Below are 122,252 nucleotides of genomic sequence, written 5' to 3'. Positions count from 1 at the left end.
CGAGGAGGACGTACTTGGTCGCGTGGACGACACACCGTCCACTAGCACCCGTAGCATTGCACGTGCAGTGGGAGTATCACAGTCGACAGTGTGGCGTGTCCTTCATGATGATCTGCTGTATCCTTATCATCCACAGCGAGTCCCAGGGTTGCTGGCTGGGGTACCCACGACGTGTGGAATTCTGTCAACGACTGTTGCAGTTTTGTACCGACGATCCACGTTTTTTGCGGCATGTGTTTTTCACGGACGAGGCATCATTCACCCGTGAGGGTATCTTCAATTGTAGAAACAGCCATGTGTGGGATTATGAAAGCACACATGCAGCAGTCGACGTGCACCATCAGACCCAGTTTGCAGTGAATATCTGTGCAGGTATCATCGATGAACACATTATCGGTCCATACCTGCTGCCACCACGTTTAAATGACCGCCTCTATCGCACCTTTCTTGCATCAGTCCTTCCAGAGCTGCTAGAACATGTACCCCTCAACGTGCGTCATCGCATGTGGTTTCAATTGGATGGAGCGCCTTCACATTTTGATGGCACAGTGCGAACCCTTTTGCACCGTACCTACCCACAGCGCTGGATCGGCAGAGCGGGCCCCTTCCCCTGGCCGCCCGTTTGCCTGACCTCACACCAATGGATTTCTTCTTGTGGAGCCTTACGAAAACACTCGTCTACGAGACCCCGGTGCCTTACCAGGAAACAATGGTAGCGCGGATACTTGCAGCATCGGCCGAAGTGTGTACCATGCCAGTGATTTTTGACAGGGTTCGCCAGAATTTCCTGCGACGCTGCAATGCCTGCATTGAATGTGGTTGTCGTCAATTTGAGTAACTTTTGTAACAACGTCAGTCCTGGGTACAACTCCATACTACGTACTATTCCTATCTGTAAGTGAACCTTTGCGTGGCAATAAACCTCCTGTGCCCGTAGTTGCTGTGTTTATCCTGCTGGCGCACGACCTCTGTGTGACATCCCCTCGGTGCTGCTACAGGGAATCCCTCGTCCCGCATTTGTTGTCTCCTTGGCAGGTACCATTTCCCGTCCGGTCCTCTTTCTCATTTGTTGCACCGTGCTTTGTTCTTGCTGCGGTGTCTCCCCACTGTGTTTGGGGACTCCCCATGCGCTGCACCGCCAGCGCCGCCATTTCTGCTCCGAACCATGTACGCGTCTGTTGCCTGTCGAGTGTCACGGACCAATTTGCTTTTATTCTCTGTGTGTTTCTTCGTCCTACCTCGTCCTCCCGTGGATCTGCAACCCCGCACTACTTTTCTCGACTGCACTGCTTCAGTCATGGTGTTTTTGTTTCCCGCTGTGCAATTGTTACTTCATGCTTCATTGCTTCTTTTGTCCCTACCGTTGTCGATCGCTACCCTTTCCCTTCACTTGTCTTGCGGGACACTCCTATTTCCTTTGTGGAACCCCATGCGCATGCGTTGCGCAGCTGCCGCCTGGTGTTTTTCGGATGGCCGACTTTGGTGTTCCTTTTTCGATCCGCCTTTCTATCTTCACTGGTACTGGCTGTACAGAAGTGTGAAGTTCATTTTCACACGTTTTCGGCGATGTCTAGCTCCTCACGGAGGCATCTCTCGGCAAAGTGGAAGGGGCACTTTCGTCTCTATTTCATGGGAGGTATCTGTGGTTTTCGTTTGTACCCTACCTTTAGAATCACCATGTAGAATCAAAGACACTAATCGAAACCAAACACCTGTAATATCAGGTGTCATAAGGCAGTTCAAGATGGTCGACACTATGGTATCTCGTTTTTGTTCCTAACCCTTCCAGAGTGGTTTGTTACGGGTTGACATAATAAATAAATAGTTGCTAACGATAGAACCGATTACTCCAAGAGGAGAGGAAAGAACTTTTTGCTTCGATAGATCTGCTAGTTTACTGACAACCACATGATTTAGATGAAAGTAAATATATTTAAATCAGTAAGTAACCAGACACTTTAAATATTAGCTAATGCAAATGAGCCATTCCATGTGAAATTGGACAAACAAGGTTATTTTATTTTTATGCAGATTATCCATTATTACTTAAAAAATCAAAGAGAAAACAATGAGAATTTGAACTTATTAAAACATACATTAGTTTCATGGCTTGTAAATATTATGTCTATTACCTTTAATGGTAGAAGTGGGGTTTTAAATGAGTGTTTCCACTTAATGTAGTTTCATTATGATATAGTATTATACCATAAGAAAACTAAATTAATTCTAATTTCGTTCTAATTGTCTCATTTATTGTTTCTATATCTTAAGCTCTGAAGTATCCTACTTCATTTCTGAAATGAACCTTAGTTTGATGATTATTTTTATGATATTTAATTTAGTCCTTGCATTGTTCCATAATCCTAGAAAGTAAATTATGTACATGGTGTCACACACGTCACAGGCAAATAATGTTTTTTAAAACAGTAAGTAGTAATATTTTTAGAAACTGAAAGCATCTAACTGCCGAGTAAAGCTTGCTTTTTGGAAAAAAACATAAAATTGTCTTTGTAAAACCATATATTTCACAGAGTTTTCTGAAAGACTGGAAAAGTCCCAAAGTCTAGTCTCAAAAGTGTCACACCAGTCAAAAAATTGAGATGGCGGACGAATGTTCTGTAATTATATAACTTTCATCAAGGACAATAAAATTACTTGATTTTATAAGAGTTACATATTTTAAGGTGATAAAGTAATTGAAAAATAAATATAAATTTGTCTGAATGTCACACCTGTCACAATGGAATTGGTCACATAGGACTTGTAACCTAAGAACGGTGTAGTATATTTTCGAGAATGAAGTTAATGCAACTAAAGATCAACCCAAATGCAAGCAGAAGAAATGCGCCCACTAAATCGTGAACGCTGAGTACAACTAGTTTCTTGTCCTTCCTGAAGCTGACAAGTCTCTCTGCTCTGTCCCTTACTCCTAATACTGTATCTTTCCTCCATTTGCTGAGCAACCCTGCTTCGTTACAACTTGAAATCAACTTGTCGAAGGAATTGACGAAAGGAGAGTTACGCCTCATGAGGAAAACTGTAGGAAAGTGAACGATTTTCTCTGGGAGGATGTAAATGAAGGGCTTGCCATAGGAGTCATACAGGAACATCTCGTACAGAAAATACTCTAACGCTGCAGCTTCGAAAACAAAAGCAAATCCCTTATCCAGTAATATTCTAGCCAGCAATTCTTGAAAATCTTTTACTGATATCCAATTCCTTACAATCGTTTTCATGACGTCACTATTCCAGCTTGACAAGAAGTATCGCACGAGTTCAAACCCTCCATAAGGAATTTCTGAATTGACTAAACCTTCCATTGTGGAAACAAATGGAAACCTTTTCGGGTGGGTAAGAAATCCAAAGAGACATGCCTGATAACCAACGCTAAGAACAAGAGCGCAAAAGGTCCAAAAGATAAACGTTGTGTTCATGATCAGTGTTCCAGGAATTTCTGTAACTGACACACCGAGAACAACAGAGAAGTTGAAGAGAAAGGGGGAGTTCAGTGCAAAGTTGCTTCTCCCTGTGTAGGTAACACGAGTGATCTTCATTAGGAAACTCAAGCACAAATATGACAGTGCAAAGAGAATCCAAGGTAGAATTTGGAATGGGAACAAGACGCTCATCCATTTTGGATAGAAACGTGGATCAGGCATCACCCAGACGATTTCATAACTTCTTCTGGTGAGAATTGGGTCAAAGTCAAAGTAATAGCGACTGATCGGAACTGTGGAATCAAACTGTCCTTCATACCCATCAGAAAATAACAGTGATATAGAACCAGTATATGTGCCATTTGGCAGCCTAGAAAAGGCCATTTTGTTGATTGACGAATTTAAAAGGAATTTGGTTTGTAAACTGAAGTTCATGTGTTGTTCCAATGCGTTGAGGATCATCACGTTCTCTCCCCCCAACTTTAGCTTACCACCATCAGAGTTTTTATGTACAACGACATATGGATTCATAGGACGAAGGAGAAAGTATATTGGGTAACCATGAAAATTTCTCAGTTTATCGGGATAAAAGTCTGAACCAACTAGGAATTCTCCCGAGCGCTATTCACCAACTTTAACTATTGTCTTTCCAGATCTACAATCAGTTCCATCGAATGGAAAATAAGTGTACACGTATACTCTGTCTCTCTGAAGACTATTGGTTGGCTCCCTAACTCCCAATGAGGACGAAGCAACAGCAATTATATTATAAACACTCTCTCTATGCATTACTTCGAAAAACGTTTCTATGTCATTTGAAGTGTAGTTTCTTGTTACAATGGCCACAAAAATTTTAGCTCGGGAATTCCAAACAAAAAATGACTTTATCCATTGAATGATACGGTTAACATTATTCCAGTTTTCAAGTACAAACAGATATTCTATGGTGTCTTTGAGATACACATAACCAGGGAGAGAAGTGCCCACATTATTTCCACCACCTACAGTAAAAGTCAGTTCCTTTTCAGCTCTCAATATCATATGCGGCCATTGTTGATCCTTAATTAAAAATCCTGTGGAATATGCAGTTCCTTCTTCAGTCACGACAACTGAAGTTGAGGTAAGAAAATGCTTCTTCAAAATTTCCTTTACACAATCAACAAGGTGGCTATCCATTTCGTTGAGTTGATCAATAAAATGGTTTCTACCTTCATGTATTCCCACAAACGTCAAACTTAAGAAAATTATCATAGCATAAATCATCTTCGAATTTTCACTGCAAAATAAAACAATCTCTAGTTAAATGCTGTAATTACAATTTCGAAAAATATTTACAAGATAAACTTAAGATTCGGAATTATAACTAAAGAGTGTTCACTTCATGTATTTTTAGTGGTATACTTGTATAAACGGACCGCCTAGAATAATTATTTAACAATGACATAGGTAGAGTAGATATGTGTAATGATACCTATGATAACAGTACAAAATTATTGGAAGTCTCATTGATTTTTTTCTATGCATGATTACTTAGTTTGAATAACTATCTACAGATCATATCTTATTTGAGGATTCGTTCAATAATCCATGGTATTACAGGAAAGATTTCATGTTTCAAAATGCACTCAATTTTGATTAGAGTACAAAACAAATCTACCCACTTCGTCTCTTAAATTATCCTAATATGTCATTTTCTGTTATGATTCGTATCAGAAATTTCTATCAACATCGAACCAAGAAATCAAACATTACACGCATTCTTGTCTCAATTGATATATTTGAAGCGAATACGTTACGTTTGTTGCATCTATCTTTCTTGTGTGTAATCTAAGATGACCAGGTATCCTAAATCAGCCGGGGCAGTTCCTTTCTTTTTTTATTATCTCTCCAGAGACAGTATGTAACATTGTTATTCGTACACATAGAATTTCCGAGGAAAAAAATTCATATCTACTAGTAAATATAATCATTTTCACATTTACCTGGAAATTAATGTTAATGAAGGTTTCACCAACAAATGTAAATAAAAAATGTATGTTTAAAGTGTATAAACAGAGCATATAATTTGTGTAAAAAGAGAAAAACACGCTGTTTCATGCAACATTGTTATTCGTACAGGCATGGGTTTCAATCTTCCTCGCATACAGCGCCTCCGCTATTCGAGCGATTTCGTGCAGTTTGCAACTTCGTAACAAGTTTGAACATGCAGGCGCGCTCCCCGTCAAGCGGAATGCTGGCGTAGGTATTGTTGTAGGCCTATTGTCTATCTATCCGCGTTATCAAAATGGGCAAGTTGAAGGAACTTAGTTCCGATCTGAAGGATGTTATTATAAATTTGGCCCTTAGAGGTTATTCGTTAAGAAAAAATGGACAAACCGTCAATAAATCCCACTCCACAGTTCAATACATAGTAAACAAATTTAGAGAGGAAGGTTCAACACAGAATTTGCCAAGAAAACCAAAAGGGCGACGGTTGAATAAACGTGATGAACGCTTTATTTTAAAAGAGTGCGATAAAACCCCCGACTAAATTTTCCTCAGTTACTACCATTAGTATAAAATGTTGATGGCAAGATGATGTCCGATCAAACTGTCCGACGTGCCTTATGGAAGCATGGATATCATGGTAGAATACAACGAAAGAGGACGTATGTATATAAGGTGAATCGCAGGAATAGATTTTCATTCGCGAAAGAGCACATCCACAAGGACCAGGAATTTTGGGATAGTGTCATATGGTCAGACGAGTCCAAGATTAATATATACGGGTCAGATAGGATAAATAGGGTCTGGATAAAATTAAATAAAGACAATGATCACATTAACTCAGTTCCAACAGTTAAACACGGTGGTGGGTCATTAATGATTTGGGGCTGTATGTCGTCAAAAGGTGTTGGTACCATCCAGTTTATTGATGGTATCATGGGTGCATATGTCTATTTGGGCATATTGAATAACAATGTAAAGCAGAGTGCCCAAAAAATAGACATGCCACCTATCTACAGATTCCAACAAGACAATGACAGTAAGCATAAGGCGCGAGTTAACATGAATTGGCTAATATGGAATGTGCCCAAACTACTACAAACACCAGCTCAAAGTACAGAATTAAATCCCATTGAGCATTTATAGGCAATTTTGAAGAGGCGAGTCCTTAAAGCAGGCGTCAAGTCCAAACAAGCGATAAAAACTGTTGTGCAAGCCGAGTGGAATAAAATACGCTCTGAAACATGTCGGAAACTGGTTAATTCTATGAAGAACAGGTGTCAAGCAGTAATTAAAGCGAAAGGATACGCATCAAAGTATTAGAACTGTCAGTCAATTTGCTCTGAATATACTTATTTCTTTCATATTATTAAGTGTACGAATAGAGCGTTGTACAAAAAATGGCATGTTTCTCTTTCAGTTTCATTTAATTTATTATCCCCACCTAGTGGTTGCAGGACCTTGTAGTTGGTGGTGGTGCTTGCGTGCTCTGATGATCCCCTAGGCTATACCGGCGGTAGCTACTGGCAGGGTCTCCCATGCCGGGCAGGCAAGCGGGTAAAGAGCCAGACTAAGAAGCAACCTAACGGTCAACGGCTCCAAAGGCGGAAGAAGATGGATGGTCATCTCAACGGCTGAGGAGGCGGAGGAACCTAGAGGAGTAATACCTTTATAAAAAACCTTGGTCCATCTGGCTCCGGATGGTAGCACCTTGTAAGGGCCCCTTGCCAGGGTTACGGTGAAGACCTCAACGACATCTGTGGCGGAGAAGGAGACCTTCGGAACGGCAGAGATGGCGGAAGAGGCAACCCACCCTCTTGGGAGAAGAGGGAAACCACTGCCTTGTGGAGAAGGGGAACTTCAAAGGCTAAGGGAGTAAACCCCGAAAGAAAATCCTGGTCCCCCAGGTTGGGGGTTGGAGTGAGAGACTTTAACTCTACCCGTAAAACGTAGAGCAGAACAGCTAAGCTATGCTCACTGCAAGCCCAGAGGCAGAAAGGAGGCAGCCCCTCCACTGGGCTAAAATGCAGTAGGCCAATCCCCTGCACATTTGAACCTACAATGATTAAAAGAAGAACAAGAGAGCAAGCCGGACAGATCACGACGACGACGAATTGGCGAGGATATGGCTCAGTGAATGTTGTAACATGGAATGTAAGGGGTCTAAATGGGAAATAATGTGAATTAGTAAGAGAAATAAAGGAAACAAAAGTGAAATACCTTGCAGTTACAGAAACAAAGAAGAAAGGTAATGGAATTGAAGAACTTAATGAAAACTTTCTTCTATTCTACAGTGGAGTACCAAAACAAGAAAGAGCAAGATCAGGAGTGGCATGTATGATACATAAAGATAGAAAGGAAAATGTCAAGGGATGGAAATTTATAAATGAGAGAATAATGACAGTAGACATTTTAGAGCAGAAAGAATTAACTCTAGTGATTGTATATTCCCATAACGAGAATGAAACTTCAAACAACAAAGATCAGTTTTATGAAATACTACAAAGAACTATTGAAGACATAGATAAAGAAGTTATTATCCTAGGAGATATGAATGTCAGAGTGGGAAATAAAACTGATCGATGGGGAAAAGTAATAGGAAAGTATGGAGAAGAAGTTATAAATAACAATGGAGAGAGACTATTGGAACTCTGCATAATAAATTATCTGATTATCACCAACACTATCTATATACATAAAGACATACACAAATATACTAGAGAAGAACCAAGTAGAAATGAAAAATCTATAATAGATTACATCATTGTGCGGAGAGATATGAAAACGTTCATAAGAGATGCAAGAGTTAAAAGAGGGCCAGAAGTAAACACTGATCATAAACTTCTCATATTAGATATGACCATAGGGGTTAAAAGTAAGACATCAAGGATGAATAGAAGGAAGAAAACGATAAATTACAACATAAGAGAGAAGATAAAGGTATACAAGTTGAAAGAGAAAAATGTTCAAGGAGAATTTAGAAAGAAAGTGAAAGAAGAACTAGCGAATGAGCATGTAGAAGAAAGAGAAGAGGACTTAGAAAAACTCTGGAGTAAATGGAAAGGGGCAATAATATCTGCAGCTGAACAAGTATGTGGAACATCTAGAGTAGAAAGCAAGAAGAAGATAAATTGGTGGAATCCAGAAATAGAAGCAGAGGTAAAAGATAAGAAAGAAAAATGGAAGAAATACCTGTCTGTGGGTACTCTGGAGGCATTTGAAGAATATAGAAAGCAGAGGGATAAAGTGAATAAAGTGGTTCAAGAGGCAAAGAAAGAAATGTGGGAGCAATTTGGAAGAAATATGGAGCAAAATCGTAAGGAAAATCAAAAACTTTTTTACAAAGTTTTGAAGAACATGAGGAAACAAAAAGATTGCCCTTTAAAATTTATATATGATGAAAATAAGAAATTATTAACAAATTCTGAAGAAATAATGAAAAGATGGAAAAACTACTTCCAAAAATTATTAAGTGAAAACGAAAGAAACGTACCAAATGAGGAGGAGGAGGAGAGAAGACCTCAAGAACCAGATATACTAGATGTAGAACAAGAAGTAATCACACGAGAAGAGTTAAAGAAAGCTATTAGTAGAATGAAACTAGGAAAGGCAGCTGGTCATGATGGCATTGCACCAGAAATGATCAAGTATATGGGAAAGGAAGGAGAAGATCTGTTGCTCAGAATAATAAATATGGCATGGAAGGAAAAGAAGATAGATAAGGATTGGGAAATATCAATACTAATACCAATATATAAGAAAGGAGATAACAGGGAATGCGGAAATCACAGAGGTATTTCACTACTCAGTGTGCTTGGCAAAGTCTATTCAAGTTCTATACTGAACCTAAGGGAGGAGGGGTTGGACCCAATGGTACCAACCCTTAAATACATCCATGGGTACAACCCACACTATCCGGTTGTGGTTCCTCGTAATCTTCTAAATCGTCCTGCTATATAACTATGATTTTCACTCGTCTTGTGTGTTCGCTGGTGTGACCCTTGTTCACTTTTTGGGTTTCTCCATGCTCCTAATGTGTTTGAAGAAGTCAGCATGTGTTATTGAAGAAGGGATAACGAATAAGTACGGTCCTTTATTTGAAAACTTAGAACGCAACGTTATGTGTGTACGTGCTCCAACATTGTACAAATACTCAAAATATTCTCTATTTTCTTAATAATAATCATGGTAAATACTGTCAGTTTCAAAATAGCTAGAAGTTTTACATTAACAATTTCAATAGCGAACCAAATTTGAAGAGCAACATTTACTTCCTTTACATTTTTCAACATAATTGGAAAAATAATTGTTTTCCTTCATTCTTCGCAAATTCCTACCTTGCCTCTGTAATAAATTCTGATGCTTCCTTTTTAAAATTCGAAAAATCTAGCATACTTCACTTACAGTTGTTCTTGGAGTGAAAATAAACTTTATTTATGTTCCCTAGCAACGTACGTTTCCATGGTCAACAACAAGCATGGTAAACTCTAAAGAATTGTTTATTATTATACCTCTAAACATTTAGTTAAAACAACCACGATTTAGATATTTGTGCATTGAGTATGCCAATATATACGTAATTGTATCTGGACTGAATCTTCTTCTGATGTAGATGTCACCCTTGTTTGAAGCACATTTTCTAACCATGTGTTGATTCATCTGTGTGGTATTGATCTGTGAGAAATCATGTACCTTGACAATGATGTCATGAATCACACAATGGGCGGGATGAAACGTGAACTCGTGAAAACGGGTTGCTAAGGACATGAAAGAAGGTCATTTTCACCGTTAAAAAAGGGCCGATTAAGAGATTTTTTAATTTTCTCTGTCTATTGGGACAATTTCACGGGGATGGTAATCGGGCAGTTTGTGTCTCCGGGGCTTCGTTCATGGAAAACATTTATGTCAGTGACAGGTGGGATTGGGAATATGGTAGGTCCCATTGCCTTTCTAGATAAGAAGTGTCCGTTGCTTCTTCCCCTGTTTATAACAGTTCCAAGATACAGGGTCAAATCCTAAATTTTGGGACTCTGACTAGTAATCGAACCCAGCCGCGCTCCTACTAAGGGAAAGAAGGCGTACTGTTACGCTATGCTATTTAGCTTCGATTTTCTACAACTTTTGGCTAATCGCGACGATGAGGATGAGTGAAGAGACACTCACAAAGTGCACCCATGCCCAAGTCAGGATTCGAATATCTACCTCACCACGGAGATCGGCCCATGATGTGCTGTATATAATACAAGTCACATATATCAATTTGATTATTTTGAAATGAGACCAAAATATTCAGTCTTATGTTATGTAGCCCGATCCATGTCATGAACATTCCCATTTACATAGGAGAGCCTACAAATTACATTGAATTTCCCATGCTCGTTTATTTCCATTTTGTTCGTCTCAAAAGACAATATAAACTTTTGATCCAATTTCATTAATGTTCAATATCACTTTACCTATCATTTTCTGTACATTGGCGATTCCCTTCATCAGAATAAAACTTCTCTACTAGGAAGTTGATTTGCGAGAAAAATGTAATCCTCTTTATTGTTCTATCGTCATTAGTTTTGTCTCGCCCCTAAATAATTTTGTGTAATGTAATATGCATTGCAAAGTGATAGCAAATAGCATTTGCCATCTAAAGAAAAATGTATAAGATGATTTTCTTACTGCAACTAATGTAACAACAGAAAAGTTGAAGAGAAAGGGGGAGTTCAGTGCAAAGTTGCTTCTCCCTGTGTAGGTAACACGAGTGATCTTCATTAGGAAACTGAAGCACAAATATGACAGTGCAAAGAGAATCCAAGGTAGAATTTGGAATGGGAACAAGACGCTCATCCATTTTGGATAGAAACGTGGATCAGGCATCACCCAGACGATTTCATAACTTCTTCTGGTGAGAATTGGGTCAAAGTCAAAGTAATAGCGACTGATCGGAACTGTGGAATCAAACTGTCCTTCATACCCATCAGAAAATAACAGTGATATAGAACCAGTATATGTGCCATTTGGCAGCCTAGAAAAGGCCATTTTGTTGATTTGATATGTATACATTTTAGTATAGAAACTGGTTCGTCATAAATACGTATGTTTGAAAAATAAATAAATAAATGCTATTTAAGTAACTTACATAATATAGTGGTATACACTGCACTCCAACAAAGCAGTCCTTTAGAATTAGAATTCATTCATCGATATTTTCCTGCGGATTGGATATTATTCAATACATACTTATTTTCAAATAACATTTTGTAAAGGTTTAGACACTTGTGATTAAAGTTCACCTTATTAATCCAAGTTTGAACTGAAAGAGCGTTCTTGTCTTCTCCACAAACGATCCTTGTACGACAACCCTCATTCAGTGGGAGCATTAGTTCAAGGATAACAGACATAAAATTCCAATATTTCAAGAAAATTAGAATAGGGCACATTGTTGACACTGAAATGTGAAATAATTTTCAGTCAACAATCGCTAAATGATTTTGAATGCTTCCATTTTCCCAATATTTCTGGCATTACGTACTGCTTAATATACACATCGTATACAGATCTTAAGTCATTGTCACAAAGAGGGACATTTTGGCATACTGTTTTACGTTCAAAGAATACAGTATGTAACATTCTTATTTGTACACACGGATTTTCAAAGAAAATGCTTTAATATCTGAAAGGAAATACTCTCTTTTGAAATTGTTTCTTTACAATTCAATAACTAATATCATTAGGAACATAAAATCTTACCCAAATTCTGTATAACAAATGAAAATAATAAATTAACTTACTTACTTACTTATTCCGATCCTCTTCTACCGATTGGTGTCGAGGTTTTGTAGAGAGATGGCCATCTGTCACGATCTTCTGCCAACTTCCTTCCTTCACTCCACGTGATGTTCCTGCTGCTCAGGATATCCTTCATTCCCTCATTCCATGTCCTACGTGGTCTTCCTTTCGGTCTCTTTGCATCCAATCCTCCCATTCTTGCTTCCCATACCTGTTTAGGTATTCGATGTTCAGGCATTCTGCTGAGGTGTCCAAACCATCTGAGTTGAGCTTGCTCAACATCCTGATATATTGGTTTTGTGTTTAATGTTATTCTGATTGTTTGATTTCTGATTTTGTCCCTTCTGGTCTTTCCCACTGTTCTCCTCAAATATTTCATTTCTACTGTTTGTAAGTTTTGTTTTTGTTTTTCATTAATTATCCAGAATTCACTTCCATATATCAATGTTGGTACATAAGTTGATTTGTACATAATCATTTTTGTTTATTGGCTTATTTCCTTTTTCCCTAAAAATCCTTTGTTTATGGCATAATATAATCTATTTGTATTCTTTATTCGAGTGTTTAATTCTTCATCTATTTTTCCATTACTATTGATTGTAAAACCTACTTGTAGATACTTAAAACTTTGTACTTGTTTTAGCTCTGAATCTTCAAGGCTTATTATGCAGGGTTTTTCTATTCTCCCTGTCCTTAACACAGTTGTTTTATCTTTGTTTATTTTCATATATTTCTTTGACATATTACCATTTATTATTTCTAAATTTCTTTGTAGGTTTGCTTGTGAATTTGCAAACAATACAATATCATCTGCATATAAAAGTTCAGATACAGTTACAGTTTTCAGTTTCCAATTTCCTACTTTGAATTTTCTCATCTTTGGTTTTATTTCTTTCAGAACATCATCCATTAGAATGATAAACAAGTATGGGGATAAAATATCACCTTGTCTTACTCCTGTTGATGTTATGAATTCCTCTGATCTGTTATTGCCAGTTCTGACATAGCATCTATTTGTTCTATAGAAACTTTGTATTGCATCTACTAATTGTTTGTTTACATTGTTTTTCTTTAGGGTATTCCATAGCTCTTGCCATGGCACCCTATCGAAAGCCTTTTCCAAATCTATAAAGCATAGATATAATTCTCTATTGTATTCTATAACTTTCTCTATTATTTGCGTTATTGTAAATATGTGATCTTGGACACCTCTACCTGGTCTGAATCCACTTTGTGTCTCCTCTAATTTATCCTCTATTTCTTGTCTTAGTCTAGTTTCCAAAATTCTTGAATAGACTTTGCCAAGCACACTGAGTAGTGAAATACCTCTGTGATTTCCGCATTCCCTGTTATCTCCTTTCTTATATATTGGTATTAGTATTGATATTTCCCAATCCTTATCTATCTTCTTTTCCTTCCATGCCATATTTATTATTCTGAGCAACAGATCTTCTCCTTCCTTTCCCATATACTTGATCATTTCTGGTGCAATGCCATCATGACCAGCTGCCTTTCCTAGTTTCATTCTACTAATAGCTTTCTTTAACTCTTCTCGTGTGATTACTTCTTGTTCTACATCTAGTATATCTGGTTCTTGAGGTCTTCTCTCCTCCTCCTCCTCATTTGGTACGTTTCTTTCGTTTTCACTTAATAATTTTTGGAAGTAGTTTTTCCATCTTTTCATTATTTCTTCAGAATTTGTTAATAATTTCTTATTTTCATCATATATAAATTTTAAAGGGCAATCTTTTTGTTTCCTCATGTTCTTCAAAACTTTGTAAAAAAGTTTTTGATTTTCCTTACGATTTTGCTCCATATTTCTTCCAAATTGCTCCCACATTTCTTTCTTTGCCTCTTGAACCACTTTATTCACTTTATCCCTCTGCTTTCTATATTCTTCAAATGCCTCCAGAGTACCCACAGACAGGTATTTCTTCCATTTTTCTTTCTTATCTTTTACCTCTGCTTCTATTTCTGGATTCCACCAATTTATCTTCTTCTTGCTTTCTACTCTAGATGTTCCACATACTTGTTCAGCTGCAGATATTATTGCCCCTTTCCATTTACTCCAGAGTTTTTCTAAGTCCTCTTCTCTTTCTTCTACATGCTCATTCGCTAGTTCTTCTTTCACTTTCTTTCTAAATTCTCCTTGAACATTTTTCTCTTTCAACTTGTATACCTTTATCTTCTCTCTTATGTTGTAATTTATCGTTTTCTTCCTTCTATTCATCCTTGATGTCTTACTTTTAACCCCTATGGTCATATCTAATATGAGAAGTTTATGATCAGTGTTTACTTCTGGCCCTCTTTTAACTCTTGCATCTCTTATGAACGTTTTCATATCTCTCCGCACAATGATGTAATCTATTATAGATTTTTCATTTCTACTTGGTTCTTCTCTAGTATATTTGTGTATGTCTTTATGTATATAGATAGTGTTGGTGATAATCAGATAATTTATTATGCAGAGTTCCAATAGTCTCTCTCCATTGTTATTTATAACTTCTTCTCCATACTTTCCTATTACTTTTCCCCATCGATCAGTTTTATTTCCCACTCTGACATTCATATCTCCTAGGATAATAACTTCTTTATCTATGTCTTCAATAGTTCTTTGTAGTATTTCATAAAACTGATCTTTGTTGTTTGAAGTTTCATTCTCGTTATGGGAATATACAATCACTAGAGTTAATTCTTTCTGCTCTAAAATGTCTACTGTCATTATTCTCTCATTTATAAATTTCCATCCCTTGACATTTTCCTTTCTATCTTTATGTATCATACATGCCACTCCTGATCTTGCTCTTTCTTGTTTTGGTACTCCACTGTAGAATAGAAGAAAGTTTTCATTAAGTTCTTCAATTCCATTACCTTTCTTCTTTGTTTCTGTAACTGCAAGGTATTTCACTTTTGTTTCCTTTATTTCTCTTACTAATTCACATTATTTCCCATTTAGACCCCTTACATTCCATGTTACAACATTCACTGAGCCATATCCTCGCCAATTCGTCGTCGTCGTGATCTGTCCGGCTTGCTCTCTTGTTCTTCTTTTAATCATTGTAGGTTCAAATGTGCAGGGGATTGGCCTACTGCATTTTAGCCCAGTGGAGGGGCTGCCTCCTTTCTGCCTCTGGGCTTGCAGTGAGCATAGCTTAGCTGTTCTGCTCTACGTTTTACGGGTAGAGTTAAAGTCTCTCACTCCAACCCCCAACCTGGGGGACCAGGATTTTCTTTCGGGGTTTACTCCCTTAGCCTTTGAAGTTCCCCTTCTCCACAAGGCAGTGGTTTCCCTCTTCTCCCAAGAGGGTGGGTTGCCTCTTCCGCCATCTCTGCCGTTCCGAAGGTCTCCTTCTCCGCCACAGATGTCGTTGAGGTCTTCACCGTAACCCTGGCAAGGGGCCCTTACAAGGTGCTACCATCCGGAGCCAGATGGACCAAGGTTTTTTATAAAGGTATTACTCCTCTAGGTTCCTCCGCCTCCTCAGCCGTTGAGATGACCATCCATCTTCTTCCGCCTTTGGAGCCGTTGACCGTTAGGTTGCTTCTTAGTCTGGCTCTTTACCCGCTTGCCTGCCCGGCATGGGAGACCCTGCCAGTAGCTACCGCCGGTATAGCCTAGGGGATCATCAGAGCACGCAAGCACCACCACCAACTACAAGGTCCTGCAACCACTAGGTGGGGATAATAAATTAAATGAAACTGAAAGAGAAACATGCCATTTTTTGTACAACGCTCTATTCGTACACTTAATAATATGAAAGAAATAAGTATATTCAGAGCAAATTGACTGACAGTTCTAATACTTTGATGCGTATCCTTTCGCTTTAATTACTGCTTGACACCTGTTCTTCATAGAATTAACCAGTTTCCGACATGTTTCAGAGCGTATTTTATTCCACTCGGCTTGCACAACAGTTTTTATCGCTTGTTTGGACTTGACGCCTGCTTTAAGGACTCGCCTCTTCAAAATTGCCTATAAATGCTCAATGGGATTTAATTCTGTACTTTGAGCTGGTGTTTGTAGTAGTTTGGGCACATTCCATATTAGCCAATTCATGTTAACTCGCGCCTTATGCTTACTGTCATTGTCTTGTTGGAATCTGTAGATAGGTGGCATGTCTATTTTTTGGGCACTCTGCTTTACATTGTTATTCAATATGCCCAAATAGACATATGCACCCATGATACCATCAATAAACTGGATGGTACCAACACCTTTTGACGACATACAGCCCCAAATCATTAATGACCCACCACCGTGTTTAACTGTTGGAACTGAGTTAATGTGATCATTGTCTTTATTTAATTTTATCCAGACCCTATTTATCCTATCTGACCCGTATATATTAATCTTGGACTCGTCTGACCATATGACACTATCCCAAAATTCCTGGTCCTTGTGGATGTGCTCTTTCGCGAATGAAAATCTATTCCTGCGATTCACCTTATATACATACGTCCTCTTTCGTTGTATTCTACCATGATATCCATGCTTCCATAAGGCACGTCGGACAGTTTGATCGGACATCATCTTGCCATCAACATTTTATACTAATGGTAGTAACTGAGGAAAATTTAGTCGGGGGTTTTATCGCACTCTTTTAAAATAAAGCGTTCATCACGTTTATTCAACCGTCGCCCTTTTGGTTTTCTTGGCAAATTCTGTGTTGAACCTTCCTCTCTAAATTTGTTTACTATGTATTGAACTGTGGAGTGGGATTTATTGACGGTTTGTCCATTTTTTCTTAACGAATAACCTCTAAGGGCCAAATTTATAATAACATCCTTCAGATCGGAACTAAGTTCCTTCAACTTGCCCATTTTGATAACGCGGATAGATAGACAATAGGCCTACAACAATACCTACGCCAGCATTCCGCTTGACGGGGAGCGCGCCTGCATGTTCAAACTTGTTACGAAGTTGCAAACTGCACGAAATCGCTCGAATAGCGGAGGCGCTGTATGCGAGGAAGATTGAAACCCATGCCTGTACGAATAACAATGTTGCATGAAACAGCGTGTTTTTCTCTTTTTACACAAATTATATGCTCTGTTTATACACTTTAAACATACATTTTTTATTTACATTTGTTGGTGAAACCTTCATTAACATTAATTTCCAGGTAAATGTGAAAATGATTATATTTACTAGTAGATATGAATTTTTTTCCTCGGAAATTCTATGTGTACGAATAACAATGTTACATACTGTCTCTGGAGAGATAATAAAAAAAGAAAGGAACTGCCCCGGCTGATTTAGGATACCTGGTCATCTTAGATTACACACAAGAAAGATAGATGCAACAAACGTAACGTATTCGCTTCAAATATATCAATTGAGACAAGAATGCGTGTAATGTTTGATTTCTTGGTTCGATGTTGATAGAAATTTCTGATACGAATCATAACAGAAAATGACATATTAGGATAATTTAAGAGACGAAGTGGGTAGATTTGTTTTGTACTCTAATCAAAATTGAGTGCATTTTGAAACATGAAATCTTTCCTGTAATACCATGGATTATTGAACGAATCCTCAAATAAGATATGATCTGTAGATAGTTATTCAAACTAAGTAATCATGCATAGAAAAAAATCAATGAGACTTCCAATAATTTTGTACTGTTATCATAGGTATCATTACACATATCTACTCTACCTATGTCATTGTTAAATAATTATTCTAGGCGGTCCGTTTATACAAGTATACCACTAAAAATACATGAAGTGAACACTCTTTAGTTATAATTCCGAATCTTAAGTTTATCTTGTAAATATTTTTCGAAATTGTAATTACAGCATTTAACTAGAGATTGTTTTATTTTGCAGTGAAAATTCGAAGATGATTTATGCTATGATAATTTTCTTAAGTTTGACGTTTGTGGGAATACATGAAGGTAGAAACCATTTTATTGATCAACTCAACGAAATGGATAGCCACCTTGTTGATTGTGTAAAGGAAATTTTGAAGAAGCATTTTCTTACCTCAACTTCAGTTGTCGTGACTGAAGAAGGAACTGCATATTCCACAGGATTTTTAATTAAGGATCAACAATGGCCGCATATGATATTGAGAGCTGAAAAGGAACTGACTTTTACTGTAGGTGGTGGAAATAATGTGGGCACTTCTCTCCCTGGTTATGTGTATCTCAAAGACACCATAGAATATCTGTTTGTACTTGAAAACTGGAATAATGTTAACCGTATCTTTCAATCGATAAAGTCATTTTTTGTTTGGAATTCCCGAGCTAAAATTTTTGTGGCCATTGTAACAAGAAACTACACTTCAAATGACATAGAAACGTTTTTCGAAGTAATGCATAGAGAGAGTGTTTATAATATAAGTGCTGTTGCTTCGTCCTCATTGGGAGTTAGGGAGCCAACCAATAGTCTTCAGAGAGACAGAGTATACGTGTACACTTATTTTCCATTCGATGGAACTGATTGTAGATCTGGAAAGACAATAGTTAAAGTTGGTGAATGGCGCTTGGGAGAATTCCTAGTTGGTTCAGACTTTTATCCCGATAAACTGAGAAATTTGCATGGTTACCCAATATACTTTCTCCTTCTTCCTATGAATCCATATGTCGTTGTACATAAAAACTCTGATGGTGGTACGATAAAGTTGGGGGGAGAGAACGTGATGATCCTCAACGCATTGGAACAACACATGAACTTCAGTTTACAAACCAAATTCCTTTTAAATTCGTCAATCAACAAAATGGCCTTTTCTAGGCTGCCAAATGGCACATATACTGGTTCTATATCACTGTTATTTTCTGATGGGTATGAAGGACAGTTTGATTCCACAGTTCCGATCAGTCGCTATTACTTTGACTTTGACCCAATTCTCACCAGAAGAAGTTATGAAATCGTCTGGGTGATGCCTGATCCACGTTTCTATCCAAAATGGATGAGCGTCTTGTTCCCATTCCAAATTCTACCTTGGATTCTCTTTGCACTGTCATATTTGTGCTTCAGTTTCCTAATGAAGATCACTCGTGTTACCTACACAGGGAGAAGCAACTTTGCACTGAACTCCCCCTTTCTCTTCAACTTTTCTGTTGTTACATTAGTTGCAGTAAGAAAATCATCTTATACATTTTTCTTTAGATGGCAAATGCTATTTGCTATCACTTTGCAATGCATATTACATTACACAAAATTATTTAGGGGCGAGACAAAACTAATGACGATAGAACAATAAAGAGGATTACATTTTTCTCGCAAATCAACTTCCTAGTAGAGAAGTTTTATTCTGATGAAGGGAATCGCCAATGTACAGAAAATGATAGGTAAAGTGATATTGAACATTAATGAAATTGGATCAAAAGTTTATATTGTCTTTTGAGACGAACAAAATGGAAATAAACGAGCATGGGAAATTCAATGTAATTTGTAGGCTCTCCTATGTAAATGGGAATGTTCATGACATGGATCGGGCTACATAACATAAGACTGAATATTTTGGTCTCATTTCAAAATAATCAAATTGATATATGTGACTTGTATTATATACAGCACATCATGGGCCGATCTCCGTGGTGAGGTAGATATTCGAATCCTGACTTGGGCATGGGTGCACTTTGTGAGTGTCTCTTCACTCATCCTCATCGTCGCGATTAGCCAAAAGTTGTAGAAAATCGAAGCTAAATAGCATAGCGTAACAGTACGCCTTCTTTCCCTTAGTAGGAGCGCGGCTGGGTTCGATTACTAGTCAGAGTCCCAAAATTTAGGATTTGACCCTGTATCTTGGAACTGTTATAAACAGGGGAAGAAGCAACGGACACTTCTTATCTAGAAAGGCAATGGGACCTACCATATTCCCAATCCCACCTGTCACTGACATAAATGTGTTCCATGAACGAAGCCCCGGAGACACAAACTGCCCGATTACCATCCCCGTGAAATTGTCCCAATAGACAGAGAAAATTAAAAAATCTCTTAATCGGCCCTTTTTTAACGGTGAAAATGACCTTCTTTCATGTCCTTAGCAACCCGTTTTCACGAGTTCACGTTTCATCCCGCCCATTGTGTGATTCATGACATCATTGTCAAGGTACATGATTTCTCACAGATCAATACCACACAGATGAATCAACACATGGTTAGAAAATGTGCTTCAAACAAGGGTGACATCTACATCAGAAGAAGATTCAGTCCAGATACAATTACGTATATATTGGCATACTCAATGCACAAATATCTAAATCGTGGTTGTTTTAACTAAATGTTTAGAGGTATAATAATAAACAATTCTTTAGAGTTTACCATGCTTGTTGTTGACCATGGAAACGTACGTTGCTAGGGAACATAAATAAAGTTTATTTTCACTCCAAGAACAACTGTAAGTGAAGTATGCTAGATTTTTCGAATTTTAAAAAGGAAGCATCAGAATTTATTACAGAGGCAAGGTAGGAATTTGCGAAGAATGAAGGAAAACAATTATTTTTCCAATTATGTTGAAAAATGTAAAGGAAGTAAATGTTGCTCTTCAAATTTGGTTCGCTATTGAAATTGTTAATGTAAAACTTCTAGCTATTTTGAAACTGACAGTATTTACCATGATTATTATTAAGAAAATAGAGAATATTTTGAGTATTTGTACAATGTTGGAGCACGTACACACATAACGTTGCGTTCTAAGTTTTCAAATAAAGGACCGTACTTATTCGTTATCCCTTCTTCAATAACACATGCTGACTTCTTCAAACACATTAGGAGCATGGAGAAACCCAAAAAGTGAACAAGGGTCACACCAGCGAACACACAAGACGAGTGAAAGTCATAGTTATATAGCAGGACGATTTAGAAGATTACGAGGAACCACAACCGGATAGTGTGGGTTGTACCCATGGACGTATTTAAGGGTGGGCTCCATCGGGTCCAACCCCCCCCCCCCCTTAGGTTCTGTAAAATTACCAGATTATCTGTTCTATCCGCTATGCGCAGAGACTGGTTCGTAAAATTTCTTCAGACTTATTTTGTTCTTATAAATTAGAAGCGTATAGAACGGGATTCGGATGAGAGAGAAATTAATTCCACACACCAGATGGGACTGCAAAGTAAATTTCTGCAATTTCCTCATAGTTTCTGAATTTCTGTGGAAAATACTCAGAAAACTTGACATTTCACAAATTATATAATGCCACATGTAATTTCTGCCCGAAGCAGCTGCTTGTGAACTTATAGTGCGAACATTATAATTTCATTAGAAGTTCCCGATATGGTTTGTTATCATTCAAGATTTAAGTATTCCTCAGGTTCTAATTTTTTGATAATTTGAAATCTCCCAACTGTCGAAAGTCGATAAACCATTTTCCAAACTATAGTTCTGAATGGAAAACTTGTCCCTATTGGAGATTGTATCTGCATCTGGGTTAGCTTCAGCTATTAGTACTTCTACTCTCTCTGGGTTGAGTGGGTGTGGATTTAGAAACAAAATAGTTGGTGAAGAATATGATGGTGCTGATGTAATGGGTGGTAGAATTAAGGGGGTGAGATAGATTGAGAATTTTAGAGAAGTGTCCAAAAGCAATTTTTGTACATTTTAACCCTGGCCACTGCCCATTTTTGTGGAATTTCTGCGATATTGAGACTGTCAAATCAGTTATATTTTTCCCCTCGAGTTTTCACAAGGGAGCAGCCCCCTGGTGAGCACATCGTGGGTACCGGGTTCGAAACCCGAAATGGGCATGGGCATTTGTGGGTGTCCATTCATCAATTTCATCATGTCATCGCTATCCCGGTCTTCGGAAATTAGCCAAAAGTGGCAAAAAAGCGAAGTAAAATAATGCAAATAAAACAATCAATCTTCTCAAAGTAATTTGGTTGTAAAAAATGCAGTGCAAGATAGCTAGGGAACTACTGTAAGGTTCTCAAGTTGTTTGACACGAGATGGACAGAAAATGATCAATACTCAGTAGGGTGACTTGTAAAATCATACACACTAATAATAGACACTTTATTGTTGTCCATTTTTGGACCATTTTGTAATAGAAATGAACCCAAGTTTCTCTGAACACAGTCAACACATTGGAAAATTGCAACAACTTATTCCAATATGAAATGCCTATTCCTCATTCATTGGAACAGTGTCAAAATGTTGGATGGCCTGGTTGATATTTTCTAAATTTTCAAATTTGAATGAAAAATGTGGTGTGGCGAACAGTAATTGAAAAGACATGTCCAGGGTCTGCATCGTAGGCAGTAGAAAATTGTGACAAGCTCTTGTACTCAAATATGCACAAATTGTTGGTAATCTTGTCTACACTGCCAGTTTCATCTTCAGCACCCGAGAGGATGTGTTTAACATTAAGGATGTTGAAATAATGACCTCGCAATTCAACAGGAGATCTTCGACTAATGGACTCTGTACTGTTAAGTGTACATACATACGAATATTATAATAACACCGTTGATGTTGTTTAAAATTTTGTAGCAAGGAGGAAAATACTAATTCTAGCATTGTAATTCTTTTTTAAAGAGAAGCTGGGATTAGCTTTTTCAAAAGCATTTTCTGCTCATTTTATGTAGAAAAGTTAGGAGTTCGTAGATAGACTTAATTTAATAAATGTGTGACCTTTAATGTGGTGGCACAGTGGATTTTGATAGCCAGATCATATCTAGGGACGCTGTACGCTATACTTCCAGGATTCTCAGATACAATATCGGAATGGTATCATTTGTCCCGGTGTTCCGAATAGTTTCCTCGGGATGCACAAATGTTCTGGTATAGGGTGGGAAAGAAGAAATGATTAAGAATCCTACTTTCCTAAACTTTTTTTTTATATTTAAATGAGTGGACGTAATTTTAAAATGCTTATTTTACAAAATAATCTAACTCTACATTGAACCACTCTCTCTCCATAATACAAGAGTTAACGAGATACAGATGGTACTGCAAACATCTTTGACTTCATGATGGCACCTGCGCCTGCTAGCAGTGCTGAATTTCAGTTGCGATTCTCTTCCATTGTATAGTAACCTGCTTACTATAAGGAGTTAGTGTTTGGGTGCCTGTGTGTTCAGTCCGCAGTTTTCAACTAAAGTTCCCACACAATGTGTGATGTAAATGACAATTATGTTGTATACACATACAATTTTATCGGGTCCAGTCCCCCCGCTCCCAAACGAGCTACCGGTCAGTAGTGTCCCGGATTTTTACTTACGAAATATAGGAACCCTAATTGAACCAAAAGTTGAACCCCTCCCCTTTACGTGAGCTATATATACTCCCATGGTTGTGCCCCAACCTAAACTCTATCCTGTATGGATGAGTTTGTTTCTACTATTTCAACAAATTCTGTGGAACTTAAATATCAGCGCCTTCCTAACATGTTCAATTATTTCGAAAGTTGTGAAGGTCCTTGAGTGTGGAGACTTTACTGTGCATTCAGTATCCTTGTACAATTTATCCTTTCTTCTTGCAATCTCAATCACCTTCCCTCCTCAAAATGCCTTAGTTCCAAGGGTCCTGGTTATTTTGTGGGTGTTTATATCTCTCGTTTTGAGGACCGGATACCTTGGTTCCCTCTATGACTTTCTGACTCAGCCTAAAAGATAGCCATGCATAAACAAAGTGGAAGATCATATATTGTCCGGATTGACTTTTGGTGGATATTCCGAGTACTGAAACTTCTACGAAAATTCAGACGAAAATCTTGCAGCTACTGTAAGAGCGAATTGGATTCTTGAAAGCAGAAGTATCCAGAAAATTTTGAATAAAGAACAATTTGGGAATATTAGTTCCAAGTCCGCACTGCCATCTTCTTCTGCCATTTCGATTCCATTGGTAAACCTATTGCTCATAAACTAAAGGAAGCAGTTCCCGCGCTTCCCGTAGTGTTCCTTCAGAGACCAGGAATTCCATTCTTCAGCTCCTTCCACTTCATTGTGGACACCTGCTTTGAATCATTCGTGTTGAATATGTGGAAGAAAGACTTTTTGATTTATTGAGACGGCAATCTTCCTCCAAGAAAAAGTTTAATAGTCTAGGCGAAGGAGATGACACAACTCTATCTGTAGATTCTCTCCGAGGAGCATTTCTGTTACTTCCATTCGACTTACTACTTACTTTAGTAACCTACATTTTTGAAGAAATAACATGTTTGCTAACACGATGGAAATTGCGCCATCGCTCACCCAAAAGGCGATAATAATGGCCGATTCATTTCTAATTTTTGAATTGAGGTTGAGATTTTGAGCACACTTTATGCACAGGGAGGCTAATCAAGACTGGAGCGAAAGTCTAAAGTGGGATACCAAGCATTGTACAATGTGCCTCCACCGGGTAGCCCTTGATTCAGAGACGACAACGTAACCAATGTCATTCTTTGGAGATTTACGTTTGGCATGAGCGCCTGTCTCGCACTGAGGTCTGTATTGTTTTTATACATATTAACTTCCTTATATTATGTAAATGTTTCATGTTTTTCTTGTAATTGGATTTCCAAATACATGCTTTAGTATTGAAACAATTTCATGTTATTGAAAAACTTAGATTGTAGTTTATATGTATAAACATTAGAACTAAAAGTGACGGTGCCTTATCAGATAAGTAACATCACAAATATAATAAAAATATGCCAAAGATCTCTACATTTATTGCACATAATAACACAGACGTACATATCAACATATCTTTAAATAGTAATTCAATTTGTAATAGTGGGGATTAAAATCACACCGAAAGAGATTAAATACGACATACATTTAAGACTTACATAAGAAACATCAAAACCTGATAATCATAAAAGTTGCAATTCGCAAATTCAAATATGTGTTATAGTTCCTTGCAGATATATAAAAGTTGGAAACTTATCCTACGTGTATGGACTCTTTTCGAATACTGGAAAATAGAATCAAATGCCATAATCTAAACAAAACACATGGAATATCAGTTGTCATAAGGCAGTTCAAGATGATCGACACTATTGTATTTCGTTTTGTTCCTAAACTTTCCAGAGTGGCTTGTTAGGGGTTGACACAATCAATTAATAGTTACTAACTATAATAGCAGGAGACTCCAAGAGGAGAAGAAAGGAAAGTACCTACTTGCTTCGATAGATCTGCCAGTTTACTGACAATCATACGATATAGACCAAAGCAAATATAATTAAATCAAGAAGTAACCAGACACTTTAAATATTAGCAAATGCACATGAGCCATTCCATGTGAAAATGCACAAACAAATTTATTTTCTTTTCTTTGCAGAGTATTACTTAAAAAATCAAAGAGAAAACAATGAGAATTTGAACTGATTATAACAAACATTAGTTTCATGGCTTGTAAATATCATGTCTATTACCTTTTATGGTAGAAGTGGGGTTTTACATGTGTGTTTCCACTTAATGTAGTTTCATTATGGTATAGTAATATACCATAAGAAAACTACATTCTAATATTGTTCTGATTGTCTAATTTCTATATCTTAAGCTTCGAAGTATGATACTTCATTTCTGAAATGAACCTTAGTTTGTTGAATGTATTTATGATATTTTTTTTGTCTGTGCATTGTTTTATAATCCTGGAAAGTAAATAATGTGCATGATGGTGTCACACCCGTCACAGGAAAAAATGTTTATTAAAACAGTAAGTAGTAATATTTTTAGAAACTGAAAGCATCTAACTGCCGAGTAAAGCTTACTTTGTGGCAATAACATAAAATTGTTTTAGTAAACCCATATATTTCACAGAGTTTTCTGAAAGACTGGAATGTTCAAAGTCTAGTCTCAGAAGAGTCACATCAGTCAAAAAATTAAGATGGTGGAGGAATATTCTGAAATTAAATAACTTTCATCAAGGAAAATAAAATTACTTGAATTTATGAGTTACACATTTTAAGGTGATAAGAAAGTAATTGAAAAATGAATATAAATTTGTCTGAATGTCACACCTGTCACAATGGAATTGGTTACATAGGACTTGTAACTTAACAACGGTGCAGTATAATTTCGAGAAAGAAGTTAATGCAACTAAACATCAACTCAAATGCAAGCAGAAGAAATGCTCCCACTAAATCGTGAACGCTGAGTACAACTAGTTTTTTGTCCTTCCTGAAGCTGACAAGTCTCTCTGCTCTGGCGCTTACTGCTAATACTGTATCTTTCCTCCATTTGCTGAGCAACCCTGCTTCGTTACAACTTGAAATCAACTTGTCGAAGGAATTGACGAAAGGTGAGTTACGCCTCATGAGGAAAACTGTAGGAAAGCATATATATAAAAGTAAGTGGTTAGCACATCGCGCTGCGACGCCAAGGGTCCCAAGTTCGAATCCCGCTCGGGCTTGGTTCTTTGTGAATGTCCATTCATCAGTTTGATTATTTCATCACTCATCCCCATCTTTTCAAATTACCCAAGAGGCACAAACGCGAAGTAAAATAAACTAAATCAATCAATCAATCATGTTAATAACTTTAGTTATACAGTTGATAACTATACAATAGGAGTAACTCAGAAAAATGGGTCTGTTTAACCAAGTACAGTTTTTAATGGAATTACCTATTAAACAAAAAAAAAAAAAGAAAAAATCAGGAAAAAGTTTATGGCAAATGCCCCTCCTTGCCTATGTTGCGGCGCCTATGGGTGTGTCTAGAAAGGGTTATCCCTTACAATCGAAACACAAAATATTCTTCGTCCCTAAAATAATTCTTGAAGCTTTCCTGGCGGCGAATATTGAAAAGGTTTTCTCGGGCAAGCCAGGTGATTTCCGGAAAGGCTTCGGAGCTTTCGAGAGTTAACGTCAGTCTCATCTTCAGATAAGTCAGGGTGACGTTATATGTATTTAGTGTGGGAGGGGTTCGGTGTAGGTGGCGGGCCAATCAGGTGGGGTTTCTCCGATGTCCGCGCTCCCAGTCGACTATCGCTAACCAGGCTGGGTCCAGTTCGAGTCCCGTGTCCCTGTTGAGGTTGTCCTTTTCCCCGTGTATGGCTATTGCTTCTTTGATGAGACGGTCCCTGTTTGCAAGCAGAATGATAAGAACGAAATAGGAATGGAATAGTTGTATGGAATGTTTACCAAATAGTGGGCATAAGATGCTTGCAAAACTGTCTGGTTTTGATATTTATAGGGCAAAAGGTATAACTCTATAGGCCTTTCGCCTACGACAGTGTGACGGCTGTGTCAGCGAGAAACCAACCACGAGCCACCACGCTCCGGCCGCCTTTATCCCCCTCCCCCATTGATTTGAGGCTGGGTCAACCCAAGAGCCGGAAAAACTCCGACCTTAGATCATCCACCCCGAGAATCAAACCCGTGTCTTCCGCGAGGCAGCCCGACACCTTACCGACTAGACCACCGCACCCCTTTATCCTTATCCACTATAGAAACAAAATACTGTTATTATTATTGTTTTTGTACGTCGTAGGTGTTGAAAAATGTTTTTCTATCCTTGTTCATTTCCTTCTGAGTTTTAGTCTTTGCTCCATTTTATTTCATGCAAATATCGCCAACTTATGTACAGTCACGGACAGTTCTGGGTTGTAATTAATGCATTGAGTTTCAATGGAATCATTACAACCCAGCACTGTAACTTCACTGTTATTATTTTTTTCTCCAGGTTTTGTACAAAGATGGCCTCGAAGCAGATGTTCAGGAAATATCTGTCCTAGAGTGTGACGTCATGTGTCCTTTGAATCAGTTTTTAGGGGTGACAGCATCACAGATTCCGGAGAATTGGGAACAAGAGTGCCACCTTGTTCAATGCTGAAACTAGATGCAAAATTATATTCTGGACTAATGTATAAAAATCATCCTTGTGTTGGAATTATGACGAAAAATATTTTGTGCGAAGAAATTTTACTAAATATATGTATTTTTTTTTAGAAGAGATTGAGTGTGTATGGTTCAATAACCTGTGTCTTGAAGTAATAATTTTCTTTTTCACTCTGTGTGGCTAGGTTACAAGGTTATATATTCTATTATTTTTAATTGGGTTTTATTTATGCAAGAACAACCAATATTTACAAGATATAGCTTACAATTGCATGTTAGAAACACAACGTATACCAATCATTGCACCTTCCGAATGAAGATAAATATTTCATTGGCTTGATGAAAATTGTACTCCATAGGTGTGTTTCAAGTACGTCACGAACTATTGCATTGTGGTTTCGAATAGCCATGATTGAGGCCAGTTCTTGTAAGCGGTTGGCGGGATATACTAACATAGACATTCGTGATTTATAACAAACGTGCAGTTGGTGCATATGTAACGAATGCTACGTGGTGGATATTTCCTTGAAAAGACACATAACATTGGCCGCAAACATGGCGGCTGTGCGCATCCTGACGTCCCATGTAACCCACCCATAGCATGAAAGAGTTTCAAACAGTGTGCACACTATTTGTTTTCAACTCTCTTTATAAACACTTCAATTGTTAGTGTAAATAATGACAACACTAATCCAATACCCATTAGAGCAAATGACACTCGTATATGTCCAATTATTAAGGGCTTTGGTTGAGAACTCACTTCAGCATCACGCAGTATATCAAATTTCTTGGGTCTGTTTTGCCTAAATATCTCTCTGTCCCATTGAAAAATTATACCACTGCTTTGAAGTCTTCTCAGAAAATCGTTGAATTTCGCAATTAATGGAAATCTTCTCTCGGTCATTAGACTGACATAAAACGATATTTCCTTCTGCATAAGATGCAACTGAAGCAGCGCTTTCTCATCCAGGTAATCGGCATTACACAGGTATCCTGAAACGGTCTTATCCGCCATTATCCCAATTCCTACCGTTTTCACGAGATCGTTGAGCACCTGACCGTCATTCTCGTCCAAGATCCTCGATACCATCTTTCGAACATTTTCATCTTCGATGGTTTTCAAAAGTTCCATGTAACCTCGTTCAACGGTTCCCCATTGGAGTCCCGAATTCACGAACTCTTCGATGGTATCTATTGGTTTCTCCGAAACAGGAATTGTCAGATGCGATACAATTTTGCAGTTAAATCCAGTAATCAATAGCATAGAAACAAGCGATGTGGACAGTAGCAGATGTCTTATGGGTGTGACAGGAGATTCTTCTACACCAAGACCCACTAACAGACTTACACAGTGCAGAAATGCATACGTTTTAGCTGTGTAGGGACTTATTACTGCTTCAGGAAATGCCTTGTGGTACAGTATAGCAAAGCAGTGCAGACAGAGAGAACTGACTATGACAAATGCTATGATGATAAGACTCCAGGTGACAGGATCGTAAGATTCGAGTATGGACCACAAGCTGATGTTGTATTTAGGCTTTGGAGTGAGCAACGTGAAAGATGATGGAACAAATGGTATTGTCAATTCGAACAGAGAATGTAGGATATGTGTTGAAAACATGCCAGGAATGCCAGCACTGTACCGTCCGTACAAAACAGATCCTATGAATCCAATGAAGGTGCCATTTTCCAACCGATATCCAAACTCACCTTCAGAAATGTCGAAATCCCAAGTGAAGTTATGCATGTTTGAAAACGCAGTTGCTATTCTGAAGTCAGTCCCATCAAGGCTGTCATTTTGGACGATTATGTATGGATCGCGGTGAAGTACACTCATCTTCAAAGCAACGCCATTCAGATTCTTCAATTTGTCTGCAAAGAAGTTAGAATCACCAAGGAGAGTGGTTCCGTTCCAATACGCAATTGTTCTAATTTCCGCGGGTTCTAAATTGTCTCCTATACCATGAGACAGAATTTCATAAACCAATCCTTTGTCCGAATGTAGAGTCTTGTTTGCCAAAGGTTTCACGACGAGTGTGTTTGGGGATCTTCTCAGAAACGAACGATCAATGCAAACTCCTCCCAGATGAGAACATGAATTCATTACAATAAGATATCTATGTTCTCTTCTTTGTTCAGATTCTACCATCACCTTGTTAATGGTACGAGTAATATTTAAGACAAGCTCTGAGAAAATTAAGAAGGCTTTACATCCTAGATTCATTGTCTGTAGCAGGAACTCTTCAGCATCTTCATCTTCAAATGACGTGTAGATGCTGTGAATTGTCGGGGTATAGCAATCTGTCAAATTTCTGACACAATTTTCTAAATATGAACCTTCCTCTTGTATTATCACGATGCACTTCTCTTCCACAAAGAATTTATTCAAGATGTTTATCATTAGGGTCTGCAAAGTTCTTTGATTGTCTAGATTTACATAGTGATCAACTTCAGCTAATATTGTTATGAGAGACATTTGGTATACCAGGACTTCTGTTATCATCATCACTCGTTAATTACTATCCTGAAAATAAAGTAATATATTTTCAAATATTACACGTGATATAAATTCAAGCAGTGAAACTTTGAATGTCAAATACGTCATTAGCACCAGAAAGAAATATCGAAGAAAGCAGTCCTACTTCTTCAAGTAAATTCTTCAACAAATAAGAAACAAATGAGTTACAAAAATATTCATAACAATATTATAGTGTTATTGTATCAATTGCAGATATATACAAATAGATACTGAAATTACAACATAACTCAAATTCGTCAGTATTTGACGCTAGAGATATTTTGAAATAAATTATTCAGTTACTCTTGATATGATTTTCAGTATGGTATGATTTTACCAGGACACTGACTATAAGTGGCGAATTAAAGTAACTTACTCTTCCTGTTTCCAAATCGAATCCAAGAAAGTCACAGGTCTAAGCCAATGAGAGGAACGCCTGATCAACAATCGTTCGCATTCTGCATTGGTATACTTTCTTCCTCGAACATTGTTCCCCACATGTACTTCGGAAACTGGTCAATACAAAAACGTCCACAACCGTGTGACATAAGAGGTAATTTAGATGGCTTCTCATTAAGCACGTGGCATGGTTAAAACGACGTGTTAAACAGTACACCTGTGACAAGTAATTATTTGAGAACATCTGGGTTCCTTAATTACATTCCAATTTGAAGAAATGACTTCTCTGTTAGCAAGTGCATGTCACAGGTAAGCCAGTGAGTTTTCTAATCATAATTATACTGATATTTAGATTATGGAAAAAGAAAGACATAAAAATTGAAATTGTGTTAAGAACTGCAGAACAACCTCCCAACAATATTGATCGTCAATTGTCATTTATAGAGGTTTTATAGCAAGCAAGGTGATAAAAGTATCCTTAGGTTACGGTTGTGCCCCTCTGTTTGTCCGTCTATACGTGCCAATTAGTGATAAAATCAAAATTTGTTGAACTGATAGACCTCTAGAAATGCAGTCCTAATAATTATGAGTTTAACGCGATATGAATTATTTTGATTTACACCTCTGTCTAGCTGTGGGGTTAAAACAACTCTTGCATGGATGGACTTGATTCTACCGTATCAACCCATTCCCTGGGGCTTAACTGTCAGCGTCTTCCTAACCTGTTCAATTATTTTGAAAGCTATAAAAGTTCTTGAGAGTGGAAACATTAATGTGCATTCAGCCTCCTTGAACAATTTATCCATTCTTCTTGGAATCTCAATCAATCTTCCTCCTCAAAGTACCTTAGTTCTAAGGCTCCTGGTTATTTGTGGGTGCTTATATCTTATATCAGCACCGGATACTTTGGATCCCTCTATGGCCTATGGCTTCACATCAACACAGTGGAAGATCTGATAAAGTCCGAATTGCAGTTCGGTGGATATTCTGAATACTTAAAGTCCTACGAAGGGTGAGTCGAACATATTGCAGCTATCATAAGAGAGAATTGGATTCTTGAAAGCAGAGGTAGCCAGAACATTTTTAAACAAAGAGCAATTTGGTATTATTACTTCCGAGTCTTCACTGGACTCTATCACAAACTACTTCGGCCGTTTAGATCCCTTTCGTAAACCGATTGCTCACATACTAAAGAAAGCAGTTCTTGTGCTTTCAGAAGTGTTCCTTCCGAGACAAGGAAGTCCTTCCTTCAGCTCTTTCCACTTCATTGTGAGTGAATGCTTGATTTGAATCAGGCCTGTTGGATAAGTGGAAGAAATACTCCTTGGATTTCTTCAGACAACAATCTTCCTCCAAGATAAAGTTCAATAGTCAAGGCGAAGTATATGACACGGCTCTGTCTGTGGAGCATTTCTATTATTTCTATTCGAATTACTACTTACTTTAGTAACAAATGTTATTGTAGTAATAACATGCTTCCTAAGACAAAGGAAACTGCACCATCACTCAGCCAGAAGGCGATAATAATAGCTGATTCATTTTTAATTCTTTAGGTTGAGCTTGAGTTTCTAAGCACACTTTTTTGCACAGAGAGGCTAATCGGAATTAGACCTACAGTTTAAGGACTGATCCGAACTACTATGTGTCTCCACTGGGTATCGAACCAGAGACACCTTGATTACAAGGTGACGACGTAACCATTGTAATTATTTGGAGATTTACTTTTGGTATATCATGCATTTCAGTGCCCGCCTTGCACTGAGGTCAGTATTGGTTTTATAAATGTTAATTATCTTACCTTGTGTACATGTTTCATGTGTTTCTATTAATGAGATTTCGAAATCCATACTAAGCATTGAAACAATTTTATATTATTGAAAAACTTACATTTTAATTTAGGTGTATATCAGAACTGAAGATGAAGATCCCTTATCAGATAAGGGAAAATTACAAATATAATAATCTGCGAAAGATATCTACATTTATTACACATAGTAACTAAGACGTGCGTACATATCAACTACATTATATATTTTAAATAGTATTATTATCATGTCTTATTTGTCATAGTGGCGGTTAGAATCACACTGAAACTGATCAAATACGGCATATTGTTGCAGATAGCTTCACAATAACTCATCAGAAATGTCAAAACCTCATAATCATAAATGTTCAATTTCGCAAATGATATACGTACATCCATTCTAAATGAGATTCTGCATGAGATTCCTTGCAAGTACATAAAATAAATTGTAAAATGTTAGGTTAGAAACTTATCGTACGATATGAATTAATTTCGAATACTAGAATATACAGGGTGATTCTAAAGGTAGGGTACAAACGAAAACCACAGATACCTCCCATGAAATAGAGACGAAAGTGCCCCTTCCACTTTGCCGAGAGATGCCTCCGTGAGGAGCTAGACAACGCCGAAAACGTGTGAAAATGAACTTCACACCGCTGTACAGCCAGTACCAGTGAAGATAGAAAGGCGGAACAAAAAAGGAACACCAAAGTCGCCCATCCGAAAAACACCAGGCGGCAGCTGCGCAACGCATGCGCATGGGGTTCCACAAAGGAAATAGGAGTGTCCCGTAAGACAAGTGAAGGGAAAGGGTAGCAATCGACAACGGTAGGGACAAAAGAAGCAATGAAGCGTCAAGTAACAATTGCAACTACGGGCACACGAGGTTATTGCCAATGAAAGGTGCACGTACAGATAGGACCACGTACCCCGTACAGAAGTTGTTACAAACGTCGTGATGAGGCCCAATAAGCCTCTTAGAAATGAAACCGGAGGCTCATTGCTGGGAGGGAGGGGGCGAGAGCCTGCTGGAGTGTCGTACGGACCCCACCACTCCGTACGGTGAACGACACCAATGGACGAGGTCGGAAAGTGTCCAGCCCGATCACCAGGTCCACCGTCCCCAGACCTGACGCGGCTGCTTGCTTTCGAGCGCAACCCCAGTCGAACAACTGGAGCCCCTCTTCGGCCGCAGCCTTCCGCTCCGAAACCAACCGTGGCCTCACACCACCGCAGCCGCACACTGCCGCGTGGGTGTGAGACCGGGCCGAGCGAGGCTGGACAGACAAACTGCGTGGGAGCCGTGGAATGAAGCTACGTGGGGGTATGCACGTCTGTTCAACTGCTGGGTCACCCCACATTGGTGTACACAAACACCACACGATCGTACGTAGTGCTCCCCGTCGGCTCGAGCAAGACGGACGAAGTACGTGTTGTGGGTGAATGGGGCAAGAATGAAGGACGCTACATGTGTTCCACGATGACAAGCCCCCAAAGTACATGGCCCCACATGACGGCAGTGGTCAGGTAGTGAAGAGAACAGGCACGGGTGGCTCGGGAACGTCAGCTGATTGTACCACAGCGACGTGCGGACGTGTGGGATGCAGGCGTCTGTTCTGCGTACATAGAGCTAGATTGGAAGAGCAGCGTCAGGGAGCGTGTCAGTGAAGGAGCCGGTGCGGTGGTGGTGTGCTTGACGTACGACAGTTGAGTACGTTGTTTAGAAGCCGTTGTGACCAGTGTGTGTGTGTGTGCCACCTGTACACTGGAGTACAGTATTCCATAATTGGCACTGTCCTCACCGTACCATGGAACGCTACACATTTGTAGAACTAAGGGACATGTATTTTGTCTACGGCCTTGCAGATGGCAATGGTCAAGCAGCTGCAACGGTATCCGGACAGGTGACATCCCGACAGTAGGTTGTTTTCGAACGTGCACCGTACCCTTGGTGAATCGGGTGTGTTACGTGCAGGCCATCATGTCGGTCACCCAAGACATGTGCGCACCGCGGCGGTCGAGGAGGACGTACTTGGTCGCGTGGACGACACACCGTCCACTAGCACCCGTAGCATTGCACGTGCAGTGGGAGTATCACAGTCGACAGTGTGGCGTGTCCTTCATGATGATCTGCTGTATCCCTACCATCCACAGCGAGTCCACGCGTTGCTGGCTGGGGATTACCCACGACGTGTGGAATTATGTCAACGACTGTTGCAGTTTTGTACCGACGATCCCCGTTTTTTTGCGCCATGTGCTTTTCACGGACGACATCTTCAATTGCAGAAACAGCCATGTGTGGGATTATGAAGACACACATGCAGCAGTCGACGTGGACCATCAGACCCAGTTTGCAGTGAATATCTGAGCAGGTATCATCGATGAACACATTATCGGTCCATACCTGCTGCCACCACGTTTAAATGACCGCCTCTATCGCACCTTTCTTGCATCAGTCCTTCCAGAGCTGCTAGAAGATGTACCTCTCAACGTGCGACATCGCATGTGGTTTCAATTGGATGGAGCGCCTGCACATTTTGATGGCACAGTGCGAACCCTTTTGCACCGTACCTACCCACAGCGCTGGATCGGCAGAGCGGGCCCCGTCCCCGGGCTCGCCCGTTCGCCTGACCTCACACCAATGGATTTCTTCTTGTGGGACCATGCGAAAACACTCGTCTACGAGACCATGGTGCCTGACCAGGAAACAATGGTAGCACAGATACTTGCAGCATCGGCCGAAGTGTGTACCATGCCAGTGATTTTTGACAGGGTTCGCCAGAATTTCCTGCGACGCTGCAATGCCTGCATTGAATGTGGTGGTCGTCAATTTGAGCAACTTTTGTAACAACGTCAGTCCGGGGTACGATTACGTACTACGTACTATTCCTATCTGTATGTGAACCTTTGCGTGGCAATAAACCTCCTGCGCCCGTAGTTGCTGTGTTTGTCCTTCTGGCGCACGACCTCTGTGTGACATCCCCTCGGTGCTCCTACGGGGAATCCCTCGTCCCGCATTTGATGTCTACTTGGCAGGTCCCATTCCCCGTCCGGTTCTCTCTCTCTTTTGTTGCACCGTGCTTTGTTCTTGCTGCGGTGTCTCCCCACTGTGTTTGGGGACTCCCCATGCGCTGCACCGCCAGAGCCGCCATTTCTGCCCCGAACCATGTACGCGTCTGTTGCCTGTCGAGTGTCACGGACCAATTTGCTTTCATTCTCTGTGTGTTTCTTCGTCCTACCTCGTCCTCCCGTGGATCTGCAACCCCGCACTACTTTTCTCGACTGCACTGCTTCAGTCATGGTGTTTTTGTGTCTCGCTGGGCAATTGTTACTTCATGCTTCATTGCTTCTTTTGTCCCTACCTTTGTCGATCGCTACCCTTTCCCTTCACTTCTCTTGCGGGACACTCCTATTTCCTTTGTGGAACCCCATGCGCATGCGTTGCGCAGCTGCCGCCTGGTGTTTTTCGGATGGGCGACTTTGGTGTTCCTTTTTTGATCCGCCTTTCTATCTTCACTGGTACTGGCTGTACAGCGGTGTGAAGTTCATTTTCACACGTTTTCGGCGTTGTCTAGCTCCTCACGGAGGCATCTCTCGGCAAAGTGAAAGGGGCACTTTCGTCTCTATTTCATGGGAGGTATCTGTGGTTTTCGTTTGTACCCTACTTTTAGAATCACCCTGTATATATCTATTGTTTGACTGCCATGGGCAAAAATGTCTAGTCCATTTTATGTTCAGATAGACTGATCGGAACGCCTTCATTGCAAGACGACAGCGTTAGAACTATGCCATCGGGAGGTCATTTTGAACACTCTGCCATGCCTAATTGAGTGATTGGGTTTATTTTACTTCGCTTTTCTGCCAGCTTTGGCTAATCGCGAAGATGAGGATGAGTGATTATATGATGAAATTGATGAAGGAACACTCACAGAGAATGCCCAGGCCGGGTTAAGTAGCTATATCAACAAATTTCGTCTTTGTGGAAAGATTACCGAGTGTGTAGGTGTCTTGGCGTAGCGTTTCGTCCGAATTCCAGGAACAGGCAGCTTACGGTTACCTGACCGAGTAGCGTTTCGTCCGAGGGCTACCATCCTAATAGTGTTTATTGAAGCTTTAAAACCTATTGTTCATTGCTTAGGTTTACAGTGCGAAAATAGAGGTGAGCCTGCCGTATAGACTCGCACTCGGCATGAAAGACAGGGAGTCATAAGTGACCCATGGACCCGCACGGATAATCCATGGATATTTTAAGTTATTTTTAGAATGTTTAAAATGCTTAACAGCTCCATGGAATTACCGCACTCGGCAGAGATCTAGCGGCAATTGAACGAAACTACGCGATGTTACCTTCCGTTCAGAGCCGCTGGACTGTAATCCGATGAGTAGTTTCAACAGCATACTGGTTTGTAATACGTGCATTCTTTTTTAATCACGTTGTACTTTAAGGATAGCTTCAAATAGGCGAATGTAGGTAACCATTTTCTTGTCAGGAAGCAACGCAAAAACTGCAGGCGTAACATTTGTCTGTTCTCTAGTGCTTCCTAAATCTACGTGCTGTATACAACTGAGGAAACTGTTTGCTAACACTCTTCAAATGTTCCATCCAAGAAAATATTTTTTTGTTGTTTTAATATTTCTCTCCCTCTGGAACTTGCAAATATTAATAACCTCTCACCTTCACAGTCGTCAGCTAGTAAGAAAGTGTTGCCATCTGCCATGACTAAAATTTCTGGATCCAAGCTCGGACGAAACGCTACTGAAGGGTAGGTGTGTGTTGATATCACTGTGAGGTTTCGTATCTTATTACTAGGGAAAGAATTTATATGTAGTACAAATCTGCTAAATGTGTAAATATACATATGGAGTTAAATATGGATTTAGAATTGTAAAAATTCACCTTTTTAATAATATAAGACACTACACGAGCTACATAAAATACAGTTTCGGCATTATAACTATTAGCGTGATTGTCTTGAAGAGAAACCAGAAGCGAATCCCGTACGTGTGCCAAAAAATCGTTGCTTCTGACCCCGCTGCCGGCCGCACAACTCTGTGGGTGGGGTTAGCAACGGGCTGCTCGACTTTGGATTCTCTTTCAACGTTGCAAAGATAACATTTGAAACAACCAGGAGCCGATGGTTGGCAACGATTGTAAATAAAAAGGAATTTCAAATGTTTAACAATAGCAAAAGGAGGTGCAAAAAAGAAAAAAATAGAAGAAAAGAAACATGATTGTTCGAATGACAGAAAACTTGTAATTAACGAAATTGGAGAGAATCATAACGAAGCGTAAGCCTGTACATTTTCTAACAAGCTTCAATCGGACCAAGGGTCATTCACTTGTTTTTGCCAGCTGCCTACTCCTCTTAGGCATTTCAAATATGGAGTATTGGTGTAGCAAACAAGCTGATAGGTTAACAGGCAGTAATTTTGATAAGAGAAAAGGAAGTCATAAACTTGACGAATCGGCATGGAGCAAGTTTCCACTGCGACAAGGATAGAGGAGAGGGGATACTCTTTTGATTGACTTGGAATAGTCAAGAGCAGCTTTTCGTTTTCTTTTCGAATAGACTGAGTCTGTCTGACTCAGCCTGACAAGAAAGCCTTGAATACAGGCTTACACTTCGTTCTTGGATTTTGATCATCAGACTTCACGTTAGTCAGGTAATTATGCTACCTCACCATGCATGATTCAGGTTCGAAGGTTTTAAAATCCAAGTGTTGAGTGTTTGCCAGTTCTAGTTCTTTATTAGTGTATGTTGTTACAGTAGTACATCTTGCACTTTACCACCAAACTCACCATGAGCAGCAAGTTGCTCTACCGTCAAGGATGAATGATTACTGAGCTACATCGACCAAATAAGATCCCACATGCCTGAGGGTATGAGACGGAAAATGTACAGGCTTACGCTTCGTTACGGAATGAAAAATAATTTTTCGTTTGTTTAACGACGCTTCAAAATTTGTCAGTTATTCGCAAGTAATTCACTAAACTCTTTGGGTCACACGGGAACATGTAGTTATTGCGCGAATATAGAGTAGGCTATATGTTGAGAAATGTTCTGAAATAATATGTAAAATTAACTAAAATATGTAAAATACGAGCCAAAGCCTAATATAATTGAAGGAAGGAAGGGTAAAGTGGCCAGTCTGGGCAAAGTAGCCATGTGAGTTTTCTTCGCTGTATAGCGCTTCCGTCACGCGGGAGCCAGGCGAAACAGTCGCCACGGATACTGTCAGCTTTGTCTGTGACTTTCAAATGTAAGAAGTGGGCACATGAAGAGTGCGCCGGTTGTGACGAAGAAGATGATGAGTTTGAGTGCGAATTATGCAAATAGGCCTACGCCTAATCCTTTATTGATAGACTTTTGATTACAAATTACTATTTACTTTATCTTGTGAAGATTTCATACTGAAGATAAGACTTAAAAAACAAAATCCTTATTCTTAATGTGGATTACTTCAGCTTGTGTTGATTAAATACACACTCTGAATCAGTGTGATTTGTTCATTTACCTATGCAGGTAAAATGGGAATGGGGGCTGGCCACTTTACCCAACCTAAGCGGGCAAACTGGCCACTTCGTACTATTTTTTAAAAAAATAACGTGTACATTTCTAAACAACAAGAATTAAAAAAAATAAAATAGAATTTGGAAGTAAAGTTATTATAATTACTATTGGTCTATGTTTCTATAACTTTGCTGATTAAAAAGGTATGATAAGAATTCATCAAACCTTAGAGTGGCCACTTTCCCCTTCCTTCCCCTACGTATATACAAATATGGAAAATAAAAACGGAAGTTTTCGAGTCTATATGCCATGATTAGCAAAGATAATACAAAATATAACTGATTTCAGATTCATACATAAATATGCATTTACATATAAATCCGTCCCCTGCTCTACCATTCTAAAGAGGGTCGAAATAAAAGTGCTATGTACAAGTTAAACATTTATGAACAAAAGATAAACAATGAAAACTCACACTAGATCACACGTATGGCTCTGCACCTTCTGCAGCTTGCGTTTGCTTCCGAAGTTGCTGCAACACTGTCCGACTGTTGCACCCTGCTTGCGTTCGCACTGAGCACTCACAATAGATAGCGTGGTAGTCCTCGACACCATTTCACTCTCTGGATCCCCAGCGTCGACTGTCGAGTGGGGCGAAGGGGATTTGCAATCGTTGTGGTTCTCCAAGTCTGCATCGTCGGTCGCAAACACGTCGTTGTCCTTCTGATCGTTGCCTTCGAACTTTCGCTCCCAGATGGACGCCCAGACGCACAGTTGCGTGGGGGGCGTCGGTGGCCTCATCGGAAGTTCCTCTCCCTCCTTTGTCTTCCTCTGGCACTTGGATGGAACGACGCCAGTGAAGTACGTGATGTTGCGATTTCCATCCACGGAGTTTGACCTTGAATCTGGAAACAAGTTCGTCAAATCAATGGAAGGTCGTTTATACATTGCAAGTTGAAGGAACTTGCATTTGGATGAATGAACAATTGAACATACCCTGTCCTTGCAGGCACGTATCTAGAAATATATGTCGGGGGGAGGGGTGTCCGAACTAAGTGTCCCATTAATAATAATAATGTTTAAATTAAAATAGTTATATTGTAATTACATTGAAAAAATAATACTAATTAAAATATATTAATAAATTAATATTATATTGTAATTATTACCTGAATATGTAAAAAGGCGGTATAAGAATAGAGATATACCAACACGTATTCACTATGTTTTTATCTAGTAGTTAAGATCTGCATAATTAGTGTAAAAACATCAAACATGTACCATGGCAAATAAATTAATGTCAAATACATGAAGAATTGGATATTTATTGAATATCAAAAAAGTATGTTAGATCCAGTTGGCAAAAATTAAAGTTCCTGATTAATATTTTATGCATATTATTACCAGTACCAGCATTCATAAATATTTGATACTGTCTGACCTTCAAAACAGTATGATTGATTGATTGATATGCTTTATTTTCGTTCGCCTTTTGTGCCACTTTTCGCTAATTTTCGAAGATTGGGATGAGTGATAACATGACGAAATTGATGAATGGACACTCACAAACATCCATGCCCAGGCCGGGGTTCGAACCCGGGACCCTTGGCGTCTTAGCGCGATGTGCCACGGGGGCGGGCTCAAAGCCGTATGATCCCAATCCTTGCCTTCCAATAAGTTCAGAGAAAATTAAAACCATCGATTATACAACAAATGCTAAAGAAGTATATTTTCATTATTTAATTTTAGTACTTGGTAAGTCTTTTGGGGAGAGGGTCAAGACACCTTGACCCTCCCCCTAAATACGTCCTTGGTCTGGAATTTCTGCATCGAGCGAACGAAAGCAAGTCTCTGCACAAGTAGTGACTCAAGGGAACTCGACCAATGAACACGTGCGAGGATTGGATTGATTTGGTGTTTTATGTCCACTTTATGCACAGCAAGGCTATTTGGGACTGGCAGTTTAAAGTGGGATCCAAACCACTATGTGCCTCCACAGAATATCGAACCCGCGACCCCTTGATTAAAATGGGATGACGTTACCACTGAAATTTGACAAAAAAAAAAGTTACCTTCTGCTGGGCTCGAACTCAGGTTGCCCGCACGCAAGTCCGACACGCTAGCCAACACTACAAACGAGAAAACACGAAACGATTTAGAAAGTAGTCCACGAAAACGAAAGTTTATTTTCAGATTACTAATTCCCAAGGTGTAACATGCGTAGCCAGGTGTGTCTTGCGTTTTCTGTACTTTTGTTATTTGAGTAGCTTTGGTCTCTCCCTAAGTTAATCACGGGAATAGTGAGAAATATTTTTTAGACGAAGATGATAAATAGATACACAGGAATAATCCACCCTCGCAATAAATCCAGAACTCAAACCTGGAACCTTCGATGCGAGATGTGTTTCTTGTTCTAACTATATCTGTGTGTTTTCGTTAGATTCATGGTATTTCGTGAGTAGATATGAAGAAAGTAAATAAATAAGTGGGGGGAAGGGACTGGAGAATCGTAGCTACGGAACTATTGAGAAAATATCCTTCGTCAAGATAGAGAATCTCTATATCCCTTGTGATAGAGAACCTATTATAAGAATGAAAGGACAGAATAAAATATTAAATTTGATGTGTATCCTTTCGTTAAGTTGCCTAGAAAACAATATAATAAATTTGTTCACTGCAAGCGAATAATAAAAAAAGTTTGCCCATCGTGGGGATCGAACCCAGGCCTCGCTGATGAAAGTTCTGCACGCTAACCAACACACTATCAATAGCACTACATTTTCTTTTTTCCAGTCAGTCTGTTTCCTTCCTCAGCACATGAAAAAGCAAATGCATCTTAATTTCTGATAATTGTCTCATTCTCTATTAATAGAAACCACGTATGTCAAAAGTAGACGCATTCTTTCTGTGAAATATCACATGTTTCGCACATCATGCTTCTCCGTTTACTGTCATTTGGACATTCACTTGGAAGTTAAAACTTAGCTTTGTGTGTGCGTTTTCACGTGCATGTGTGTGACAAGAGTGGTGTGAACGTGTGTTGGATGTTGTTCTAGGTATTATTTTCGTTCAAAGCATTAATATAACTGTTAAATATAGAACTTAGTGTAATGCAAGGAGTGAAAATATAAACCCAGTCCGTCAGGTTTGTTACCAAACAACATTAAATAAAGGAACGTAACTTGAACCGAGTATTATTCCATGTCGAGAACACGAAACATTACTTCCGACAATCTTCATCTCGTATTTCTCATTGGCATCACTGCTCAATTTACAGAAATGTATACCCGTGACTGGTATACAAGCCGCAGAATTACAATGTTGTTTGGGTTGTCTAGTCGCAAGGCGCTTGGTGGTCAGACGTGGATGGCTTGCTTGAGTGCTTTTTCAATAGGGTCGTTACAACGCAGAACTGTCCAAGACTGTACCTACGTGAAAACAAACTCGTGTCGAGACGTGTGTAGGTAATTTGTACAGAAATTCCCATGCGTTTCAACTCCACACAGAGATACGGTTAGACATCTTGTCCTTAAATTACGAGAAACTGTATCGTTAAATTTTAAAACACCTAAGCAAAAACGACGGATTCTAACCGAAGCAAAACTCGATGATATTGGTGCAGCGTTAGAACGTTCTCCAAACAAACCTCTACGCCGTGTTTCACAAAAGGTGGGCGTGTCAAAATCATCGGCACATACAGTCACTAAGCTACTAAAATTAAAACCGTACTCTTATAACACAGGTTAGTGCTCGTTTTGCAATATTTATATAAATGTCTGCATATGTCCATAAAAACAAGCGGGCATTTCAGGCCGCAAATGTCGGCATCTCCGTCAGTGCCGCCCGCCACGCTTCTCCCGATCTCTCGGCTGCAGATCGAAATGGACGCACGGTATTTCCGGCCTTCTTGGCGGAATGGTCATCACCCTACGACGCCAGAGGTCCAGGGTTCGAATCTTGGCCTGGGCATGGGTTTTCTTTGTGAGTGTCCCTTCATCAATTTCATCATATCATCACTCATCTTCACGATTAGCCAAAAGTGACAGAAAAGCGAAGTAAAATGAAACCAATCTAGAAACTAGATACAGGGGGGGGATATAAACGGGAAATAAGAGTGAACAGGAAGACAGAATAGGGACCTACACACTTAAATGCCATGCGACGTACCGGCCAGAGCTCCCCTCCACTTTTTCCCGAATCCTAGGGGCTTCCCCGATGGGCCAGAGGTAACGTCATCCCATTTTAATCAAGGGGTCGCGGGTTCGATATTCTGTGGAGGCACATAGTGGTTTGGATCCCACTTTAAACTGCCAGTCCCAAATAGCCTTGCTGTGCATAAAGTGGACATAAAACACCAAATCAATCCAATCCTCGCACGTGTTCATTGGTCGAGTTCCCTTGAGTCACTACTTGTGCAGAGACTTGCTTTCGTTCGCTCGATGCAGAAATTCCAGACCAAGGACGTATTTAGGGGGAGGGTCAAGGTGTCTTGACCCTCTCCCCAAAAGACTTACCAAGTACTAAAATTAAATAATGAAAATATACTTCTTTAGCATTTGTTGTATAATCGATGGTTTTAATTTTCTCTGAACTTATTGGAAGGCAAGGATTGGGATCATACGGCTTTGAGCCCGCCCCCGTGGCACATCGCGCTAAGACGCCAAGGGTCCCGGGTTCGAACCCCGGCCTGGGCATGGATGTTTGTGAGTGTCCATTCATCAATTTCGTCATGTTATCACTCATCCCAATCTTCGAAAATTAGCGAAAAGTGGCACAAAAGGCGAACGAAAATAAAGCATATCAATCAATCAATCATACTGTTTTGAAGGTCAGACAGTATCAAATATTTATGAATGCTGGTACTGGTAATAATATGCATAAAATATTAATCAGGAACTTTAATTTTTGCCAACTGGATCTAACATACTTTTTTGATATTCAATAAATATCCAATTCTTCATGTATTTGACATTAATTTATTTGCCATGGTACATGTTTGATGTTTTTACACTAATTATGCAGATCTTAACCACTGCGCCATCGGGAAGGCTCTTGTTGTCTTTGCCCCTTTTTAGCCGCAGCTTTCAACATTTGGTATGGAGATTTTAGTTCTCGGAGAGACGTACTGATTTTATTTAGAGTAACGTGACGTGTAATGTGATGGATGCAAATAACCAAAGTGCTGACTTACCCACAATTATAATTTTAGCATTGTCATATATCTGTGTGTTTCCCACCATGTAGTTATGTAGGCTCTGTTTTGCTTTTCCTAAGGTAGGAGCTGAGAGCATTGGTCTATTTCAGCGGTTCTCAAACTTGTCAAACTGCGGAGCCCTTTTCACCCAAAGACGAGGCCGCTGAGCCCTAACATTTTTTTCTCTCTGACTGACAGAACAAAATTGTATTTCTACAACAGACAAAATTAATATCAAATGGTCCAATAATAATAATAATAATTGATTGTCTGGCAATTTTTCTAAATTTCTGTTTGTTGTTGTTGTTGTTGTTGTTGTAACCCCTATGCAAGGCTAGTTCAAAACAAGCATTCTTTTTTTACATGATTTTCTTTCCTTTTTTGTTTCATGGCGTCCGGCAATTTTGGCCTTTGCAGACAGTTGCGACAAATTTGATAACTCAGCTAAGAAAAAACATAGAAAGCTGGGGGTAAAAAGCATTGTTTTCAGTATTTTTAAGCTACATTTTATATTCTATACGTTCTTTTTTACCACCTCTAATGCAAATTGCTGAATTTCGTTTTTCAACGAAATTCGAAGTTTATGATTTTATCTTTTAACACGGAAGAACCATAATATCAGAGCTATATATTTTTCCGAAGGAAGATATGCATTCAAAGTTTTACCATAAAATATATAATCTCTGTTACTGGGTTCGTGTTTTAGCTATAGCTCTTTAAGAATGCTCGTTATTAATTTGTTTCAAAGGTTTAGAGTTTGATATTCCGTGGATAACAAAGTTACAACAGGGGGAAGTCGATGAAAAACAGCCAAATTTACACTCTCGGCAGCGACATGATAGGGCGAGGTTTCTTTTGCTAAGTTGCAGGAGAGACTGTTGATGCTCAAATGTAGTCACTGGGGCGACTTTGCAAGTATGAAGGTGTGACGAGGGATTTTCACAGAAAGCGTCCCGGAGCTTTTGCGGAGCCCCAGAGCTCCCGGAAGCACAATTTGAGAATCGCTGGTCGACAAGAATCCGTCAGTTTTCAAGAGGGAAAGAGAGGCGATGAATAAAAGAGGAGAAAACAGAGACAGCGTAAGAACGCGGACAGAAAGAGGGGGAGAAAGATGACGAAAGAGCGAAAGAGTGGGGAAATAACAAGAGAAGCAGAGAAATGAAGAAGTGAACAAATGGCAAAGAGAGATAATGAAAAGAGGGAAGAAAGCAGAGAGGGACGCCATTGCACTGGAGTTTATCAGTAAAGAATGTTAGGAATCACAATTTACCTCATACTGAAGTGCTTTTAGAGAGGCTTTCACTGTATTAACATTTAATATGGTCTTAACGAAGGGAAATAGTCCGGCCGATATGTGCAGATATTTAGCTGAGCATTTTTGTGATAAAAGCATGAAACTTCGAATGTAGTTTACTATCCACCTTAATATCATTTTAAAGATTGGAGGTATTTAAAATATCCTGTTGGTCAGCAATGGAGTACGTTTTCAAAATGGCGGCCGAGTTATTAGTATATCTTTTGACACAAGCGGTGTAAATGAACTTTTATTGGTCCTGTTTGAAGATTTATCTCTGTAATTGGTCAAAGGGAAGGAAAACTTTCCAATAAGGCCTACGAAAGCATTCTAAATGCGTGTTAATGACGAAAAATACATTATTTGTCTATGTTTAAGGGGTGAGTTCAAACCGCTTCAATTTTGAAGTCTGAAGTGTATTCGTTACTTATCAACATTTTAGTTACTAATTATCATATTTCACGGATGTGGATATATGGGTTGTATAAATTCCAGGGGCAAAACACAAAAGACTGAACTATTTAATGCTACTTGAAAGAGTCTCTTGCAAATCAACAACGGGATTAAATGTTTTCCATTATTCGAAGTGTTTTAATTTTCAAATTAATGCTTATAATCAGTACCTGAGAAAATATCAATATAATCAATAAATGCTCTTAGTAACATCACGAAATCATAATTGACATCTGCAAAGGGTGTATTGCCCTTCGTCACAGCCACATCTGCATAGTTGGGTACACGAAAGGTTTACAGGCAATCATTAGGAAAATGATAGAATTGATCTCTTGTGAAGAACGAAAGACTAGGAGGAAAAATTGCATCAAGGAATCGAACACGCAAACGTCCACTTTATAATACTCGCTCTTAAGCTCCATAAAGCTCAGCCTACGGAACTCAGGACTGAGCTCGAACGTCGTGAGGTTCGGGTCCTTGCTGGAAAATTACTTGCACATTTATCGACATAGCCGCACTTCAAAATTTCCACCCATGCCCCCCCCCCCCCCTCTCTGGTGGTAGAGTTAGTCATTTCGGCTTCCATTCGCCATCTATAACAAGCGTGTGGGTAGTTCTGGAGACATTTCCAGGGGTCGACCCCATTCCTGGCCAGCCTAGTAGGCCACTCGAAGATAATGTTAGTGCAGAGCATCTCTTGTAGAGGAAATATGTTCAATTTCTCTTCCTCTTTAACTTTTCAGGCGTCGTTGACGTTCCTCTCGGGTCTCGACCGATCGTACTGAGCTTCGATGTAGCGTCCTTTTCAACATAGAAAGTATTCTTAGCATGAACTGAAACGTAGGTGTCAGTTCTTTAAAGGCGTTCCAGGCCACCCATGCCGAACGCTTTTCTTTCCCCGCGAAAGTAACTAGACGAGATAAGCGACTACGTTCGGGCAGTGTTGTCACAATCTCAGGGCACAATTTCCCTTTCCAAGTGGCAAAATTTCCCTTTTTGGACCATTTTTTCCCTTCACCTAAAGAAATATAATAATAATAATAATTATTATTATTAGCAGTTGGAGTAGTAGTAGTAGCAGCAGCAGTAGTAAAATTTCCGTTGGTCCATAATCGTATGAATAAAAAATGTTACACAAATTTTTCACATACATGTAAGCTTCATCGCTTTCTGGTCAGATGTCCCAGGTTAAAATCATGGTCAGGAATCCATTACATCGTTAATTCTAATCGTTACAATTATCCGAAGATACAGAAAAGCGACGTACAATAAACTTAAGAGAAATATAAATAGATACAGGCTTATATTCAATGGAGCAGAAATAAGAAGGATCAGAAAAAAATAAACTAATAATGTAGTGTCAGAAGTCTTAAAATTTCCCTGAAATTGTGGTATTTTTCATCAAAATTCCCTTTTCCCTTTCAGCTAAAATTTCGGTCCGAATTTCCCTTCATGTGGCAACACTGCGTTCGGGACTAGACAGCATTTTCACGAGACGAAACAAGATGAGACAGACGAAAGTTCCGTCTCGCCCCGTCTCGTGGGCAAGTGATGTTGCACCCACATATGGCACGGAGAGCTGAGATATTACTGCAGTTTACAGAACCCGTAGGTTCGTTTATTTTCGTGGCATGCAGATATCCGAAATTTTTGCTAGTTTCGCTTGCCACCATCAAACGTTCGCATCCAAGCTTCTAAGCGAAATTGATGGCAAAGGTAATCACGACTGTGTCCATCGTTAGGAGTGCAACTTTCTAGAATATGCAGGCAACACCATGTAATGCGTGCAGAAATATTAGAGTGTGTGCTGTTCCTGGGAGCACGGTGAAAGTCAATCTGTGTTTGTGTCCACAGTGGCCTTCCCTTAATCTGCGCAGGTAGATACAACGATTCGAGGAGACTGAAGTTTAGAGACAGTTTCTTTCTTTTCCTCATCCACACGAAGGAACTGAACCAACTTCAAATTGGCGATACATGTCAAAACCCACGTCTACTAGTCGAACTGGCTTGAACTATGATGTATGTCAGCTGCAAAGAAAGTTAATTACTGCCGCATCATCTACGACAAGCACATCTACTCGTATTTCAGGGTGGTAAGTACATTTCTTGTAGCAATTCCTCTAGACATGGCAACAAATCTGACTTAGCTCCCAACCTGCATCCATTTACCGACAAAGAAGACCATTCGTCACTTGGCAAGCAATGTACATAACCGAGATCAAGTTTCTATCATGTTTTACGGAGATTTTGTTCTCACAGGAGGACGACTGAACAGAAGATTGTTTTCTGAAGTAAACTATCGAACGGCGCTGTTTGATGTATTAGATACTCTTGGAAGAAATTACTGCATTTATTCCGTCCGAGTTCCTGGATGTCTCTTGCAGACTGAGCAACAGCTGCATCTGCCACTATTCGTGTGTCGGGTTTTCAAATTCTCTCTTAGGCGACAGGATTTGATATGCTTCACAAAAGATGATTGTTTGCTGGATTAATCTTCGTGGTACAGATTCTTCTCGGTTTCTTGAGTTCGGGTACCTTGATTGCAACGAGGAATTCTTCGACCAAAGACGCTATTTCTGGTCCAGTAACCATCTACCTATACTACGTCTAAGAAGTCTGGGAGCAACGCCGCACATAACGGTAGAGAAGGGAAGAAAGCGAGTGGGTGGAGCTAAGCAGTGCTGCTGCAACTAGCGCAGTCGTGTTGTCCCCTCCCTGTAATCTCGTCCCCTCTCGAGTCACTACTTGCGCAAAGGACTAGTTTTCGTTCGCTTGCTCCACAGACTCTTACGACAGAGTAGAAGTAGTTGCGCTGGTTTCTCTGTCAATCCTATCGCTCCTCCAGTCCCCTTAATTAAAGCACTATTTTGCTTGTCAAGAAAACCTAGAGTGCACTGCAAATTTTCCTCCATAAAGCCACCACAAACAGAAGAACCTTCTGCCAGAAGCCTTCGCTCATCTTCCCCTCCATCCCTTCAGCTCGGCCTACGGGGAAACCTGCTTCACTCTGCCCCTACCCTACACGCGCGAGTACAATGCACACGGCACACGGTTCTGCGCAGGTCCTTTGCTTGTGATCCCACTATAAGAAATTCATCACATATTGTTGGATTCTCTTCTTTTAAGCTCATCTATCTCGCACGCGTACTGCATGGATTAATTATGGTGATCGAGGGCAAAAAATATCCAAAAGTTAAGAAAGTTGCCTTCCTAGACAGATCGATCCCAGGCAGGCCCGTAGCCCTCCCCGAAAAGAGAAGTAACAGAAAAAGGATGATATCTTGAAACTGCAACGAACAAAAAAAAAAACTTCGAGCAACATCAAATAGCAATATTTCGATAATGACCTTTCCAGATTGCCAAAGAATATAAAGTTTAATATAAATAGGCTAATAGGGACTATATCTACTTGATATTTACAGGTCGATAAATGATTAATATGTACCAACAGCTTTGGGCCTCTCTGCAGAACTGATTAAGGGAGCCCTTTATAAATCATGCTTCATAATGATTCCCTCTAGTTTCGAGTATGCAAGATTCTAACGAGAATCCAAGAACACCATTGTGTTGTATTATGCAAGAAAAATCGAATTAATTAAATAATAATGGTTACATATTATCTACACTTTAATGAATTGTGCAAAAATTTCTAATACATTTTTTGTACTTGCTAAAACATTAAAACATGGGTCCCTTAGTTCACCACGGACTCTATTTCCTTCAAAGGGGAGACTCTTGCATCACCACAGACAATGTTTGCCTACTGGTTACGTCTTGCAAAATATTGTGTGAATGGTATTATATTATAGTTGAAATATATGTTTTGACACCTGACAAACAAATAGGAATCCCTTGATTGGTCAATGACTTCTTGGATTACAGTGTAATCATTAATATTTCATATTAAGTTTCATAGAAAGGAATTGTTTTAATAGGGCGAAAATAATTTCACGAGGCACCATGGCATCCTCTTTGGCTCCCAGGACCGACTCCCATCGCGTCCATAGCTATGTCTATGAACTTGTACTATAAGAACAGCAGACATTGCGAGCGAAGCGAGCAAGAAAATTTTACGAAATGTATTTTTATTTGTTAAAATAATCTCCCGAGAAGCAAAGTGGGAACTCTCCTCTCTTGTTTTTCACTCTGGGCGTCTATGGTCTTGGGATCTTGATTGTTGTTGATCTTGCCTATCAAGGTCATAGGATTTGTGTTGAAGTTGCCTGCGGAAGCTTCGTGTGCACGAAGTGTTCTCTTCACATGTTAAATAAATGAGTACGATGTTCCGCTGTTAGCCACTTGAGCTACAGTTCAACAATTCAATTTGCAAGTATTTGCACTCTGCGTCACTTTTAATGTTCTGCTCCCGAGAGTGTCGCGCCGCTTTTCTGTAAGGTGCTGTCTCTTACGCCGCACTTGTTCGTTTCCGGGACTACCAAGTCTATTGGTGGATTGGGCTACTCCGTCGACAGAAAACCAGGAAAATGGAAAATATACATATTAGAAGTATGTAAAGTGTATGTTGTACACAAAGTTTGCAGTCATTTTCTCCCTGATAGGTACAATAATAAAACATTAAACAAATATAATGCCGCTTCGATTTCAACATGATTCAAAGCAGATGTAATTAATGCTATTACTATAGAGCTCACCAGGCATTAGATTTGGTAATGCCATCTATTACTCTCATTGTGATACTATAAAGGCGTTATTAGTTATCGGTGACATCAAGACAAGAATCTGGAGGTTTCATATTGCTGCATGATTATAACGTTATTAATTTTTTATAGAGTCCCTCGCTGAAGTTACCTCAATGGAAGTGGCGTAAAATAATCTTTTATTTATCGTTAAAATATAAACTATGCAGATATAACTGTCAATATTCAAGAATCATCCCTGTAATTTAGGCAATCAGCATTTACCTGTTATCAGACGTCTTTGCTATAATGCAATAATTACTTTTATAGAGTCTCCTGCACTATTTTCCGTGAGACAATATGAAAGAAGTGACGATAGTATCAAAATGTAGCCCATAAGATGTATTGAGGATCCCCATGACGGGCATTTTGAAAATTTTCCCTCAGCCCCTCCAATGGGGTCTTTTCAGTGCCACCAACCTTCAAAACGTTTGATATGATATTACTAATTTACTGACCAATTTTCATGCTTTTATCACAAAAATGCACAATTCAGCAAATATCTGCATATTGGCCCGACTATAAATGGTTCAGTCTTTTGTGTTTTTGCCCCTGGAATCTATACAACCCATATATCCACATCCGTGAAATATGATAATTAGTAACTAAAATGGTGATAATTAACGAATACACTTCATACTTCAAAATTGAAGCGGTTTGAACGGTAACATGCTATTATAAAGAATCTTGAAACACTCATCCCTTAAACATAGGCAAACAATGTATTTTTCGTCATTAATACGCATTTTCGTAGGCCTTATTGGAAAGTTTTCCTTTCCTTTGACCAATTACAGAGACAAATCTTCAAACAGGAAGTTAATTTACAATGCTTGTCAAAAGATATACCAATAAATCGGCCGCCATTATGAAAACGTCCGCCATTGCTGCCCAACAGGGTATTTTAAATGCCTCCAATCTTTAAGGTTGATATTACACTACATTTGAAGTTTCATGCTTTTATCACTAAAATGCACAATTTTACACATATCCGCCGTACTAAAAGGTGTTCGTCTTTTGTCAAATGTTCTTTTTTTTTCTTCGCTAAAAAGTTTTTCTTTGTGAAGTAATACGTGCGAGCCTAGGCGATAACTTAGGAACATTTCAAAACTTACACTGAAACTTATAATAAACTGACAATTTTGGCAAATGTGAACAAACTATATATTATCCTTCTGAATGTCCGTGGAATGTTGTTAACGGTATTAAATCTGTCGCATTCTACGAAATACTGAAATATGATTGATAACACACGATAATGCAACTGCATCGTGAATTTAGGTAACTTTGACATCTTTAGGAAAGTTTTTACCTTGAGAAATCTTATTAAATTCAAACTTTTTACTCCTTTTAACAAACATAAAATGTTCAAGTATTTCTTGATAATACTGTCAGTTTCACAATACAGGGTGTCTATAAAGTCACTTAACATTTCTGCATGAACAGGATTTATGGTACAAAATTCAATATGTACTGAAACATATATCACAGTAGGACACAAAATCAGTATAACTCAATGTGACCACCCCTGAAATCTAGGCACAGACGCCAACAATCCACCACAGCCCGAAACACTTGCTCCAACATAGTTGGTGTAATCTCAGCAACTGCGGCCGTAATGCGTTGTTTTAACTGGGTTATGCTGTGGATCCTCGCCACGTACACCTTAGACTTGATAAACCCTCAAATGAAAAGTCTAATGAGGTCAGATCGAGGGGGAAGGGGGGCAACTCTCCGTTGCGAGACACGACCAATCCATCTCCCGGTGAAAACTTCGTTTACGTGATAACGAACGATGATGGCAAGATGGGGTGGTGCCCCATCCTGTTGGTGCATAGTAAGAAGCTTGGTGTGCCCCAATCCACCGTGCTATGAGCCACAGTTGGTAGATGCTGGGATTATGGATACTGAGTCGATGCGTCGTCGATGCGGTGGGGCTACGTGTGATCGCGTCCTGTACATTTTCCACAATTTGTGGTGTTATGGCTGGCCTACCAGGACGTTCTTCATCCTCAACACTACCTATTCACTTGAATTTGTTGACCAGGTTCTTAATAGCCAGCCTGGTGGGGCCTGGTTTTCTGAATTTCCGAGTGAAGTCTGTCCGCACCTGTTCATACTTCATTCCACGCAGACGACCACAAACAACGGCTATTCTCTCTTCTATAGAGTACATTTTATCAGATCACTTGGAAAAAAGAAAAGATTTGTCATTAGTTCATTGAAATGTTAAGTGACTTTATAGACACACTGTATTTCGATGCAATGTAAGTGATTTACTTATGCCGTTTGAAATGCGAAAAGTTCTCTTGCTCCATGAAGAAAGTTTACATTCGGAAAGTAAATTTAATTTTCGTTCGCACATGTAACTATTACATGGACGAAGTCAGCCTTGACAGTGAATAAAATGTATCCGTATTGTCAGGTATACTTGGATCTACTGCCCATGACGCCGTCTTCTGGGGGTGCCAAACCGGGATGTCCTCCTGGGGTAGCGCCAAAACCTTAATTTTGATTATACAGGGTGTTTCGTAAGTTCGTTTACAACGCTTTGGAGGTGATTGTACGAGTGAAAATAAGGTGGAAAGTTCATGTAACGAAATTCCGGAAACGGCTTTGTTGCCGAGTTATTGACGTTTGAAAACGTGGGAAAATGATTTTCCGAAGTGAATAATGGCAAAACGGGTGGAGAGAAGTCGTCGGTGTTGGGCGGTCCACTAAGAAATTGGGTACGCTCTTGTCAAAAAATCACGCGGCAATGTTGTGCAATGTCGGCGCAAGGGATTCCCCAAAGGACGCGAACGAAGATGTTGACGGGAGTGGGGTGGGTGTTCGTTCTGCGTGAGCTGGTATCGACGAAAATTGGCATGTGTTGAATGGCACTAAAAAACAAAGAAAATTTCCTGAGCGAAGGGCACCATGATGTAAAAACGAAAAAAATGAACTGTCATAGGTTGCATACCCTAAAGGGCAGACAGTATGCTTAATGGATATGTGAAGGGAACCTCATCACAGACGGTTTTCAAAGTGTCCAACATGTACTTCCAAGCAAAGGTGACAACGGCGAATCAAGGATTGTCTAGTGTGACCCAACAACCCCGGCGTTTCTGCTATCGATGCTGCAGCTACATTGATACGGGCAACGAGGTCCTCGGCTGACACGACAGGTGTTTCGCAAACGAGGCGTTTCATATCTCCCCAGAGCAAGAAATCCAGGGGCGTAATATCAGGCGATCGAGGTGGCCATGGCACAGGCCCTCCCCTGGAAATGCACTGGTTGTGGATTACGGTATTGAGGAAATGGCGCACATTCCGATCGAAATGTGGGGTGCACCGTCATGTTGAAATCACAGTCTTTGTCTCAGTGCCAAGGGCACGTCCTCTAGTAGTTCAGGCAAAACCTCACTGAAAAATGCTTGATAAGTGGGTCCACATAGGCGAACAGGGAGAATGTACAGTCCAATCAAATGGTCATGCAGTATCCCACACCACACATTCACTGCAAATCTGTGCTGATGATGTGCCACTAGCAGTGCATGTGGATTTTCATGTTCCCACACATGACTGTTTTTACTATTGAACACACCAGTTTTCGTGAAGATAGCCTCATCAGTCCATAGTACCGTATTCTGAAAATTGTGGATAGTTTCAATTTGATGAACAAACCATTGGCAAGAGTCCTCACGTGGGCCAAAGTCCCGAGGTAAAAGATCTTGCACTTTCTTCAATTTGTACGGGTGCATCCCATCTTCTGCCAGGACTCGCCACACATTCACATGGGAGGTGTTTCGTTCGTGGGCTAGTGCGCGCGTACTGGTGCCTAGATGATCCATCACTGCAGTTAGCACATCTTCTACAAACCGTCGTGTTCGCACACTTCGCGGTCGTCCAACTTCTCGACGAGGTGGCAACACTGATCCTGTTTCCAGAAGTCGAGTGTCTACAGTTTGAAATAAGGTGTGCGATGGTAACACCCTATTTGGAAAATCGTGCCCCATACAGACGCCTTGCAGCACGGCTATTACCTCCAGCCTCCCCATAAATCAGATGCATGTCCGCCAGCTCTTGGGTCGTGTATGCAGCCATCCCTTACACCGGGCTGCAAGTGTTTATGGCCGTTAACACTAGTACACTTCACAGAACACGATGAGCTGTGGCTAAGAATTAACACGTAACACTGCTAGGTCAAATGTTTGCCCAACACTACTGTCCAAGAACCTCACGTCTTTCCATTCAACCGTGAATGTTTAACAACCTGCTGCTGGCACAGCACCTGAAGCACGATTGGCACAGACACGTGCGCTCCTTCATGAGGAAACATACACTGTTGGCGCTCCTAGCGGGAAATGTGGTACTTAACGTCAGAACACACGGACACACATCTGCCCTTCAGGGTATGCAACCTATGACAGTTCATTTTTTTCGTTTTTACGTCATGGTGCCCTTCGCTCAGGAAATTTTCTTTGTTTTTTGGTGCCATTCAACACATGCCAATTTTCGTCGATACCAGCTCACGCAGAACGCATACCCACCCCACTCCCGTCAACATCTTCGTTCGCGTCCTTTGGGGAATCCCTTGCGCCGACATTGCACAACATTGCCTCGTGATTTTTTGACAAGAGCGTACCCAATTTCTTAGTGGACCGCCCAACACCGACGACTTCTCTCCACCCGTTTTGCCATTATTCACTTCGGAAAATCATTTTCCCACGTTTTCAAACGTCAATAACTCGGCAACAAAGCAGTTTCCGGAATTTCGTTACATGAACTTTCCACCTTATTTTCACTCGTACAATCAGCTCCCAAGCGTTGTAAACGAACTTACGAAACACCCTGTATAAGTGTGTCTATTTGTTTTTTTAAAAAAAAGTTGTTAGAAACGAGATAATACAAGATGGAAAGAAATGAGTTTCGGAAAAGAAATATAGATATCAAGACAAGGTAAAAAATATAAATAAATTTGGAGCATAAGTATAGATTTAGTGAAAGTAGAAATATAAAAAGGAACGAAGAAAATATGAAATCTATGAATCCACCTCGTCAGGGTGAAGCTTTTACTTGAGCCGCCTCTTGCAACTCCAGGATCCCTACCTGTTAATTGGTTGGTAGTGTCCTGTTATCATCTCCTATTCTCATGTATTAAACAATACAATAGTTAATCAAATTCGTTAGGAAATAAAAATTTCAAACAATAAATATGGAAAAACAAAGAGTAACAAAGATGATAATACAAATACTCGTTCCCTCTTGCACGTATCAAACGAATTCCGCTGTGAATTTTTAGCTGTTATGACTACGAGTGGAAAGTACTTCGATTCTTACCTCGTCGAATAGGCGAATTCGCAACCGACCTTCGAGCTACATCATGGAACGTGACGGGCGAGTATACTCGGCGGCTCAACGTGTCGGCTCCCTCGGAATTGTGTCTCTGGGGAACTGGTTTCAGAGGCAGCATGTGCATGAACGTGGCTCGGTTTTCCTTCGACTGAAGCCAGTACGTCCTCACGGTGCCTGTAAGTAAATGTAGAATTGTTTAATATATAATATATATATGCACCAATGTACAGGGTGTCCAAAAAGTTGAAATTTATCGTACTTGAGACTTATCTTTTTGTACGATAAATATCAAATCTTTTCTTTCATGTGGATATTGATTAAATAACATAGCCAGATGTCTGTCACAGCTGGCACTTGACTCTGACACGACCAATGTTGCCAGTACACCTCATAATTTTGAAAACCCCACATTTTTATGAATATGTCATAATTAACCCCTTAAATTGTCCCGTAATGCAAAAATACGCACAGATCTATCGCTCTTTTATGAATTCGATAAATACCCACACATCGACAATTATTGCAAGCTACTCCATAGCTGTCTCTCATTAATGTTTGATTTTACTCCATACTTCGTACAAAAACATTTCTCACTTTTGTAACCCTCCCTCATACTCAACGTTCATGTAGAGAACAATTTTCTTCTTTAATGTTGAAAAAACATCCACATAGATAAAGTCCATTTCTCTATCGCTTTTTGTACAAATGTTACGTACGTTCAAAATATCTGTTGCGTGACTTTTCGGATACCCTGTAGATACAAACTTTAACTTTTGCTGATTCAGATCTAAACAAACATAGAACAGGTGCAAGGGTAGACGAAGCATTTTCAGGTGAGCTTTCCTTCAGTGGTGAAGGATCTGTTTCGTATACCTTTCTTTCACTTTTCCCAAGATTCTCTATTTCTTTTGTCTTCTCTCCTCGTCTGTTTCTTTATTTTCCTCTCTATCTTTTTTGTTTCCTTATATGTTTATTTCTTTTGATGTTTCTCTTTCTCTCTTTCTATATCTTTAATTATTTTTTGTTTTTCACTTCTTTCTTCCTTCCTCTGTATCTCTATTTCTTTTCTTTCAACTTTCTTCTGCGTCTCTCTCTCCATCTCTGCATCTTCTCTCTCTTTCTTTATGCCTCTGGCTATTTGAATGCCCAAAGCATTTTACAATATAGAGAAACGTATAAAATATCACATTATGCGCTTTCACTTATTGCTGGGAGACCTGGATGATCACCTATGTGATTTTTAGTCAACAAACTGTAAATATAAAACATGCAGTCATCATTATGTATCAAACCCTAAGGACACAAATTAACAATTTTAGTGATGAGGAATTCCTCCTTTCTTCTCAGATTGGATATTTGAATATGCATACTTGCTCCTGCTGGTGTTTACGTTTATTATTTTGTGTGTGTGTGTATATATATATATATATATATATATATATATATATATATATATATATATATATATATATATATATATATATAGAGAGAGAGAGAGAGAGAGAGAGAGAGAGGTTTTGGAATATCTTTTCTTCAGAAATTCAATTCATTTTTGATCATCTTAAATTTGTCCCCTTTTCAGTTAGCTTGTATTAATACTCTCACATCCTCCACTTTTAACACCTTGAGGTTAGAAATATCTTACCTTTACCCTTGAGTGCAATTTCCGCTCTATCCATCACGTGATAGCTCGGTGGAAGAAGGTCTCTGGTTGACTGGGAGATGTGGATCTTGTTCGCTTCGCTTGTTGACTCCATCCTAGATGCTAAAAGAAATTAAGGTAGCTAAAGATTTAAAATGCAATTTAATGTATTCTGAAAAATCTTTAGTACCTCTATTGACATGAGGTACAGAAGATAAATAATTTAAATACCCTTCCAGCTCTAACTTGTAAATGGGATAATCGATTCTTCTGTTCTTACACATCGTAAAATTAAACTTTCATGTTACGAACTGTATTAAGACCCAAAAATGAACTCTTTCAAATCCCAAGAACCAAGATAACCAGGAATTTATGACAAGGAGATTTCATGATATTCAATTCCATACTTGAATTTCACTCTGTTCATATTTTCATCACTTTCTAAATATTATTTTGCAAATCATTATTTTTAACATTTCTTATCTCCACTGTTTGCTACATCATTTTTAGTTTTAACATATTTATTTGTCAATTAAATTTTGAAAATAATTATCTTCAAATACGTTTCTATGTAATTCGAACACGTTTATACACTACGCCTTGAAACGGCCCCCTCTTTGAATTTCACGTTGTGATTGTTATTTTGATGTTTATGTAAATTTATAATTGAAATATGGAACAGTGTATTAAGGAATTTTCATGTTATTTTCGAAATAAATAAAGGAGCACATACACAACCAAACACATTTACCTCAGAGTGTCAAACGAAATGCACAAACATTGAAATAATGAGATAGACAATATCCCGCCAAATGTGAGACTTAGAAGCAAAATTGTGAATAGATCAAGAAATTATCGGCATGAATTCGGGTTTCACCTAGTTACATTTTTGTAGAAGAAATCTAAAACTATAAAAATTAGAAGTTGAACACAGACATTATTTTAATATTTAAAACCTTCCATATACTTATCTTGTGTTACATATTTGACGAGAGGTGCACATTACCTGTGTTCACCGTATCCCCAAACAGACAGTAGCGTGGCATTTTCAGTCCAACAACTCCTGCTACAACCGTGCCAGAATGTATCCCCACTCGGATTTGAAGCGGGGTCCCTGGAATTTACACAATATCGTTAGTAACACTTAAGAAAACAATGCATTGAGTGCATAACTAATTTTAATATCGGTATGTAAGTGCTATGGACAGTTTAATATGGTCGTATTCATGGCTTATCAGTGACCATTACACATATTATGTCACCCTATTTTCAGTATGACAAACTCACTTTGAACAAGTATATCTGGCAACTGGTGGCTTACTTACTACTTCATTTCTAAGGGGTGGATGTAGTGCAAAATTGTATGTCTCTCTCAGTGACGACGATTAGGGGAGGGCGAGACGGGGGAGGGGGCGGTTGCTCCCACTTTTTGCAGCTTTTGCCCGCGCACTATGCTAAACCTTATGTACCAAGGGAAAATAAACTGCCCTTGCCCGCCTAGTTTTGGCACCTTGCTCTTCCGTAATTTTGGAACCCAATTGCCGCCACTGTTGTCTCTAAAATACGTAAAATACACGTTTACGTTGCTAATACAGAACATCATACCAGTGTTTGGAAGTAACTAGTTACAAATAACTCAGTTACAAGTAACAGTTACTTTTTTTGAGAAAATGTAGCTGTAACTAGTTACTTTTAAAAGTGAGTGACTATAACTGTAAGAGAGTTACTTTTTTACGATAGAAGTAACATTTTAACAGTTACTTCTACAGTTACTTTGCGACCCTTAATTGATTTTGATTTGATCTGATTTGCTTTATTTTACTTCGCCTTTTGTGCCACTTTTGGCTAATTTGCGAATATGGGGATGAGTGATGATATGATGAAATTGATGAATAAACACTCACAAATATCCATGCCCAGGCCAGGATTCGAACCCGGGACCCCTAGCGTCAACTTAAATTGCTATGTGAGCCGGAATTTAGTTTGTGCTGTGATATAAGAGCCCATCCTTTGATACATAAATTCTTGCAAACAATAGATGAAGAGGCAAAGAGAAAGTTGTTGTACTAAATTTGTCTCCTGGCGGTGGTCAGTCGGTAGGCCCCAGCCAGGTGATAGGTATTTCAAGGTTTATCGTATGTTTCATCTTTCGTTTGGAAGATCTGAATTCCAAAGCGATATATGTACACACATCCGAAGGAAGAGGGGTGGATTTCCAAGAAGTGGGAAGATAAGCATCTAGGAGGATAATTCCTTCCTTTTGCTGACAGTTTGCAATTGTCAGTTGTGTGTTGTGAAGTGTCTTGTTTCTGTAGCTTGTTCCTCTGTGACCTTATAACTTCCCCTTTCTGTAAGCAGCATCCGGTAGTTTTTTCTTTGCTATAATAAGCTGAAGAGGGACGTACTGCAATATTTCAGTGTTTTTACGAAATAATTCAACGATACTGGTAGTATGAACGAAACTGAAGAAGACGAGAGCTAGCAAATGCGCATTTGAAAGGAAAACAATGCAATTGTTTCCACGTGATTTCATTTATCTCAGTTCCTGATAATTTAAAAATGGAAGCAAAAATATTTAAGGTTAGAATTCGCTTATTTATGATTATTCAACATTTCTGGACATTTTGAAAAAGTATATATTTAGGTAAGTGCTATTCGTTTAAGATTTAAATAAGATCCAATTTTCTTGAAATAACAGATACGACAGATCTCACCATTATTATTGATACAACAGTGAATTTACCCCCACACCCCCTATACGCCTTCATGGCGTGGTGCTATGCACAGAGGAACACTTTACTTTTTTTTTTTTTTACAGTGAATTACAACACTCAAGTGGCAAACGAAAGAATCGGGAAGATCCTAACGATCAATCTCGCTTGATTATGTAATCGTCTGAGAGAGCTGAAGGGGTAAGTTTAAAATGCCATTTTCACCTTCTTTGATAACGCACAATTATAGGCTACTATTATAATTTTTATCATTTTTTGGTTCATAAACACTTGAAATTGTACAGCAAATTTATTTCTCTCTGACACGCCCTTTATGCGAAACAGGCCTCCCTTCTTAGAATATATTCTACGTGAGTGATATATCTCTCTCTTTCTATACAGTTTCTAGAATCCCCCTCCCCCACTACAATGGACATTCCTTAAGAACAACAATGATAATAAACACAAATGTTTAAGTCGCAGTAGCTCAGGTGCACCTCCGTGGCGGAGTGGTTAGCACAACGCACTATATGTAAGGGGTCCCGGATTCTACATAGTTCGTTTCAGACATGGATGCTTGTGTTTGTTCCAATGAGAAAACAGAAAACAGAAAATTGACATAAGTGAAAATTGAGAAAATGTGAAAAACGGGGCATACTACCGCATAGGGGTATTCCTTAAAAAAAAAAAGTTGTTTGGGTGCCTGACTACCATGCGAGAGACCCCGGGTTCGATCCTAGGTGGGGGAGAACCGAGATTTTTTTCACCTGTTGAAGCGGCTCCAGTGCCCACCCAGCTTCGTATAAAGTGGGTATCTGGAGGAAACTCTGGGGGGGGGGGAGATGCCAGGGACGTGGTGCTCATCACATCACCCCCACCTTCGGCCATGATCAAGAAAGTGTGGGGCTCTACCTCCACACACCCTATACGCCTTCATGGAGTCGCCCAAAGCACAGGAGAGCACTTTATTTTGTAATAAATATAAATATACGAAGACTTGTATTATGTGCCAGTAACATAAGTAAAAGACATGTTAGTCTTCACAAGATATTTTATTACAATTAATGATCGATTTGTGTAATTTGGTTGCAAGATAATTTTCAGCCGAAAGTAACTGTAAAAGTAACTTACAGTTACTTTTGAAGTACATGTTGATACGGTCCAGGTATTAAGCGTATGGCTACAAGGTATGGTCTTCACGGCCAGAAGAAGAGGAATCATAAGCAGATGTATTCTGTGTAATGCTTACTATATCATGATTCAATGTACTTGAATGTTTCGGATATAACGTCCAGTTTATATTAAATATGTTAATTGTTCACCGTCTGGTTTTTATCTTGTGCAACGTAGTATTAATCCACATTACCAAGTCCTTCACTCCGAACCTATCAATTTGGCGCTGTGGACAGTGAACAGAGAATTTGAAGGATTCTAATCATATCGTCAGGATGACTTTATGACTTTATCGGCACGGGATAGTGACAAGTACGATTTCATGTAGCAAATCAACAAGACGGTGGTTTACAGGTAACATTCAGTTTGCTAATTTTATTCACGATTAAGCAAAAGCAAGTTTCAGTTACACATCGTAACTTTTATATTTTCCAGTTATTTCTATCAGTTAATGTAAATTGAAGTTTCAACAACATGGCTCTCAACATTACATTCAGCGAATTTGTTGAAGAAAATGAAGATATCGAAAATTATTTCATGCGTTTTGATCAACTCTGTCTCGCCCAGAATGTGGCAAATGAAAGAAAGGCAGCAGTTTTATTAGCAGTCATTGGTTCTAAGGCTTTCCAAGTACTTCGCAATATTACGGCTCCTGAAATGCCATGTAATCTATCATATGCTGTCATTCACGACAAAATGCTTCAGCACTTCATGCCCAAAACCAACAAGTTTACGGAAAGATTCAAGTTTCGAAAATGTATTCAGTCTCAAGGAGAATCAGTTACTCAATTCGTAGTGAGAATCAAACAACAAGTAGCCAAATGTGCGTATGAGCAGTATTTAGATGAGGCACTTGATGCACAATTCCTTGTTGGTGTACGGTCAGACAGTACTCGAAAAATATTATTATCTGAAAGTGATCTTTCCTTTGCTAAATGTCAAGAAATTGCTTTGCATTGTGAGTTATTAGAACGAGAAGTTAAATTATTCTCGAATAAGTACAATGCAGATTCTGTGACTTTTGCCACCAACTCAAGAAATTTCACGCGGATGAATCCAGATCGCCACACAGGCCCTTCGACGAGTTCACGTTCGGGCGAAATGAAGCAGAACAGCCGCAATCAACCTCAGAAATTAACAGATACCAGGGCAAATTCACACTTCCATTTCGGCAACTGCACAAAGAATCACCCACAAGGTCTATGTCCGGCAAAAAACGCAACCTGTAGCTACTGCAAACGACAAGGCCATTGGAATATACGATACAGAAAGAAGCAGAAAGATAGAGCCGTGAATAGAACGTCCAGTTCAACCTCACGGAGCACAACATCCGATGAGTTGTCTACGTTCAGCTTCAACCATCTCAACACTGATGCGCTCAGTCATCATTCCACACTGGTTACTTGTACTCAACACATTTTGGAGCAGCAATTCAGTTCGGATAGCTTCATAACAAAGCTCGAAATCAATAAGTGTATTGTTAAATGTGAACTAGATACTGGGTCTGCTGTTACTCTTTTCAACGAAAAGTATTTTGACCAGTTGTTTCCACACTATGTTAAATCTAATTCCAGCCTACGAGTACGAGGTGTAAACGAAGGATATGTACGTGTTACAGCACAAACATCCGCCAAACTATACTTAGATAATAGGGATTATACTTTACCTGTCTTTCTCTGTCAGGAGAAACTTTTATATCCATTGATCGGTCGTACAGTGGGATCCATGAGTATTACCGTGCAAATTGTCCATCACCATGTTCCTGCACTTTATTTGACCCAATAAGAGCTTCAAGAATTAAAAGAAAACTCAAAACAAGCTGTTGACAACTTCTGTACCAGCATACATAAAATCCATCGCTTACAAACACATAGGATGTAAGAGAAAAATTAATGAAAATAGTCATGGACAATTTGCAGGGTAATACTCATGGATCCCACTGTACGTGGTTGGACAGTCCTGGAGGGATGATACGGTCCAGGTATTAAGCGTATGGCTACAAGGTATGGTCTTCACGGCCAGAAGAAGAGGAATCATAAGCAGATGTATTCTGTGTAATGCTTACTATATCATGATTCAATGTACTTGAATGTTTCGGATATAACGTCCAGTTTATATTAAATATGTTAATTGTTCACCGTCTGGTTTTTATCTTGTGCAACGTAGTATTAATCCACATTACCAAGTCCTTCACTCCGAACTTATCACATGTAACTGTAACTGAATTACTTTTTAAAATGAGTAACTGTAACTGTTACTTTTTTAAGCAAGTAACTGTAACTGTAACCAGTTACCATTTTAAAAGTAACTTTCCGAACACTGCACTGCATCATACAATAAATGAGTTGTACTTTAAAAAGCATTTTTAAGTTAATACGTGCTGGTTATTACTCCCCCCCCCCACACAATATACTCTCTTGGTCTGAGAACATTCATAGGCTGCCTTCAAAAAGCCACTGTTAACAAGATTCGGAATATGAAATAATAGAAATAGTAGAATTACGAGGATATGGTTTTGTGAAACTCAATCACACCCTAGATGGCGCCTGAAGTAGTGCTCTCAATAAATCACTAAATCCTTGTTAATCTTTCTATCTTCTAACAATATGCTCATTACGTCTGTAACAATAATATAGTATCAGTGGCATCTCGTCCCTTGGGGCTTCCGGGGCTTAGCCCCTAAAGAAAAACGGACGTATTCACGTAATTATCAATCACCATAACGCATAACTATCACACAGTCTTTTAAAAGGCGATTTTTACCCACGTACATTCATCGTCTGTTGCAATGGATACGACAGCGCTCCTAGCGGCATTGATGTCAATTATCGTTTTCCCGGGGCACGTCGCAAAGGAAGCCGTGGCCTACATCCACCTACGCTACAGTGAAGGTCACATGCTAGCAGAGAGAGGAGGGGAGAGTGCAATGGATTTGAGTGCTGATTCGGGGCTAGCTCCGTTGCGTCCCGTTCGATCTCGCGTGTTTTTCTGTAGTGTTTTGGTGGCTTTCATTCGCTATGTTTGAGTGAGTTTGGCAGGGTTGATGTTCGAACACAAATTGATGAAGGACATATGCTGTCAATTACAAGACACAATGAATTTGTCCGGAAAAATAGGCATATATTAAATAGAATTATCGATTGCTTAAAATTCTGTGGTCGACATGAATTTGCTCTACGAGGACATAATGAAAGAGAACAATCTTTAAACAGAGGCATCTTCCCAGATTTATTATCCCTTCGTAACAATCCCTAAGATTGTAATGTTTAGGGAATCAAAATAAAGCTATGTTTTGTTGGTGTTGTTTTTTTACATATTTTGTATGTGTGTTTTTTTAAGAAAATACATAGAATTGGCGAACCTGGGTCATGTCAAGCTTTGCGATTTAACTTTTAAATTTTCAAAAGGGAAAATTTTTCTCCGCGCGGGCGAACGTAACAATCCCTAAGATTGTATGTTTATTTTATTAAGTCTCTCTGAACGCTTCATGTTGACCAGGGCATTCACTTGGTTTTCTCAGCTGTCTCAAGCCTCTTAGGCATGTTTACAATGCATTGTGTTGTGCCATGCAAACCTCCTGAGCATTCAGGAAACAGGTAATACTTCTGGTTATGGAGTCGGCGGTTTGCATGGTAGCAATTATAATAAACACGATTCGGCATTGAGGAAGAGCTCGATGGCCTGGGAATATAGAGGTGAGACAAGCTGAGGGAGGACGGACTTTTGGGATTGAGTTGAGAGAGAGAAGGTGGTCAGCAAGGCAGTAGGTCAGAAGTGGAAGGACGCTTTGGTCAGCATAGGAGAGAAGCTTACAGAGGACTTCGCTTAGTTTGATTCAGCTAAAGACTTCAGATAGACAGGTAATTATCCTACACCCAGCCATGATTCAGGTTCAACGGTTCGCAAAACCCAACGAGTGACCATTGTCTTTTCTGTAGTTAAGTTCCTAGTGTAATATTGTACCTTTCGCATTGCCAAGCGATAACTCGCCATGCTAATGACGAGTGGTCTCATCAAGGATGAATGATGACCAATTTACATCACCCCAGCAATTAATTGCATAAACAACTGGTTCAGATCCCTTCATTCTTTAGAATGACACGAAAGGTATGTTTCACAACAATACCTGTTTCTTATGTAATCATGTGAATTGTCATTATATTTTAAATTCTTTAAAAAAATAAGTCCAGTTTTGTAGTTTAGAAGAAGATAAATACCATTTTTTTTTGTAATTCATGTAATTTGTCATTACATTTTAAATTCTTTCAAAAAAGTAAGTCCAGTTTTGTAGTCTAGAAGAAAAAAATACCTTTTTTTGTAATTCATGTGAATTGTCATTATATTTTAAATTCTTTAAGAAATAAGCCCCGGCCAAATTTGAGGCCACGAGACGCCACTGTATAGTATCAATAATTCGCAGTACTGATGATTATAATGTTATATACAATAATTAATACATTAGTTATTTATTCCTTCTAACAATATTAGGATTATTGATAAGAGACATGTAAGATATTTCTAACAGTAAATTCGAATACTAACGAGTTTCTGTTTAAGTTCTTCTAGTTTTACAAATACTTGCCTGTCGATGGATCCTTTAAATCCGTTATGGCATCCACCATATCTAACGCCATGTCACATACTCTTTCTGCATGGTTCCCTTCTTTCTCCGGTGCTCCTGATACAACCATGTAAGCATCCCCTATCGTCTCTACCTGTAACGAAAGTAGAGGTATTCTAAGAATTATTTTATAACAGATGATAATTATGTCGCAGAGGAAACTAAAAGCAGACACTTCAGGAAATGCATGCTACTTTTCTATTATCTCGTCTACAATATATAAAAAAAGGTAAAGTGCTCCCCTGTGCATAGCACTACGCCATGAAGGCGTATAGGGGGTGTGGGGGTAACGCCCCACACTTTCTTGATCCGGTCGTGAGTGGGGGTGATGTGATCAGAATCACGCCCCTGACCGCCTTTACCCCCCAGGGTTTCCCCCAGGTACCCATGATATTCGACGCTGGGTGGGCGCCGGGGCCGCTTCCATCGTTAGAAAAGTTCCCGGATTTGAACCGGGGATCGAACCCGGGACTTTTAGCATGGTAGTCAGACGCGTTACCGACTGAGCCACCGCGGCCACCGTCTACAATATAAACACAATTAATTTAATTCTTTAATTAATTAACAACAACATTAATAATAAACACATTATTAATTTTTCCCTATATATGAGTGTAATGTGCTTTCTTCATTAAAATAGGAATATGCATTATGCGTTTTTGAAAAGAAAATTGCTTGCCAATTGTTTTGACAGCTCAGTGGCGAAGGTTACATAATACTGAACTAAATAATCTATGCCCATCAAATAATATTAAAATCATGAAATCAAGAATATTTCTAGGGGTAGGCAGGAATGTCATGTATCCGCATGGGGTTTGACCCTTGGTAGGAGATTTGATGAGACACGTAGGAAGGTCAAAGGGGAAGTGGAGGGACAAAATTGAGATGGACCTCTGATAAGGAGGTGAAGCAAAACCCTTGATGAAAGTTCAGTTCGTGAAAGGAATCTCTGTTTGACACATTAGTGTACGATGGATCTTTTCAGGATGGATCTGGAATTATAAAGGTGCGCCCTAGGGGGTGGGTGGGGGATATACAATTAAATATTCCGAGATTACAACATTGTCTTACCTTATACACTCTGTTTCGCTCCGTGAGCGTGTCAAACATAGAGTACATAGCATTTAGCATAGACACAACCTCCATGGGAGTGATTCGGCTGCAGATCTGTGTAAAGGTCACCACGTCCGAAAATAGAATGGACACGCTGTCAAACATCTGGAATAGAAAAGAAAAAAGAATAACGTTTGTAGATATTTCACTTTGAAACAGTCACTTTCTTTTTATGCTGAAAACTTCACTGTGTGTAGTCTGAAACATTATCTACTTACATTTGAAAGCATTATTTGTTTTGTTGTAACTCAGTGTCATTTCTATCATGACGCAAGAAAATTCCAGTTTAGCACAATGCTAAATAGGACCATTATATGTTATGGGGTGGTCTACCATTATAGTTTGATTTGAGTCCACTTTATGCAACATACAGAAGGCTAATGGGGACTGAGCTCACAGTTTAAAGTGCGATTCGAATCACTAAGTGCCTCCTCCGGGTATCGAACCCGGAACCCCTTGATTAGCTACTATTATGCTACTTGTACAGATAGTGTTATTGGTCGAATAGGTTTTCTAATTATTTCAATACATACTGTAATTCATGGGCGTAACTTGGGAGAGTTACAAGGGGAGCAGAATGAAGAGTTCTCTTTTATATCTCATAAAAATAGCGTTCAGGACTATTGTGCTAAATAACGGTTACATTTGCGAAAGCATAAAAATACTCTATTACTTTGCTCCCAAGGTTACTGGAGGTATTAGATATATAGGCACACCTTGCGGCACTAACTGGGCCATTATGTGCTTTGTGTTATTTATTCATCCAAATATAATATAAAGGACATTCATATAGGTAGAAAAAAACTAAATGACTAGATCTTGAAAACAAGTATGGGCAAAAGCCTACGGAATTATCAAATAGAGTTATTTAGAATATTCTATTAAAAAGTAATGTTCTTCCTTGGTGGTTACGTGTTCCTAAGAATGTTTTAATTCTTCGTGTGCTTTTGTACATAATTATATTGTAAAGGAAAGAAGTTGGTAACTGTAGCCTATACGTCAAAATGGGGTTATCAATAGGCCTACGCAGGTATACTTGTTCAATTTAGTGATAGGTTTATAATTGATTATGTTGGATCAAAGGATGAAAATAGGCTTGTTATCATTTTCATGACCTCGAGAGTAATTTTGTGATTTTATTATTATTATTTATTATATACTATGTAGTCCTCCCTGATGGCTTCGTAGTTGCGTCGTTGCCTTGTAATTAAGGGGTCCCGGGTTCGATTCCCGGTGGAGGCCCATATTAGTTCGGATCCCACATTAAACTGTAGGTCCTGTCTCGATTTTCCTTACTGTGCATAAAGTGAACTTAAAACAACTACAAATCGATCGAATCGATCGATTATATACTATATAGTAATTAATGATCATGAATAGTGTCTAAGTGGTTGTTAGATTATAAAATGGAGTCTCTTTCTCTCCTCTCTCACTATGTGTGTGTGAATAAATAGTACATAATATTAAGGGAAATACGTGTACAGATATTCAAAATATTGTAAAAAAGCTATATATTCAAAGGACGTCAGTTATGAAGCATCGATCGGCGAATGAACGCAGGAGAAAAATCGAGTCAGACTACATGGTCACAGACCTTGTTAGAAAATGACACTCAGAAAATTACTAAAACTTCAAAGCTGTTTGTGTAAGTAATGAGTGGTAATGTAAATTGTATTATTTATGGAAATGTCTACCCTTTTCATCGGTTATTAAAAGGAAGCTGTCGAGATGATCTAAAGCAGAAGGAATTGTAAGTAACGTACCTCACAGGTGTCTATAGGGTTTTCTCCCCTTCTAAGCCTATCGGCCACTTGCTTTGGTATCATTTGGTACAGGAGCTCGTCCGTCCTCCGCATCTCGTCATCCAGTTTCTTCATAGAATCCTCCAACTTCTTTGACTTCTGCTGCTCTTGGTCCAAGGCGAGCCTCAGTTCCACCGACTGCTGGATTCCAGCCAGCATTAGGTCCCTAAGAAGAGAAAGAATTGTGTTTATAGAAACCACTAACCTTAATGTGAAATCTCATCTAGAAAGCATCAAATCAGTGCTTTTAGACCATAGACCAAGATCACCAGCCGCCACTGTATTCTACAGGGTGAGTCAAATGTCAGGTTACACAGGAAGTTTCCTTGTCTCGATAATTGCCCACGAATGGTTGAATGTCCAGTTCCCTGGTGCAGGGATCGGTCGCCGTGGTCCCGTTGAGTGGCCACCGCGGTCTCCAGACCAATGGGGTCGTCTACTCAGTTAAGATTCAGAACATCCAGTACCTGAAGGAACGTATTGTGTAATGTACAGACATGATTATACCGGACGTTCCTCAATAAGTTCTGGAGAACTGGAAATGTTGCATGCTTAAATGCGTTGATGTTCAAGGTGCAAACATACCTTAAATCTCTATGTAACCTTACTTTAACTGCTTTATTATCTAGATGACTTTTACATAATTCTAAATCATGTACAGCCTCTTTCTCAGACGTACAAAGTTATATACATTTCCCAGCAGCGTAAGAGGCAAAAATAAATGAATTTACAAACCTAACATATACAGGATGTACCTACTTTACCTAATTTTATTCCAACAGTTATTAAAATTGTTATGTGTGCTAGGTATTCTGAAACACAAATCTATTCTAAAAAATACAGGGAATTAGATGACATAATGTACTGCCTTACACTGCCAGCGGAAAATATTTCATTCACTATTTAAGTTATAAACGGTACATTATTACAAACTTGTTCCGACCATCACAGCCAACGCAGTTGAAAGACGAAATCAGTACGATGAATTATACAAATATTATTTCAGGTAATTCAAACCCATGGAGTTAAATGGGGAAAAGCATAGTGGAGTCCAGCTCATGCCGAGAGGTTCCCAAGAACAAACACGGTTTGATCTTGGGTCCCTTGTTCCAAGTGGAAGGCTCTGTGATTGGTCCAGACGGCCGCTGACCGCTCAACTGACAGAATTCGGGAGCAGTTTGAGTGGGAGAAGGTTGTGCAATGGTGGTCGAGGTGCCTGTGCAGCTGGCGGTTCATTCATTATATCCTGACATTTTTATGGCTTGACCAGTCTCTCTGTCGATGAGCAAGGGTCCTTGTGCCTCACCGTGTTCTTATCCCAAGAACAAATAAACCTGCGATATGCAATAAATTACATTAAATTTTGATTGAATGATTTGCTTTATTTTACTTCGCTTTTTGTGCCACTTTTGGCTAAGTGATGGATGGACAGGGATTCGAAACCGGAACCCTGGGTCGTTGTGCGATCTGCTAACCACTCCACCACGGAGGCCGGCAAATTGCATTATATCAAATACTATCTTGGCAAAGGTTGGTAGCACGTTGCTCCATAGATCGACAAAGAAAATGTTTAAGTGCCGTTTATTACGAATTTGAAAAGATTCATAGAGACCGATATATCCCAACAATATTCCTAATTAATCATTTTAACTGTATTCTTATTTAGTTATTCAACATCCCTTTCCGAACACTTTGGCTAATGGCGACGAAGAGGTTGAGTGATGATTAGATGCAATTGATCAAGGGACACTCACAAAGAATACCCATGTCCAGACCGGGATTCGAACCCTGGACACCTGTCATTGTAGCGCGTGCTAACCACTCCGCCACGCAAGTCTACATTACTCTCGTAATCACCATCATAATGGCACCATTAGTACAAGACCCATATGTGCCACGGAAGAAAGTGCAACTAATGCCTTTAAATCAACTTGTAGTATTCTTAAGTGGAATACCAGTATTTTTTATTTACACAACAAGCCTTACACCACATGTAATATTTAAATTAAGAGTAAAAATATTAATAATAAATATAATTCCAATACTACTCGTATTAGCAATTATGTATTTGTAGACCCATTGTTAATCCCAGGTTCGAGTCCCGGCAAGGGTATGCATGTTCCTTGTGAGTGTCCCTTTATCAATTTCGTATCAGCAATCGTCCTTACCTTCGCGATTAGCCGAAGGTGGCACAAAATCGAAGTAAAATAAACCAAATCATTCAACCACTATTATTACTCGATTCGCTCGCACCACATGCAATATATTGTGCTACGTATTTTTACGTGAACAATTTTACTTTCTACAATGCGATAGGCGGGTTAATATTAGGCGCATCCAGAAAGTAAGTTTCCCTGGGATCGTGCACAAAAAGGAAACATTATTTCATTCAATGATTTATTGCCACAGATACAGCACTTGTCCAGTACGTTGTCAACATAATTCCTGCCGGAATTCAGGCACTTGTCATAGCGTGGGACAACTTCTGTATGCCTGGGTCGTAGAAGTCCGCCGCCTGGGCGCCAAACCACTGTGTTACAGTCGTCTGAACCTTTTCGTCGCAGTGAAAATGTTGACCGAACAGGAACTTTTTCAGGTGCAAGAACAGGTGGTAATCACTGGGAGCGAGATCCGGGCTGTACGATGGATGGTCGAACACCTCCCAACCGAACCTGTCCAGAAGGGCTGCAGTGCATTTGTGTTCGGACGTCAGTTGTTTCGGCACCCACCGGGTACACAATTTCCGGAACAAGAGGCGTTTGGTAACAATGCCGTGCAACTACGACCGAGAAATCTGCGGGAAATGGCTGTTGAGTTCCGTGATCGTGACGCGACGATCCTCCAATATGCGCTGCCGCACCTGCTCCATAGGCTCGTCCATAACGGCCGATGGCCGCTTACTGCGCTCGTCGTTATGCACATTTTACCGGCCTTCAGTAAATGTCCTGCACCAACGACGCACCATCTGCTTGCTCATGACGTCTGGCCCATACACCTGGCACAGCTGACGATGAATTTCGATCGGCTGTATGTTTTGTGCGTTCAAGATCTTGATCACTGAACGAATCTCGCACGCGGCGGGAGATGGAATAAGAGCCGCCATGTTTAATCGTTGCCGCGACGCTACTGAGGACTTTCGGGAGGCGTCTTCAAGGACATTCACTAGTCAGGGCATGTACCTCTCACGCATGCGCAAAACCGGTTTCAATACACATGGCCTGCCACCTGTGGGCGAGTGGGTAACTTACTTTATGGATGCGCCTAATATTATAACAGGACTCTCAAATAGGAGGCTGCTTACATTTAAGCGGGTGTAGGAAGTCGGGCGATCACATGTTACTCTTATGCTAATTGATAATTTACTCGTATTTTTAGTTTTAGGCATCTTTGGGAGCAGTGTCGCATTTATGCAAATGCAGAGAAGGGGTAAGGGGGATCCGAGACTTTCATTCTGAATATTTTAATTTTTTCTTGAAAGTTTATTCACAGGAAATTCACATATATTTGAAACTAATGACAAGCTAACCTTAATCTTCAGTACCAATATCACTGGACATTTTATTTAAAAGAAAATTGCGTAACACGGCCACTATTGCCGCTCAACTGAAAGAATTGGCGGACAGATCGGTTTGTGCTGGGGGAGGGAGATGCCTCAAAGTGTGACCATCTGTTCATTGTATCCCCAAAATGTTTATGGCCTGACCTGTCTCCGTGTTGATGAGCATGGGTCCTTGTGTTTCACCGTGTTCTTTTTTTACTTGTTGAACACAAGCAGAGGCATTGGAAAAGGATGCATTTAATCGTTTTACGGCCCGTCCGGTCAGGGAAGTTGGAGAGGAAAGATACCTCCAGGCTTTTCAAATTGCAAGAACGGAACCCTACTGCTTGTCCCTTTATCGGGCCGGGGATGGCGGTTCTTCTCACATGCACTCAACCCTCGTGCTGATGACCTGCAAAGGAAGGAAAGGCCACTTTCTGAAAATTCAGAGAAACATCGAAGCGGTCGGTTGACCCTCTGTTGATTTGGTGAACAATTGATGTCTGACAGCTAGTTTGAAGTAGGGTTTGTGGTCCGAGAGGTGGTTAGCTTCTGTAAACGCGAGAGGATAGAATTACGGAATGTTTGAGATCTCTCGTTTTCGTACATCGCGAGTGAAATGTCGAATGTGAGGCTGCCAGATTGACTTCCTCTGGAAACAATGAATCAGGATCGACTGATCGACCAAATGTGCAACACATTGACGTTGCAAAAGTTCTACAAGGGAGTCTCACTGCCACCAAGATCTCGGGTTCGACTCCTAAGGTGGTTGATCTAATCTATAATGAAGAATAAACCACGTTTCAATTAAGGAAGAAAACTAGGTATGTAGCAATTTATTTACAGCCGTCTGTATGCTCTGGAAGAATTATGTTTCAAAATTTGGATAGTTTGATGACTTTCTGTGATTTTTCTTCATTTATCCTCCCCCTGCAAATGCGGAAGCTGCTGTTACTTAGGTGGCATGGTTGACTAGACATACAAATATAATGGGGCTGTTCATTGCCAAACTTTTCCGGTGGCGGCGGAATTATTGAATTACTGGACACAGCGAATTCTCTGTGTTTGTAAAATTGGTTTGGCAACAGCGCAACAGCACTGGCTGAGTATTGGCTGAACTCATGTTCCTTCTAGAAGCGTACGCCTTATAATTTCTGCTGATGAATTGTATGTATCGATTAAGCAAATTGTTCCATATTCATATTTCGAACTTATTATGCAACTGGTATGCTGCACGTTATGTTTTAATGCGATTGTAAAGTAGTTTAGTCGCTTTGTAAATACTTACCTACTAAAATCATGTAAAGAAAGGTCATTAATATATAGTCCAGTGGCAATAAGGCTATCTAGATCTGGCATCACTGGTGTTCCTAAATACATCATGAGCTGCCATTCCTCCATGTAAACCATTTGTCCTATAATAAAGAAACGAGAAAATTGGAACTCTGCTTCCTTCATAGTATTAAGAACAAGAATGCATTTTCTATTTTCTTTGTAACATACCATAAAATGTTGGTTACGATTAGTACATTGGGATCCACTAGCATTGCTCTGCAAATTGTCCATGACTATTTTAATTAATTTTTCTCTTACATCCTATGTGTTTTTAAACGATGGATTTTTATGTATGCTGGTGCAGAAGTTGTCAACAGCTTGTTTTGAGTTTTCTCTTAAATCTTGAAGGTTTTATTGGGTCAATTCAATGCACAAGACAGAATTAGAAGTTTTCAATTAATGAATTTTTATCTTTTAACACACATTACAATAAAACACTTTCTTAGAGTTTTGAAACACTGTTCTTTTAGGCTTGATTGTTTTAGCTAGGAAGGACACACTACTAAGAATTTCCCACAAAATAATAAGCCTGCGCATGATAGAAAAATACAAATGGGGAATTTTAAGACTGTGTATTTTATTTCTAATGTATTCAGGTCTAAATAGATTTAATCAAGACACTCCAGATTGTTTCATTTACTATTTATTCACAATAAGATCCTATATTTATTCTCACTACATCTTATCTTATCACATCACCTTTCAAGCGAAGAACTTTTTCATCGATTCCATCTGTCTTTCCGTCATTAAAAAGCAAGTCTTCCCTGTGAGACTTTCTGATAGGCACTGGCTCCTTGGTTACTAACTCAAAAATGTTGTTCGTTCTGTTCAGAATCTGAAACGAAAACAACCAATCAATGATCAAAATATGCACATTTGTTATTGTCTCATAGAACTGTTGTCATCTCCTACAGTATTAACCTTTCATAGTTTTATATAAAACGATAAAGAGGGCTTTCGTTCATTATTTTGCAAGAGGATAACACAAAGGGAAAACCAGAAAGTAGGTTTGCTGTATATGGGAATGGTTATATATATATCTCGGCAGCTTCTTTCAGGTTTGTCTCTTGTATCAGATGAAAGACATTGGTGTTTGATTTGAAGGAAAGAAATGTGCTTTGACTCATACCAGTGTCTGAATAGAGAGCAAGAAGAAAGTCACACACGCTATAGTTGTAGAATAGACAGTTGAATTCCTAGATACACAATTATCTGAATTCTTGTGAACTATGTTAAAAATTTTAATTGATAAACAAAACATATTTCATAATGAACTCACAGGAAACCAGATTGTCTGAACGGCAAAGATAAGAGTGATAAATTGTCCATCGCTGTTTACATTCTTTCATATATTCTGCATTCTGTGTTGTTTTAAGGAATGGAATTCTGTTGAAGTAAAGCAGATATTGTCTTCTGCTTATTGGCAGTTTTATTTCAATTCATGATCATCATATTGTGAAAGACAGACAGAATGAAAATCTTGATGGATAATCTCCTACTAGTACTTTTGCTGTTGGATGTACTATTAATCTATTCTGAATCTTGTTGGCATAATATAGCCCACCAGCTGAAAGTTCTTGTGCGAAACATCGTTGCACGGAGGAAATTTATTTCAAATTACTCCCCTGGTTTATTTTAAATTGAAAAGCATTCGCACGAAACTGCACGAAAATAACAATAATATAATTAACGTGTGTAAAAGGAGTTTGCCTGAACTATCATTTTATTTTGATCTGATATCAGAGTAGGTGTTGTTATCGACAATGAACTTTAGTCTTGAAGGAGAGATTTGAAAAGAACAAGAAAGTATCGCATGCTATAAGAATTATAATGGACGATACATTCATATTAAGCAGATAAAAAGACTGAAACTGCAGTCTAGAAATAAGGAAATAAACGGTTACAGGAATGGAAATGCAATATGGTGCGAATAACAGGTTGGGGAGGGGGGAGATGTCAAGGCTTCCCCTCACCAAAAACCCCAACTATTCCTGGCAATAGAGGAAATTTTTATCCCACCAGGGACGATTCCATCCCCTCCAACTGTTACATCTGTAACAAATACTTCCGTTATATTTAAACCTTAAGTTTATTCATGACAAAGGTATCGTTTCTTACTTTCCAACGTCAGAATCACTCACACATAAATGTTTACTACGAAACTCACAGCCTGTTATAAGGAATGCCCGTCAATAGTGCAAGTATTTGTTATTGTTAGCTGCAGAAACAGAGTAATATATTGATAAATTTAGTGCAAGGAATTTATAAAAAGAGGACATATGCCCCACTCCAAAGCATCTAAATTCGTCATTATCACATCAAACTCTTGCACAAGAAAACGGATTTGCTGAACAGTTATTAGTAATTTGTATATAATGCAGAGGCGTCTCGTGAACGCATGCTGCACATGCGTCAATTGTGGGAGAAAGGACAGCTTGCTCTGCGACGACATTCATGAGCATTTCTACATTCTAATTTCTTCATATAGGAGAAGTATTTATTTTACACGAGAGCGCTGAACTAAGCTTATATTACATTTCTTGGATCTGAAGTGAAAGAAAGTAATAATTCTTTTCCCACAATTGATGCATGCGTCATCAATGATATAACTGTTAATTTAATTAAAATATTGATTCTATCAAAAATATTATTTTTGTAGGGCAATAAAGCAGCTATGAATTCGTGACAAATCAGGATAAACACTGAACGCCCAGGGAAGATATGTGTGTGAGACTTCATGATACACTGTGAGTTATTTTAATGTTTTGTTGTAATTGATATTGTTGGCGGTGGCGTTCCTATTACTACGAATAAATATTAATAATCTGCATTTATCTACCTTAAAAAAATATAGCAAATTTACTTGCAAATATATGCATTTCCTACCAGCTCTGGACGAAGCACGTTAAGTGGTCGTCTATTGATCTCGCCATGGAAGTTCCAGAGTTCGAGTTCCGGCCGGGCATGGGTGTTCTTTGACAGCGTTCCCTTCATCAATTGCATCTAATCATCGCTCATTCTAATAGTCGTGGTTAGCCAAAAGTGGCAGAGAAGCGACATTAAATAACGAAAAGTTGAATCCGCTCACTGCCACTAAATGCAAACCCACTTTCCTGACCTTTAAGATCAGGGAAGTGTAACCGCGGGGATTTCATTATTTCTAGGAAGCAATTAATAAAAATTACGAAGGTAAATTCTGCAATAGCTACGTACGAAGAAGAACAAGGTCTAGCTAGAATTGAGTCTAAGAACTTGAGACATAGTTCTGTTGTTCTGTTATGCATTTGTACCTGATTTCCCTAGAGTCGAAAACAGCAGGTCGATATTCATATACTAAATTCGATTGAGAAGGGTTCAGTGGTTGAAGAATATATTGACGAAAAATGAAGAAGGAATTATTTCTTGCCTTTTTCTAATTTCCTTTAAATCATTTAATTTTCTGTTTTTCTCTACATAAACCATGTATCCAATTCTTCTCTTTCTTTGTCTTACGTTTATTGTGTTCGTGTTGTAAGCAAAGTCTTTTTAAATCCATCTGGCATCGAACTCAGAACCCCTTGACTACAAGGCAACAGTTTTAGTTATTCTGCTATCGTATATAGATAGATGAAGAAAGAGAGAAAGAGAATGCGAGACCGAGAGAGAGAAAGTGAGGGAGAAGTAGTGACAGAGAGAAAGAGAAAAGAAAGGAAGAGTGAAACAAAGGGAGCGAGAGAGAGAGAGAGAGAGAGATAGAGAGAGGAGAAGAAATAAACAGTGAAACAAAGACATGGGGAGAGAGTAGAAAAAGAAAGAAATAGAAAAACATAGAGCATAGACGTAACTTGGCGGGGACAAGGGGGGGCACTTGCCCCCCAAAATTTCCAGGTTTATTAAAATTTACAAGTTAGGGAACCTGAGGAGCAAAGTAATAGAGTAACATTTGTGATTTCGCAAATGACACAGTTATTTTGCAAATATTCCTGGATGCTGTTTTTATTGGATGGAAAACTTTTCGAATCTTTTCCCCCAAAGTTAAGCCCCAGGTTTGATTCTAACTCCTCAAAATTATGCCCAGTCTGATTCTGCCCCCTCAAAATTAGGCTTCAAATCTGGTTCTACCCCCTCAAAATCAGGCCCCAAGTCTGATTTTGCCCGCTCAAAATTAGGCTCCAGATCTGATTCTGCGCCGTCAAAGTTAAGCCTAAGTTTAATTCTGCCCCCTCAAAATTAGGCCCAAGATTAATTCTGCCTCCTCAAAATTAGGCCCAAGATTAATTCTGCCCCCTCAAAATTAGGTCCAAGTTACGCCCATGAAAAAGTGTGAGAGAGAAAGAGAAAGGAAAGAAGAAACAGAAACAGAGAGAGAGAGAGAAAGATGAAAAACAAACCGAGAAACAAAGAGAAAAGAGAGAGAGAGCGAAAGAGAAAAGAAAGAAACAAAGAAACAAGGAGAGAGACAGAAAGTTAGAAACAAAGAGAGAGAGAGAGAGAGAATGAGAGAGAAAAGAAAAACAGAAATAAAGACAGAGAGAGAGAGATAGTGAGAGAACAAGACAGTCATGCTATGATCACCAAAGTAAAGCCCTCCTTTGTGAGCGTGTGTGTGTGTGTGTGTGTGTGTGTGTATATATATATATATATATAAACTGGCAAGACCATCGCAGACGGATGGACATGGTCTTCCCCACCGTGAACATTATTAGTTAATTTTCCAAGATTGTCGAAAATTCCAAACAGTAAGCCAAACGAAGCTTCTAGAACTCTCCATCCGCTCATACAGGGCTCACCAAGTGGGAACTCTGTGCAACATTGAAGCAATAATCGTGAATTTAAGTAACAGTAATAAATTGTAACTTACGGTTATAAATTTCAGCTCGATGATAGGACGCACTAGGGAGAAACTGGTCGTTATGGTTTTTCCAATCAAATTTGGCAAAATTTGCATCAACGAATTTCCTATGGTTCTGATTCCCAAATCTGACCTGAAAGAGAACATTTCGTTATTTCTAGAGGATCGGACGCCAATCTTCGCAGCGAAGTGGCCAGTATAGCGATTTTAGGTTCAAATTCCATCATATATTTAATCACTTCATCGTTGCTATTATTATTAATAATTATTACTATTATTATTAATACAGATACAATAAATGATAAGCCTTTCTAACAATATTAATGCAAGCAATTTCTTAAGGAAAACACCAGACACACAGAACCCAAAGTATACCAACTGACACAAATATGTTGACTCCAGTAACACAGGAAGTGAAAAAAATTGATAATGATGAACTTTTGATGCATCAAATTACTCACAAAAGTGCACCAAAGGACACTTTATCAGCTGCTGTGATCATACACTAAAATTCATCAATTGAGATCAGGCACGATCATTTCAAAGAAACCAATATTACGTACTTGACTGTGTGAATTGATGCACCAAACTTGGTTTGAGGCATTTTCATTTCTTTGTTTATAGTGAAAAAAGTTTATAAAACTAAGCAATTAGGGGATTGAAGTTAAACAAAGAATGGAAGAAGATGTTAGAAAGAGTGGAAAGGACAAGAGAGAAAGAGGAGAGAAGGAAGAAAAATGAAGGGAAAAGAGCGTGAGATTAAAAGTCCAACCACATTCTATATGGACGTAATTGTGTTTAGCCTTTTAGGTGAAAGTAAGGTTGGAAAGTGAAAGTCACCTGCTAGAAAGTTCCAAACAACTTTCTAAATAGTCCGGAGGGAGTAATGTTTGTGTGTATATATAATGCCCTGTTTTTGTATCTTGTTACTTTTGTACTTGATACAGAGTCTGAAGAAGACCTTGCTAGAAGGTTGAAACGTTACGTTTAGTTTATGTTTTTAATAAAATAAATTACTGCCTTGGTCAGCATATTTAGTTTTTCATAATCATGGAAACAAGGCTTAATGGTGTTATAATAAGCAATTAGACATTACATGTAAGCCAACTTAAGGTTGATATATATATATATATATATATATATATATATATATATATATATATATATATGTGTGTGTGTGTGTGTGTGTGTGTGTGTGTGTGTGTGTGTGTGTGTGTGTGTGTGTGTGTGTGTGTGTGTATGGGTGGGGGTGTGTGTGTGTGTGTGTGTGCTAAAAGAGGATAGAATAAGATGACCAAATTATGAAAACAATAAAACGGAACATTTTTCACATTTTCATGAGGGAAATACTGGACAAAATGTACACATTTAAATGTAATAACATTTTCATCATAAATACTTATATTTGAAAACTAATTAAATAAATAAAACTGTGGAAGTAATTCTGCCTAAGTAGTCGAAGTATCTAGCTACGGGGCTGGGAACTCAAAGTAAACATCATATACATATAAACGGATAAATGTGTCGAGACGCAGTTCACATAAATGCAGAACAGAATGGAAGCAATCTACTTGTAATACTTGCTGTAACATATCAAGCAGGCTGAATAAAGATTCTCAGCAATTTACAACACAGTAAAAACGTGTAATTTTGATTGCTTTGAAATAATCGCATCCGATTTGGATTCATTCATTTTTAGTGCGTCACACACAACAGTGGGTAATAAAAGTACCCATTGATGCATTTATCTGTGTATTCTGACCACCAAACTTACATCATTATGCAGTTTAATATGTTGTTGGAGTCAACATAATTGTGTCAATTGACACATTTTGGGTTCTGTGTATAGGCTACTTTTAGGCTGAACACACTGTATATAAATCTAATATATAAAAATGGATATATGTGTGTGTGTTTGTTCCGGCATAACTCTCGAACGCCTGGAGCAATTTCAACCAAACTTGGAACACGTATCACTTGCAATCTGGAAAGAAATACTGTGGGGGTAAGACACCCCTGGCACCCCTAGGGGTGGGGGTAGGAAGGGGTGACATGTAAAAATAATCGAAAACGACCGATATTAGTGTGGAATCCATAGTTTTCGGGGCCGTTGAGATGAATAGTGACACTCCCAATGCCGTTCAACTTCAAGTTCATTTTACACTATTGTTAGATTTCATTATATTGGGATAAATAAATACCCGGGCAACGCTGGTCAATCAGCTAGTATAATATATAATACACTGAAAAAATAAACCTCACTTCTCACTCTTCGAAGGATATTCCCTTACAAACCACATCAAACCAAACAGAAACTATAAGTAACTAAAAGATTTTGTGATTGTGGCCCATTCTACGGAGACATACCCAAAATACATTTGAATAACTATATATATGAAGGAATTCTTGTCTTCGAGCTCTTGCACATCGACGTAAATTTTCTTCCATCTCGTTGTCCCCTGGAAATTCTACTGGTGCCGCGATGAAACATGGTCTGTTTATATTACGGGCGTTACCCGCTTTCATCCTCCAAACACGGTCAAAGGCAGCCGCAAGTTCAGTTGCAAAAATATTGCAAAGTTTAATTTCAAGACCACAGAGGACGCGCGGATAGGTCAATCGCAAAATGGCAGATTATGTCCAAATTCACGTGTCCAGTACAGCCGTAGCAGAGAAGATTTGAATAGAACATATGATACAATAAACATAAGTATTTACAACATCACTGGTACCAGTTCGTTATATCGGAGACACATTAAAATCGGATATTTTGTATCTTGCATGGTTCTTACTTGCCAATTGTGTATTGCGGAACATACTTCAAGGTGCCATTATGCCAACACGAAAACAAACACAATTTTTCACATAGAGAGCAGTTTTTGTTATTCCTTTTATCGCTTTCGTAACACAAAATATGGCGGGCACAGGTTGACTATGCAGTGTTTCCAACCTTCTTCAATGAGAAATACTTACTATCATGTTCGTCACGTGTGCAAATTGTACATTATGCACGGGTAGCTGACGGATAGCCCCCACGAACCAATCACGGATAGCCCCACGAACCAATTCCGATAAGGTTAGGTTAGGTTTGGTTAGGTAAGCATAGTTTAAAAAAAAGGGGGCTGGAAACACTGACAGGCGGTTACGTCATCAAACGTATGCAGCATCCGGTTCACGTAGCGAAAGCAATGGCACTTGTGCGTCGGTGAGATATTTCTCTTGAAAAATACATGATTTCCCGGTCAAATAGATTCCAGGACGAAAAAAAAATACCTCGATGAACGTTGGAAACCTTAAAGAAACTCATTTCCGTAAGTAGTTCCTTCTGTAAAAATGAAGAAATGTGTCTCCGATATACCGAACTGGTACCCATCATTGTTGTGAAAGAAGATATAGAAGAAGTGGGAGATCTGTCCGAAGTAATTACATGGTAAGAATTCTCAAAATATTATGTCATTTGCTGAAGCTAAAAATTCAATTTTCTATTGTCTAAATTACATTCGTTACTTCTGCATTAGCAAATGAAGTTCTAGTCTAGGGGACTGGGGTGATGGGGACCTCAACTCATCCTGTTGAGGATTAATTTATAAAGGAGGTTTCAGCTGTTGAAAAAAGTCATTCCTCTTGTAAGTTACAATTGTTATAAGCATTTCAACACACTTTTTGATGTAACATTTTGGGAGAACACACACTCCCTTAATCGTTGTCCTGGACATCTAAGAACGAAGCCTTATGTCCAAGATATTCACAACTATACTGGTTGAATAAATAAATACATAAAAATGAATGTCTCATGAAGGGGGTTGGTGTCCTCCCAAAACACTACAGAAAATGTGTGTTCAAATTCTTGTAACAACTGAATACTACAAGAGGTATAATTCTACAATGCAAGCCGTTCGTATGTACGTGTACATTCAAGAAAAGCATTTTGAGTGCATACAATAGAAAAATGTTACAAAGTAATTATACTATTCTATTTTTTTAGGAGAATGAATTCTTAAGATAATTATGTGTCCCATAATCACCCCTCTTTTGGTTCGTTCATGTTGTATTGAATGTACGAGTATTGCGTTTGAATACAAGATACTCAAACATATAATACGAAATAATAGTTTTTAAATGTAAATTTTTTGTAATGGGCTGTTAATTATTTTGTTATTGTAGAGTACTTTTGTGAAATATATTTGAATTAGAACCGCATTGTGGCTATATTTTGCTCGGCGTGTTTAAGAAAAATAAACTATTAATTATATCATTTTAATGGAATAAATGTCATGTAGAAATGGTAGGCATAATAACAACAGCAAGAAAGTTAATTTACCCTGCCCAGTTCACCTTCCAACAAACTCTCATAGCGGAGTTGTTATCTCGACGTGCTACGAAGCCAGAGATCGAATGTTAGAATCCTAAGTAAAGGCATGGGTACTTCATTCTGTTTGTTTTTCAGTCTGTTTCATCTCTAATCATCACGTAAGAGAATCAAAATAGAAAGTAGAAACAGTCCACCTTTCAACCTACCCGAACACTATGCAGAAGGGAAAGATCTCGAAGAGAACAGAGGCGCTGATTGGTAGATGCTTCTCCTCTCTCGTGAGCGTCAGAGTGGTCTGGGTGAAGGCCCTGTTGTCGAAGCTCAGGTGGAAGGTCACGTGGACAGTGTCGAACAGAATCTCCTCCCGCACAAGATCTATCTGGACGTTGGTGTGGTAGAAGTGGCGGGCTACCTGGAGGGAAAAACGGCTTGCAATTAGTGAGAGGGCTTTCACACTCAACCGACACACACCACTTGAAATATAGCCAGTGCTGGATCTACAAATCTTGGGCCTCTTTCTAGATCTTGTAGTGAGTGACAAATGATAAAACAATCCTGATAATTATTAGACAACCCTCGTACATAAGAAATGCTGTCTTAAATGTAACAATGTAAAAAGGCAAGACCACATAAATAGAGAATAATTTTACATCTCACCTCTCTAATTAGTCCCATTGTGTAGTACACAAAGCCTCTTCTTTTGCTACGATAATGCAATGTTAATCCCTCGCTACTCTCATTCTCACAGATGAACGAAGGAGCGCTCATGCGCGGATAGGAGAATTTGAGGTACTCGTGCAAGTTGTCCAGTCCTGAGGGCAAATCGAAACAGGGTAACACAGTCACTCGCCTACAACAAACAAGGTAACCGAAGGAAAAAGACAAAAAACCTATTTACACCATTTTAATACAAAATAAGAAGAAAAATTTAGGCTTATTATTATTAAAGTGAATTGATTACAATTGCCACAGTTGTAATGTTAACAACTAGACAATATCAAATATTCCAAAAAATAAGATTTTAACTTATTACTGACAATGAGTGTTTATTCAATCCAAGTTTGATGTAAACTTTCACTATCGTTTTTACATTTGGAACGATTCATATTCGTTACTATATCAGTTAAATTTCGAAATTATCTCATTGTTCTACTCCTTCCTACAACATGATTGACATTCCAATCAGTAACATTAATAATTTATACTATATCTCTTTCCTGCCTCTCCGATGGAGCAGTGGTAGCGTCGTTGCCTTGTAATCAAGGGGTCCCGGGTTCGATGCCCAGTGGAGGCACATAGTGGTTCGGATTCCACTTCAAACTGTAGGTCCAGTTCCGATTAGCCTTACTGTGCTCAAAGTGGAATTAAGACATCAACTCAAACCAATATATCTCTTTCCTGAAAACATAACTAGCACACACTATAGTAAGAACGATATTTGATTGAAAGTTATTCAAATGTTTAATTAACTTATTACTGTATAATTTTGTATCGCTCAAATGCTGTATATATATTTATAATTTTAAAACAAATCAATTTGTTTGCGTTTCAAAAAATCGTTTTAAGTTTAATTAATATGACGTGCTCTATGCTCAGTTTACTGTCAATATAAATTACAGATTATAAGTTAATTTATGAAGATGGCAAAATAAGAAAAAAATGACTGCTGATAAATACATGTAAAATAACGAACCTTTTAAAATCTTATCATTACACTTTTCACTCAGTTTTATTAGCAAGCAAGCAGCTAGCTATTTACTTATAAGATGTTAATGATTATAGTCTTGAGGCTAAATAAAAATACAATGTTTAAATACTATTATTTGAATGGATTTATGTTTATTTCTATTCACTTGTATGTGTTAAACAACTTGTAGATTGATATGTTTAAGAGAGGCTCATAATTATTTAGTAATATTAGTAACAAATGTTTTTTATCTTGAATGTACAAACTGATTCTACTATTTTGATAAAAAGTGTCTCGATTTCTAGCCGAATTTAATGAATATAAAAGTTATCTTAACATGCAGAAACTAATTTCAACACATTATAGCCTGAGCAACGAAATCTTTACTATTCATGATTATCAATTTAACATTACATCTGATTGCAAACAGTTGATATCAGAGATTTTACCGTTGAGGAAATCCCTCATATGTCGCCCCAGCACTGAGAGGACTCTATCGTATCCATACTGCCCAACGAATCCCACGAAGTAGACGCCCATTCCATCGAATAACTCTTTCTCAGTGATACCCAGAACCTGTGGGCAAAAGATATGTTTACTTTAGACATGGTAGATACACGAACAGGAAAATAACATGTAGTCACCAACAGACGCTGCTTGTAGTTGAGATATCAAGTGTTATGAGATTGCAAAGGAAGGCCTAGAATCAGAACATCTATCAATCCGCTTTGGGCCCTTAGCATATTTTTCTAGTATTGCGTTTAAATCAAATTTGTTTACATTCTTCGATGTTCTTCGTACTCCGTTCAGTTGTATATCGCAACAACGAGGCACGTAGCCAGGGCTGAGCTCTTGGGGGTGAAAGCTACCCCCGAAATCCTACAAATGTTTCTTTGGAAATAATGCATACAATAAGTTGTAATATGCTGAGAAATTCATGTTCAGGTCTTGTACTCCCGCACTTTTTCGCCTTTAGATGGCAGCTGCATGATGGTTGAGCCCCCGAAATAAAATTCTTGCTCCGGGCCTAGCAACAACATGTCAGTTGAGATTGATAATCCCGGAAATATCCCTTAAGATTCAGGATAATGGTTATTTTTTTCAAAATGGGACACACACACACACAAGTCGTCATGGAGATGTGGTCCCAAGTTCGATACTCGGTGGAGGTACGTACATTTGGATCCCACTTTTAACCGTAAGTGAAGTCCCGATTAGCCTATATGTGCACAAAGTGGACTTGAAACAAGAAGTCAAACTCACAGAGATTAAAGGTATATTTGCGAAGACGCTGAATGCGTATATAAATTAACATTTTATAACGTTAAAATTTATGTTTTTCAAATTTTACCTGTTTATTTAAGAATATATAGGGTGAGACAAAAGTCAAGTTACGTGGGAAAACCGAAACGTTCATACTAACATACACATAATAATTGATATGTAATAGTTATAGTTACAGTACATCACCATCCGCTTGAATGCATACTTCAATTAGACGCTTCCAGTTGCGTAAGACGTCCGCTGGTGTGGGGTGATGTGGGATATGGCGCCTATGATTCTTTTGAGATGGCACAGGCTCTTAATTTCCTTAAGGTATACGAAGGTCTTAACGTGTCTCCACAAGTAAAAATCCAGGGCTGTTAGGTCTGGCGACCGCGAGGGCAATTCAACAGGACCTATGTAACCTGACTTTTGCCTCACCCTGTATTTTAACATGGAACATAAAAGAGGGAGAGAGAAAGAAACGAATATTTTTGTAATCAGTAGCATATGTTATCCTAATGGAAATTTTGCGATATGCTGTTTACAAGTCCCGTTTCTAATTTGTTTTCCCTTTGTACTCCAACTCACTCTAACACACTACTCATAAAGCTCATACAGCTTTAAACATAATTGACCACTACATATACAAGTAATGTCATAATTTAGTAGAAAATAAATCGAAAAGTAGAGAAAATAACTTAGAAGAGTCCTCTGGGATGGCAAAATTAAAGCGCCGCAAACTTCAAGAATTCCGAGATGAAACACCCTTCAACCAGCTTTGGGGAAAAACACCCAGAATCTTTGTCACGTAAATGTGACGAGAAACGCTGATGAGCAAAATAAAGAAAAAAACGGCCTGCGCGTGTCACTTGTTTACTACAGCAGAACGTTGCCTCGGGGGGAGGAAATCCCTCTTCAGTTCCAGAAAAGTGTTTTCGAATATTCTGCCTCTATTCATATCATATATCACGTCCTCTGTCGGATATTTCATTACTACATCAACAATAGTGCCTCGCAAAATTTAAATTTTCCAAGATTATCTTTTAAACTAAAACTTGAAATATCTAATAAAACACTAAAATGCTGACCAAGGCATAATTTATTATAAAATAAGACACTAAACGTAACGTTCCCACCCTCTAACAGGGCCTTCTTCAGACAAAGATTCACAATAAATTTTACCTCGGTCAGCATTTTAGTGTTTTATTAAACATGGAAACAAGACTTACGGTAATAGTGTTACCATTGGAATATCTTATTCATAAAAGTTGTATCAGTTAACAGCTTAGTTTTATCATAAAATATTTGAAATATTGAAGCCAGAATGTTGTGACTAATATACTTCATTTAACAAGTATGACGAAACTAAAGGATATATTTTTAAAATAAATGGAACAATACACTTTTGTAATGCCCACAGAGTCTTATGCGTAAGAATGGGAATTTATCTTTACTTGTTGCAACTGAAAAGAACTAAAAAAAATAATGAAAAATGGCAAAGAGTTGCTGGCTAAGAAGATTGAAAGTAATTTGAAAACAGTTGTGACATAGCAGAAAGTCTTGCCTACTGTACAGAATGGATTAGTAGCACTTTATTCCTACCATTAACTAACAACTCTTATTTTCTTATTCAAATACTTAGTAATTTTACAACCCTGCAACTTAAATTTGTAAAACATCCAAGCGTTGCATCATACCATCAAATTGAAGCTAAAATTATGTGTAGAAAATGTATTCCTTTTTTCCTAAGAAAGTGTTAAAGTACGTTTTACATCACACTAGCCACTAATGAAATGCTCCACATGTTGGACGACGAAAACAACAAAAAACACACAAACCAGCCGCGAGAGGAGAATAATGCATCCCGCGGGAACTGGCGGAATTATAAATAATGAGATAAGGAAGAAGGCTAAAGTAGAAGCTGGAAGGTAAATCATAAAATACTACCCTGCCTTGCTTTAAGCGTGTTCTGGGAACAGAGTTGCAAGAGCAAATCGTCGAGTAAACGCCGACTACAAGCAAGGTTTGAGAACACGGAGCATTCAGATAAATAAACAAGAATGTTTGGTTTGGTGTTTAAAAAGTCCACTTTATGCACAGTAAGGCTAATCGGGACTGGATCTACATTTTAAAGTGGAATCCAAACCACTATGTGCCTCTACCGGGTAACGAACCCGGGACCCCTTGATTACAAGGCGACAAGAATGGGCTACACGTAATGGATATTTCCACTATGACATGAAAAACGTTTTAAATCCATTCATTTTACTGATAATGACACCAAAATGAGATGTGCAAAATATCTCGGCGATATTTGTCTTGGTTCTCGAGAAACACGCCTTCTAACACTGCTGAAATTCACCTCCTACGTCACAGATTTGAAAACGTCCTCTGATTGGCCTGACGTCATCACTTAGAAATGCGTGCAGGTAGGGCTTCTACTCGTCCCGTAAACTTAGCATAGACAGTGAAAGCGACAGCAAATAGTCATTTGTTACGTAATAACTTCCAGTGCAAAAATGTGTGCTCCATTTTTTGGTGATGAATTATGCCACAACATAGCAGTATTTACTAATTAAGCCACTCGGTAGAGGGTTTTTCCATTAGGATGACAAAGCAATACTGGTAACAGTCAATGGCTGAACACGTGAACAGCTTTGCTCATTGCCAATACACAGGTGCTAACTGGCAAGAAATTATCGTTACAAGAATGCTCTTTTCTGGAATTACAATAATTTTCGTCAAAATATTTTCTTCGCAAATATTAAAATACCAATAAGTTTAGAACGCTTGGGTTTACACGCCAATTTCTTCACTCTAAGAGGCGATACGGTAAAAAAAAAATGTACGCGGAGGTACAGTTTTCTTCAATTAATATACATATACTATATTGCAAATTTATGCCTTTATCCTACTTTTACGGCGCTTTTCCGTCACTTTATTTAACCGCAACGATGAGAACGCATGGTTAACTTAGTATGTAACTTCTCTAACGTCGTATTTCTATCCACTTTTGGCTAATCGCGACAATGAAGATGAATGACTAGAAGCAGTATTCGAAGTCGGGGAGCAGGAGGAACCCCTCCCCCTCCCAACACTACCACCACCACCAACCGGCCCACGAGACGAGACGAAATTTTGGTGTCCCGTCTCGTTTCGAAAACATTCGCTTATCCCGACTTCTTTTATGAGATGAGACGGGAAATGTCTCGTCTCGTGAGCAACACGAACGCTAGCCATAGAAGCATCCTCCTAGCTGTCCCCAAAGTCTGGAGCAAACACACATCCCCACCCCCTAACAATTTTCACTTCAATGAAAGGGCATTCACAAAGGAACAGTCATGGCCAGGTCGAGAGTCAAACCTGGAACATGCGACTTCCTCAGAAAAATCATGAATTTTGTGTATAATTATTGCAACGGCAGTTCATTCGTTGTAATTCTGAATAGGCGGTTTGGTTTGCATATATGAGTAGGATAATATCAAGTTTTTGAGGGCTCGTAGCGTTGAAACGAGGGGTCAAACAAACAAACAAAAATATTAAGAAAAGCTTTATGTCTTTATAATCTCTATGTATTGTGAAAGTTTATACGATAAGCCTTTGCATACGTTGTTAATTGCATTTTTTCGAGATTTGAGACGAGAACGAAAATTGCCCTCCGAAACCGAGACGGATATTTATAAATCGAGACGAGATTGTTAACGATGAGATTAAGATCCTGAGTGGTGAGATTGTGAACCAGCGTTCAGGGTAATGAGATGAGGCGGCTTTTTTCGCAGTACAAAATTCAAAATTTATCGTACCATTTCAGTATGTGATATAATGTTATATACATTATTTTCTTATAATAATTTCACATATACTAAGCTTTCAAATGTACTGTTAAACTGATGTAATATTCTTAGTGTATTTTCTCTTATCTGCATAAAAATATTTTATCATTTGCGAAACAGAAATGAAACACAAACTGAAATTGCTTTATGGAAAAGAAAGTAAAATAGGCTTTATAAATAAAATGAAGAATGTGAAAATTATTATTTTGCACTACATAACTAACTAACTAACTCTCCAGCCTTCCCAAACCCGAAGGCTCATGGCTGCAGCAACACAGGCCTTCCGTCTTTCCCTATCTTGAGCAAGTTCTATATACTCTTTTCCATCTCTACCGATTTCCCTTAGGTCCATCTCAACGTTGTCCCTCCATCTTCGTCTTGGCCTTCCTACAGGTCTCTTACCATCAGGTTTCCCAACAAGAATCCTGTAAACTCCTCTTTCCTCTCCCATTCGTGCCACATGGCCTGCCCACCTAAGTCTTCTTGATTTAATTATTCTAATAATATCTGCACTACATAGGTTATGGTAAATTTCGATAATTATAAGTTTAACATATATTTTTGAAAATTTGGTGAGTAAGCAATTTTACAAGCAATGTTTTTCGCATGACCTGAGAACACGCACGCAGCAGAACCTTTTCAATTATCTTGCACGTGAGCAGCAGAAATATTTAATAGAAGAATGATCATTACAAAGCATAGCTTTCCCTTCCACTATCGCTCCTTCTTCCATTATTTAAATCTGTACAGATTTGTAAAACTGCTGAACACATTGGCTCTCCGTGATCTACCCCCAGTATACTGAACGTTCGAAGAGCAGACGACAAACGAGCTTAGTGACGTATTAACATGGCGAGGCGTGTTTTGAGCGCAACGCTAGCCTCGCAACTTTGGAAGTTTCGTTTTGGCCTTAAAATGAACGCAGAGAGGCGCAAGAACTTGCAGGGGTCATTTTTCCAGGGTGTAGTTTTTAAAATTGCTGAAAAAAAGTGGAAATGTCCATTGTCAAACATCTTCCGTGCAAACGGAATTTCCAAATTCTAATTGTTATCATTGATAATGTCCGAGTATTAGAAGTAGTTAGCATTGTGAAATGGAAATTTTATACACTCAATAAACTACGATTACAACTTGCAAGGACTAGGAAAGTACGGGAACGTTGTTCAGGCAGGCAAAGCTGGACGCACTTGAAATGTGAATGCGATCCTGATGATTCAGTTCATTGATAAGATAACAAAGGAGGAAAGTTGGTTGGACAACAAAAATAGTTTTTATGCAAAGAATATCGCTGTGGAATAAACAAAGGGAAGAGACAGAAGAAGAATGAAAAAGCTTAATTTTAGTCAAAATTGGCGATGCAAGTTACGCATAAAGAGGAATAGCAAGCGATAAAGCAAAGTATAGCAACAGTTTAAGTAAAAGCAGCAGTTCAGAATCGTGATTGCAATGATGGATGTAATTTTCAAGTTTGATAGTTATTTAAGGATTTGGGTTTCATACGATAAACATGCGCTGTTCAATTGAGTGCGTGTTTGTGGCACACGCAACACTCTACGCTGAGTCAAACGCCTCAAGGTCACGGTACGGTCCATTTCGTTGAAGGGTGTGGTAGTTCTGCTTCGATAGGCGTTGGCTTCGTAAATGAACCATACCAAAAGTTCAAAATTCTTCAGGAATTTATGTATTTCCTAGAGAATGAATCATCTTGTGTGTATGAATAAACTTCCACAACGTGTATAAGCCATCAAGGCGAATTACTTCCTAAATAATATTTTCCTCGTTAAGGTCTCGTTTCGATGTTAGGAGCTCTCTAAATAGGCATTTCTATCCAGGCCCTGAATACGTGATGCATGATTGCGCACACACAGGAAAAAAAATGAATTTTGTTTCAAGGGGTCGTGGTATCGAAACGAAGCATCAATGACAGAAACGTTATCAAGAATAGTTGGCCTCCTTTACATGTTGTAAAACATGATCTATGTTGTACGGCAACAAACCGTCAGTAAAACCAACACGTACCTGTATAGCTTTCTTAGCCAGTCGAGGAATGAGGTTCTCTGGGTACACTTGATGGACGCTGAAGCTCGGTTGGTCCACAGAAGCCAGCCGCCTCACTTCCTCCCATTTCTCCTCGCCGAACTGAACCCGGATGTATTCAGCTAGGTTTTCCAGGATTAGTCCGTACATGACTGTAGCCTGGATAAGAAAGAAAGAAGAGAGATAAGTCATGACTCGCCAAATAATGCTTTGATACCCTCCCCAAACTTAGATTTTTTCGACTGTTTAAACTTTCTTTGTTGGGAATCAATTCTTAGAAGTATTTTTCAGAGGTACGTAGTTTTTCCTGGCGGAATTCTTGACCTTTACACGTAGCATTATGGTAGCTCAGTGATACGGGGAAGCTATCGAGCTTGATCAACACCTTATATAGTATAATACAACGCATGCGCACACTCTCCTTGTTTACATACAACGTCATCAGTTGTAGGTCATGCATCGCAACACGATATCATCATCGCATTTATATTTTCTCCACAAAGGTTATGAATATCACATACAAACTAATATAATTTTCAATATATTTAATATACATTTGCGACTGTAATGGTAATGTGTTGTAATCCATAACCTACCACTGATGACGTTGCATGTAAACAAGAGAGTCTGCGTAGGCCTTGTATATAAGAAGGTGTTGGCTTGAGCACCTCCCTAGAAAATATGATTATCATAATTCTTGACTCCAATATTCTTATTTTCTCAATTCCACTTGGCGGTGCTTCGAAGGGGGAGGTTTGGGTGATCAATCTCCTAAAAAAAATCTAAATAATAAAATTTATAATAAAGTTTGCAATATTTAAATATCAAAGCTGAAGTTCTACCAGTCGTTTGAGGAAACAGAATCATTTGGTCTTCTTTTCCCAGTGTATCCCATACTCTTTCGAAAGTCTTATACAGCACACAGTTACATATACGTATGTTATGAAATGTATTGTGATAGAGACTCTGAAACATTATGTATTCTGTATGGCGTCTCGAACACTGCAGACGAATTCTCGTTTGGAAACAGGAACCAAACATAGTGTAGTCCCACCGTGCTTGACACTCAGTCGTTCTTAACTTCGATCGTGTACGATAGGCCTTAGAAAGGAAAAAAAGTACTGAAGATTGTCGAAGATGTATTACGATCAAACGCGGCACCGCATGCATAAACGTGGAGCGTGACGCTTGTAGAAACTTCTCTGCGCACGTGACTCCACGTTCGCGAATCACGTAACAGTGCTCATAATGACGTGCGACACACTTACCATGTCCATGTAAGCAACCAGTAGGAAATAAGGAAATCCTAATAGTGGTCTCTCGGCTACGAAAACAACGGTACTTCTCGAGGCAGAGCGAACATCTTTACTGCTTCATAATTCCTGTGAATGAATTTTCCTCTACTTGCTCTTAATAAACCTAATATTAAAAGTGGCATCATAACAGAATGTTCGTGTGAAGTCATGGACGTCCGGAAGAAGGGGAAGGAGGCCATGCACCCTGGAAAATGAATATCAACTTAAAATTATATATTTCACACATGTAATTTCATTTCAGTCACAGTAAGTTATGCTAATTATTATAAGGGCGTTGCAGGAACATGACAACTTCGAACTGAAGGAGTGAGCTATTTTAAGGAAAACACCATTAAGAGGTGTATCCTGTATGCCTCGCTTGCCCCCTGAAAAAAATACCTTGCTTAGCCCTCCCTGCAAAAATTCCTGTGAACGTCCATGTGTATGAGTTAGTTATTATGACTTCTAAATTCAACAGTCAGTCCTTTTTTTAAAGCAATGTTTTCAAATAATTATTAGGCTCATATATGACTTTTTCATATGATTTGAAACAAAAGCTGGCCAAGAGAATAGCTATAACCCCATGACCGCCTCCTCCATGTAATATTATACATATACAAGGATCCTATGCAGAGGCGTCGCGTGCGGTTCGCATACTAGTGTTCAGAATAATGTTGTACTGAATGTAGATTTACTCCTCTCTCTTCAATTGAAAAAGTGAGAATGACAGTTCAATTTATTTTCAACAATTTCCCCCCAAAATCACGCTATTTGAAGTAATACAAGAAGGACCTAGGGGAAATTGCCCTCTCCCCCTTAAAATCCGCCAGGTTTTGCGAATTCTCGCTACAGTTTGCAACTATGTAGCACAGACATTTTCGAGTCCCCCTAGACATGTCTTGTATATGCTGCACCCTGGTGCCAAATGTAAGAAGTATTGCCGCTTGCATCAGTGTTCACACAGGGAAGTGAACATCTTCGGGGCATAGTGGCCAACAGCCCCTTAGCTGTCAGCTCTATGCAACACGCACAGCAATTGTGTTCAATGCCCTTCGTGGAACACCGTGGGAGTCAGTGTTACCAACTATCTTGAAAAGTTATCAGACGTGAAAAAAGTCGTGTGTATATACTCGTACATCAAACATAGTATGTGGGCGTGCATTTAATATGTACGTAATTTAAGACATATACATGATGTTCACCAGTGGCGTAGCGTTATAGTACGCCCGTACGCCCGGCGTTCCCAGATTTAAAATTTCAAAAATGCGTAAATGCTGTGAATATAAAGTAAAACTTGACTAATTCCATATATGTTTGACCTTCATGGCATTATAATAGCTATTTTTCGCGATCCGCTTGCAACGCTCCACTCACAACACTCGTTCTAGCATCTCTTTTCAATGCCTTTCCCGGCCGGACGCCGAGCAGGTTCGGCGTAAAAGACTCTATATTCCTTGCTGACTTTCTGGAGGGAAAGCTTCGATGTCTACATCACGCCAGTGTTGCCAATCTCCGAATGCAGGATTTTCCATTTACCAGTGTAAAATTTCCCTTTTTCGACCTAAATTTCCCTCGATTTTCAAAACACATCTGAAGCTGCATCTTTGTATTACTATAACTGTTAATCAGGACCGTATATAAGGGGGTTCAGTGGGTTCAAACCCTCCATTGAATAAAATACTATAATAGAAACGGATCATAGTTTCATAATATAATTATCCTAAAATAAACATTTGAATTTTAAAATAAAACACTAATGTATTGAAAAAATCCCCAAACAAAAAAAAAATCGTCTGCGGCGCAATGATTGTCGGACTTTGAAACCCACCCATTGTCAAAGCTTAGCTAGGGGCCTGCTGTTAATATTTTTCTTTTGACGCCTGTTTTGCCTGAGGAACAAACTTTATTATTAATAAATATTTATGAAAATCATAAAAGTGTGAAGTAATGGGCAGATATTCTCGAACAAGAGAAGGTAACAGGGGCGCACCGAAGTGGGGTCGGGTACTCTACGTTTTTCAAATTTTCCTGGGCAAAAACAAAGAGAAAATTTTCCCACTCGCCTCACTTGGGATACAAACATTTCTATGATATTCAAGGATTTAGGAAACAATTATTGTTACCCAATATGTTGCTAGTTTTCAAAGGAAAAAAAATGCTCGCTTTTCTCACAGTGCAAATATTTCTGAGACAATCACAAGTTCAGGAAACAATGTTAGCTTTATGTTGCTAATGTAGCGTGTACTTCTCAGCATTTCAGCGTTGACATTGTGTTTTTGTCCTTTCGCATGCTTTTCCAGATCACATTTTCCTCAATTTAAAACAACATCGCATGCTATGCACCTACACTTACACTCGTTACCTTTAACTGGTTGTAGCCAGCCTTTGAACTGCGGGTCTTCCTGCCACTCAATACGAAATTTTTTCACATGTTTCCCAGATAGCTTTTCATCCGCAGATAAATCCCCACGACGTTTTCTAACCTTTTTGAGAGTTGCAGGTAGCTTCCTATCAGTCACCTCTTCCATTCTCCTTGCAACGACACAGGACACACAAAGTCACACACACAGGGAGAAAGAAAGCTTACTGAAAGAAAAGTTTCACTGTTGCTAACTATTCATTTGGAAAAAGTACACGCTGAAAAAAAATATTTTCGAACTTTTTAAAAGAACGAAAATGTGAGTTTAAACTTCCCTGTTTTTTTAGCTATTTTTCATTAAATTTCCCTTTTCCCTTTTCACCCTCAAATTTCCCTGTGCCGAGGGAAATTTCCCTGCTTTTGGCATCACTGCATCACGCGCGTAAATGCTCTCTCGTACGCCAGCGTACGGAGCTGCAGCAGAGGTCTACCGTGATTGGTTCATGTGACCCTTCCTGCCTTCTGAAGCAGACGACAGCTGTAGAATTCCTACCTGGTTCTTCGCGCTCAGTCAACTCGTGTTACGTGATGCTACAATACGCAATATTGACTGACGTAACTTTACCAATCTCAAATATACCGCTTCTTAATGATCACTGCATTGTATAATTTATCGCACGAACAGCGATGTGCATTTGAAACGAAAAGATGAACACAGTTTTTGTCAAATAAGTTGGTGAAGTCCTCGTGGTAGAAATTCAGCCTGTGGCTGCTCTACTACTTAACCCGCAAAACTATTATTTTTTTTATTGTTATTATTTTTTCTTTATTATCTAACTGCTTAATATTGTGTCAATGGAAATGTTTACCATTCATTTGAAAACTCTTAACATCGAATTGTCTCTGGACAAAATTATTTTAAAATGTTTATCAGCATTCTCAAGATGTAATAAACAGTGGTCTGAATTACTAATCGGCACTGTTACGTCAGTAGAGTGTACGATATTTGGATCATCCACTCTGCTTTTCACAGTACGCCAAGACGACAGAGGTCCCTGGTTCGAATCCCGGCGTGAGCACGGGTGTTGTTTGTCAGTGTCCCTTCATCAATATCATCACTCATATTCATATTCGCAATTAACCAAAAGTAATAGAAAAGCTAAGTAAAATAAACCAAATCAATCAGTAGTTGAATCATCCACAACAATGACGTCTACTGTTGTGCAGAGGCGCTTGTGATTCAGGTAGGTTTTTTAATGACTTGCGTCATGCAGAAATATATAAAAAAAGGTATAAAACACCAGAATTCAAAACATTTGTGGCATAGTGAGGCATCTAATTTTCTAGCTAAAACATGCATGGATGATGTTTTATTGAAAACCCAGCTGACTTCAGGCAAATAAACAATACCTGTGGCGACTAATTCCATAAGTAAATTATTAAGCAAAAAAGGGCCGACCCTTCCTTCGGACTTGGCGTTCCCACCCGAAATACCCATGCTACGCCACTGATGTTCACGTGCTCATGCGAACATTTTCATGGCCTGATCCTATGTCTCCACCAATTTTAAATCGCTCCTGGTTATGTACGAAAGGCAACATGCTGTTAGTCATTCTTTATAATGGATTTAAAAACGAATATGGAAGCTTAGGTGCAGCCCCACTGCAAATGAAAAATCATGTAATTTAATATCAGGTTATTTTGCAGTGCTAAATCAGCTTTGAGCTCATAGCCCCATCCAGTTCGCTGCACTTTTTGACACTACGCAGGTGCATCCCGGTGTCAGGCTGGTGCAAGGAAATGACGTTTAACCAAGTAGACGAATAGCGGTGTTCAAGTTCAGAAGCTTCAACAAATGCCTGTTTGCTGCTTTAAACGTTCGTTTGATTAGTTAGCATGCACCACGTGACCTTACACCACACATTACACCGCTCCAGAACGTAGTGCAATCGGTGCAGACACCAAATACACTACTTGACACCAAACCAACGAACTGGAAGAATCGGTGTTGCAACGTGTAACTATCTAGTCGCGCGAGTACAGAGTCAAAAAGTGCAGCGACTAGGCGTGGCTAATCTCTCTCTCTTTCTCTCTCCTTCTTTCTTTCTTCTTTCTCTCTCTCTCTAGAAAGATATAAAAAGGAAAGGAAAAAAGGAAGAGAGAGAGAGAGAGAGAGAGAGAGGAGAGGAAGAAAGAAAGAAGGAAGGAAAAAGAGAAAGGAGAGAAGAAAAGAATCTCTCTCTCTCTCTTTCTCTAAGAAAGAGAGAAGGAAGGAAAGAAGGCAAAAAAGAGAGAAAGAAAGAAAGAGAGAGAAAGAGAGAGAGAGAGAGAGAGTTCTTTCTTTGTCTTTCCCTTCTTTCTCTCCTTTTTCTTTCTTTCTTCCTTTCTTTTTCTTCTCTCTCTCTCTCTCTCTCCCTTCTTTCTACCTCTCTCTTTCTTTCATTTCTTCTTTCCTTCTTTCTCTCTTTCCTTCCTTTCTTTTTATCCTTCATTCCTTCTTTCTATTGTCACAAGATAATTTTCTTCGGCTAGACTGATTGGTGGAGAAATTATTTCCGCAACATATCCCGATACTCTATGACCTGATCTTGCGAGCATACCGACAGCATAGAGCTTGAGTTTGGTTTGGTTTCAGTTGTTGTTTTACAGGGGTGCCCCCAAAATCATGGCATGCGTCCCCCTCCCAAATCATATCACTCGCGTCCTCAAACCATATTGCAATCCCCATTAAGTATTTAATTACGACAGCGTGTCTACCGAAACTAACTTTTTTGATAGCTTTACTGAACATTGTACTTAATCTGCCCCTCCTCCCTAGACAGGGGTGCCCATCACTCAAGGCCACCCCTAAAATCGTTCATCTCCCAAAATAGTTTGGATGAATACGTAATAATTGATGTCTATTTGAATGAAATATCGTGTTAAACTGTTCATATTTTATAATTGTTCGGTTTTCGAAAAAACTTAAAGCTAGCATATTGAAGAGTGGATATTGCCTCCTCCCAAAAAATAATTCCCAGTCTCCACACCAGAATTTCCACAACAGTCTAACACAATAGTAATACACAAGAATTGGTTACCCCCCTCAATTTAATGTTAAATCTCCCTCTAACTAAACTATCCGCCATAATATAAGACCTAGAGTTGGATACTGCCCCCCCCCAAGGTTTAATTCAGAATTCCCCCCCCCCCCACTCTCCGATAATACCCTTTAACACTTTCTTTTCTTCATCTAATGGATTAAATATGGTGCATTTAAGGTGTAAAATTTTTGCATATATTTTGTAAAATATATATAAATGTTGAAATTTATATTATTTGAAGGAAAAATCCCCCAAAAATCTCGATGGCGCAGCCTGCGCCATAATCCCCCCCTGTGGGCACACCTGGTGTTTTAAGTCCACTTTACGAACAGATAGGCTAATCGGGACTGAGCCTACAGTTTATAGTGGGATGCGAACCACTATGTGCCTCCACCGGGTATCAAACCCGGGACCAGCATAGAGCTTGAGCAAGAGGGTTAGCGAGGTGTTGGTACTTGTTGATTGGTCGCTTGGTGAAGTGGACTCGCTGCTAAGCTGCAAATGCAGACCTTCTAGATATGTTACAGATTTCAGCAGGTTGTTTTAGCTTTGAAATCGGAAAGTCTTCTCACAGTGCAACGGAATACGCTATTCCACCCACACATGTTACCCGTTGTTCTCCTCAGCCAAAACAAATAACGGAAGTAGTACAAGCGCTTGAGTAAGAACAAGGCTTGATAGGTTCAGTTCAAGGCTCTAAAAGAGAACATGCTGACAACATTCGTTCCAAATAAGTAGAAACAATTTCTCTGCCTACAAGACTGGAATACGTTGGCATGGAAGAGTTTGCATCCATAAAAACCAGGGACTCCTTTTATTTAGGCATATGAACGCTTCTTCTTTTTACAATACTTGAAAACAGCTCACGTGGGAGGCGGTTTGGGCACTCGAGTCCTTTCAACGCGCCACGTGGCAATGGTATTGACTCTAATCTTCTTAGTGCTATTCGTCATTTTCCTCCCTGGCTTTTGGTGGGGGAGAGAACAACAGAGGGAGCAAAAACAAAAGCGAGATTTAAAGACGATCTTCCGTTCACCCTTTTAGGATTTTTCGCGCCAAAAGGGGAACTGTTGTTCCCAAGCCACGTGTCTACTTGGCAAGAAAACATGTCCAGGAAATCTCGAAGAAAAAAACACGATTACAGCATGGACAACTAGAAATAAGTCTACAAGCTTGTACTTTAGTGTGCTAGGAATATTCAAGGCCATCCATCCACGAGAATTTTTTGACAAACGTATAGGCTACTGATATTCTTTTTTCGCATAAATATAACCACTTGATGGAGCCACAAATTTTAAGGTCTCTAAAGGTTATTTGCAAATTTAAGTTTAATAACATGAGTTAATAGGCATATTGACGGATTCTGCCTTGTCTATACCAAGTGACAGTAGTTTCATACTTTGAAAATGAACAAAATTTTCCCAGCACATCGGATATATAAGGATTGCCCCATTAAATGGTCTTCTAGGTCGTTTGACATTATACCCTGGACTTTGGGGGAGGGAGAGGGTGGAGGTTTATGTCAATACCAAACTCCTATGAATGATTTTAAGACAAGAATGGCCAATGTCATTTCTACTATTGACGGGGTCTTAATTCCTCGAGTATAAACAGCTATGTGATGCTGTACGTGCCACGAAAAGTGCAGGTGGCGAAGTGGATTGAACACACACACAAAACAGATTTTGTTGATGGTAAAGTCAAACTACAGTGTGAGTTTACATGTCAGTTCAAAGTCATGTTATTAGATTGTGAAATCATAAATAACCTACCTAAACACACACACACATATAATTTGAGCTGTTACCACATCAGTGTCCTCGTACTTGTTCTCAACGGGTTGGTTCTGAGATTTCCGACAATGTACGAGGTGTGTTCACAAAAATACCGAGCATTTGGTTTTAAAACTTTATTGCTCGCTTTACAACATTTTAAGCACCGCTCCCTTCAAAGTAGTCCCCTTCGACTGGCGATACACCGTTTCTTTCCATGTTGGAGCGTTTCCTAGAACGCACTTTTTGCCGACCCCCGTGGCGGAGTGGTTAGGACATCGCGCTACGACGCCAGAGGTCCCGGGTTCGAATCCTGGCCTGGGCATGGATGTTTGTGAGTGTACATTCATCAAGTTCATCATATCATCACTCATCCCCATCTTCGCAAATTAGCCAAAAGTGGCACAAAAAGCGAAGTAAAATAAAGCAAATCAATCAATCAAAGAACGCACTTTCTATGATGGCGCACAGTTCTCTTAACACATTTTGAGTAATCTTCTCTATAGATTGGAAACGACGTCCTGTCAAGGTTGGGGAAACAAAAAATGTCTGACGTTTGCCACATAACTGCAGATGTAGAGTTGCTTGTGATGCGGCGCATTGTCGTGATGTAGCAATGCACAATTTAGACCTCTTGCTGCGCACAAAAGTCCTCACACGCGCCAAGACCATCTAGTACAACAGTTTCTTTACCATCTGACTATGTGGTACAAGTTCTTAATATACAGTGTCTTTCCAATAAAAAAAACCTGAACAAACAACATCACTTTGATCTATGACCGACTCGTCCGTGCTTCTTTTGATCGAGGAGATCTACTTCTTCGCTTACTGATCGATTGCATTGGTTTCAACATCATAAGCGACAATCAATTCCTCACTGAATTCAACACTTTTCTCTTTCTGCCGACAACAGTGGCACGATCCTATGCTGATGCCCACTTCGTCAGCAACTTCTTGGACACTTAAAGAACAATTTCTAAGTACTCTCTCGATATGTTCGTCGTCTTTTAGTATTGAATGTCGTCCAGGTCTTGGATGTACATCAACCGATGTTCTGCCCTCTTTAAAATGATAATCCACTCGCAGCACTGCGTTCGGATCATACTGTCCTTCGCGTATGTTTGGTTCAGCAATTGAAATGTTTAAAAATCTTGCCAAGTTTGCAGCAACGCACACACGTTGTACTTGAAGTTAGTTCGAAGTCTCACTTCGCCACTAATCCGACAAACAAATTATGCAGGTGCTCATTTCCGCGGATGAAGCCAACACCATCTTTTAAATAAATTACTCCAGATTGAGAAGATGTGATGATGAAGCTCGACTGCCAATGCTCATAACTAGGGAGAGAAATTTATGGTAAATAAAAACTGAGGAGAGCGGTAAATAAAATGTTAGATCAGCGGTATATACCAGCGGTGAAAAACAAAATGGCACACACTTTTTCATCATGAGAGGAAACAACATACAAAAGAGCTATAAATTGATAAACTACTTCATTTTTATATACTGTACACATACACAAATGCTGTCCAACCAAAAAACATCAACACAAAATCACTTCATTTCTAAATTGCATATCTCAAGTGATTTATTCATTGTATGTATTTAAAGGATTTCCTTGCTGTCCAACAAATAAAATAATCACTACTCCACATACACAAACACATGTTGAAAATCACATGATGACAAACAAAATTCATTCATGACTGAACACAAATGACACCATTGTTTCCCCTTGATCTGCGGGAACAGACTAATCTTATCGCTGCTACAGCTAGCAAGTTCAATGAAACTGGAAGTTTAGTAGACATTCGGGGGAAGAAACGAATGCAGCTTGACAGGGAGCGAAGTTTTCGAACTGAGATTATGTGCATGGGAAATCCCAATTTGCAGCGTCTTCCTGATGTGATCGAAGATAAAACGTTCTTCAGCTGCAAGTGGTAGGAAACGTTAGGCAAACGTTTCGTTACAAATCGACAGTTTGCGCTGCACAATCTCGATTGCCGGTTTTTGCGTGTTTTCTACTTATTTTGATGATATTCCATGGTTATTTCGCGAAAAAGCGTTCATTTCGTGGAAAAGCACACATTTCGCATTACTTCGCGAATAAAACTCATGCATATTTCATCATTGGGGGTGTAGTTACGTGCAGAATCTTCAAAATTGCATCTTTTTTCCACATTTCGCGATTTCGCGCATCGCGAAAATTCAATGTCCCTACTCATAACGTAACGGGGAAAGTGGCAATTTATTGTCAAAAACTGCCGCTAGGTGCACTCAGTAACGATATCGCGCTCTATGTGCCAGTTGGCGCACTATTTAAAAAGTTTTGTCTTTTAACACTCCTCGCATGTTCTTGTTTTGCAGCCCGTGACGTACGTGAAACATCAATGGCATCGATATTTTCAGGAAAGATCAACTGTCAATATCCTCTATTGAAAAATTACAACATTTGATAAAATGTAACTAGTGCACAGCCTAATAGTTAAAAATCAAATAAAGATTTTTGTAAAAAAAATCGTTTCTTTTTTTTACTTATTCGACACCCTTGTTTCAGCTCTCGTAGAGACCAATGGCTCTGTTGGAAGATCAAATAGGAGGTAAATATTGTTGACAAAATAGCATCGCACATGCTAAATTTGAACCTAAAAATAAAGTTCTGGACAACGCATTAGCATTGCAAATTCGGAAGGTTTGGGAAATCATATTTGTGCATTATTGATCCTCAAAAACTTTTGATATAGGTATCCTGGGAACTGGGAATGACGACATAAAATCTCATTGTTTAACCCATTAAGTAAAAATTAATGTTAGCTGACCACCGCGACAGAAATGTGTGCATGCGAGGTTGGTGTGAACGGGGGATTATCCATGTCAATTTTAATTCACTTTGCATTTTAATGGTGTTCTCTCATGAATAGAGTAGAGGGTACTAACGAAGATCAGTGAGCGTAACGCGAGGGCATTATGGTATTTTGAAGGTTGACGGCTAGAATTGGGTGTTCGTTGGCCAATCGTTGCGGGAGGAGGGGACTTGTTTAAACGTGACTTTTTTCGAAAGTTCATGGTAGAAAATGAAGATAATATTATCTCCGTGAATATACAGCGTTAGTCAAAAGTATCGGAACAGGTCAGTAATAACGAGACGCGTGGACGGAGGAAAATCACATGTTGCAATTGGGTATTGGTGCGGAAACTGCATTGGATGGGGGTGTGGCCATCATGACAGCCATCTTGGATTCCGCACACAATATTTTTAAATGGAAAGGGGTATGTATGACAAATCAATGTAGGCTAGAATCGTCCCACAAACGACAACCCAAACTCATTTTGGACCTATCGCCATTCGTGGAAGAGATAGGGGTGTGCTACGTTTGACTGCAAAAAATGAGATTTTTTCTGGAAAGCATTGTTTACTGTATTCCTGTGGGTAACTGTACACTGCAAATTACAGAGAGCATGGACGAGAAAACATGACATTGACTTACAGAATGCTTCAAAGCAAGTGCTCAAACTGATTCCCGTCGACTGTCTAACAATATCCAACTGATCGTAAAAACTGATTTGGATTGGATTGCTTTTTTGTTTTAAGTCCGCTTTATGCACAGCAAGGCTAATCGGGACTGGACCTACAGTTTAAAGTGGGATCCAAACCACTATGTGCCTCCATCGGGAATCGAACCCGCGACCCCTTGGTTACAAGGCGACGACGCTACAACTGCGCCATCGGGGAGGCCCGTAAAAACTGCAAAGTGCACGTTGTAGGTGTAGCATATCCCGTTGACAATGCGATTCCGTAGATCATTCAGGGAGTGTTGTTTGGTGCGATACGCTTTGTCCCCATAGAAAGTAATCCAGGGGTGATAGTTCGGGAGATCTTGCAGGCCATTTGATCATACCGCGTCTTCCAATCCATCGATCTATCACCCCTGGATCACTTTATGGGGGCAAATGAAGGACAAAGCGTATCGCACCAAACCACACTCCCTGAATGATCTACGGAATCGCATTGTGGACGAAACAAGAGGATATTCTCGGGATATGCTACAACGTGCACTTTGTAGTTTTTACGATCGGTTGGCATATTGTCAGATAGTCGATAGGAAGCAGTTTGGGCACTTGCATTGAGGCATTCTGTAAGTCAATGTCATGTTTTCTTGTTCATACTCTCTGTAATTTGCAGTGTACGTACAATTACCCACAGGAATACAGTAAACAATTCTTTCAGAAAAATCTCATTTTTTTGCAGTCAAACGTAGCACACCCTATCGGTTCCACGAATGGCGATAGGTCCAAAATGAGTTCGGATTTTCGTTTGTGGGACGATTCTAGACTAAATTGATGTGTCATACTTGTACATACCCCTTTCCATTTAAAAATATTGTGTGATATCCAATATGGCTGAATCCAAGATGGATGTCATAATGGCCACACCCCCATTCAATGCAGTTTTCGCACCAATACCCACTTGCAACATGTGATTTTCCTCCTCCACGCGTCTCGTTATCACTGGTCTGTCGCGATACTTTTGACTAACCCTGTATAAACAAAAGATGCACATGGGTAGTGAGTATTTACTAAGTTACTCTTATTATTAATCATTTTTATGACTCGACTCGTCACCAAGTAACTCTTCGTCTTTCACTTTTTCTCAATATATAGCCACTCATTTATTAGTCCAATATTGGCAAAATTCGACGATTCTCAAAAATATATGAGTTTTACAAATGTTGAACAATATTTAAAAAGAAAATAATGCAGCGTGAAAAGTAACCAATTATTCCACTCCGTTATTTGACCTTGGTTCCAACAGAATTTGTGTTTTTAAAGAGGTCGTTAATTCAATGTTCTGCATCAGTATGCAGAAAAACGCACACTTGATTGAAACTTCTGACAACAAAATCAAGTAGCGGTATGGAAGGGCACTTTGAAACATGGAAACAAATCCGACTCGAAGGATGGCTGGGTCCGGGTCTACGGATGGGTTGGGAATCATGTCACAATCATCAACGTCGGTATCCATTGTCAATGAGGAGGGAATTCCAGTAACTATCATTATCCAGTAAGCACATCCTTTTTTAGATTTTCTCAAACGTAACCATGAGATTGATTTGATTTGTTTGTTTGATTTGTTTTATTTTACTTCGAATTTCTGTCAGTTTTGGCTAATTGCGAAGATGAAGATGAATCGTGATAGGATGAAAGAGATGAAGGGACAATCACACACAGTTACGGACAGCACACACACACAAGTCCCATAGAGGATTATACTGTCCATAGGTTCAAACGCCAGAGCCTCGTTAGTCTGCAAAATTCAGTCCAGGGCGTACTACGTGGAAGTAAGTATGAGTGTCCCTAAAAAGGATTATCCCTTAACCGTAACCATGAAACTTAAAGAACACTGAACTATTATTCATTTCGTAATGCCCCCCCCCCCCCGATTTCACACTTTGCTGTTCTCTTGATCACACAGAAAATATACATACATTACATTCTGTTGTAAACGTTGTAAGGCTCTCATTATATTGTGTGTCAAGAAAAATACCACATCTTCTGAAAAATGCCATTTTGAATGCATTCTTGATGAACTTCACATTGCTCGCAGTACCTTAGAAATGATATATGTAGTTTGATATGATTTCCCGAGCACGACTCGCAGAAAGGTTCTATCCTTATAACATGTAAAAAGTTCTATGAAAAGTTTACCCGGAATTTATAACGTGAGTAGTGTAGTAGATATGAGTATGGACTAGGGGACAACTCGAAAATTTCTTGATGAATTCTGCACCTTTAAAACCATGAACATGATATTTGAAGCAATTGATAACTTACAACATTGATCTTTTCATAGCTTACAAAAGTTCAACCAGTGTTAGAAACAGGATCTTGACACCTAGGCCCTATATGGCTCCTAATATACATGAAATGTAGTCGCCAGGATATACTTCAGTTAATAAGAGCCAAATAAGAATGTATGAAACTATTATTTTTTATCTTTTGTGATGACATAAAACGTTATATTTTTTGTAGTGGTTAATAAATTATAAAAAAATGAAATTAATATCATTTTTAGATTATTACATCTTGCTACACTTCTATAATTTCAATTTTTTTGTTAATGGCGTGTAACGAAGGTTATAAAATACACACTTTAGATATAACAAATCCTAATGATCCAAGTATTGTTTGTTTAAAAATGTATATAGAATGTCCTAGTAAGAATTCGATATATTGCTCAGTTCTTTAAGTTGATAAGTATGAGCAATCCGGCTGCCTTAGCCGAAACCTATATAAACGAAATATCACAGTGTACTTTGGCTGGAGCTTCTACCTGCTTCCCCTCTCGCGTTTGGAATAGACCTTTCCAGCTAGTTTTGTCGTCCCTGGTTGGACTGTTCTGTAATGTTTCGCCACAGGCTGTCTAACCACACGATTACTATTGGAAGTGAAAAATATTTCCACTAGACATTTGTGTGAGAAGTCGCTGGGTTGGGAACTTTGCGAACTAGAACTTTATTCATAACACAATAGAGCACCTCTTGAGTATATTTTCCGCTACCGTTGGAGTAGGTGATCCTGAGCACTTGCTCATTTTAATCAAGACAGTCGATTGACTTGTCACCAAACGTGACGACTTGAGAAATCTCCATAGGTGCAAAACCAAAATTCTAGTCATCTTTTAAGGCTTGCGATGACTACTTTCAAATCTTGGCACACAGAGACATACCATCAGACTGGAGAAAAACGTCACAACTTAATGTGTCGTGGAGTTTGTCTACCCAACGGACCTCTTGAAATATAATGGTGACAAGCACCTTCTGCCTTTAGGGCTTTATGTTAGTCGGTTACAACCCTTTTATCGGACTTCTCAAAGGCTTCTAAGGGTTAGTTGGACCAAGCCCTTGCGAGGTCTGTGGTGCAGGATGTATTTTTAATTATCACCTATGTAGGTTTGAAATGAAAGATCCTTAAGATCTTTTACTCGAAGATTTATTTATACTTCCGATGTTATACAAACACTTTTTCAAACAGACAATTCACCCGGTACAACTTGTAGGCCTGAACCTATTAGTTGTACCGAAGTTTATAACCCTGGTCTTTTTGATGATGCAGGAGAACGCCTTATTCAGAGTTGGGTTTGTGTAATATCTGCCAAATGGAGTACAAGTACTCCAGCCAATCCGAAGATTGAAGCAAGATATTGCCCAACGTCCCCTGAACCATCAGCCTTTCGGCAACCAGGAGAATGTCCCGTAGACTTACAAAAGTCTAGCTCTTTTATATCATATTGTTGTTTACAATTTACCATGGTTATTACATAGTTGTTTTATATTTCCATAGTTTCAACATTTTTTCTGATTTAAGTTAAACAATTCATTTCCTATTGTAACATTAACAATAACACATTTTTTAAAGAAAAAATTCTAACATAGATTAATATAATACAGATTGAATAGTTTTTTGCTTGAAAAAACATGTGTTGACAGGGGCGACACAATGGAAGTAGTGAAGTATAGTCGAGTCAAGATTTATGTGTGTGTGTTGCAATGGTGCTACCAGTTACTGCAATTCGACAAAAAACTGTTCATAGTACTACACCAAATATTCAAGAACACGAACCCGAGGTCCCTGGCTTGGTAGTGTGTTCGTTATGCTAGTCACTTCGCCACAAAACCTGTTGCGAGTACAGTAAAACCTCGTTAATCCGGATCCCGATAAGCCGGACTTCGCTTAATCCGGACAGGCAAAAGGAAAAAAAATATTAGTGAAGGAAATATTAATTAATATTAATACATTCCAAACTGTCCCAACAGAATATAGACATGTGCTTCAAACCAACTTTCACAGCAAGCGTTTGAAGTGATGCAGTACCAGGCCCGTCGGACACATCATCATAATATGAGTATCGCGTATGTACGTCCTGCATTGTTTGTACATATTGCTTTACATTTTACTGTACTGTATAGTGTATATAGGTCTATGCCATTTAAATACACCATAATAAACGTGTTTTGTTGCTATAAACGGAGTTTTAATGCACTTTCTACTCTTCTTTTAGGTTGTTTCAGTTAATCCGGACTTTCGTTAAACCGGTCAACTTATCCCCATTAGTACGGATTAACGAGGTTTTACTGTACTTATTACCGGTCGATAGTTGTGTTCTATTTTATAAACCAATTATATTGTATTCTATTCTATTCTATTTTATTCCAGTATATCTACTTACAGGAAAAAAATCGAGTTATTTCTTGTTATCCATTGTTTCTATCAGATATATATCAAAGTGTCACAATTGTGTAAATTAATGATTCTTCTCACAGCACGAATAATTGTAAAACCAAACATTAACTTGTATCTGTGGTAAAACTTACAAAATTCTCGTATATACATTTCATATAAGCAAAAATTACACACGTAAAGATTTTGACGATAAAACTCAAACTTTTTAAATGGTACCTAATACTATTTAAGCTACTTTTAATAGTACCCAATATTACGTATACTACCTTAAGGCATAATTTGCACATAGGTAGATATTTGTGTGTCGGGCGACTCCTGTAATGATTGATTGCTTTGGTTTATTTTAGTTCGCATTTCTGCCACTTTTGGCTAATCGCGAAGATGAAGATGAGTGATAATATGATGGATGCAATTGATGAAGGGACACTCAAAAAGAACACCCATTCCCGTCGTGTGCTAACCCCTCCTCCATGGAGGTCGGTCCCCTGCACATAATTGACCGCACATAATTTTGATTTTCAAAACTCCTACCTTCCATATCACACCATCACGAAAACATCGCATGTAATATGTATTTTTAAGCAATAAGTATCAACTTGATATGACTCTCACAGAAATTGTTAGCGTAGAGACCAAAACATTTGAGGATCTATTTCTTTGCAAACTTAAGGTAATATTAATTTAATAGGACGTGAATACTTTCAAAGGTGGTATTGACATTCTACTTTTTGCTATTTTCTATTGTTTCTTGATCGGTCCACCTGCCACTCTCTTAGCTTTGGCTCTGATCTAGAATAAAAGTTACAACTTAATATTTGTATATATTTTTGAGGGTGACTAAAAAAAACGGGCCCCGCGCGTACCTTTTGTGATATCTCCTACATTCATTCACTAATTACCCTTATTTTGCAGGACATGGCAGAAGCAACGCCTGTGAACAGAACTAGAATTCAATGGAAGCTCGAGCAAGGAATATACTGCGTGAAACATTACTACAAGACAGGCTCGTTCAAGAAAATCCAGGAGACTTTCACGCATCAGTTCGAATGTGAGAAGGCCCCTTCCAAAAGCAGAATACAGATCTGGGTGGACCACTTTGAGATGTATGGGACCGTGGAGAATCTCAATGCAGCAAGTGAAAACCGTTGAAGCCACTCAGGACGTTCCAGGAAGCGTACGTACAGCCGAGCTGGTCGAGAGCGTGAGAGAGTCAGTTCAGCAAAGTCCGAGACGCTCTGTGCGCAAGCGAAGTCAGACCCTCTATCCGTCGCTAATGAGAAAGTTCTGGTTCTAGCAAGATGGAGCAAGTTCTCACAACTCAAACCTGCCCCGAGATTGGCTGAAAGAGAACTTTGGAGGCCGTGTGATCAGTCTCAAGACTGATTTTGATTGGTCATCTCATAGCCCAAACCTTAGTCTCCCAGGTTTCTTCCTTTGGGGCTATCTCAAGGACCGAGTGTACGCAGGGAGACCCAGGACCATCACTGAACTCTAGAAACTTAGGGAGGAGATAAGAGCCATTCCTCGGTCTGTTTGTAAAGACGTCTTGGACAACTTTGTGCTGCGCCTCAAGAAATGCACGGAGCTAAATTGAGGTAATCTCGAACACATGTTCTAGAATGAAGAAGAAAAGGTCAAAGACTTTCATGTTTTAATTTCATGTTCTAAACACAATAAACTAGTTATAACTGAAATTGCATTTAATTCCGAGAAAAATTAAGACATGAAGCCTATAGAAAGTTGGGGTCCGTTTTTTTTGGGTTATACTGTATATCATGTTTTAATTAGTGGAAAACGTATCTGTTATATTTAACATGTTCTTATCAGCCTTGAAGATATAGTTTTTGAGTTTCACCGTGCAAAATTATACGTTTGACGTACCGGAACGCAGTACATTGAAATCTGGTGAACTATAGAATATATGCACGACTACAAAATTTTAAACTTATGACTACAGTTAGCATTTAATTGAAAATCTAGTACACTCTTCTAAATTAATTCTTCTGTACGTATTGCTTGCGCTATAGAGTATCTATCTCCTAATTTACACTTTCTTAATGTAATGTTTCCTTCATTAGACATTTACAATCGGTATTTAACGCCGCATTTCTGCCATTTTGGCTAATCTCAACGAACGAAACGTTACGTGTTTAATTGTAAAACCGTAAATCACAAGAAAGATATTCAGGTACCGAGACACCTAGCCAGAAAGAGCTGGATAGACCCTGGCAGAAAAAATGGTTGCCATTTATCCAAATATAATAATTTTTTCCTTGATATTTTTTGTCTTGCAATACATTTTGAAATTGCAAAATGAAATATCTATTGGCCAATTCTTAAGATCCGTCGAAAAGGGAATTAATTACCATGCCGACTATATTACTAGGAAGGAGAAAAAATCTGGTTTTGCTACACATTCTGGACGAAAATCAGACATTGGGCAAAAATAGCTTTAGTGTACTGAAGAATGTCAAACGCGCTACAGAAAGGAACTTTAGCAACGACGACTTGAACGATAACAAAACAGGAAATCTTCATTTCTCACCTTATCACACAATAAGAAATATATACGCAAAAACAAGAAAACGTGTGACAACTTCCGAGTCCTTCAGCCTCTACCCCTCCACCGGATGTGGCTTCCGAAGTGACGGTCATTGTCAATCTTCCCCTCAACTAGCTCCTACTTTTTTACCTGTCCTTGTGGTTTTAACCCGATGATGCACTAATGTCGTGGAAAACGTCGTTTAAGTGTGTAATGTGTAGTGCAGTGTTCGTTTTTAATATGATCGACTTACAGACAATTCAAAAGTTAAGAAATGCCTCCTGCACGTGGTGTGAAATTCTTCTTAAATCAATAAAGATATTGTTGTTGTTGTGTTGCATAGATTGTTGTGGCCAGGTCCGTACCCAGGGGAGGGGCCATGGGGCCATGCCCCCCCCCCTCGAGTCATGAAATTTTTAAATATGAACCTATAAAAAAACTATGAAAATAATATCAACGATTTTTCAAACATGTAAAAATTTTAATTTTGTCCTTGGATAAATGAATGTGTTTTTTGTGTATAGAGGATGTCTCCAGAAGTCTGTAGCGTGCGATATTGGGTATTTTTAGTTTTATAAACATTGATACAAGGCTACCAGGTGAAAATCTCTCTCTCTCTCTCTCTCTCTCTCTCTCCCTTTTTTGGATAACCCAGCCCGCTAAGACCCTTTGAAGCGGGCTTTGGGTTAACTCACATTTAGAATTATTTATTGTAATAATCATTGCTAATGCGTATAATTTAATTTAAAATAATATATTATTTTCTAAACATAGAATTATCGTGGCTGTTCAATGGTTCACGTATAAGAAAATAAATGAAATTTGAAAACATTTTTTATTTGCGAAACTCAGAACTATCCGAATACTTCTGACCAGTATTGGCGACTGGGTGTCAAAACTGAGGAAGGGGAGGGGGGCAAGGACAGTTATTTTTTATTGGTAGACAAGCATTAAGAGGCCATAATACGGGGGATGGTAAAGAAGTCGGGGGCAACTGCCCCCAGCCCCCCAAATAGTTGCCACTATATATATGGATCTGGCCCCTCCCTCAAAAAAATCCTGGGTACTGGTCTGGTTGTGGCCATGGGGTAATCAGTACAGCTACTCTACAGCTCCCGTACACTGGCGTGCCCAGGATTTTTGAAAGCGGCGGGGAGAGGGTGACGTAGACCTTTCTTTTAGAAATCAGGCCTCATCTTGCCTCAGCGTCCGTGAAGACTAATCAAAGCCACCCCCTCAACGAAGTTACTATAAAATCACCCACATGGATTTCAGAATGGTTGTCATACCTTTTTATAACATATCCAAAATAACAACAGTTAGATAGCTAAAACTAACCATAAACTAACATATATATATATATATATATATATATATATATATATATATATATATATATATATATATATATATATACATATATATAACTCAACATAAAGTACATTACTAATAGTTTAACTAATTACCAAGTAAACTAAAATCCTTAAATAACTAAACAATACTTTTCCCAAGACCTGTTCCGGTCACCAGAATGGGTGAATACAATAATATAAATTTGAGGTCTATACTTTTTCTTATTTTTTCTCTTTTGTATTTATGTATTAAATTGAAAATAAAGATGTAAAGAAATATAATAAAAAGGCGGTGAAACCGTTAAATTCAGGAAACTAACGTCCTAGTTTATTTAAAGGTACTAGGAGATTAATAAGCGCATACCCTCGAATGTATGCGGATGGAGGCGGGCTTACTTTCGGGGTTCCCCCCTATTTTTCTTTTTCAATCATCCTAATCTAATCATCTTGCCATCTTTCCTGCCTTTGACGTTTTTCTTTCTAGAATTGCTGAACCAAAGGGGGGGTTATGACCTCCACCAAGCCCCCCCCCCCCTAAGGTCCACGCTACTGCTCCCGTAGATACAATGACAAATGCCAAAATTTTAGGGCTGAGCGAAGCGATACCGATGCTTGAAAATTGTAATAATTAAAAGTTGTTCTAAATATTGATTACTATATTACTGTATAAATATCGCACTCTAATTATATGCATCAATTTGCAATCATTATTTGCTTTAAGATATTCAAGAATTACATCAGGATATTCAATTACATGTTATGTTATCACAAAATTCAGATTTTCACACAAAACTTGTGCAAAATAAAAAGGAAGTTCAAATTTTTCATAAATTCCACCATAATTACACTCCGCGAAAATGTCGCGCGACATTTTATTGAACCAAAATGCCGGAAAAGAATCGGCTTGCTTCGGTAAATAAACTTCGACCGATACTTTGCGATACCGATACTTTGCGATACCGATACGACTGGTATCGGCCGATACCGACTTATCCCTAATTATATATATTCTACTTGATCTAGAGACATTTCATGCTTAACTTTTTCCATAAGTAATTTATGTTTTATCTTCTATTAATAATAATTAAAGTTACACTGTGTGTGTAAAAATCACAGTCATTTTTATAGCAGAAATATTATGAATACGATTATTTCTTTATTCTTTTGTGAATTCCTCATAATGCTAAATTACGGCCTTATATCATAGTTGCTCGCTTGCATTGATTCATTAATTCAGGGCCTTCCCGATGGCGCAGTGGTAGCGTCGTCGCCTTGCAATCAAGGGTTCGATACCCGGTGGAGGCACAAGTGGTTCAGATCCCACTTTAAACTGTAGGTCCAGTCCCGATTAGCCTTACTGTTCACAAAGTGGACTTAAAACACTAAATCAATCAATCAAATCAATTATTCATTAACTCAAGTTCAACCGTAACTGGCTACCAATCGAAGAAGCGCAACAGTTATGTACTTACCTTTATCTTGCACGGTGATAACCTGAGACTGACGCTGATCAAATTCCACTGCAACCCAAACCTGCGTTATTGTTCTCTTTCGCTCTCAGCTCGCCACTGGAAATCGGGGAAGTAGGAAGCGAATCACTGATGCAGTCGAAGGCCAATCAATCACAGCCAGCCACTAACGATGACGCGTGGAGGGCTTTGAGAGAGCCGCTGGACCTGTTGCTCACGGGGTGCACATGACGCTTCTGCCCACAGACTGCTGGACGCAACGGCAGATCGCGCTGTCTACCTCTCTCTCTGGACTCGCGTCGCCAATAACGCTCCTCTCTGGAACTGCGCGGGACAAGATCTGCGCTCACCATTTGGACCGTCTTCTCGAGTTGAATCTCGAGGAGTCCTGAGTTCGAGGACACTGTAAGCTTAAGGGGAAGAGTGGCAGTTTCGCACCAGTTGTGTATTTACTTCAATATCGTCGGAATGGACACTGCTACTAAAAGAACTCGGCTGGACAAGAGAGTATGATTTTTCTCCATGTTGCAAGTGGAAGCTGTTTTTAAAGTTGATTATTAAGCCCGACACGATATTTGAAAAATATGATGAATAAATATTTACAGAATTACATGTATTTATTGTTGGGAATCAACTTCAACTTCTAGTCATGGCTAATCAAATGGAAGTATCGACTTTTCTGCCTGTCATTACATCTTCAATCTGTCTTCTTTCCGTTTATACATTTTTCTACGCCATTGGCTGTTTGATTTTCCCGAGAGAACAAATAAAATAATGCTTCCATAAGCGTAATGCATTTCTCCTTGCCTCCTACAGCCATCCTGGCAGTGTTGCCAAACCTAATGCTCTTAGAAGAGTTAAATTTCACCTTAAATGGAACTAAAGTTGACTTTCAAGGAGCTAGATTTACAAAGGCTGCATAAAGTGCCTCCTAGGGTAATTTCAGGTGTCAAAGAGCTGAGGGGCGCTCCAATACCGTTGACTTTATAAAGTTATGACAATTGTTAGTTTTCACCGGTGGTGGCATCAGGATTAATCGTCTAGGGGTGCTGAAATAAATTTAGAAGGTGCAATTCTGAAAATAAGGAAAACATGAAACACGCATGCAACCTTTCAAAACTGGAAGAGCGAGGTGCCAAAACTGGGGGGTGGGGGGGGGGAGCAAGGACATTTTACTTTCCCTGGATGGATAAGGTTAAGCAGTGTCGGGGCAAAAGTAGGCAAAAACGGGGGCAACTGCATCCCTAATTGCCGCCACTGATTAACATAAATTACTGACTGAAATTAAAATATATGTGTGAAATATATAACTTTAGATTGACATTCATTTTCCAGGGATGCTGTCCCCCCCACCCATGGACGTCCATGATGATATGTATTAAGTCTTCTTCTCCAAGAAAATGGTCGTACAGTGTAAACATTCAGATACACGTTGCAGTCTTATTGAACTATGTAGTGAAATAGAAAATAAAATCATCCTGCCCTTAAAACCACAATTTTTGAACCTTTTCAATGTAACCAATGAAGGCACAAAATACATAGTACATTATACCTTCCGTTTGCCGCAAGACAAAACGCGAAGAGCACAGCAACTGTCATCTTTAAAATCCCTTCTGCCGCACTATCCTCAATAACGAACTGTAAAATTTCTTTGTGAACATTGGGCCTCTTCCTAATAGTTTCTGAAAAAGCGTGAAATGCTGCGTTTACTAGACACGTTACGTGTAACAAATACATAGAAAGTATTAACAAGAAAATTACCCTTCATGTTACAACTCGCATTAAATAATTTCCCGAGCACGACTTGGTCATACCTTGAAAGCAGCTGAAATTCTTGCTCCAGTGCGAGGAAGAACAAGCAGGCGAATAATAAACCGTTTATCAACAATGCAAAAAAGAAAAAAAACGCAACTTACATTAAGCTATATATTATCAAAAACCACGAACAGACCACTTGAAGAAACAAATGAAGAAAAAATTCAAAACAATAATGCTGACGAAACAAAAAAAATCTGATCTTTATAGAGGTTGCCACCAGTGCAGAAAAGTATGTATATCGGCATCTCTTTCAGTGCTTGCCTTTTGCATACAATAATAACGGTCTTACTCCAGTACCTATCATTCGGCGCTCAATATGACGACATGACATAATATTAAATATTAATGTTAGTGTTTTCAGTTGAACGTAGGGGGTGCTGAAGGGGGTGCGGAAGAAAATTAAGGGGAGCGCAAGCACCCCCTCGCGCCCCCTGGCGCCGCCCCTGGTTTTCACCGTCTAGATCCGGCGGCATCACCCATCCATCTCAATAATCCACCAATGGTCGTATGATATCGACAGGATAACAATATTATGTCATCTTCACGTCAGTCACGTCACTATAAAAAAGTAGCTAAGGAGGTAAAAGGAGGTGGGGCGGAGTGGTTAATTCCAGATGGGAATTGTTCCTTCACAAAGAGGTTTTGTGGTCCACACAAAGCGAACTCCAGTCTCCTGCGTAGCAATGAGACGTCCTATCGACATTAATATGAAAACCCTTAAGCGGTAGTGAACTGTCTATTATCTTTTTTCTTATACGTGCATCATTTTTACTCATTTCTCTATTCTCATATTCAAGTCAAACACAAACATATAATGCCTTAGCTGAGATTCGAACCCGAGGCCCCTAAACATCCACCCATCTTCTCATTATATTTTCTTCGTCGGTTAATAGGATGTCATTCTTACTCTCTATAAATTTCAATGGGTATTCTTTATCTTCCCTTATAGCCTTTAGTGTTCTGTAAAACAGTGTCTGATTTTCGTTAAAATTTGTCTCTACTTTCTTGCCAAAATTTTCTCAAGATTTTTGTTTTTCCAGTTTTACTGTTTATTTAACAGAAGTTCTTTGTTTCTTGTATTCTTCGTATACGTTAACTGATCTCTTATTCAAGTATTTCTTCCAGAGTTCTTTTTTCCTTTTGACTTGTTCCTTAATTTCTTCTGCCCACCATGGTGCTTTTCCTGTCTTCCTACTTTCATCTTTCCACATGCTTTTGTTGCTGCTTCAAGAATAATTCGTTTAAAATTTTGCCACATATCCTCTAGAGAATTTGAATTGTCATTTATTTCCTGTATTTTCTGTTGGATTTGTTGTTGGAAAAGTGATCCTACTCCATGTAAATAACAAAATGAAGTAATAGGAAAATTATTATTGTTTTTAATTGCATTAAGGCTTAAATGTTTTTGAATGTATGTAATTTGCACATTTCACCAATAAACATCGCTAGCACCTGCAGCCTATATGCTTCACAGACAAATGAAGTCAAAATTTGCTTCTAAAGCGTCACACATAATACTTTTTATGCATTTAGCCAATGTCATCATAGTCATGTTTTTGTCATTTGTCAGCAGACACCACAAAGTACTTCTTAATTCCATAATATCAGTTAATTATGAATATTTTAATTCAATCTCACGGCTAGAACCTTAAATTGTGTGCGTAAAATATCACACACGTAACATTGAGTTGGTGTTTTAAGTCCACTTTATGCACAGTAAGGCTAATCGGGACTGGACCTACGGTTTAAAGTGGGATCCGAACCACTGTGCCATGTGCCTCCACCGGGTATCGAACCCGGGACACCTTGACTACAAGGCGACGACGCTACCACTGCACCATCGGGGGGGCCCCACACGTAACATTGCAATGTCCCAAATGCATTTACAGGGTTTTCCTCTAAGTCCTCTAAGTAAATTAACTCCTATAAATATTGAAATGGATTGTATTTTAATCAGGCTGAGTATATTGTTATTCCTGTAACTAATGGGAATCAGTGAATTAGCCCTGCCATAATGGGTAATACTGGCCCTACAGTTAAATGTGTACATTTAATAGCCACTACAAATCGTATCACTATATTTCGGAATAGGTTTAACAAGTGTGAAAAATACGTTCTTATAAGTAGAACGACGTTCAAAATCTAAAGAATTGACTAGTTTCTGTTTGTTAGATCCTCATTCGAGTATCGACAATGGCATGAGTTTTGGCGATGTTCGTTCATTGCTTCATTGTTGTACCTATCCTTATCGTTCTAAATATTCGAGAGGTAGGAATACGACGTTAAGGAATCAAAGAGTACACAAAGTAAGTAATTGTTAAATGTTAAGAATTGGAAAGATTAAAATTGTGCTCCCAGCTCCAGTAGTCTAGCGGTAAGAATTCGATCCAGGATTCGATCCCGTTGGAGGTACATTTCACTAAATGGCTCGGATTCCACTACAAGCTGTAGCTTTCGTCCCGATTAGCCAATCAACTAAACATTGCAATACGGTGCAAAAATCAGCACGCTTGGGTAATTTTATTGCTCGCAGGCTTACGCCTACATGTTAATTAATTATCATTTTTGAGGTTAAAAAATAATTTCTGCAGTACCGTCATAGTGGCAAAATTTGATCCTTTGCAGGAAAATCAATCTTTTAATCACATCTAAAACTTTTCATCCAATTCTGATCAGACTATATGCATAATACATTCTGCAATAAAATTATAATCTTCAGCAGATATTTTCATTAATCAAGATGCCCAGTGCAAGAGTTGCAACTATATTAATTTCTTTTCTGTCAATGTGTATTTGTCTCCTAGAAGAGGTGAATTTGTAGTGAAAATATGTTTGTTCTTCAGAAATGTTATCTTACGGTATTTTTAGGATCCTCCCCATCTTTAGTAGTAAATTCTGAATTCCAAGAAAAGGATGGATGCTTCTTAGCGATAGAGAAAATTGTATCATTAACACGTGTGGAATTGTTTCTTTGATTCCTACTTTATTAAGTTAGTGCCGATTTTCTGAAGCACGAAAAGTTACAATCTTTCGTTTGCAGTTTAGAGTCTGACGTAAAGCTGATGGCAAAAGTTATGACAAGCTACGAGGCAGAAAGTGAACTCAAAGAAAGGACCATTCAGCAGCTGCTTGCAATAGTTGAAACATACAAAATTGCCTTTTACAAACTCTTTAAGCTTCGTGTTATTGAAATGTGCATACCCCATCAACAGCTGCTTGTGACAAATCAAGCATTATCTTCGTAATCGAATTGGTAACGAGAGATTGAGTGCCCTATCTATTCTGTCCTTTGAGAAAAAGCTTGCAAATCTTTGGATTTAAATTAATTTTGCATCTTCTCATGAAAAGAAAAAAACAGACTTATCTTATTGTAGTTTCTTGCTGTGATTAATTTTCACACTGATTTATCTTTGCATATGACTGTAAAATGAAAAACTTAATATGCTTACCAAGGCAGAAATTTATTTTATTATAAAACATAAACTAAACGTAACGTTTCAACCTTCTAGCAAGGTCTTCTTCAGACTCTTCACCAAGTACAAATGTAACAAGGTACAAAACAGGACGATATATATACACACAAACATTACTCCCCTCCAGACTATTATAAAGTTGTTCTGCTAGAATGTTCTGCTAGAACAGTTTCTTTACGTTTAGTTTATATTTTATAATAAAATAAATTTCTGCCTTGGTCAGCATATTGAGTTTTTCATATGGAAACAAGGCTTAATGGTGTTATGACTGTAAAATATATCATTGGTAACATTATACCGCCGTAAAGTAGTAAGTAAACATATTCAAGCCGGTAAAAGTCAGCCCCCCTAGAATTTGAAACCGAAATCTGTAGCCCCCCACTTATTTCAGGCTGCGCCGTCACTGCCCCTAAAGTCGTAGGGCGCTGTAATAACCACTCGCCATAGAGGTAGACTTGGTGTGGAGTTATGATTATTTCTGCACGATTGGATCACCGCGGCTCTGTTTGCGTGCGTGTGTATGTATATGTGTGTTTATACAGGGTGTTTCATAAAGGAATTTACAACTTTGTAATGATATATAAATTTATTCACACAACTTACAGAGCTGGTTTTGGTGTCATTTTGTAGCAAAATACATCAAGTTTTTACCCCATAAAATGACTTCCATTGTTAATTTGGCAGACATCCCATCTGAAGTCGATTCCTTGCCAAACCCGCTACAGCATGTCAGGCGTAACTTCCCCAACTGCAGCGTAGATTCTTGCTTTGAGATCAGCGAGTGTAGCAGGTAGGGGTGATCTGAAAACGTTATCCTTAATAAATCCACAGAAGTAAAAATCAAGAGGTGTCAGGTCTGGTGAACGAGGTGGCCATACAATCGGTCCACCTCGACCTATCCACTGATTTGGAAAGCGGTTACTGAGGAAATCCCGGGCGTCGTTGAGGTAGTGCGGCGGTGCATCATCTTGCTGGAAGTGAATTTGCAAACTCTGCAAACACTCACTGGAAAGCAGTGAAGGCAGCAATTTTGGTACAACTGCCGCTAGCACTAGCGGTGGTGTGATTCGGAACTAAGCTACACAAAATGACACCAAAACCAAATCTGTGAGGCGTGTGAATAATTTTATATATAATTACAAAGCTGTAAAGTCTTCTATGAAACATCCTGTATATACGTACATGTTTCGCGATTAGTCAAAATCGGATGAAAAGCGAATTAAAATCAATTAATCAACACCCACACAGTTAACCTAGAAATGCCAACTTTGAAAAGTCATAAAATAAGAAGAATACAGTAATAACAGCAATACCTAGGAATATTGAAATCTATATTATACAGAATGCTTGCACGTGACAGATTTTCTCTTCCTAACAATCCTCACCAACTCAATGGTACGGAAAAAGCTGAGACCAAGACCTAACGTTCCGAAACCAGAGCTCTCGCAAGGGTAAATGCAAATCCATGGACCATTTTGGAAGACTGAGAAGGAACGAGTGTGTTCCTCTGACGTGATGGACTGCTTGCAGAGACGTTGACGGACAGTTGCTGTTGCAAGTGGATGTTAGTGCTGGAATTTATTGGAGCGTTCTTTCGCTACTGCTTCTAAGAAAAGTCCAACTCCTTTTGGAGACAGAGAGAGTTAGAGAGAACAAGAGTGGGTATCAGGAGAAAGATAGAGATGTTGAGTAACAGAGACAGGAAGAAACCGCAAGGGCGGCACCAGTGGAGGGGGAGGGAGCAATAGGTCAACCAATCAGGTCTCCTTTCACGTCCAAACAAAACAAGAAACATTAGAAATGTAAACACTTTTAGACCAAAATTTCCATTTTTTGTAGGGTGGCTATCACCCAGTGGCGTCGCGTGCGGTTCGCATACGAATGTTCACAATAATGTTTTTGTACTGAATGCAGATTTACTCCTCTCCCTTGTAACTTCATCTTCAATTGAAAAAGTGAGAATAACAGTTCAATTTATTTTCAATAATATCTTCCCCAAAATGCACGCTATATTTGAAGTAATACAAGAAGGACCATGGGATCCCCCATAAAATTCGCCAGGTTTAGCGAATTCTCGCTAAAGTTTGCAACTATGTAGCACAAACATTTTCGAGTTCCCCCGAATGTAAGAAGTATTTCCGCTTGCATCAGTGTTCGCACAGCGAAGTGAACATCTTCGGGGTATAGTGACCAACACCCCCTTAACTGTCAGTTCTATGCAACACGCACATCAATTGTGTTCAACGTCCTCCTTGGAACACCGTGGGAGTCAGTGTTACCAACTATCTAGAGAAGTTATCAGACGTGAAAGAAGTCGTCACGTATATACTCGTACATCAAACATAGTATTTATTCGAATAAATATACGTGGGCCTTTGTGTGTGTGTGCATTTAATATGTACGTAATTTAAGACATATACATGAGTGTTCATGTGCTCATGGGAACATTATCAGGCGACGCGCCTGCTATCACCAGAAAATTTTCGCACGCCTTTTTGCCACCAAAGTCGATGTTTTGTTTTACGTTGTCACAGGGGGAGAAATAAACAGCAAAAGTGATATAGGCCAAGAAATGAAAACATGAGATGAGAGAGATAATGTTGAGTCGAATAAAGGACACGGATAGTTAAGATGCACACGCATGCACAAAATCACACCCAGGAAGAGAGAGAGAGAGAGGAGGGAAGGAAGAGAGAGGCAGACAAGGTTAAATAAACCAATGATACAAGAGTGGCGAGTTGGGAGTTTGGTCAACGAAATTTGATCCGCACTTTTCAGGGACGGAGTATTTAGTATTTGTTCGATGCATATCAATATGTGACA

General features: G+C 39.0%; 2 protein-coding genes across 2 annotated transcripts; both read right to left on the bottom strand.

The window, feature by feature from the left end:
- Positions 1-28,547: 28,547 nt before the first annotated feature.
- Positions 28,548-30,422, bottom strand: LOC145988243 (glutamate receptor ionotropic, delta-2-like). The gene has a single exon (XM_083123110.1). The coding sequence runs from the start codon at positions 30,420-30,422 to the stop codon at positions 28,548-28,550; it is 1,875 nt and encodes a 624-aa protein (XP_082979236.1).
- A 9,201-nt stretch (positions 30,423-39,623) lies between these two features.
- Positions 39,624-114,369, bottom strand: Gyc88E (Guanylyl cyclase at 88E). The gene is made up of 15 exons (XM_083123100.1): positions 114,142-114,369; positions 92,008-92,184; positions 85,339-85,465; positions 83,860-84,014; positions 83,409-83,614; positions 78,900-79,023; positions 74,759-74,894; positions 74,013-74,139; positions 69,148-69,352; positions 67,343-67,489; positions 66,233-66,365; positions 58,773-58,880; positions 57,770-57,889; positions 56,110-56,298; positions 39,624-40,057 (listed from the first exon to the last, which is right to left on the bottom strand). Exons 2-15 carry the CDS (start codon positions 92,173-92,175, stop codon positions 39,624-39,626), a joined length of 2,379 nt encoding a protein of 792 aa, XP_082979226.1. The 5' UTR covers positions 92,176-92,184; positions 114,142-114,369.
- Between the last annotated feature and the right edge of the window lie 7,883 nt (positions 114,370-122,252).

The sequence above is a fragment of the Lepisma saccharinum genome, chromosome 1 (genome assembly GCF_977018435.1).
Source record: "Lepisma saccharinum chromosome 1, izLepSacc3.1, whole genome shotgun sequence".
Taxonomy (NCBI): Eukaryota; Metazoa; Arthropoda; class Insecta; order Zygentoma; family Lepismatidae; genus Lepisma; species Lepisma saccharinum.
This window is presented reverse-complemented; position numbering and strand designations above follow the sequence as displayed.

Bases quoted from the DNA above. Each gene is read 5' to 3' on its own strand.
- LOC145988243 (XM_083123110.1), bottom strand. From the start codon at position 30,422: ATGATAACAGAAGTCCTGGTATACCAAATGTCTCTCATAACAATATTA.
- Gyc88E (XM_083123100.1), bottom strand. From the start codon at position 92,175: ATGTACGGACTAATCCTGGAAAACCTAGCTGAATACATCCGGGTTCAG. The intron at 56,299-57,769 runs GTAAGATATTTC...ATTTACTTACAG, and splicing joins AATTGCACTCAAGGGTAAAG to GCACCGTGAGGACGTACTGG. The intron at 40,058-56,109 runs GTAAGAATCGAA...ACTTGTTTCCAG, and splicing joins GAATTCGCCTATTCGACGAG to ATTCAAGGTCAAACTCCGTG.